At 35.0% G+C, this 144,179-nt stretch overlaps 1 protein-coding gene and 1 non-coding gene across 2 annotated transcripts; both read right to left on the minus strand.

Moving 5' to 3' along the window:
• Positions 1-42,307: 42,307 nt before the first annotated feature.
• Positions 42,308-101,300, minus strand: BCHE (butyrylcholinesterase). Its single transcript, XM_004774418.3, has 4 exons — positions 101,166-101,300; positions 93,228-94,752; positions 50,000-50,166; positions 42,308-43,236 (listed from the first exon to the last, which is right to left on the minus strand). Exons 1-4 carry the CDS (start codon positions 101,278-101,280, stop codon positions 43,112-43,114), a joined length of 1,932 nt encoding a protein of 643 aa, XP_004774475.1. The 5' UTR covers positions 101,281-101,300; the 3' UTR covers positions 42,308-43,111.
• A 10,694-nt stretch (positions 101,301-111,994) lies between these two features.
• LOC123394636 lies at positions 111,995-112,138 on the minus strand. The gene has a single exon (XR_006609389.1). It is a non-coding gene; the product is annotated as a small nucleolar RNA SNORA67 (small nucleolar RNA).
• Positions 112,139-144,179: the final 32,041 nt, after the last annotated feature.

Raw genomic sequence — 144,179 nt, forward strand, 5'->3', positions numbered from 1 at the left:
GGATGGGAGAGTGATATTGTAGACAGATAAAAAATGAATTATAAATTTATTAAATATTCTAATTGCAATTTCAATTAATTGATTACTATTTTGCTAAGGAAAATGCAGAATTTGGAATAAAATATTTATACATTTTATTGTCTTTCATAACGGAGTCATTTCAATTAAATAGATTAATTCAATCTTTAAAAACATTTTTTTAGAAAACTTAAATCTCCAAGCAAACTGGTCAAATAAATTCACTTGTTTTTTTCAAAGTACAACATATAAATCTACTATTTTCTAGATAATGTGATTTATATTTTGTTAAAGAAATACTTGCAAATTTCACAAAATATTATCTTGTAATATAAAATAACTAACATTCATCCAAATTTTCATCAGAAGAGAAGCATTAAATCTTATCATGGTTTATCCATAGAGTTGAGTATAGTAGAGTATTTGGAAAAAATGATGTATATGAATTGTAAAACAGGAAATTAAATAATCGAACATATAATATGATCCACTTTTATTTGGGGATCAAATAAATTAACATGACATGCGTTAAAAGATGAACAAACAAAAAAATCTGGTGCAATTGTTATCAAACTCTGTATCTTGTGGATGCAGTTTATTAACATAACCTATAATGTTTAAAGTTTATATGAAAAATATACATATTTTTATAATCAGAAAAATTAATCAAGCTATATTTGAATAGACAAATGCATAATTATCGGTTACTAATTAATTAATTAGCCTATTACTGCAAAACAAATTAACCCCAAATTTATCTCTCAGTTTTTATGGGTCAAGGATCTGGGAGCCGCTTAGCTGGTTGGTTTGGACTCAAGGTTGCTTGTGAAGTTACAAACTACACTGGGATTGCAGTCGCCTCTAAAGTTTTGATTTGGAGGAGATCTACTTTCGAGGTCGCTCATGATTGTTGACGAGCTTAATTTCACTAGCTGTTGGCCAAAGATTTTAGTTTCTTGCCTCATGGGCCTCTACACGCCTCTATATTGTATATGCATAATAGCAACTGACCTTTTCCAGAGCCCTCTAGAGAGAGGGCATACTAAAGTGGGAGCTGGAGACTTTTATAACTTAAACTTGGAAGTGACATACCATCATTTCTGCTGTATTCTGTTGGTAATAATGTGCTGTATTATATTCAATTATTGTAATGACTTATGGATTGTATTAAGGTAGACAGACAGGGAGGCGATACACAAGGGTATGAATAACAGGGGTCATGGGGTGCCATCGTAGAGACTTCCTATCCCCTCTTTGTCCGGTGTTCTTTATCTCCATAATACATAATACTCTCCATAATACTCAACTTTTTATAATCTGAATGTACATTGGTTTATTTGTACTGTGCCCTTTTACTAGAATATGGATGACATGACAGTAGGAGCTGTATCTTTTGTCTGTCACTAATGTTTACAATAATACCTTGCTCACAAGTGCTCAATAAACATGGTTTGAAGGATTGAATGAAGGAAGGATTAGTAAATCTATATAGAATGTTTTGTGGAGTTGGTTAGTAGCGTGAATTTTAAAATTTTTATTTAGTAGAGTTCATGTTTTCATCTTTTTATTTGATTACTTATTATTTTACTCAAAAGCACATATTTTAATAAGAGCTTATATTTAGCATAAGTCATCTCAGAAGATTTTGTCTGTTCTTTTGAGGGAATTGAAAAACAAAAGAGATTGGAAAAATCTATTCAATTCATGTTTACATATAGAAAAATAAGATAATGCATGTCATATTGGAACGATATCAATAGATTATATTGTTGATAAAAAGAATACACACACATACCCATCACTTCTTTATATAAAAATTTTTGGAAAAAACATTCGGTATACTTGCAGTTATAGTTCAAAAGTTGTTATTGACAGCACAGAATAAAACTGTCTTCATATTTATTGGACCATGCATTTTCAGCCAAAGAGCAATTATATTTCTTAATATCACTAAGCACATTATAATGCTGAAAAGAAATACTGGTGAAAATTGTAATTTAAATTACAGTGAAAAACTCTGAAAACTCAGCATTATTAAAAAACTGCTGAAAATACAAAATCTAAGTAGGTGACTAAACACCTGGCTTAAGGGAAGAATAGAATAATGGACTAAATAAAGAAGACATGAGTGCTAAGAATTTAATTCTTCAAAGAATAGACTCTGAAATTATTCCAAACATTTTTGGAGAAATAAATTGGTGTCTATTGGGAAGAATGTGTTGTATCCAGGTCTACTAAAGAGTAGATATGCTCCAGCTGGATAAACTGGCCTGGGTTTTTTCTATTTGGTCAGTGTCCATCCCTGCTGTACTGCTTCTAAAGCATTTTGAGTATTATATCTGATATTATCTACAGTTTATATTTATTTTGGGGGGTTGATTTGAGCATTTTTTGATTTACATATTTGATTGACTGATATATTTGAACTTTTTCTTGCATATTTTACCAGTCCTTTTAATTAAAGACTCAAGCAGTATCACTATTTCTTTTTTATTTTTTTAAAAGATGTTATTTATTTATTTGACACAGAGAGGGAGAGTACAAGCAGGGGGATGAGCAAAGAGAGAGGGAGAAGCAGGCTCCCTAGCGGGCAGGGAGCCAGACGTGGGACTTGATCCCAGGATCCTGGGATCGTGACCAGAGCCAAAGGCAGTCGCCCAACCAACTGAGCCACCCAGGGGCCCTCACTATTTCTTTTCTGAAAATTTTAATTAATTAAAAATTATACTGCTATGCTGAAAATAAATAAATTTAATTATAAAAAAAATTATATACATTGTAATCAAGGTTTCTTTACTTCTACCTATCTCACAACCTTATCAAGACCTGTCAAGAGTCAACTGCCACAAGATGCTTGCTAATTGCGGGAATAATTCAGCTTCTCAGTCCCACAATGCCTCATTCTGTTTTACTTCTATCTCCCATGTCTCTGGACAGTTTTATGATGACCTTCCTAACTACTGATCCTATATACCACCCACCAATGTGGGCATAAATGAAGGCTTAGCGTTTAGTCTTTCTTTTCTTCAAACTTTTGTTTTCCTTCAAATCTTTTCTTAGCATACAACTTTCACTCAAATGTTCATCATTCACTGAAATACCCAATTGCCTTTCCTTTATGTTTACTTCATTTTAACACTTTTATTTCTTGAAATATGACCCAATTCAGTAACTACAACAAAATAATGAATTATCCCTTCATATAGCAGCAGTCTTATGCTGGTCAGTGGGATACCCCAATGAACAGAATACAATATCTGAACTTTGGAGATCACAGAAACTTTGATAACAGAGGAGCAAAATAATGTATTGACTATTCAGAAGTTTAAGTACTATAAGTAATGCGAGAGAACAGAGAAGTTCTTAACTCTGTTTCATAATGTCAGAGACCCTCCTGGATGAAGTAATATGTAAATTAAATTTAAAATTGGAATAAGAAATTCCCAGATGGAAAAGGGAGTAGAATTAAGAAAAGCATATACCGTAGTGGCTTTATTAGCCAACCTTCATTTAACTAGCTGGATTAACTGTCTCTCTCTGAGCATCATGTCACAGCCCCGAGTGGTGGAGCCTGTCTGTGTCCTCTCCTCCCATCCGTTGGGTTGTTTGCTTACCACATGCTCCATTTATTCTTAAAATTGGTATGTCAGAGGGGCACCTGGGTGGCTCAGTGGGTTAAGCCGCTGCCTTCGGCTCAGGTCATGATCTCAGGGTCCTGGGATCGAGTCCCGCATTGGGCTCTCTGCTCATCAGGGAGCCTGCTTCCCTCTCTCTCACTCTCTGCCTGCCTCTCTGCCTACTTGTGATCTCTGTCAAATAAATAAATAAAATCTTTAAAAAATTTGGTATGTCAGATAATTTTTATTATAGTTGTATAATTAATGAAATATTACATACACAGATAAAGCAGAACAAAATGAAAGGCATTTATGTACAACCTTCTTTAAATATTTAGGAAAGGATGAAGGTGAGTCTCTGAATACATTGCTATCAATTTAGTATTGATGAAAAGTGGTAAAAGAGATGGTGAAAATTTAAAGTTCTGTCTCTACACAGAATCCATTTCCTCGTCTCTTCCAGCTTCCAGAGACCGCCCACATTTCTTGGTTTGTTTCCCCTTCAATCTTTAAAACCAGCAATGGCCATGGAGCCTCTCTCACAGTGCATTGGTCTCATTCAGCTTTCCCCATATATCCCTTTCATTGACTGTCAGTCTCTTGGCTTCCTCTTTCACTTATGATTTCCCTTGAAATTACATTGTGCCACCCAGATAATCCAGCATAATCTCTCCATCTCTTCACTTAAGCACATCCACAAGGCCCTTTTCACCACGTGAGGTAGCATATTCACAAGTGTCAGGGATTGGGATGTGAACTCCATTGTGAGATTACTCTTCTGTGTACCACGAGATATAATAAGCATTTGGTGCTGTGGGGTCTGTTGCAGCAGAACAGTGACCACTAATTCCATATTGACCATCATCAATTTCCACCCTAAATGGAATATAGTCTCAGATACCCTCCTTTAGGAGAAGGAAATAAAAAATGTGAAATATCTTCCTCTAGGAGAAGGAAGAAGAAAATGTGAAAAACAGCTATTTGATACACACAACAAATATGTTTCTTTTTCATGGTCTTAAAGTTCTATCAGTGTGTTCATGTGAATTATGGAAGTTTTAGAAAAAGTAGTCCAGGATCCATTCTTGAATCAGAGGCAAAAACTGCATTGAGTATTAAGAGAGGAATTGGAATTTGGTAAAGAATAGGAAATGAGGGCGCTTGGGTGGCTCAGTGGGTTAAAGCCTCTGCTTTCGGCTCAGGTCATGGTCTCAGGGTCCTGGGATCGAGCCCCGCATCGGGCTTTCTGCTCAGCAGGGAGCCTGCTTCCTCCTCTCTCTCTCTCTGCCTGCCTCTCTGCCTACTTGTGATCTGTCAAATAAATAAAATCTTTAAAAAAAAAGAATAGGAAATGAATGTATATTGGAAAAACAGCAAGTATAATGCAGAGATTCACATACATAAGGAACCTCTGCCAAAACAAAGGTAATGCATATTAGGAAGAGAAGAAATATAAAATTGAGAAAGTAGGCAGAATTCAAGTCATGAAAGAGGTTGTGTTGTATAGTGAGAAGTTTTACTTTGTCACATGAACCAAGTGAAAACTATTGGCACTTTAGAATGATTGCTCCAAATCCTATCTGAAGGAAAACTCTAAAATTTCAACTTGAATACTCGGGAATATTACAGGGTCAAGAAGCAGAATAGAGATGATTATATTGATACTTCAAACTTATTACTGCTAAATATTATATTTTCCTTCAAAAACATACACACACATATATATGATGATAACACCTTTCTATGTCTTCCTTTTAAAAACCTGTAAAACGTTTCCATTTCACTTTCGTCACCGTAATATTAATCCAGATTCTAAAGACCCAAATTATCTCTCTATTTAGATGCTTTCCACTAGAATTAATTCTGATAAAAACCAGGTTCTACTGCCTCCCTGCCCAAAAACATGATTAAATAATTACCTTATAATTTGAAAGTAATACTGAGGTCATAATTTTGAGGTCAAATATATTCATGGATACCCCCCTGTCCACCTTTTTATTTACTTACATGTTTGGATAAATCTTCAGTTTCAGAAGAAACAGACCCCTCCCAATAAACCAAATTCACTATATTCCTACTTTTATGACTTTCCTTATTGTCAAACTTTACTTCATGTATTAATTTATTCATCTAGTCAACAAAATAGCAGTATCTAATGGATAACACTTTACTCTTTGCTACAGACACTGATATATGATAAAACATAATACTATATGTATGATATAGTATCAATATACTATGATATACATAAAAACTTATGTATATCAAACTATATATATATATATATATATATATATATATATATTCCCTAGTGACAAGCTCCTCAGCAAAGGAGGTAGAGAGATACCTACATGTCTTTTAATCTCTTATTTTATATATATATATATATATATATATATATATATATATATATATTTCAAATGGTAAAGTGTAAGGCATATTAACTGTTAAATGAAAGTGACTTGTAGAGAGAAAGTATAAAAAAAAGCTTCAACCAAAGGAGCAAGTTACTGAGGTTATAATATACTGTAGATTCTGGAGGATAGATGAAGAAAGAAGAAATTAAATTTTGGATAGAATAAAGGACTTTTCTACCACAGATATCCATCAATCATTAATATGCAAATATTTATTAAGGATTTTCTATTCTCAAGGCTCAAATATATGACACTCTTTCTGTTCTTGTGGAAATTACAGCTCTTTATTAGATGAGGCAGATGTTAATAAAATCATAAACATGTAACATTGCAATTACAAAAGAGTAAGATCTATGAAGATAAAGCACACAGTACCATGAGAGGGTAAAGACCTATTATTGGAGACCAGAGAAGGATTCCCTGAAGAAATTAAACTGTGATATGAAGGAATAATAACAAATAAACACATAGAGGAGGGGAAAGTGCATCTCTGACAGAGAAAGAAACATGTAAAAGGCTCGGAGTGAAGGTTGAAGTTCCGTTAAGACCAGTATGATAGAACATAGAACTAAAAATAATATAACACTATGAGGGTTTATTCAATCTTTTTATTAAAAAATTGAAGCTTTTTGAGTAAGCATTTTAACTTGAATAGACTTGCTTTGTGAACCAATTGCCTTAGTAGAAATGGGCAAGAGTGGAGGCAGAGTGACAAGTTAATGGAATTGCATTGCAGTAACCCTGATAGGAGATGATAGTACCTTGTTTTGAGGAGGACAACGTGGAGATTAAGCAAAAAGGATGGGTTCTGGAGATCTGTAGGAGAGAAGATCACTGGAATTGCCAATTGATATAGAGAATGAGAGAAAGTCGAAGTATAAATAATGATTTCTAGTTTTCTGTCTTGAGAAAGTGAATATATGCTAATACTATTCTGAGTTGAGTACCACTAAAGAAAATCAGGTTTTCGGGGGAAGGATAAGGAGTTACTATTCATTTAAAGATGAAAATTGATTTCCTCTGAATTAAGAAGATTTTATGATTCCTGGGATGAGATGGTGGGAGTACTCAAGTCTGAGGCAACAGGAGATTCGTAGTGGCTTGGAATAGGGGATGTGAAGTGCCTATTTTTCCACTTCCAAATGGACTTTACACTAAAACATGGTGGAAAGATTTCACTCAAATGTGGATTTACGCAGCGATAAACATGGAGGCATAGAACTTTTTCTATCTTTTGGTTCAACAGTATGGATTTGGAAGTGTAAGCAGATTATGAATTGTTGAAACAGCTAAACAAATTTGGAAATTTTGGTCCAAATGTAAAATGCTAGATTTGAACTTCCACATTGCCATTAAGGTAATCTTTTTTTTTATAGTTTATTTTTATTATTATTTTTTTTTTATAATTTTTTATTTTTTATAAACATATATTTTTATCCCCAGGGGTACAGGTCTGTGAATCACCAGGTTTACACACTTCACAGCACTCACCAAAGCACATACCCTCCCCAATGTCCACAATCCTACCCCCTTCTCCCAAACCCCCTCCCCCCAGCAACCCTCAGTTTGTTTTGTGAGATTAAGAGTCACTTATGGTTTGTCTCCCTCCCAATCCCATCTTGTTTCATTTATTCTTCTCCTACCCACATAAGCCCCCATGTTGCATCACCACTTCCTCATATCAGGGAGATCATATGATAGTTGTCTTTCTCTGCTTGACTTATTTCGCTAAGCATGATACACTCTAGTTCCATCCACGTTGTTGCAAATGGCAAGATTTCATTTCTTTTGATGGCTGCATAGTATTCCATTGTGTATATATACCAGATCTTCTTGATCCATTCATCTGTTGAAGGACATCTAGGTTCTTTCCATAGTTTGGCTATTGTGGACATTGCTGCTATAAACATTCGGGTGCACGTGCCCCTTTGGATCACTACGTTTGTATCTTTAGGGTAAATACCCAATAGTGCAATTGCTGGGTCATAGGGCAGTTCTATTTTCAACATTTTGAGGAACCTCCATGCTGTTTTCCAGAGTGGCTGCACCAGCTTGCATTCCCACCAACAGTGTAGGAGGGTTCCCCTTTCTCTGCATCCTCGCCAGCATCTATCCAGATGGCCAACAGACACATGAAAAAGTGCTCCATATCACTCGGCATCAGGGAAATACAAATCAAAACCACAATGAGATATCACCTCACACCAGTCAGAATGGCCATTAAGGTAATCTTAAGGTTTGATTGTTGGCTGTAGATGGAAGTGACCTGTACCTATTTACTGATATTGTCTCTGTCTTTTTCCAGTTGTGCGACATTAGTTAAGTCACTTGAATCCTTGGCAATTGTATTTCCTATTGATCAGATGGGGTTAATAACAACAGCCCTTTCACAGGCTAGCTTGTGTTTTAAATTAATTAATAAGTAAAATGGTTAGCAAATATAAAAAATGTGGTGAATTCCCCACAGATGCTGTTTTTATTATTTATAATACATGGATCTCTTTTTTATCTCTGTATTTACTCTCTGATATATCTTGAATTCAGAAAACTATGATTCCTGGCACTTAGCAGAAGAAAATAATACAACCAATTTTAATACATATTTCTTTTGTAAATCTTTCTCTGAGGGATAAGAGAATAGTAATACTGTACTTGTCAACAAATTAGTAGCAGTTTCTCAGTTGGACTGGAATTCTAATGACTACAAATAACAAAATTATTGTTTACCTGTTAGAAGCACTTCTTTTGTATTTTTCCATATATATCCATTATGGTCTCATGACTGCTAGTTTCCTCTTATTATTTTAATTACAATTATTATTACAAATTTGTTGTCACTTGACATTTTCAGTATCAAAAATTTCTTTTAAAAGCAAGTCACAGACTGGAATTAAGTAGCCTCTCCTCACAGAAACATGATCTTCTTTAAATAAAAGAAATACCACAGCTGAACTATTTACGACTTCTAAATTACCTGCTTCATGTATACTTATATAATCATTATAAGATACTTGTAAGCTAGGCAGTAAGCTGAGGAAACCATGGCTGGAGACAAAAGGCATATATTTGGTATTCTGTGGCTACTAAGTCGTGGGCACAGCATTCAAATCCATGTGTCTCTCTGGTTTTACATATGATTTTATCGTTACTAGATTTGTCTTTATCTCAAGAAGAAATTGAGCTATCCGTAATGGAGGCTGGGAAAAATTTAAATAAGAGAAAATTTATTTCATTTTACAAATTATCTTCTAGTAGCATTCAGGTATCATCAAACGTTTTTTAGGAAAATAAAATGCTCTATGTTGGAAATACATGACATATACATCCATAGACTCCCTAATAAATGCAGCAGAAATTAGGGAAGTTGCAAATGATGTTTTTAGAAGTGAACTAGCGACAGATCAGATTCCTGAAGACTAGAAAGTGGCTGTCATAGCACACTTATCGGAAAGGCATTACGTGATGACAAGTACAGGAACAGAAAATTGGTTAGTTTAACATAAATTATAGGGGCACCCATGTCAGAAAACCAAGTACAGAGAATAAATGGTCACAAAGACATGCCCCACTCAAAATAAAAAGTAAAATTGCTTCTGTATTGCTTCAATAATTTATTTTGGTTATTCATTTTTAAACACAGCTTTCAGTCATGTTTGAGACAGACACTGACATTTATGTTTATACTAGTTTCCTACCTAAAACCATGCATTTGTTTCCAATTCATAAAATGTGGTAATGATATCAGTGTAATCTTAAAATTAATATATTAGAATGACTTTGTGCTTGTTCTTCTCATAAATATATTTGACCATCCACTTATCTAACAAGGAAATGCTAGAGGTATAAATTAATTATGGCTATCCATCCAACTATCCCAAACTCAATGGCTTAACATAAAAATTACTTATTCTCATGCCTTTGTGGATTCTCAGAGTTAGTAGATATAGATTATGCTTTGCTCTAAACTGTGGACCTGGTTAAGCTAAGCTCAACTGGGCCACAGGGTACCCAAGTATTGGTCAATATTATTCTGGGTGTCTGTAAGGATGTTTTCAGATAAGATTAATGTTTGAATTGACTGGGTAAAGTAGACAGTCTTCTCTAATATGAGTAGTTTTTATCCAATCAGCTGGAAGTCTGAACAAAAAGCTCTCTGTTAGGTCAAAAGAAACTCCTCTCCTTGACTACCTTGAGAATATACTTGGGGACTCTCTTCTCAAGAAAACACACATTTTCTTAATGTCTAAACTCGGAACTGGCTCTCTGCTACTTTCATCTGGATCCTATTAGCCAGGCTAATCACATGTCTAAGCTTGAAATCAGCAGGGGAGAAAAGGATACCATGTTCATTATGTGGTCATGGCAAGGTGCTAGCACACTTCTGCAAACTCTAAGCCAAGGGTGGCTGCTGGCCCAGTGAGACAGAAGAAATGACCTGAAGTTAGCAATCAAGACTTAGGTTTATTGGAAGAACTTCCATACAGTCAGTCCAGGAGCGGCAGACCAGACAAAGCATCTGCTGCTCTGGTCTATCTGCAGCAAACCTTTATAGTGTAGCATCTAGTCTAGTAACTCTCTGTCGCCTTTTCCCTCCTTGCACGACAGGTGTTCCAAGGAGATCAAGGCCTGCCATCTGGACATTATTCATTACAAAGGAGATGCTCTGGGTTGGCGACCCCCAAAGTCCCTGACCTTGAACACAGAACAACATGTTTCTCTATATATCCTGCTTGATGGAAATATAGAGGGAAGACAGGATCTGTATATTCTCAATATAGTGATTAACTAGGATGTTCAGGGTGTGTTTGCACAAACCAGCCATCCAGCACATCTTTTGTACAAGGGTGAAGATTGGGGGCCATTTATTCATTATACCTCAGTAGAGGTCATGTGAGGCTCCTCAGGAGCTTCGATTTAAGATCTTTTTGTTGGTTACTTTACTAATGAAGATAATAAAACTGATCACCTGTGGAGTACATTTTCTTTACATAAAATTTAAGGATCAGACATACAATTTAAGAAATTACACTGTAAATGTCATTTCTCTCCAGGATTAGAAGCCACTGTAGAAATTGCCCTGATAAAAACATAACTGTAAAATTAATAGATATTAGCTGCTTTTGAGGATTAGAATTACTTACATTTGGTTTTGGTTTTAGTAGACACGGTAATTAGACCTAGAAAATTAAATTTTGCACTGACTTTTACTCACTTCAAAACTTCAAAATGTTCCAATATGAAAGATAAAGATGAGAGAGAAAATGAGAGGGTGATTTTTTTTTGAAAACTATAGCTTATATTCTCAAAAGGAACATAAATATTGCATATGAAAACAAATATCATAATATTACAATAAATCACAATAAAAAAAGAACCTGTAGAGAATAAGAAAGAGATCTTAGGAGTTAAAGTATTATGGAGAAATATAAAATTCAAGGTAACATAGGGAAAATAATTTGAGCAAAGTTTCTGGAAAGTAGAGCAGTGACAAAAAAGAGATGTAAAGTAGAAAGTTAGAAAAATTAAAGCATTGACCCAGAATGTCCAATATCCAATTTACAGAAGGTAGGAACATAGAAAACAGAAAAGAAGTCATTGTTTAATGAATTATAAGACTATTGTCTTTCTTCTCTCCCAAATCCCCAGCCTAAAGAATGGGAATTTTATCAAACTTTTAAAATAGTAACGTCTGATGCTATTTAAAATGATTCACAATGTAGAAAATGAAAGAAATATATTTTGAATATATTTATTTAAAAAAACCCACATATGGGGCGCTTGGGTGGCTCAGTGGTTTAAAACCTCTGCCTTCAGCTCAGGTCATGATACCAGGGTCCTGGGATTGAGCCCCACATCTAGCTCTCCGCTCAGTGGGGACCCTGCTTTTCCCCCACCCGCCTGCTTCTCTGCCTGCTTGTCATCTCTGACAAATAAACAAATAAAATCTTAAAAAAAAAAAACACATATACCTAACCCTAACTGAAAAGAAAAACAAAAAAAGGAAACCATTGATTTACAATTGGCATAATTATTATGAACTAATTAGGCTGAATGTGTGGAAGAATAGAATGTTAAAAGGCTCCGAGGTGAACAGAAGAATGTACTATCGTGTACTTTAAATAAGAACAGTGTTCATGTAGCAAAGACAGTAAAGGTAGATAATCGATATGAAAGAAAAGTAAAAAGGAAAAGTACACAGAGGTTGGAAAAGGTCAAGTTGTCTGGGCTTATTGAGGAGGTAGTTGACATTAAGTACAGAAAGATGGCATTGGAGATTTTGAGCAACAGGAAGAAGTGGACAGCTGTGTCTAATTATGAAATATGTTTGATTATGATGATTTCCTCAATTTGCAATCTTAGAGAACACTTTTGGTGTCCAATCATGGGACACAGAGAAAACATGTACTTGCTCATGAATTTGATAATGAATCATGAGATTTGTGTTATATGTAGATCCAACAGGTGATGATCTAAGTTAGATAATGTACAGACAACTAGAAACTCCTTACCTAAAGTACATTACTTCATTTATTTATCAATATCTATAAGGTATGTAACAGGACACGCATTTAATGATTAGCTTCCTATTCCTCTGGTCCTCTATCCCAGTGTGGCTTAGCAGAGACAATACATTGTTCTCAACTTATACAAAAGAGCAAAAAGACTATTAAAAAAGCCTTTAGACTATTTTTTCATGGTCACTTTTTAAAGTAAGTTTTTCAAACCCTTCTTTTAAAGATCTGATCTTATTTTCCAGGCTTATCCTCTGCCCTTTTATCCCTTATACAACAAGGTCTCTACCTACTGAGATACTGGTTTTTCTTTTTTTTTTTTTTTAAGATTTTACTTATTTATTTGAGAGAGAAAGTGTGTGAGAGAGAATGAGCATGAGAAGTGGGAGAGTCAGAGGGAGAAGCAGACTCCCTGCCCAGAAGGGAGCCTTATATGGGACTCGATCTCGGGACTCCAGGATCTTGACCTGAGCTGAAGGCAGTTGCTTAACCAACCTAGTCACCCAGGTGTCCCCTGGTTTTTCTCTTTTACTAGAATTGCATGCCAATTATTCTTTATATACTGTTAATTGTCTGTAGTCAGAGGTGATAACATTTTTATCCTATGATTATTTTTGAAATGTATACCCAGCACATTTTTTGTCAGATACTATGCAATATACCAGGGACAAAAAGATATTAAAATATAGTTTTGTCTTGATTCTAGTAGTTCTGATCTATAGCACATGCTAAGTATACATTTCTTGACTGTCTGTTACTATGCACCAAATGAATAGTTTTTGAATGAATTTTAATTTGTTTGCTTTTTAATACTTAAAGTTTAATTTTAAGTAGATAAAAGTTTTTCCCAGACAAAAATTTATTAGATATCTTTCTTACCAAAAAATATCACTATCTATAATAATAGAATTTAGTGCCCATTACCTTCACCCCTAGTGTCATACTAACACTAAGTTACAGTACATGGCAAAAGAGACTTTGCAGATGTAATGAAGGTTACTAATCAGTTGACTTTAAGATAAAAAGATGGTCTTGGATTATCTAGGTAGGCACAGTACAATCACATGAGACCTTCAAAGCAGAAAAGGAAGTCAGAGGGATGCAGATAAAGGATAAATCAGGGAAATTTGAAGCATAGAAGGCTTCCATCTGCTGTTGCTGGCTTGAATATGGAGGGGACCATGTGGAAAGCATAAGGAAATGAAGTCTGCCAATAGTTAGTCATCTTGGAAAAGGACCCGAAGCCCTAGATTGAATTGCAGACCTGCTGACACTCTAATTTCAGCCTCGTGATATACTGAGCAGAGAACCCACCTATGCTATGCTTGACTTTTGGCCTACGAACACTGTCAAGTAACAAATGAATGTAGTCATAAGCCGCTATATTTCTAATTTGTTGTGCAGTGATAGAACTCTAACACAATGTTCATTACTATTGTGGTTTTAGTTACTAAAACTACACTTCAACGTTAAGAAATTTACCAACATAGAAAAATGATACATTTAATTAAATAAATTTAACTGTATGCTTAATTTAAAGAATTATAATAATGACACTGTATTTATGATTAGTGGAAACATAATATAATGGCGGTATGCAATTTGAATCAGTTTCTAAAGAGGTTTTGTGGTGCAATAGAGAAAGCATGGGAACAGCAACCAAAGCAGCTGACTTCAAGCCCAATGCTAGCCATGTGACAGCGAGCAAATCTGTTCTGTTGTTTCCTTTGCATGCTATGCTTCTCTTATTTCGAAGGGGTGTCATACTGGCTCTTATCTCCTCTCAAAGGGCTGTGGAATTCTAATGAGATAACAGGTATAAATGCACTTTATAAACTATAAAACATAATGTAAATGTGACACAATTATTATTAGATTGCTCCTAAATGAAATATTAATGTTTATATTTTCTCAGTTAATTCTGAATAGTTTCCATAATTCCACAGTAATTAGGTTTCATAAGTGATGTAGCTTCCTCAAAAAGGAAAATAATGGATTGATGGATGTGTAGGTGGTTAGGTAGTTAAAGAGCTATGTATTCAAATTTTTAAAAACATGGTTGTTCTAAGGAAGATTTAAAATGTATTTAGAAAATCCCTTTTTCCAAATAAATGTTTTTTGAGGGTTGATATCATTGCTCAACTCATTAAATACCACTGTGCAATTTATATACTTTTTAAAAGCAAAGTTGCTCGAGCAGCAAATTCAAAGTGACAAGACTCCTTATATCGTATATGTGGCATTATTAATTTTGCTGCATCTCCAGAAGATGCTAAAAATAGTATGTCATTAAATTATCGATGTACACAGAGTTCTCTAAGGTCTAGGTATTCACAAGTAAAAGATGAAGGTATTAAAAAGCTCATTAATATAGATAATAGTGTGAGCAAAACAGATACTGCCTTGGGCAGTACAATTATTGGTCAATAACTCCTTTATCTGTTGTCTGTTATCATCTCTTTATTTTTACTTCACTTCACTTCACTTCTTATCTTTGATCTGGTAATTCTTGTTTTACACCTTGGGCCCTCTTGTTATTTTCTGGCAAGCAAACTGACCTAGTAAAGAGTCAACATATCAATCTACAGATAAGAGTTTTTGCTAAATCTTTATTAATACTGAATATGGAAGGTTCAAGATGATTTGTTTTTTTCTTTTTCAGGGATTGTCAAGATCTGACTGTGATGTGCATTGGTATGCTTTTCTATATTCTGGTTGGACTTATTGAACTTTTATCTGTGGGTTCATAGTTTTCATCAAAGTAGGATATTCCTTGGCCATTATGCCTTCAAACATTTTTTCTTCCCCTTTCAAACCACATGCTCTTTGTGCTTCATTTTGTTACCATGTCTTCAAGCACACTGATCTATTCTTTTGCGGTATCTAACCTGCTGTTAATACCATCCACTCTATGGTTTGTTTGAAATATTGCTTTATACCTCTAAAAGTTCTGTGGTCTTAATTTTTTTTTTTACAAGTTTTTGTCCCATTGCTATTTTCTAATCCATTCTTTATTATATTTGTATTATTGTTTAGAGTCTTAGGTATTTGGGGCATATATATTGCAGCTATTTTAAGATACTGGTCTGGTAATTCCGTTATTTCTGTATCCCTTTCATTTGATTCATTTTTCTACTGCTAATAGATCATATTTTTGCATACCCAATAATTTTGTACTGGACCTGGACCCTATACCTTTTACGTTGTTGTGTGATACATTTTGTCTTATTTCACTCAAGAGGTTTGGACTTTCATGTGGCATACAGTTACTCATCGTCACTTTGATCCTTTGAGGGCAGCGATTATGCATGACGAGGGTGGGTTCAAAGAAGTAATCTACAGCTAATATAGCTCAACTTCTAAAGTGATACCCATATGTAAACTATTCCCAGGGCCCCATAAATTGACATGTATTTCTACTTCTGACATTGTTTTGAACTCAAGGATTTGTTTATATTGGTGTTACTCTGCCCTCACGGAATTTCACTCTTTTCACTCACAGATGGATAATAAGATAAATATTTCAGGAGGCCTCTCTGAGCTGTTGACTCCTCTACAGTATTCTTCCCAGCACAGTTGAGCCTTCTTCGCCTCCTTTAACTCTGACTTCTGGCTCTTCATCTTACTGAGTTTGCTTGGCTTTCTTTGGTTTCTCTTTCCCTGGATGACAGCCCGGAAACTGCTTTCAGAAAATAACCTCCTTTAATCATCATGTTGGTTTATTTGTTTCCTTTCTCTCAGGGATGACAGTCCTTTGTTGGCTGTTGTCTAATGTATGAAACCTGTTGTTGTTATATATATATGTATAGATATACCCAGGGTCATTCTCAAGGCAGTGCATTATTGGTAGAAGTGGAAATGTCCTTGAAGCTACAGGAAAAAAAAAAAATCCTATCTCTTTTCACTGAAAGTGTCCAGAAATAATGATATATCATAGACATAAGGATATCTGGTACCTAGGTCTTTATTTTAAAATACGATTAATCATCAAAATGAACCAGAATTTTGATTTTATTTTAAATATAGGACAAAGTGGGGCGCCTGGGTGGCTCAGTGGGTTAAGCCTCTGCCTTTGGCTCAGGTCATGGTCACAATGTCCTGGGATTGAGCCTGCTTTCCCCTCTTTCTCTGCCTGCCTCTCTGCCTTCTTGTGATCTCTCTTTCTCTGTCAAATGAATAAATACAATATTTTTTTTTAAAATATGGGACAAAGAAAGTAAAAGTATGACCCTGGAAATTCTTGTTACATGAGAAGTAACAAAATTGCTACAGAACTGGCAAAGGTATGTCAAATTTGTATAGAAGCCTCGACAGCTCATATGGACATTTGGTGAACACTTCAGGAGTTCTAATGAAGCACAGATGGGCCAATGTTTTAGGAGAAAGGGTCTTCCTAAAAATAAGAGCTAAGTTATAGGAATAATAGAATAAATACAGATACATCCCAACAAAAACCAAAATAATTCTTTCACAGTATAGATGATCCACCAACAATTTAACTGTCATGTAGAAAAATTGAACACTCTTAAGGAAGATAACAAAATCAAGATTCTCTACAACTTTTCATTTATAGTGTTTTATGTATAATTAAAACTTAATAGACATGTGAAGAAGCAGGAAAATGTGATCCATAATCAAAAGAAAAAACAAGTGAAGTAAAAGAATATTCAGATAGTGGATTTGCTGGATTTGGCAGACAAGGACTTCAAAATAACTATAGACATATGTCAAATAATTTACAGCAAATGATTAATAGAATGGTGAAGAGATAGGGGATTTCAGAGAAATCAGAAATCTCTTTAAAGCATACATAAAAGTTCAGAACCAGAAGGGTGTAACACTTTTAATAAAATTATTGGATGGGACTGATGGCAGATAGAGCACTGCAGAGAAAAGAATCATTATATGTGAAGACCAGCAAATAGAAACTAATCTGAAACATAAATTATCTAATATGAAACACAGACAGAAAAAAGGTTGAAAGAAATAAGCAGAGCCACAATGACCTATGGTATAATAACAGGCAGTCTAAAATATATACAATTGGTATCCTAGAAGGAGGAGGGAAAGTGGTGGTGGGGGTTAGTGCCGTCCACAAAAGACTGTTTAAAACATCAACTCACACAGCCAAGAAGAATGAAAACCCCAAGGTGGATAAATACAGTGAAAACCATCCCAGATCACAACATAGCCCAACTACTTAATCTAAGATATAAAGAAATATCTTAAAAGCAACCAGCTTAAAAAAAAAAAAAGAAAAAAGAAAAAGAAAAGAAAAGAGAGAGCAACATGTACAATGGAGACACAATGAACAGGACAATTAATTTATCAGCAGGAATAATGAAGGACGGAAGGCAATAAAATGACATATTGAAAGTGCTTTAAAAAAAACACACTTTTACCTAAAATTTTACAGATAAGGAAAGTATCCTTTAAAAAGGAAAGTAAAGTAAAGACATGTTCAGATGAACAAAACTCAAGAGAATAGTTTGCTAACTGAGCATCACTGTAACAACCACTGTGGGAAGTAAATCAGCCTGAGGAGGACTGAGTGGAAATAATTCTTGGATTATATGTAAAGAAGTATGATATTAATTCAAGGTGGATGAAATGTTAAGGAAGCAAATTGTACCCCTTAAAATAAGCACCATGAAACTAATTAAAAGAATTAATAATAAAATTCCATATAGGAGATAAAATGGAACACTAAAAACAGTGATTTTAAAGGATAGCAGCAGGGGGTTGGAAACTGGAGATTTGGGGGATCCCAGCTCAGTGCTTTGCTTTTTTAAGGTGAACTGGATTCTTCCAACCTCACAGCAGAAAATAGGTGAATAGGAAGAAATAGGTGGCTTTTTACAATAATTGAGGAAGAAGATGAAAATTGGAATGCTGGGCAGGTAGGACTTAGAAAAAGTGCAAGAGCAACTGTGAAATGATAGGGTTGAAGAATAGGATTATTACTTTTTTTTCATTTTCCAGAAAATGGCTTTGTAGCATATAAAGATAGAAACCTCTGTGTAAACAGAATATTCAAGATCAGCTACGTTAGGCAATCATGTCTTAGCTACATTGCAGAAATTGAACTTCCTAAGAGGGGGTACTTTCATTGCAATTCAGGACTTTTAAAAGCAATTCTAAATGGGATATTAAATGCAACTCTAAATGGGATGTCTCCTTTGGAGACACTAACCTGGGATGCCAAATTTCACTCAAAGGTCCTTTTTTGTATTAGACGTGGTTGAGCTTCCCAAAGGCATTATTCACCTCAGTTTCTCAGGGATCAGGTAAGAGCCTGGAAAATTAATAAGAAACTGAGCTACAATTTATTTCTCTGAAAAACTTTTAATAAAGGTGTCCACCCAGGCCCTCACCCAAACTTTGACTTAAGGGGATGGGAGCAACTGTCGCATGACCTTCCACATTTGGCAAGTTCTTTGTGAAACTGGAAGGAACCTCAAGGCCCTTATCCAGAAGATAGCTAACGAGAGCTTTTCCACTAAAAGCTTGATGGGTCACTTTTCAGGAGATGGAAATATTGGGACCCAGAAACCTTCCACAGATTGGTGCTGGGGCTGGTTCAGTCCACAGGCTGCCTCTCCTGGGGGTTCACCTACCTGAATCCCCAGTCCAGAGGAGCCCCATGTTCTGTATCCGGGACCTCCCATCCCTATCTAGGTGCTTTCATCACAGGTAAACCTGGTTCATTCCAAACCTTTAATCTGCTCAGGCTTCTCTTTCTCAGGATTATGTTGCAGGAAAGCAAGAAATGCTGGCTTGTGAAGTCTGCCCCCTCACACACTCCCATTTAATGTCCACAGGATGGCTATATCTCAGGGATTCCCAGGACATGGCATTTAGTGGTCCTTTTCCTTGACGAATTTTGCAAATGACACTGAGCTGAACTTTCAAAATGAAAAGTAACAAAGTGATTTCCTAAAAAATAAGAAGAAAATTAAAAGAAGTCTGTAGGAATAATGGGACAAAGAACACATGATGAAAAATAGAAGACAAATAGCCAGAAAACAAATATATCAATATTTATGTTAAATATATGTGGACCAAATGTTCCAATGAAGAGTCAGAGATTGTCAAACTAGACAAATAAGCAAGACTCATGTATATGCAGTTTCCAAGAAATTAATTTTAAACACAGGAAAATTGAAAGTAAACATAACAGAAAAGATATGCTATGTGAACACAGAACATAAAACAGCTGGTGTGACTATATTAATATCAGATAAAGGAGACTTATGGACATGGGGTATTATCAGGAATAAGAAATCTTCATAATGGTAAAAGGGTCAATTTAACAAGAGGATTTAAAATATTAAACTCGTATGTACCTGCTAACAGATCTCCACAAAATATGAGGTACTAACTGTCCGGACAAAAGGGAAAGCTAGAAAAATTCATCATTATTGTTTGACATGTTGCATGATCTTATTTACATACAGTTTGAGCACATGAAATACTAAACTAATCAGAGAAAACTATCAATAAAGTTTGCTTTTCGTGGGGGTTTGACTGTAAAGAGCAAGAGGCATTTTCTCAGGATGATAAAAATACTTATTTTCTTGATTGGGATGGTAGTTTTACAGAAGAACACAGTTGTTAAACTCCTCTAGCTATATGCTTAAATCTGTGTACTTTATTGTTTTTAAATTCTACCTCAACAAGACCTCAAAACAATGCCTGGTATTCTACCTAATGTCCTTTTGCCACTCACCAACATTTAATGTTGGATATTCTATATATTTATATGTATTATTTTCCCTATTAGAATTAGAGTCGTGCCTGAGTTATTTGTTGACTTTTGCAATTTTGCAATACTTTGCCCAATTTAGATAATGAGTCAGTATCGATAGAACAAATAAAAATGAACTATAGATATCAAATCCAACATTTTCCGTAGGATTAACTTGATTGTGTGTTGTCGAGAAGGGGCTGACAAAGAACTCCCCATAGGCTACATTTGGGTCACCACTTGTTTTGTATGGTCCACAAGCTGAGAATGGTATGTACATGGTAAATGATAGGGAAAACATAAAAAGAAGAAAATTTGTGTGATGAGCAAAAAATTACATAAAAATCAAACATTAGAAACCATAAAGTTTTATTATAACACAGCAAAGTAAAAGGATGAGAAAAGATACATCATGCATGGTAAAGCTGATAGGGTTTTCCTAGTATCTGAGAAAGTAGGCTTCACAGTGAGGGTTTTTGCCAGATATGAACAAGTAGAATTCAAAAAGGTAAAAACTAAAAGTATTGCAGGCACTGCTGAGCAAGAGCCGAAGAGTCTGGAGGACAGTGAGCCTGCAGACTCTCCATAGCAAAACCTGTTGTAGAGCAATTGCAATAACAAATATTTCTTAATCATGAGCCATGCAAATAATCAGCTGTTTCACAAGATACAAAGTAACAGATGGGGTCATGCAACAGATTTAGTAAGAGGAGTATAAATGATTATGTCGGATATAGGAGTAGATACAATTTGGAGGCTGTGAGATAAGGAGATAACTGGTTTCTGCCTACAGTTTCAGCAGCTTTGCAAAGACGAGATTTATAAATACTTTATAAATTAAAGAAATTAACTACAGCATCACTAAACTGAAAGTACCACCTACACCACTAGCACAGTTTTCTATTAATAGTGAGTGAAGCATTAGCTGCCAAGGCCTTGGAATAAATTATTATGGAATTAGACCTTGCAGAGATGAGTTATTGCCTCTCATATGCACATTACTTGTAGCAAGAAAATACCATATTTGGAGTCAACCTCTTGTAGAGTCCAAAAGCTACACAGAGTTACAATGACATAAGAGCTAAGACTTACAACCTTATTAATGTTTTATAGAATGAGGTGGAGAAGATAAAATGGATAATAATTTAAATGAAGATGAGATGGGGCTTCAAGACTTTTTGGTCCTTTTCTGGTCTCTCAGCTATTCTTTCTTTCTTTCTTTTTTCTTTCTTTCTTTCTTTCTTTCTTTCTTTCTTCTTAAATTAACATATAATGTATTATTTGCTTCAGGGCTGCAGGTCTGTGAATCATTAGTGTTACACAATTCAGAGCACTCACCATAGCATGTACCCTCCCCAAAGGCCATAACCCCACCACCCTATCCCTACCTCCCCACCCCTCAGTAACTCTCAGTTTGTTTTGTGAGATTAAAAGTCTCTTAGGGTTTGTCTTCCTCCATGGTCCCATCTTCTTTCATTATTTTCCTCCCAATCCCCCATGACTCCCCGCCCTGCCTCTCAAATTCCTCATAGCAGAGAGATCATATGATAATTGTCTTTCTCTGATTGACTTATTTCTGATTAGCACAATACCCTCTAGTTCCACCCATATCATTACAAATGGCAAGATTTCAGTTTTGGGATGGCTGTATAGTATTCTATTGTGTGTGTGTGTGTGTGTGTGTACCATATCGTCTTTATCCATTCATCTATGATGGGCATCTAGATTCTTTCCATGGTTTGGCTACTGTGGACATTGTTGCTATAAACATTTGGGTGCATGTGCCCCTTCAGATCAGTACATTTGTATCTTTAGGGCAAATACCCAGTAGTGTGATTTCAGCTATTTCTAAGTACAAGGAGGCATTCCTTGTTCTAAGAAAAACTAATTATTCTATGGCACTACTCATTAAGGAGAGAAAAAATTCAGTATTCATAACATGGAATATTACAGTTAGAAAATGCTGAGGCCCACGTTTAATTGTGGTACATCTCTGCAACATGGGTGAAAAGTTTCAGATCAGGATCATCAGCCTGTAATTAACATAATGATTATAACTCTTACTCCAAATAAAAAACCTGATGAGAATTGCTTATCAAAAAGGAGAATGTTTCAGTGGGATGGAATATCAGGGTAATTCACTGTTCATAAGGGCCTCATGTGGCCAAGCCTAATGAAAGAAACTGGAACCACCAAATGATCACTGTTAGGGCTCTCTCTCAGTTTTCATTTTGGGCTGTTTCCTTGTTCACTTGTGCTACTGATCAACCTTCTCTTGTAGCTGAAAATGGCTGCCATTAGCTCTTAAGTTTAGAATCTTCTTTTGAAGAGGGGTGCCATAATAGAGAGTAAATGTCTAATTTCTTGCTAAGGAACTTTTTGGCGCCGCTGGTGTTAGTAAGATACCACTCCTAGTCTGAGAACAGCAAGTCCTGTGGCCTTATGACTGCATTCAGAGAAAGTGGCCTTTGTCTAGTCTGACCAGTACTCACTAGTCAAACCAGAAAATATAGTAATAAGGCAGAAATAAACAATGTATCATTTGTCTAAAGAATGGTCTCACCCTTAAAACAAAGATGCTTTCCCTGCCCTGGTTAAGACTTTATAGAATTGTTGAGGAGAAAAATGAAATTATGTATGTTAGTAACATTTGCAATTTGGGAGCCATCAATCCTATGAGCTTCTTTACTATATTTAAAGAATTGCTTTCTTTGTGGCTCTTGTTGGAAACTAAGCTTCTACACACACTATAGAAGTTAAATGTGCTGGATTCTCATATCCCGAGTCTCCTTAACATCTCAGGCATGAACATGGGATCCACGTGAGCTACACAGGGGCATTCACCAGGGGCTGCATATGGTGTGATGTATGTATGGTTGCCATGAGGAGGATTTTGTGTTGGCCCATGGCAGAACACGGGCAGGGTTTGATGATCCTACTTGTTACTTTGACTCATGTTTCCTTTAGTTTCAAAGCCTGGCTCTTCCAGCCTGCTAGTACTTTTTTCTCTGCTCTTAATTGAAATATATAAAAGCAATAGATTTTCAATAAATTTCTTTTCTACTTAAACGCAAAAGATCTAGATCTACCTGAGTTGCTTTCTCTTGCTTGCAACTTACAACTCTCATCAATCGGGAAAGTACTCATAAAATACATCTCATTAATGCTGAATGTTTGATTTCCATGTTATTGAGAAAGTAGTTACAAGAAGATGAGCTTACCATGAGTCCATGTCCTTTTAAAATTGACATCTAGAAGTACTTTTCAGATTTCATTGAAAAGGCACTAAGGATTTATGCATTTAATCATAAATCAGTTTTACCTCAAAAACAACAAGAACAAAAAAGCACTAAAACCAAATACTGAACTCTAATTACTGATATACATGTTGAAGTTTTTGTAGGAATATACTGATTCCATAACTTTGAAATGCATCAAGAAATTAGATGAATCAACGGTCATGGGAGTGTGTATATGAATATGGATGAATAGATATGTGATAAAGCAAATATAGTCCAATGCTAATTTCAACACTGACATCATGTATATATATATGAATTTTTACCGTGAAATTCTTTCAACTTTTCTGTATTTTTAAAGTTTTCCTAATAAAATGTTTGAAAAAATAAATAGTGAATTGACACCTCATAATATAAAAAATTCATTCTTAGTTAATATTTCTATGCATTTGAGAATCTAGGAGAATCTCTATTCCTACTATTTCCATGATAGTATTTTACATTTCTTTAAACTCACTTACCTTTGAAGTTTCTAAGTTCAATGTTTAGCAGGCTTACTGTTTATAATGGGTCATCTTAATTATTCCTTTCAAGTTTTTTACCTCCACAATGAATAATTATGTGTTTGAGTAATACATATGAACAAAATCTGAAAACGTAAATTGTCTGTGTACATTCTTCTAGAATTTGCTTTAATAAATGCCCTTTAAAAAGTTGGAGACACTAAAGCAAATATATGGGAAGCATGTATTATCTTTGTCATTTAATAGATCTGGCCAGAAACCCAGCTTCTTAAAATCCAAATTTATCATTTCCCACCTGTACCTTATCATGACAAATATTTGTTCTTATCCTTCAGATTTCTCATTGACCTATTCCATGGGTATTTTATGTTCTATTGATTTTTTCAGCTAGTACAATATTGTACATGTATTTCATAATACAATATTATTGGATTGTACTATCTCAATAGCTTAGGGACTGAGAAGTTTATCAAGTACAGCCTAATAGGTACCACCGTGAATGCCACAAAAACAGCATAAAAGAAATAAAACCCATTTTAAGAAATATTAATAAACAGATCATTTTGTCAAATGCTCAGGATAGGTAACTTCTCTGAGCCTTACTTCTTGAACCCTAACAGCTGTAAAAGAAGTCATATAACATGCTTGCACACCTCATCTAGTACACGTCAGGAGCTCAGTAAGCGTAAGCAATCATTTCTATCAGTATATTACTTTTGATTTGTATACTGTCAGCATATTGATAAGAGTAAAATATACAAAATTCATTTATACTCAAAAGAAGTTTCAACATTTTCCCACAAATATTTTTCACATTATAGACATTTTTGTTATGCTATTTTCATGGATAATGCCATCCTATCATTAACTTAGACAAGTTCTGATACTGCAAAGTCTACCTTTTCTGAGTTTTGGTAAGTGAAATTTTTTTATTTAAGAATCTAAGATAATGAACCTCACCTGGTGTTTTATAGTCTTTGGTAAGACATCATTCTTTTACTGCTATTCTGGACTAGTGACTCTGGTATTCCATTTGTGTGTAATGAGTCATTACAGAGAGAAAAGACTTTGTTCCTAAAATTATGTAATTTTTTTTTTCCTTTTTGAATTAAGGGTCTTTCCCATTTGTCATGTAATAGCCATTACTAATCTGTTCAAATCATTTATAAAGTTCTCACTTTCCATCAGTGCTTGCTATATTTTTTCATTCACAAAGAACAAACGGTATATTAATTTTGCTGCCTTCCTTATCTAATGGAATTTCTCTTCCAACCCACCTTATGTGAGTCAACTGACATGTGGCAAGTACTAGTCTCACAGATGGACCAGTAATGACAATGACACAATTGCTGCATTTTGTAACACAGGTGCTTGGATTGGCTTTGCCTGCTGGCCAGCAATTCACAAATTTTTGGCAGACCCCCACAGTTGTAAAAAGCAGCAAAGAGAGAGCACATACTCATTCGGCTGGCTCTCATCCTTCTCTGCAGTGGGCCCTATAGTTGAGCCAGACTCACGGCTATCATTGCTTCTTCATCTCTGAATCACTGTCAGATTCTTAACCCCTCCCTGCAACTTGCAAAGAAACCATTTTGATTTAATTGCAAATGTACAAATTAAGTAGTGAAATAATGTTTTCCTTCAGGCAATCTTTGCTACCAAAAAAAAGTAGAAACTATGACCCTTGAAGACAGTATATTTTCTTCCCAATCCAAAATGAAACATTTTTATGACAAACTTAAAAAATACACTTAAAAACAGATTTTCTTTAATAAAAGCCATGTATTTGCTATTAATTTTCAAGTTTAACCTTTGAGTTTCCAATCATACCTTTGACCTTCAAACTTGAAGATGTATCTAGAGAGAGTGACTATTTATATGTTTGTGGGTGAGTATGAAAATAGTGTTCACTGTGAGCCATTTTTCAGCATGAGTGCATATGAAAATTTGTCTTTAGTGAGAATATATGCACTGGGCTGGTTTCCAGGAATCTTAATATGACTTGGAGATAGACTCACCCTTGAGGAACTCATGGTGGAGTTGATGAGAACATCAGTGTGACACCTTTCGCTAGAAAGTATGAATAAAGTGAAGTAATATTGCTGGGGGAGAGGCAGTTGGGCCTGAATGGGTCAAGGAAAGTAATAGAAAGAGACTGACGTACACTTAGGGCTTATAGGATATGCAGCACTTCCTTAGGAACGTTTTCAGATGTAGGTAGTTCGAACAAAGGGAAATGGAGGAGCAGATTTGTTTTGGAAAATGGATTTCGGGTATGTTGGAAATAACTAAAGATGTAGTTGGACAGAGAGTCTTAGATCAGGCATGATCTAGTGGTTTATCCTAAGGAGTATGGGGTTTACTTAAACACAGGCCATGCAAATTATAAGCATGTCCAGAATAGAACAGTTGAATTACACATTCTGTAATAAACTTGTTCCATTTCCTGAGCTGCCCCATCTCACTGCACCATGGTACATTGAGTGAATCTAGCCAAAATCTTAGTCATTCTGAAGTCTTTCTATTCCTTCACACCCTATGTATCAGAATATTAAAAAGTTTTGATTTCACTTTCAAAGCATATTCCATCTTCTTATCTGAACCTTCACCCTTATTTTTCACTTTTAAGCCACAGTCATTTCCTTTTGGGACTATTATAATAGCCTCCATATTGATTTTCCTGCTTCTGTATGCTCTACCTTTCCTGGAAATCTATTTGTCACACAACAGAATGATCTTTTAAAATCTGAATCAGATCATATCATTCTTCTTATTACTCCCCTAATAGCTCCCCATGATAGAATTTAAAATAAAATGCAAAGTCCTTGGGGTGCCTGGGTGGCTCAGTGGGTTAAAGCCTCTGCCTTCGGCTCAGGTCATGATCCCAGGGTCCTGGGATCCAGCCCCACATCAGGCTCTCTGCTCAGCAGGGAGCCTGCTTCCTCTTCTCTCTCTCTCTCTGCCTGCCTCTCTGCCTACTTGTGATTTTTGTCTGTCAAATAAATAAATAAAATCTTGAAAAAAAAATAAAAAAAAATAAAATAAAATAAGTTAAAAATCGAAAAAAAAAATAAAATGCAAAGTCCTAATGCTCTTAGGAAACCCTACATGGTTCAATTTGATCTCCTGTGACTCGTGCTCTCTTTTTAAAACTCACTCTCTTTTCATTAAACACAATAAGCTTATTTTTGCCTTGGGGTTTTAGCACTAGCCTAGAATGTTCTATCTCAGGTATCTCTCAGCTATTTTCATTTCAGATTTAGGTATCACTGATTCAGGAGACCATTTTGACCATGCAACCCAAGTCAACCTCCAGATGTTCCTTATTAGTGCTCTTCTATGTAAAACCTTCTGAGTGTTTGGAAATGAGAATAAAGAAACTGCAACAGGATGTAAAACAATGTACTTTTTTCTTTATCAAGAAAGTTGTGTAACAAAAAAATGTCAATTAGATTTTTTAGACTAATTCCACATTCACACATAAAAGTTACCCCTCCTTTATATTTTGTGTGTAAGAGTATTACTTGCTTTGGTTTAGCAAATACAGCCAGTATGGTAGAAATTCTAAGAAGAAGTAGTTTTATCTTGATCAGAAAACAGACCCCATGGGGGTATGCCTGGGTGGCTCAGGCCACCCAGGTTGGTTAAGGAATGGACACTTAATTTAATCGCAGGTCATGATTTCAGTGTTGTAAGATCAAATTCTGTGCTGGATGTGAAGCCTGCTTAAGATTCTCTACTTCTGCTCTCTCTCTTTCTTTAAAAAAAAAAAAAAAAAGGTGATGGGCTGAAAGAGAACCTCTCTGGGCATGTATTCTGACTTTTTCCCTTTGCTACCCTCTTATTTCTTATCAGCAGAAAACAGGAGGAAGGGAGTGCATATGCATAATGCGAGTATCAAAGAAGTTCTGTCTTATGATACCAAAATGTTGGTGCTACTTTTTCTTTTTCTTGTGAGAGAAACAGGAAACTGCATGGGGCTGACAGGTCTTCCCAACCATTTTTATCTATTCTAACAGCAGAGGATATAGATACATTCTGATATTGATTGAAGGAAACTGTAAGTGCCCATTTAAACATTGCATTATGGAAATTAAAAACTATAAATTGTATTTTTATTTAAGAAGTTTATTGGCTTTTTTTTTTTTTTTTCCTGTAAAAGAATCAATACCTTGGTTGAGATTCTAGTGTTCTGTGCCACAGATCATGCAAGAGTCATTCTGGCATGGAAATGTTAAAGGTAGTTGTTACTGAGTATTCGTAGATCTTGAGAAACTTTAGTAAATCTCTTGCCAAATGTGGATTTTTTTTTTAAGACCCTATTTATTTATTTAACAGAGAGAGACACAGCGAGAGAGGAAATACAAGCAGGGGTAGTAGGAGAGGGAGAAGCAGGCTTCCTGCCAAGCAGTGAGCCCAGTGTGGGCCTCAGTCCCAGGACCCTGGGATCATGACTTCAGCGGAAGGCAGACACTTAACAACTGAGCCACCCAGGTGCCTCCAAATGTAGAATTTTGAATAACACTACTTTCAAGGGTCCTCCAGGATTAGTCTGCAGCAAAACAATGCTCTAAGTAGTTGAAGGCATTAACAGATCGGATGGGATTATTTAATATCTTCTGTTATATTGCTGAACAATGCCTGCCAAAAGCAACAGTATGGGTATTTAATTGTGGTTGCATTTTCTTCCATGACAATAATTAAACGACAGGTTAGGCTATCTTTTTAAAAGTACATGTTATTATTTTCTTTGAGTAGATAATATATGCACATGCTGCAAGGTATAAAAGGCATTCAAAGATAGAACATACAAACTAATTCTCAGTCCCACATTTTTATCACAGCCAGCTAGTTCCTTCCTCAGAGGCATTAACTGTAACTTTGCCTAGATGTGTTTCCAGAGACAACCTAATGTACATACAGGCAGACATCCCATGCATATTGGCCTTGATTTCTTTCAATTAAAAAAATCTTGGAGGGGCACGGTGTGGCTCAGTCATTTGGGTGTTTGCCTTTGGTTTGGGTAGTGATTCAGGTATCCTGGGATTGAGCCCTGCTTTGGGCTCCCTTCTCAACGGGGAATCTGCTTCTCTTTCTCCCTCTGCCCCTCGCCCTACTTGTGCTCTCTCTCTCAAAAAAACAAATAAAATCCTAAAAAAAAAAAAATGGATATTTTTCCATATTCACAAATAAAAAGTTACACCTCTGAATGCTTCTTGGTATTCCACCACCTTATGGATAAACCAAATTAGCTTTGATACTTTCTTGTTATTGGGTATTTAATTTTTGTTCTTATCCACCTAATAAGAAATTTTTTTTTTAAGCCTTGTAGAATTCCTAGCATATGTGTACCATTCTTCTTCTTCTCCTGAGAAATACTGTCCTTTCTTAGTTTACACACAAAGGTTGTATTTAACAAACTACTTCTTGAATTACATTAATTTTCCTTTTTCTTCTACTTCAGCTCTCAAGCTTAGCAAGATGATTGTGTTAAATTTCCTTTATAATTTTTTCCTACCAACCTTTTTTTTTTAATAAAACTCTTATTTACTTTTATTTCACTTACTTTTCAATCCCATCATGTTTTCTTTGTGTCTCAGCTGGGATAATTCTTTTCTGTGTTGCTTCTAATATGGGCTTTATACCTGAGATTTTATTTTTTCCTCTTCTTTCCTGTGTTTTGCTAACTTATATGCTATCTTTCTCTATTATCTACACATCTGTCCTGGATTCTTGTATTGCTGCTTTGAACTATAGATCATGTCATTTTTTGATTCATTATTAAGATTTTTTTTAAATTTAACAGCAATATACTTGATCACAATTTTTATCTGCTCCATGAAATCGTTTTATTCCCTAGTGGGTTTTTGGTTTTTGTTGTTGTTGTTGTTTTTGTTCGCTTTCCCACTTTCTTCCCTCTTATTCTAACATTTTTCTGTAAATGCTGTGCTGATTTCTTCAGTGAGTTCAGTTCTGGGACCAACAATTTACAGAAATTTTATCTGAGGCAGGAGTTCTTCTTAGGACATTATATTAGAGCAACATTTCCTTAATCATTGAAATAAATTACTATATTCCAAATAAATTTTGATATTTAATGATGACATTTAAAATCTCTTGGCTTAATTGGCCTCCCATGTTCATCTTGGCTTTTATCAACAAATATTTTCATAAAATACTGAAAAGAAGCAGCATAGGATGAATTTAATATGTTTGGCCAACAAGAGTTGATTTATTCTAACTCTAGGTTAGTAGCACCAAACTTCTTGACTCTTAATTGAAAAAGACACCTCAATGAAAAATACTGGGGAGTCTTTAAATGCTACTGAACACATAAGCATATTATGTCTTGTATTCTGAGAGCTATGGAGCCTATCACAAAGAAATAAAATCATTAGTAGAGGTGCTACTCAAACTGAAAATTGCAGCGTTGTGATTCAGTAAAAATAATTTTATATTCTTATCTGATGGTGTTGATATTCATTTTTAATAGAACAATTAATAAATATTTTGATCACCAGCTGATCACTATGTGCACATTATTGAACTTTTCTCAAGCGAAATGTCTCCTTGAGATTGTGATGAAAGGTTTTGACACACTCATCTCCCTGTAGTTTTTGAGGATATATCTTTTCTCTTCTTTTTCCAGCATAGGGAATTCTGCACTGGTGTCACACAGAATTCCAACATAAACCATTACACTTTCAGGATTTTAAAAATCTTTACCACTCTAGGTCAGCACCATTTGGATTCTATCATTTAAACTAATCATGTTTCAAATACTGAAAACTGAACCAGGCAAAGAATTAACAGACCTCTGAAGGAAAATCTTGGCAGATCCCAAGCCATGGAAGGCTAAAATAATGCAAACAAAACAAACAAGTAAAATGAAAAATAAATTGGAATGGGAGATTACTAAAGCAATTTTCTGTCTATCACACCTATTTTGGAGAATAAACTCTCTGGAATCCAGATAAATATCTTTTTTGCAGTAGGGCTCTCCACTGGAATTTCTTGGGCCCTATCAGATGTCAGATTTCCATACTGGTAAGTTAAAGTTATCTTAAATATAATATGACTCTTCTTCCTTTGTCTGTGTCTGAAGGGTTAAACCAGGAATACCTATCTATTTCTGACAAACTTTATCTCAGCATTTATATCACATAATATTGTGTTGGCATAAACTTACGGAAAAATAATTCATCTAAAGATGTCTACATCTAAAAATAACCTGCTTTTGAAATCCTGTTAGTAAGGAAATCAATTTTAGAATATTTATGAATATAAAAAAATCTGTTTTTAAAAGACTAAAGGGATTTTTTTTGCATTTATTAAATTATAACAATAAATCATGAAAAAATAAAAACTATGTGGGATGCAAAACAAAAGTTATAAAATTTAATGAAAATAATGGTGGTAATAAAAATAATGGATTACCTACAGAACTTAAATCTGGGAGAAGGAACAAACACTGGATGAAAATGTCCTGAAATCAGAGTTTATTTCTGAGGAGAGGAATCAAGAAAAATGAACATGAGTCCACAGTGGGACAGATCAGATAATCAGATTCATGTATAACATACTATGGAGGAGAGGCCAGAGTGCACAGAGTACAACTCACAAGGACATGTATCGGATAAAGACAGATTTCAACTAGCAGATTGAAATGCCTTTGAAAACCTAGGGGAAATTACGTTAGATAAATAGTATTTAGATATACCGTGGTGAAATTTTATGTGTATGTATTTGTTTCCTATGGCTGCTGTAGCCTCTTAACACTGATCCGATGGTTTAAACAATGGAAATGTATTCTTTTGTAGTTCAAGAAATAGAAAATTTGAGATCAGTTTGACTGTGTTGAAACCAAGGTGACAGCAAGGCCACCTTCCTTCCATAAGCTCCAGTAAAGAACTCATTCTTTGTCTCTTCTAGCTTCTGGTGAGTCTTGGCATTTTTTGGTTTATGGCTAAATCACTCCAGTCTCTCTTCTCTGTGGCCACACTGCCTTCTCCTCTTTTTCTTTCTTTCTTTCTTTTCTTTTCTTTTTTTTTTTTTAAGATTTTATTTATTTATTAGAGGGAGAGAGAGAGCATGCAGAGAGAGCGTGAGAGGGAAAAGCAGACTCCCTACTGAGTAGAGAGCCTGAGATCATGACCTGAGCTGAAGGCAGAGGATTGACTGAACCACCCAGGTGCCCCCCTTCTCCTTCTTTGTGTCAACTTCCCTCTACCTCTTTCTTACAAGGATACATGTGATTGCATTTAGTGCCCTCCTGGATTGCCCATTCTCTCTCCCCCTCCAGATCTTCAACTTAATTATTTTTGCAAAATTCCTTCATGCAATATAAGGCAACATTTATAAATTCCAGGGGTTAGGAAGGGATGTATTTTGGGGGGATATTACTCAGCCTGTGATTTATATGTATGTATGCATGCATATATAAATCTTGCAAGCATCCAAGCACAAGATACAGATTACATGCATGGAAACAAAATTCTAATTGTCCTTAGAGTATTATTCTGTAAAGAATGCTATGGAGTTGAGAAAAAAAAATTTTTGAATAATCCTATTACAAATTCAACCAAATATTCATTTATTTGCAAAGGCAACCAAAAGATTTTCTCAGTTATAGAAAGTCTCAGTTTAGTTTTCTTGAAGAACATTTTTGTTGAATTACAGATGGATGGGAGATGACTCAAGGTTAGAAAGTTAAAAAGAGCGAAGTTTTTTATAAAAGTCTGGCAGTAAGCACTATAGCTCAACAGAGACATAAACATCAAATTATAGTCTCCATGCTGGAGTGCTGCTCGCTCGGGCTAGATTTACACTCCATCTCTGGGTAGCCTCCTTCAGCACTGTGACTTTGCATACCATCTGCATGGTGGAGACCACCTGATTTGTATTTTGAATCTAGGCACCTTCCCTCAAGTCTCCTCTCACTTAACAATGTTTTCTCTCTTTCTTAGATACCTGATAGGCAGCTGAAAGTTAACATACCCTGAACCAAACTCTTTTTTCTCTGTTTAGATCTGCTGAGCCTATAGCTTTCCTTGTCTCAGAATATGAAATCCATTTAACTATTTAGCCAGAAAATCTTGTATTTGTTGCTTATTCCTCCCTGTCTTCCGGCAAATCCTTTTGGCTATTGCCTAACACTCTAAGAACCATGGCACCTCTCATTCCTCTACAGTTTGGACCTAGCTGGAGCTGTTCTCCTCTCGTGCCTTGAGTAGATCAACAGTCCGGTCTGCACCCACTCTTGCCTTCTCATAGTCTAGCCTCCAAGGAACCAGAATGATCTTCTAAATGAAAATATGATCATGACTATGTTATGTATCTGCTCAGAGCTCTGCAATGGTTTCCAATCCGCCCCTCTCATTACCTGGCTTATCTCCTACCACCCTCTCATTTCCTCCAGCAGCTTAGGCTTCCTGGCTGCTGTCTCAACACAGAATTTAGGAGGAAGTACACCCAGAACCTTGTCATTATCCCCTCTGAATTGTTCTTCCCCCCATACTTGCGTGGCTGTGTGTCTCACCTCCTTCAGGGTTGCCTCACACATCCTCTGTTGTCCTGGCCCCACCATCAATTACTATTTCCTTACCCAGCTGTAATTTATTCCTGGTTCTGACATTATGCAGTTGCTATTTATTTATTGCTTCACCATGTATTTCACACCACTTAATGTGGGCTTCATGAAAGCATAGGGTTTTTCTGTTTTGATCATTGCTTTATCCCCCAGGCCTGAAAGTATATCTGACAGGTAATAATAATAGCTGTCAATAGTTTTGAATAAACACACTAAATGAATAAATAGTGAGTAAAAATGTATCCTGATATATCCTGAGGCAACTTTAAAAAATATGTGTGTCATGTAATCATATATATGTTTTTTATATATGTAATATATAAATATTCATGAATATGTGCATATGAAGTTATACCAGAAGAGAAAAAGATTATCTTTGGTCAGTATGATTATAGCTTTTCTTTTTTACTCTTTCATATGTTCTAAGATTTTTTTTCAATAACATATATTTTTAAAATTAGGACTTATACGATTAATATTTTTTTACAGATGAATAAGATAGAAAAAGAGAGGATAATTAATTGAGATATGGATATGCAATCATTAAACTGTTTTTAAGATGAAAATACCTGCCTTTTTATATGGCAAAGTCCTCCTCTGAAGCTACCTTTAAAATTTGTTCAGTAGGAGTACTTTAAAGGGGAAAATATCCCAAAACATTCCTCCATGGAATTTCCTTACTTGAATCCAAGCCAGACTCACTTAAATTGGCGATGATGATGGTAATACGTTGCATGAGGACATTAATATGTAATAATTAAAACTTTGTTCTTTCAAGAGATAGTGTAAAAGGGTTAAAAGATGATTAAAAGACATCAGAGAAAAAGAATATTTTTCAAGTAATGAAAAATGTATATAGAATAGTGGAATTTCATATAGCAGTACCAACCAATGATCAAGAAGCTTAAGTGTTCTGGAATTTGATGCATTCCTTGGTAGCCTTCAATCTACTCTAACATAAATAAATTTTTGTCTCTGCAACTGACTGCAATACCAGGTAAACACAGAGAAGACATGGTAGCCATTCTCTGCCTTTGAAAGCTCCAGAAATCTTGAAGAAGGAATGGTGTCCTATTTAAATTCTAACTTAATATTTTGCACATGACTTCAAAGGGACAACTCCAAGGGAGATTATTAAAATTTTATCTTTCATGGTTATGTGAAAATGTTAATTCACTTAACCAAAGAGAATATTATACACACATTTGGTTTAAAATTGAAATGCCACAGCAGATGTTAGCATTTGAGTTTTTCACTCACTTATTACCTTGCACAAAGATAGTAACTTCAAAATTAGCATATTACAATGTTGTAAAACAAAGATAACACATTTCAGCTAAAGAAAACCAAGGAAATATCTTTAAGAACAGTGGGAGAAGAAGACTCCTTTTGGACTAAAAATGTTGTTCTGTACCTGGGACTAAAGGCTTATTTCTGTTGATGGTGAAAAACAAAAGCTACATCAAATTTTGTTCCTCTCAAAACTCGTATCTTTCTAGCAACATTTAAAAAAAAAATAATATGAGATTACAATACAAAATTACATGTAGTACCTTTAAAGGAGTCCTTGCAAGGGAAGATTCCTGAAGTTTATGTTATATTAGCTTCATGATATGTCTTTCTCTATGAAAATGTTGTTTGTTATCTGTTCCTAAAAGCCTGAGTGTAATGGAAATTTGCATTACAGATGTGAATGTAATCCTTTATATCACAAGTGACTTCTAGACCACAGCACAAAGATCTTTAGTTATTCTTTTACTTTCATGAAGGAAAAAAAAAGAGGAAAGGAGAGAAGAAAAAAAAAAAGGAAAAGAAAGAAACCCTATATGCAAAATAGGAGAATCCATTTCTTCATGGCCATCCTAAGAGAAAAACAGTATGACCATGAAAACTTAAATTTGACATAAAAGGAAAGAAAAATAACAGAAAATTAAGAAATATGCCCCAAACTTGACATTAACACAGGAATGCAAATTATTATCTGTGTAAAGTCTAGAGGAGAAAATCACCGAAAAGTAGGTGTTCAACACCTCATGAAATCAAGTTATGCTACCCTCTTCATTAGGTTGTCAGGGGTATCAGTCTTTCTGAAGGATATCAGCTATAAGAAAATATTTGTGTTTTCCTGATGTGGTCATAAAAAATTGGTAGAAATGGGAGTGTGCCCTAGGCACTTAAAAAAAAAAAAGTATTGGATTTTGGTTTAGACTATTAAAGAAAAAAAAAAAGTACTGGACAATATATAGCAGGCAAGCAAGACCTTATTCAAGACTACTGCAGGGGCGCCTGGGTGGCTCAGAGGGTTAAGCCTCTGCCTTCGGCTCAGGTCATGATCGCAGGGTCCTGGGATCGAGTCCCACATCGGGCTCTCTGCTCGGCAGGGAGCCTGCTTCCTCCTCTCTCTCTCTCTGCCTGCCTCTCTGCCTGCTTGTGATCTCTGTCTGTCAAATAAATAAATAAAATCTTAAAAAAAAAAAAAAGACTACTGCAATAGTGGAGAAAGACTGAACTCTTGAAACAAAAGGAAAAGGATTGTTAAGTGCTGAGGTGAGCTGGCAGAAAAGTACAGGGGAACCTTTGTGGAGGGTGGACCCATGGAAGGCATTGAGCACACTGAATTATTCTTGAGTTTGCAATTGTTTTTATCTGTGGTTGGGGCATCTGTGTTTGGCACTTGGCTCTCACTGAAGTTGGAGAGACTGGGAAATGGAGGCACTATGTCTTCTACTGCTTAATTTTAAAGTACTAATTTCCCGGTCCTTCAAAAAGGCATTTCCTAAGAAGCAAAACTGGCAAGAGGCAGGGCAATTTGCATTATTTCAAAAGGGCAGAGGATGAATTTACAACTGCAAGATTTTTCATGTAAATGCTCTAAGAAATAGGAGGTCAGAGGCCTGCAGTCAGGAAGAAATCTGTCTAGAGTTTAGTCAAGGCGAGGGGAACATTAAGTACATCTTGCTCCAAACAGTGACTTTGAATTTATATTTCAAGTTAGATGAGATATAGGGGTCATATTCCTCTGGTCACCACTACCCACATTTGCTAAAATTAGGAGTGGTGATTTTAGATGGGGATGATATACCGATGATGATAGATAGATGATAGAGATCATTTTCTTGGCATATTTATTTTTAAGTATTTTAGAATGCTTAACATTATTAAATATATTTTCATAGTTTATTCTCCAGAGATATTGTTAATAAGTTTTTTTCTTCTTCTTCTTCTCCCTAACCCGTTAAAGGAAATCAAAACAATTAGAATGGGAGGTCTCACTTCAGAAAAACAAGGTAATACAGTAATTGCCTCCAGCAAAAAGCTTCTGCTGATTCTTCTGAGATGAAAAACAACTCTTAGTACTCACCTGCTTAGTTTAATAATCATTAAGTAATTAATCCTGACAACATTTCTTTATGAGTCTGGCAAGAACGAAAACTTACTTGCATTTTTGAGAGTTCAGAAGACCATCAAAACATTCTTACATGAAAAGTACACTAGAAAATGAAAATCAAAGTTTTGATTCCTTATCTTGAATCTAAATTACTGTCATTAGTTATTGTTAAATGAGCCAATTTGGGTTACCTCAGTGCAAACAATTATGTTCTATAATAACCATTATTATACACACCACCATAAAATATTATACGTATTGCATTTACTCATGTTATTTTTCAAACATAGCTCTCCCCACATTCTACATTTTTTTTGGTAAAAATGATGTCTGGTACAGAGGAAGAAATGCATCCCAAATGTTTTCCATAAATTCAGTAATCTCTGTTACAGTTCCTTGTTTAGAGAAAAACTATTCGTTTCTCAGATATCAGTAATAGGTACATTTCTTTGTCACATAAAATTGCAAGTTTTACAGTTATCGGTTTCTCAGTACTAAAAGAATATGAATATCTTCCCTGTTCTTTAGATTAACCATCTGGAATGGGCCATTGGTTCCTAGCTATTGCTGTATATTGCGACTGGTCAGGAATCATTACTAGGGACACCTGGCTGGTATAGTCCATCGGAAGTCCAACTCCTGGTTTTAGCTCAGATCTTGATCTCAGGGTCATGAGATTGAGCATCGCATGGGGCTCTATACTCCGCTCAGTCTGCTTGGGTTTCTCTCTCCCTCTCCTTCTTACCCTTGCCATGTGTGCTCTCTCTCCCTCTCTAAAATAAATGAGTAAATCTTGAAAGAAGGAAGGAAGGAAGGAAGGAAGGAAAGAGAGAGAGAAAGAGAGAGAGGGAAAGGGAACGAATCTGTGGGGGGAAAAAAAGAGAAAAGAAAAGAAAAAGAAATACTGGTGCCTAGCTCCCACCCTCATATTGTGATTTGATTGGTATTGGGTGGGACATGGATACCATGGATATTGGGATTTTTTTTTAATAACTTCTGAGGTGAATCTAATACGTAATGGAATTTAGGAATTATTGACCTAGGACCCATGATTTTTCTTTTTCTCTAGAGAAAGCATTGTCTTTAAATCTGTCAAGACAAACAGTGCTACCATAGAAAAATAAATCAGTGTATTTCAACCCAATAAAATCAGGATCACCTGAAAAACTAAAAAATATTGATGTCTAGACTCTACTCTCACATTCTAGTCCACCTGGTCTGGTGTGTGCAGGCCATAGTTATTGCCAGGGTTTCTAATGTGTAGCTGAGGATGAAGGTTGAAAATCACTGAATTAAGTACCCTATATATCAGTATAAACTTATTTAATAAATTCTATCTATCTGTCTATCTATCCATCTATCTATCTGCAATTTTTTTCCTCATGATCTCTTCTGCCTTAAAACTCTCAAGTACTCAGACAGATTATTTGGATAGAGTCAGTTCGAGGTGAAGGCTTTCTCCTTCTCCTGCTGCTCCTTCTCTCGTCATCCATTTTTCTTTTTTCATGCTTCCTCAGGTCTCCCTCGAGATTCTCACTTCCATTTTGCTCCTGTGTAATGGAACTTAACTGTGCTGTATCTTCTCATTTATTCACTCAGTCAACCAGCACCAGATAGAGTATGGCGGCATTGTGCATACAGTTCCTAGCTGGGAATCCACACACAGATGAATCTCATAATTATCAAGACATTGGCAGTTAATTGCCTTGGAAATTCAGATTTTTTTCACCTTTCAGGATAATCATAAAGGATGAAACTAAGCTATGAAAATGAGCTATGCCTAGAGAAAAAACAGACTTTTTGGAGAAATGAATGAATTTTGTGTTGTGTATGTATGGCTACCTATGTTATAATTCACCTCTAAATTCACTATGCCACTTCTTAATGACTTATTGTCTCATCAACTGGTAACGCTAATAGTGAGATTTTAGACCAATCATAAAACAGACGAGGTAAGCTGAACTCATGGAAGCTAGGGCCTGAGGAAGGAATTTGCATCTTTCTTTTCCTTTCTTTCTTTCTCACTCTCTTTCTTTCTTTCCCTCTCTCCTTCTTTCCTTCCATCCTCCCTTCCTTCCTCCCTTCCTTCCTTCACTTTCTTTTCAGAAAAATTGAAATTTTAGATGTTCTTCACATTTGGATATAGTATTAGACTTCTAGCTTGACTATATAAAGCTTTTAACTTTTCTGTCCCCTATAACCTGTAATGCCTTTTCTGCATTTAGACTGACTACATACCTCACTCAGTAGTTGGTCTATTATGTGTCTTTTCAATCAATTTATAAGTAGAACATTTTCTAGTTACGGCAGCTTTTGTCAATGACATGGCAAGGTGACTGTTGTTTTATCAAAATTGGGCTTAATACAATCTATATTATGTTATATGATTTAGTAATAGTTTAATAATTATATATTAATACCTAATAATCTATATTTATGAAATATAGATTATATTTCACTTCAGCGTCTCATGCATGATTAGATGACCATCATATGGCCATCATGTACTTTCCTTTTCTAATACTGATCTCCCATGACTTGCCATGAGTGGGGTTACACCCCAGTAAACCAGTTCTAAGTTGAAAATATTATAGGTCAAAAATGCATTTAATTAAAGCATTTAATTTACTGAACTTCATAGTCTAGCCTAGCCTATCTGAAATGTGCTCAGAACACTTACATTAGCTTACAGTTGGGTATAATTGTCGAACAGAAAGCCCACTTTATAATAAAGTATTGAATGTCTCATGTAATTTATTGAATACGGTACTGACAGTGAAAGAATGGCTGTAAGGGTACACAATAGCTGAAAATGGGTAGGTTGTTTATCTTCATGATTGCAGAGCAGATTGGGAGCTGTGGGTCACTGTCACTGTCCAACATCATGAGAGCATCATACCACATAGCACTAGCCTGGGAAAAGATCAAAATTTAAAACCTGAGGTATAGTTTCTACTAAATTCCTATTGCTTTCACACTATTGTGAAGTCCCAAAAAAATCCTAAATTGAACCATTGTAAGTCAGGGATTGTCTATACTCCAAGTCCCTGTTATTCCCCTGTCTGGGCCTATTTAATGAATTCTTCAATGTGAACATCTGCTGGACATGAATAGAGTAGTCCTGTATGTATAAGTGTATGTATTTATGCATGTACCTGAGTGTGTATATTTTCAAATCTGGTGTTTACTTTATTCTTCAATAATCTGAAGTTTCCACCAAGATTGAATTGATAAACCATACTGTGGGTTTACTCTGACATTAAGTACATTTAGTTAATATATATATATATAAATATATATATATATATATATTATTTTCCTTACCATCCTAATTTTAAAACGAACTCTTTGTAAAGAAAACACCTTTGTTGCCATCAGTAAGGTTACAGACAAAACAGGAAATTTTACTAGCTGTTGAGTTTGTCATCCTTCTTCAGCAATGTCAGAGAGGCTCCATTTATTTGAATATTCTGCTAAACATGACACAGCTGTAATTATGTTAAGATTCATCCATGAAATTTAAATTCTGATTGGCCAGAAATTACTTACCTTGCCTTCATGCTGATAATATTTAGCAGCTAATTTATTTGAAAAATAAAACAAGTTATAATGGTATTTTTTTTGGAGGTATGACTTGTTACCTTAATCCTTCTGCATAGTACATGGATACCAAACTGCAAAGGATAATCGATTTTCAATGAACCCCATAATGCAAAGTTTTATGGAGAGTGCCACAGTGAAAGAAATAATGCTTTCACTTAATAATTGATCAAGCTAAGTGTTGTGATACTGGTTGGACTAATTCTATTTGTTCTATTGCAACCTTAGACATAATTTTCCCTCATACTTTCAATAGATGTCCCTTAAATTTTTACCAGAATTAGGTGATGGCCTCCGTGGCTTTGTGTATGTATGCTAATATCTCCCTATACTCTGCTTTCTGGGAAGGGTTTTATGCCATTTTAGGTTTTAGTGCTTCTGTACTGCTAGTATCTCAGACAACCAAAAGTTCTTTCATCTATGAGCCTGCTGAAAGGCAAATCTCCAAGTGTTTCAAGATACTTATTTCCATCACTTTATGCACAGATTTTTCCCTTGGCTTGGGGTCTCTGAATTAAAATCCTGCGCTGAAACTGCCTTTTAAATGGAAATCATAGTAATAGAATCTGTATAGACTCTGTTATACAGTGTTTTCTTGAAAAGACTTAACCTATCTTCATGCAGTTGTGCTGGACACAGTGGATTCAAAATAATTTACTTACAGAACAAACGCAGAAGGGTTTATGTGCTGGCTGACAGTTCTCATTGCATTTGGATATAAGCTTCAGAGGACGTCAAGTGTTGTCACAGTAAAATTCAAGAACAAACCAACTGGTTGTCCAAGGTGGGAAAAAGTGATCCATGGGATCTTTTCCAAAGACTAAAACTTGTCATTTAAAGCAGGTTACAGGTGTTCTATAAACATAATTATGTTTTCTTAATTGTTGGTCTCATCAAATGTCTTTAAAGGGTCTTTAATGCTGTTGAAGAGGCATCATCCTGTTGTTTTATGTTTCAGAGGGTTCTACATCAAACAGAGGCTCAAATGATTCGGGAAAACATAATGGATCCTGGAAGAATGGCACTGAGACAAAGATGGTGGTATAGAATGGAATGTCTGCTCATTTGCCTATCATTTTTTTTTGTCTGTTTTTGTTTGTTCTTCCGTTCATCATAGGCTGAGGGAAGAACTCTAAACCAAAGATTTCCATTTACACAGCACTGAAGTGACTTGATTTGTATAATAAATTCTCTCTCTAATCAGCCAAAGCTGATAAAATGGCCTGAAACTTTGAGTGAGCACGACAGACCATCCTGGATCTAACTATGAACATCCTTATGACCAATGAACAATGGGACATGCTTTAACCAATGGTGTACAGACCTATATATTAAATACTTTGTCCTATCTTTAGTGCTGGATTTCAGTACTTAATTAACATAATCAACATTCACTGCCCTTTTCTGAAACTTAAAATCTCTGACTTCTTCCTGTTAATGAACTACCTGTTTAATTTATTCAATGGATATGTTTGATTGCCATGCCTATTAGTAAATACAGCTTTGTAATTTTTTTTAAATTATAAAAATAGTATCATTTGTCTGAAGAAAGTATAAAATTTCTTTCCTGGAATTAAATAATTTTTCTATTAAAATCCTAATATTTATTTGTCCAAGGCAAGAATTCCCCACCCCAGATCATATATGAGTTCTGACTTAGACTTCTGCTCATCTGCATGTTTTATTTTTCAGTTTCAGGAAGAATAATTTACAGATGTACACCTTTGGGAGAGACTTTGGGAGTGGGGAGGTGAGGGAGGGCCAGAGTTGAAAGAATGAAGAATAGAATAGAATTTGAGGACTCAGAGCATACATATTTTAAAGAATAAAAACAGAAATAATTATATTCATTTATGTTTCGTCTCTTGGGAACAACATTTTGTTTTAGTCATTAGGTGTTTCAAAGTGACCAAGTCTTTTACTTTAAGGTTCTCTCTTGCCTTCAAATAAAAAAAAAAAAAAGGGGGGAACCAATTATTTTCTATGCTTGTTTCAATATCCCATGTTGACATAAAGTTCATAAATTCTTAAGGGAAATAGTATTATAAATTAGTCTCCAATGTTTCAAGACGTAGCGCCTCTTAAAAAGATATCTTTTTATGAGTGGTAATGAAAATCCACAAAATACACAACTAAAAGTAGAATACAGGTATTTTCAAGGAAAAAAAAATCTATAAAGTTACTCAGGAAAGAGAGTTTGAAGCTGTAAATCATTTTAATATGCATATAATTAATTGTCAAACTTTATATTGTAAAATTTAATTAAACATGTTCTAGCCATTTGGGTTTTGAAATGCTAGGTACAATACTAAGTGGAAGATGAGAAGAATCGATATTATCCTTCTGGCATTTTTGTTTCAGTTATATAATAGCTTTCTTACTAGGTATGTAAGAGAGCTACTGATATTTTTACCTTGATCTACAGGAAAACGAACATTCTATAAAGGGTAAATCTATTAATTAGAGACCTGCACAGCTTTCTTTCTTGCTAGTATAATCGTTAAATTGATTTTTCCAGTCCATCATGTAATTGTTCCAGCGATAGAATCCTGCTCTCCATTCTCGTTCTGCTTCATCAATGTTTCCTGTAAAACATGGAATAAGTTGTATTAATCTAAATTTTAATCTGTTTACATTAATTGAAAATAATTTTGATTATAGATGCCATTTTCTCCAAGTACACTGCACAATAATTTTTAATATTTCATTATTTATTATCAGCTTCTTTCACTACCTAGAAAGCTTTAAATAAAATTTTACACATTATATGAAAATGCAAGTTATATGTATGTATAAATTGCATATAGCATAAAAATATGAAAATGAATTGATGTATCACATCTAATTACATTATATAACATATCTTTACTTTCATTTCTAAGAAGATATATAGATATTATTATCTTGAACTCCAGCACATAACAGAAATCTCATTAAATGCATCTCATTTACATATGTAATTATATAGCAGACTTATTTATGATGAAAATATTTATATATATTTATTAATGCCTAAGGGGTAACTCTGTAACTGACACTGCATGTAGATTTTACTCTCACTCTGTATCATATATTTTAATTCCAAACAATGCATAGTCATTAAAAGCAGTTTATGGAAGCTAGTACATGAAAGCAGTTTATTAATTGCTTTGCTAATTAGAAAGATGACTAAGACAATCTCTGCTTTCCAGTAGTTTGCAAAGTGTATGCATGTGTCAGAATAGGGGAGTGTTTATCCCAGAAATATGTGAAGCAGTTAACCAAAAATGGTCTGCGTACTAAATCTATTAGTATTTTACACATTTGTAGTTCTCTTACTTCTTAAACTTTTAGGATGCTGTGCTCTAGTCACTGAATTAAAAAACAAGATCTTATGGAATTTCAGCTATTCTGAAAATGAAGACTTGACAATTTTTAAATATATTCTTTACAGATAGGCATTTTTAAAATTAATTACAACTCTGTAAGATATTAATTTGGAGAAGACAGTTCATGTGATCTCACTACATTATACATGAAAATGTGTCTTTATTTATACTAGTAATGATGGAGCACATTAGTGATTTATTTTTATATATATGAAAATCAAAATATTTAAAACATTTATACAGCTATTAAAATGTCCTCTGTAATTTAGGATATATGTAAGTTTGAAGTGTTCATACTGCTTGGACTTTGGATAACTTTTGGGAATATATACAAAAATGTCCCATTTACAGAATGGCTTTTAGAAGATCAATGATTGTAATTATTTTGTAAATAATAGAGCTTTTCTAAAAAACATTAGATGTGGAAGACATTAAATATCACATCAAATGATCTACTCATTTAGTATTTTTATAATTAAATGCTTTTTTAAATGTTATGCCAAATAAGGCTCTAAAGTTCAGAAAGAACAAACTTTTGGTATAACAAATAAGTGATAATAATCTACCACTTACTCCATGAATTTTAATACTCAGAGTAAAGGTCTTAAATTCGATTTTCTTTTCTTGTGCATAGAATACCAAATTCATTGACTCATGTAAATGTAAATATATTTCCTTGTGTATCATAATCTAACACTATACAGTTTAATGAATTGAAATACTTTGTTTTTTAGTGTACAAATGCTTTGTAGACCTGAGTACTTTATTTAATAATAGTGAACATTGGTTGAGACAATAAAACATGAAGCATTTGATTATTTTCTAATACAATTCAGAACTGAATACACCACAGTGAAAAGATAATAAAAATTTTGAGTCCCATGACATAAATCAAAACCAAACTTAGGTTTTTTCCTTCCCCCTACTTCTCTTCTCCAAATTGGAACACTAAAGTGACTATAGATTTATTATCTGTGAGACGTACATCTATTTGTTTTGTAGTTAACAAGGTACTACACTGTGAAAGAAGGGACATTATATAGTCTATGGAGGCACATGGGTTAAATTCCAAACTGATCACTTACTATATTAGTGACGTAGAAAAAAATTCATAACTTTTGAAACTAGGTTTCCAATGGTAAATGAAGTAGGTGATCACTATTTTGCAGTGATACTATGAAGGATAAATTGGCTGGTATGTACATTATGAAATCGAGTTTATACACCTATTGGGAGCTCCACTAATGAATTTATTGCCCTCTTGCAAAAATTTATTCTTAACTTTGCTCCTTATTGAATCCATCTACAGCTAGATCAATACCAGTAGTTCATAAACATACTGACACAACTTTTTCAGGACTTTTGTGATCCTTGATTTGTCCATATTGTTGGCTTATTTGGAAACAAGAAAAAGTCAAGCTTTCTTCCCAACAGAAAGAATAATACTAATTAGGCTACTTTTTGTCTTGTCAATGAAAAAAAGAGTGAGAGCAGTATTTCACCAGAATAGAGTCTATGTAATCAAGTTTGAGACACAGAAAGAATACAGGAGAGGTGAGTCAACTCAAAATTATTCATGGAGGTAAAATTAGAAGAAAAAATTAATTGGATTTTGAATTGTGCTAATCATTATAATAAAAAATAATTCAAGTACTCTGAGATTTCACTTAAAATCTCTTTTGCTCCCATTACTTGCTTATTTCCCCATGTTACCCAATTAATAAAGTTACCGAGGAATACTAATTCTTGATGTTGCTGATCAGAAACGCATTAGTTGTCCTGTTATGATCCTGAGTGTGGGATGAGAGTGAACCATGACTGCTACTGCGGAATGAACTGCTCTAAACTCAGGCGAGGTTTGGTGAACACTTCGCATACAGGCATACCCATTCCATGGCACTTCACTGTATTGTGCTTTGCAAATACTGCATTTTTTTCAAAGATTTTATTTATTTACTTGACAGACAGAGATCACAAGCAGGCAGAGAGGCAGGCAGAGAGAGAGGAAGGGAAGTAGACTCCCCACTGAGCAGAAAGCCCGATGAGGAGTGGGGCTCGATTCCAGGACCCTGGGGTCATGACCTGAGCCGAAGGCAGAGGCTTAACCCACTGAGCCACCCAGGCATCCCAAATACTGCGTTTTTAATAAATTGAAAGTTGGTGGCCACCCTGCATCAAGTAGATCCTATTCACACAATTTTTTGACAGCGTTTGCTTACGTCATGTCTCTGTGTCACATTTTGGTAATTCTTGCAATATTTCAATCTTTTCATTGTTATCATATTTGAATTGCTGCAACCTCATAATAAAACTTTAAAGGATGAGGAGTTGCTTCCATTGGATGAACAAAGAAAGTGGTTTCTTGAGGTGGAATCTACTCCTTGTGAAGATGCTATGAAGACTGTTGATTTGACAACAGAGAATTTATAATATTATATAAATTCTGTTGATAACATGGCAGTGGGCTTTAAAAGGATTGACTGAAGAAGTTCTACTGTAGGTCAAATACTATGAAACAGTGAAACAGTATCACAGGCTACAGCAAAAATCATTCGTGAAAGGAAGGGTCACTCAATGTGCAAACTTCGTTATTGTCTTATTTGAAGAAATTGCCACAGCCACCTTAGCCTTCAGCAACCATTAGCCCTGATCAGTAGGAGCCATGAACATCCAGGCAAGACCCTCCACCAATAAAAATATTATGACTCAACGAAAGCTCAGATGATGGTTAGCATTTTAGCAATAAAATATCTTTAAATTAAGTGTGTTCCTTATTTTTTTTTTTTAGGCATAATACAGCTACATACATATTGAACTACAGCATCATGTAAATATATTTTTTTTTTTTTTTTTTTTTTTTTTTTTTTTTTTTAGTGAAACATAGTAAATAAACCTTTTGTATAGATTGGGCAAGTAAAAAATTTTTGACTCACTATGTTGCAATATTTGCTTTATTGTGGTGGTCTGTAACCAAGCTGCAATATCTTTGATGTATGCTTGTTTTTAAAATGAAACAAATGAAAAACCACTGGATCTAATATTTTTCTGTACTGGGAGGAGTTGGAGGTCAAAGTGGTTTTTTCCTTTAAGTTAATTTATTCTTTCACTTTTTGTGAGAAATACTGATATCTTATTGGTATTGAATGGGTCATTTCTCTATTTCTTTTTCAAACAATTGTGAAATATTGTGCAGTTACATTTTCTAGTGAAAATTTTGAATTTGATAACATTTAAAACAAATATTGCACATTTTATTTCTTGCCGGTGCACACCCTAATATCACAGGCATATGCTGAAGTATAGTCTGAACTTTAAGTGCTAGAATTCCTGTGTTTAAAGAAGTCTTAAGGATCATTTTATTTGAGAACATTTATTGCTTAAATGTAAACTACTTCTCAAGTGGTTCTTATAAATCTCATTGGGTTTCCATCTTGAGTGAGGTAAACATTCCCACCTTTAAGAAACCCAGTCAATAGTTTTCCTCTGAAATTTTCCTTTACACATAGAACTGCTTTTTAAAAAAATGTAACATTTCCATAGGAACTTCAGCAGAGATCATGTGAATAACCCCAATTCTCAAAATATTCAATACTGAAATGTGTGAGGTTTTACACCTTGAAATACACAGAATATGCTAAGAACACGTGTTCTTCTTTTTTTTTTTTAAGATTTTATTTATTTATTTGACAGAGAGAGATCACAAGTAGGCAGAGAGGCAGGCAGAGAGAGAGGAGGAAGCAGGCTCCCTGCTGAGCAGAGAGCCCAATGCGGGACTCGATCCCAGGACCCTGAGATCATGACCTGAGCTGAAGGCAGCAGCTTAACCCACTGAGCCACCCAGGCGCCCCAGAACATGTGTTCTTAATCTTTTTAATCACCCTACATTATTCATTTGTAAAATCTAAAAAAAAAAAAAAAAAAAAAAAAAAAAAAAACTTCAAACTCGTTCTGTTTATTTATTATTATTATTTTTTGTAATAAAGATTTTATTTATTTATTTGTGAGAGACAGAAAGAGAAAGACAGAGGCAGAGGGTGAGGCAGACTCCCCACTGAGCTGGGATCCTGATGCAGGACTTGATCCCAGGACCCTAGGGTCATGGTCTGAGCCTATGATAGGCACTTAAACCATCTGAGCCATTCAAGTGCCCAAACTGTTCTGTTTAAATGTAAAACATTTTTTTTTATTATTAATGAGGATGTGTTGATGTTACAACAATTTTATCATGCATTTACTGTACAGTTTTAAAATATATTTAATATAACCTTTTTGGGGTGAGTTATCTGAAAAAATGCTGAAGGCTAAAATTATGTTTTTAAGGTACTTTGGAACAATCCCAGAGCACAGTACTAATCCAGAGCAAGGCCTACTATTTCCATACAGCTCAGCATTGCTCAAAGTAGAAAGGAGTTCGGCACTGCCTAGAAGGAGTGGCAGCTAGCCAAAAACTTGGGAGCTTGTTTGTTCAACCCGCTTTATGGCGGCTGAGTATTTAGAGATAGGGATTTTGAAGTATATCTTCAAAAATTGCTGATACTTAAATTTTAATCTATCCGCTAATAAATTGCAACAGACCACAGCAGCTTGAACCAGAAAAAGTAGTTTGGCTTGTAATAAATTGGTCATTTAAAATCCTCCCCACCCCTTTTCATTGCCCCTCAGTTATGACCTTCTCATTTAAAAATATTTTAAGTAAAGATTAAAAACATGTATTCTGGGTTATGTTAAATGGTACCTCTTTTGGTCTCTTGGCAGATGAAGCAGGTTACCTCATTGTTATGCACACCCAGAGAACACAAGGACAGCACTGTAGCTTTGCCAAGGGATGCAGAAACCCATCTCTGGATATATATTATGTCACAGAACATTTGGTAATACACAGAGCACTGGTATATCAGAAACATCTCCCAAACAGATGGAGTACATAATTATAATTTTGGTGAGTAATGTCTGATAATTAAAAAGCATATTAAACAATCAAATACAGCTCTGAGATGCCCGTGTTTGCCTGAAACTAACCCCCAACCTCTCTAAACAGGAAACTACAGCATTTACTCTATTGTAATATCTAACATGGCCCCCAAATTACAGAGTATTATGATGAACAGAGTGGTAAAGTCTAAGGAAACCGGGCAGCAATATATCTGATGGCTGAAAGTCAATTACTTTTACTTGCAAAGTCAAGGCCTGAGGAGTCACATGGGTTAGAAACAGCTGGGCATTTTAAAACTGGCAAGTGAATGAGATATGTATGTCATTTTCCTCACAGTGGAGGTGATCACTCAAGCTGATCCTTCAAGTTAATTTAAATATTTTCTTACTAATGAATTTTGAAATAACACTATAATCGGAACCAATTTTCCTAGATTTCCTTATATAAGCTTACGGAATCCCTTCCTTAAGATTAGTTAACTAAATTAGTTTATTGTATTGTATAATATATGTGTGTATTCATGATAAATATCTCAAAGCTCAGAATATTTAGAAATATTTGGATTGTGTTTTTAAATATTTAAATTCTGGAGGTTTTTTTTTTCCCTCCCTTAGAAATCAAGAGTTCTATTTCTCAATAAATTTGTTTTTACCTCTCTTGGAGTATAAATTAAATTCATTCTATATTTTTAATTATATTTTTAATTCTATACATTGCTTACTTTTTGTTTATTTAATCATTTTTAATTAATTCATTCCACAAAGATGAGCTGAATAGAAAGTAGTGCCCTATTTTAGTTGCACTACTAGGTTTTATGTTCCTTTAGGGGAAAATCTCTACCTCAGTTTTCTTTATTTTACTACTAAAGTGCTGGTCCTATAGTAAGCCCTTAAAAATATCTAAACTTGCTAGAAGAAAGTTGTGAAAGAATCAAGTAGTTGTAAATTCACAGATTAACACCGTCACTGTGCCTTGGATACTCTACCTTTTCTCCCTTTTACATAATTAACAGCCAATTATTTGACGAAATACTAAAAAAACACACACCTGTCATTTCCAAGACTTTGGGAAAATATAGTGTCCAGAATCGGCATTGTTGAGCACGTAGTTTAGTGTATATCCTTGGTGACTCTATATTTAAGGTTAAATATTTCTGGTCAGTGTTTTTGAAGGCAGGCCATCTTGTGCTATTGTTCTGGGTTCCATCGGGATTTCTAAAAAATTAAAGAGAGATATTATAGTTCTACTGAAATCATTGTTAGAGAGAAAGAATATTGTTCTCAAAAACTAACAACAGCTTTAAAAAAGTCAGAAAGAAATGTGGATTTGTTTTGATGATGTAAAGTAAAAATGAACTGGGTAGAATGTTTTCAGCAACTTGAAGCACTAAATTACAAGTGTAAGACTTAAAATTTAAAAAGAATAACTTTTACATGCATTTCTGCTTAACAAACAGGGAGAAAAAAATATTTTCTATTTCAAGAATGCTAATGTTTTCTTCACACTTAAACATGCTTGAAGGGGCAGTGTTCCTTTTGTCTCCTTTTCTTCCTTTACCTCAGACCCTATCTTTTCTACTAATGTCTTGCTTCCATGTCATTCTATTTGCCCTTGTCATTACTGCCTGAGTTAGTGACTGATTACATGTCCTATTATGCAAGTAACTTCATTACTATAGGAAACTCCCTTCCATCTCACTTTTAAGTTGATCTTATATTCTTATAGATCTGCTCACTGATGAAAATGCTTCAATAATTCCCCAGTGGGTTCAGATAAACTTAACACACATGGTGCCATTCATATTTTCAAGCTTACTCTCAGATAGTCTTTGCGAGAGTCAACCAACAGGAATTAGGGACAGTTTCTTAAAAATTCCCTCCTCTCTTTCACTCCCTTGACTTTTTGCCCCAGCTATCAAGCTTGGGATTCCTTCATTTCCCAAGGGCATGGGCTAGGTCAATTCAGATTTTCTTTCTCATGTTCTCTTTTTGTGCCGATATTCCCCATATCTTTTATTGTGATTTTTACATCAAAAACACTTGATTCTATTTTTTTTTTAGAAATGTGTAGTTTGGGGTTTGTTTATAACTCTGTAACACTCAATAATATGGTGTTACCTAGGTCACACAAACACAAACTCAAAGAGTAAACATTTTGCAAGTGGCTCCAAGTAGTTAGTCATTGCCAATTCTACTGATTTACCTTTAATATATTTTTATGTTGTGATTATGAGCTAAACACTGCTCTAAGATCTAGAAATAGAAATAAACATGGGAAACATAGTTTTTCCCCTGAAAATTTACAAGGAAGAACGTTCATGAAATCAAAGAACCAATATATGGTAGCCTAAAGCAAACATAAACAAAGGGACACAAATTGTCAGAAGAGGGAATAATCACTAAATTTGAAAAGAAATTACCTGAAGGAAAGAGCTTTAAGCTGAAGTGAGGAGAGTAAATAAGGAACTGAACAAGAAAGAGACGTTGGGAAAGCTAGAGAAAGGGAAGAGAATTACATCGTTCCAATTAATGAGTGTTCATCTTAGGTCAAAAGACAATGAAAAAACAAGTTTTCTTCAAAGATAGGATAGAGGAGATCCTGTTAGAGTTACAGCTTTAGGATTTTAGTGTTATCACATTAAGATCTGACAGCCTAGGAAAATGATTTAGACTGTAACTGTAGGCTTTTAGTATACTTGAGAGATTTTTGACTAAATGGCTTATTTTGAACATGACATTTTAGAAATACTGACCTGAAGGTGTTCCAGAATAACCAAGAAACTTAAAAAAACTTAAAAACTACTTTTTTACTTCTATCATAAACAGAAGACTGAAGTGATAAGGATAAGTAATTCATTCCTCTCTCTCTTAGATTTATTCTACCTTAAGTAAAAACATGTAAGAAAAACTCCAGTTGAACTTTTCTAAAAGTTCAGCACACAAATTCCTTCTTTATTCAAATATCTTTGTAGATTGGTAACAGAAAGTTGGTAGTAGTGATAGCAGATATAAGATTTCTTTTGGCCACAAGTCTGTAAACCCAGTAGATTTGGAAGGAGAAATAGGCATTCATTGAGCACGGTTATCTAGAACAAATTTTGCCATCAAGAACTTGTATCATATAAGAACCACAAATTCATATTTCATCATAGAAGCACACATGAATTCAGGAGCTTTGGAGATAAACAGCTTCTTGATGGACTAGTTGATTTTATGTAGGAATTAGATGATTAAAAAAGAATTATTAATAACCATGTTATTCAAGCTAAACCAATATCATAAGAGGATTGAAACCTCCTGCTTTAGGGTATTATTTGAGAGAGGTCATAAAGAAAATTTCTCCAGATCACAGATGGTACTCTTGTCTAGGTGAATTATGTAGTCTTTTCCCTTTCCTTTAAAGCTTTAGAAACTAACAAGTACAGCTGCTGGAGGCTGGATATTAAACCAGGAGAACCAATGGTCTGATTCGGTACAGCAATTCTTATGTTCCTAAATTGCCCACTTTCCTTCTAATTCCACTCTAATTAACTTATGGCACCATTTTAACTGCTCATTCTTTCCTGGCTTCTGCAAATGGTGACTTGAACAAAGCTGACTCGTACTCGAGTTCAAGAGCAAACCACTACTGGCACTGCCCCTGTTCATTTGACAAACTTTGTTATATAAAGTATCTCATGACATTCCAAAATGCAATTCAGAGATAATAAAATTCCTTTGCGTATAGATGCAGATATCGTTTTCAAAAAGTGATTGAAATAGCTATTAAAGTGATGGAACATTTTACTGTAATTTGAAGAAATCTTCAAAGACTTTAAAACTTAACAAGAGATATAATTCTCTTTCTATCTGTATCAATTAAAGACTGTGAAATACAACACATTTTCCAGATACACAATTCTGAAACACTATATAATTTTAATCTCAAAATTATAAGGTATATTTAAACATCTTGGCTCTGTTATTTATCAAAAGTATTTCCTGTTCTTGTCACAAAATAAAGAGTTTGAAGTGGTAATACCTAAAATTTTCCATGAAATAGAAAAATGTCTGCTCTATATTTACTATGAAATTTTTGTTCTACTTTGTGGTATACAAAAGTGGTCTAAAGATCATCCATTATACTTTTTCTCTTATGTAAGTTTGAAAAGTTTTGTTAGCTTATTTAACCAAAAGACAGAATATTTTCCTAACATCTCTATTTCAGGAAATTACCTGCTTGAAATTGATATTTGAGCTTAGATTTGATATCTTATTTTATGAACAGATTAATAAAAAAGACATTAATTGACTCAGGATGCCTTTTATGAAGTAGTATATTCAGCTCCATGCATCAAGTATTCTTGGGATTATAAACCCCAGGATTCCCATCAATCCTAACATAGGAATAAGATTTTTTTTGTTAGGAATTCAGAGACACTGATATCTAAGAAGGTATATAATGATTATATTTCAGTGTACTTTACAATCTAATAAAATAAAGCCATAATTTGTAGTTGTAAATTGAAAAGCCAGATAAATATTCTACCATCCTGAGAGGGCTAAGGGAATACAGATTATATTGGATAATTTCTTAAATATACAAATATTCATATATTCCTATTCTATGTCAGGTCACACTTAAATAAAATTATATTTTAATTTAAGGAGTAGAGGGGCTGTAAGGGAATCTGAATTTGTCAAAACAAAATTCGTCTATTCATTCAACAAATATTGAGTGCATACTATGTCAGGCTTATTTAAGTCACAGAAAACCAACGAAGATAAAAATAGGAATTCTTGCCTGTTGCAGTTTTCTTTCTTTGAAGAAGATAGATTATAAATAAGACAAATAAGGAAAATATATAATATGTTAGTAAGAGTTGCTAGAGATGGGACAGTGGTTAAGGAGTGTGTAATCATGAATTTCATTGGCCTTTGCCCATAAATCTTCGGAATTTTGCACTGTACCTAATTGTTTATGCTAACAAGATGACTCATGGTGGGCACCTGGTGGCTTTGACTAAAGGTATGATTCAGGGTGAGCCTGTTCACACTGATAATCTCAGGGAAGGAACGGCCATACCAGAAAGACCAGCCATGCGATTAGAAGGGTGGGACTTTGAGTCAGGTGATATCAACGTGGCCTCCTGAAGCGGGGGAGGCTGAAGATTGAGTTCAATAACAATGGCTAATAAATTAATTGATTATGCCTATGTAATAACACTAAAATAACACTCTGGACCTCAAGCTCAGGTGAGCTTCCCTAGGCTAGCAATACTCCATGTACACATTGCCACAATTAATGCCCTGAAGGTAACGCATCTCTGAGGTTACAGAAGCTTTACCTTTGGAATACTGTGAGTACCAGATCTTGTTTAAGTATCTCTTCTTTGGATGGGTTCTTTTTTTCTCTTTTTTCTTTTTTAAGATTTTATTTATTAATTTTTGTGAGAGGGACTGAGAGAAAGAGAGAGAGAGAGTACAAGTATGGAGAGGGCATTAGGGAGAAGCTGTTTCCCTGATGAGGAAGGAGCCTGATGTGGGACTCAATCCCAGAACCCTGGGATCACAACTTGAGCGAAAGGCAGATGTTTAACCAACTGAGCCACCCAGGTGCCTAGACCGGTTCTCTTTTTTCTTTTTAAATTTTATTTTTTCGGTGTTCCAAGATTCATTGTTTATGCACCTAACTGGGTGCTTCCTCGTTAATACGCACCACCAGGCTCACCCAACCCCCACTCCCTCCCCTCCAAAATCCTCAGTTTGTTTCTCAGAGTCCACAGTCTCTCATGGTTATAAAATATCCTTTCATTATACCAGAATTCCAGTTGTATTTATAGAACCCTCCTGAGTTCTGTGAATCATTCTAGGGCATGATTAAATCTGAGAAAGTCCTTAGAGATCTCCAATTTATAGCCAGCTAGTCTGAAGTGAGGTGGCCCTGGTAACCTTGAATCTGAAACTGGTATCAGAAATCTTGAGCCAACATCAGGGCACCTGGGTGGCTCAGTCAGTTTAGCATCCAACTCTTGGTTTTGGCTCAGGTTATGATCTCAGGGTTCTGAGATCAAGCTCCACATTGGGCTCTACACTTAGTGTGGAGTCTGCTTGTCTCTCTTCCTCTGCTCCTCCTCCTGCTCTCTCTCTTTCCCACTTTCTCATGAATAAATAAAATCTTAAAAAAAAAAAAAAAAAAACAGGAATCTTGAGCCAACTTTGAAGTCTGAAAGCCTGAGCGCTTAACCTTGATTTTGGTTACCTCTGGGTAGGGAAACTCTGCAATATTTGAATGGAAAAAACAAACAAACAAACAAACAAAAAACTTTTAAGTGGAGACTTGAAAAAGGAGAGTAATGAGCTAAACAGTGTTTTGGAGGAAGAGCATTTCAACAGAAGGAATAGACAGCAAAGTCTACAAGACAGAAGTGCATCTGGAGTTTTCCATGAAAAGTGAGTGAAAGAGTGTGGCTAAAGTGGAGCTAGTCAGGAAGGGGATAGTCTCAGGCAAGGTTGGAGCAGTGAGAGATGCCACATTATTTAGTGACCTGTAGGTCACTGTATGATTTTTATGTCTACTCTCAGTAAGAGAAGAAATAATTGGAGGGTTTGCACAAAGAAAGGATAAGATCTCACTTAATATTTTTCAAAAGATCATCTGGCTGGATGATAGTCTACAGATACTATGGGAATAATTTAAGTGAGAGATGATGGTTGTTTCAACCAGGGAGGTAGTGGTAGAAATTGAAAGAAATGGTCAAATCTTGAATGTATTTTGAAGGTAGGCAGTGCCCTAGCAATTATCCAATGGAGTAGAAATAGAGAGAAGGCAAGGATGACACTAAGGATTCTGGCCTGAGAAATTGGAAGGATGAATGGAGTTGCCATTACTGAGATAGAAACTGCTGCAAGAGCATGTTTGAAGCAAAATATGTAGAATTCAGTTCTTCACATATGAAATTTGAGATCCAAATACAGATTGGAAGTAGACAGTTGGAATTTAGTAGTTAACCATTATTTTCTTGAGGGAATCTCTGCCTTCCAAATGGATTCATAAGCTTTCTAATGCAATATTCCACAGGAATACCAAAATTGTGACTCAATTTCCACATTTCAATACAGAAATGATATTTAAAAATACACACATTGCAATAAATTAATTCATAGGATACACAGCACCTGTACCTTCCCAGATTGTAGCTCTTTGTTCGATGCTTATTCTACGATCTTTTCAGACAGGTCTGCCTTGATGACTCCATTAAAATAGCCAGTCTTGATTTCCTTGTATTTATATATTTTTTTAAGTTTTCATTTAAATTCCAATTAGTTAATATTAATTTCAAGAATACAATATAGTGATTCAAAACTTGCATTCATCATCTGGTGCTCATCCTAGCAAGTGTACTCCTTAATCCCCATCATCTATTTTACTCATCCCCCCCATCCATCTTACCTCTCTCTGGTAGCCAGCAGTTTGTTCTCTAGAGTTAAGAGTCTATTTCTTGGTTTGCCACCCTCTCTCTCTCTTTTCCCCTCTTTGTTTATAAGTTTGTTTCTTAAATCCCACATATGAATGAAATCATGTGGTATTTGCCTTGCTCTGTCTGACTTATTTTACTTAGCATAATAATTTCTAGCTCCATCCATGTTGCTGTCAATGGTGAGATTTAATTATTTTTTATGCCTGAGTAATATTAAAAATTGACTTTAACCATAAATTTTTCTCTTTCCTCATTATTGAAGGCTATGACTTGAAAGATTACGTGCTCCCCAATAAGGTGATGGTATTAGGAGTCGGAAACTTTGGGAGACACTTCAGCCATAAGGGCAGGCCATCATGAATGAGATTGGTGCCTTTATCAAAGAGGCTTTAAAGGGAACCTTTGTCCCATCTAGCATGTGAAGACACAGTGAGAAGGAGCTATCAATTAGGAAGAGGGTCCTCACCAGAAGCTGATCATGCTATAGTTCACAGAATTGTGAGCAATGAATTTCTGTTGTTTATAAAGTACCACATCTGTAGTATTTTTTTATAGCAGCCAGAACAAACTAAGAGAAAGCATAAGCTCCATGCAAACCATCATCTGGTAGCTTTGTTTACAACCTGAAATTGTGCCCGACTTATAGTATTTAGGCAAGAAATAGGAGTAGAAAAATTAAAAAAAAACATTACAAATGATAGTTCAAGTTATCTAATTTTCCTTTAACTATAGTAAATATTCACATTTAAAAACTACCACCGCATGGAGAATTATATTTCAAAGATGACCTTTTCTCCAATTTTGGTAAAATTAGTATTTGGAGCCAAATAAAATGAAATTCTTCTTCAAATAAATTTTTAATAAATCTGTAAGAGACTGTGGGATAGTTTTAACCTGTACCTTACATGTAAATTATTTTTTACCATAATAGTTTAGCATTTAAATAAAATAATAGAAAAGACAGCATAAGCTTATGCTTAGAAGACTGACATTTAAAAAGGGAGATGTGCAGATCTACTATTCTTAGAAGAAAATTAGTAACCAATTGAGCAAAATTGAGCAAAAAATAAAATAAAAAGGAGATACTTATTTAGTATCATGATTAGTAGGAATAACAGCAGTGAAAATTTCACAAGTTGCTTCTATTATTTTGACATATTTATATAAAGAAGAGACAAAGCAGTTTTCAAATAGTAAACAAATTTTCTCTATATTTAAAGATGATGATGAACATGAATTCATAATAGAATCTGTCTCAGAAAAATATGAAGACACTGGTAAAGTAGTGATGCTAGTAAATAGCAAAGAATAAATAAAATACTGTTTCTCTGAAGATCATGGTCGCTGCTTCATTTCGTATACAGGAAACTACTTAGGATAAACATAGACTTCAAATACATTTTGAAGTAGTTTTGGATTCCCTCTAGAGGAATTTTCTGTGACTAATATATTTATAAATTTGACTAAGTACCATCACTGGTTTCATTTAATCAAGTGCGTAAAATCTGTTCAATCTTTAAAACCTACCCAAAGATAACTTTCTTAAATTAAATTAATTAATTGTACATTTATTCTTAATTATATGACCAATGAAATGGCCACTGAATTCTATTCAAGCAACTTAGTTATTAATTCATGAATGCATTCCTAATAATACAATCATACTGGCTCTATTTTAACCTATAAGACTATATCTTAGGTTGATTGATTGGTTTTATAAAATGGGAAGAAATCAGAGAGGGAGACAAACCATGAAAGACTCTGGATTCCGGGAAACAAACTAAAGGTTCCGGGGCGGGGGGTGGGAGGGAGGGAGGTAACTGGGTGATGGGTATTATGGAGGGCACATGTTGTGGTGAGCACTGGGTGTTTTATGCAACTAATGAATTGTTGAACAATACATCAAAAACTAATGATGTACAATATGCTGGTTAACTGAATATAAAAAAAATAAACAAAAGGAAAATATCTATAGTAAAATGCCATAAATACTACAGTAGAAAACAAAACTTATACTGAAGTTTATGGATTCCTAGAAACTTCTAAGATGAATCTTTAAAGACAAATGGAATCATTTAAATAATTTTCCTTTGCAGATATATACATATACATATACACACACAATCATGCTTATTTCTGTGTATCTGAATCCCAACATATGTGTGTGTGTGTGTGTGTGTGTGTATTCTGCAACTTGAATATTAGGGGTACCAAAACAATTGAACAAATATCACTCACATACAAATTAATTTATATCATCCTATTGAAACTCACTATACAAGTGCCAAATTGTATATGTGATAACTATATTTTGAGCTTTAGAGCAAATCACATTTTACTCACTTTTGCATATTCAGCATCTATCATAAGCCTGCACAGAAAGTATATGCTCAATAAATGCTTGCTAAAACAACTAAATGAACAGCCTTCAGAATTTTGGAAACACTTTGGATTAATTCAGTATCAGTTATAGAATACTAATTTTCACAGTGTTAGAAGAGAGGAATTAACTTTATTCTTCTGTGTTAAGATGACAAAAAGGTCTTATAAATAATACTCTTCTCAGATTGAAAACTTGAAAACTTATTGATTCTTCAAGTGCCTAATGTAATAATACATTTGATGTCAAAGTCCTACATCAGCTGAGGGGGAGTTACAATATGCATGAGTTTCTCCTAAGCCTTGTTCACAGACTGAAATTCAACTCTTTCCCAAGGGCCATTTAGCCCCTCATCTGGCCTCACTGTAGTTTTTTAGAAAGGTGTTTATGATTGTATTGTTTTCCCTCTGTAGACAATAAGAGCAAAAATATTAGTTACTAAAACAATATGCAGCGTATAATAATGTAGTTGTGCATAGAGAGTTTTTTAAAGAGGATTATTTGCAATTTAAATTATATTTAATGCAAATATCTAAATCTGGTTCACTTTTGTTATTTGCTTCCTTCCATCTCCTGACATTTCTATTGTAAACCATTGAGATGAGAGAAGTAATTATTGAAGAACAATTCCCTAGATTCATTGCTTTGTTAAGTTTCTTCCTTACTTCAACAGGTTTGTTTTTCTAGGCAGGAATCTGGGTACCCAGAGGGGTACTGTATTAGTACACCACAGAAGTTGTTAGTAATTCAGAAATGTTCTAACAATGACTTCTTGCATCTCAATCTGTTGTGTGGGTAGAGTCCATGGTCAAGTTGGTTATCAATTTTTTATTATTTCATGATTCCTAAGTAGTGGATTGGGATATATTCTCAACCTCACAGAGAAATAAGAATTCAGAACTTTATGAGAGAAAGAGAGACCAGAAGAAAGGGAAGAGACAGGAAGGGAAGGGAAGAAAAGAGAAGAATCTTAAAGGAAATATGTAAACTGTAGGATCCTGCTACCCAATCTACTCAAAAGGCAAAAACATATCAATGTGCTCAACCTCCAATGGAAGAAGAAAGGGATAAAGATTTATTTTCACTCAGCATTAATAAAAAGGAACAGATTATATTTCGGTTAAATAAATACCATTAGGGAAATGAGGTATGCTTAGTTGCAGGTCATTTTCTAACTTTGAGAATAATTAGCAACTGTTGTAACTGAAGGTATGCAGAAGATGGGCTGAGCTTTCAGCACTGGCAATAAGCAAAGACCAGTTATGACCTAATATAGCTAGATATGTGCTATGAAAGTGGATGCCCAGCCAGTAGGAAAGAAACATCCAGTCTAAAGCATGATCCTAAAAAGTCAAGCTGCTGAATATTGCATGTAAAGGGAGACTTCTTCAGTGCTCCCTGGTATCAGGGACCTTGTCTAAACTTTTTTTTTTTTTTTTTTTTAATAGCCCCTAACTAAGAACCTGGCACTGGTTATCAGTGCTGTTGAAATCAATCATATTTAAGAAAAAAGAGTAGGAGTACATAAAAAATGCTTCAAACATGTCTCAAACTCAAACATCTTTTTCCTTTTAATCCAAAATCTTCCACATTTTCACCTTTGCTGAAGTATAGTATTCTTTTCCTAAATTTATAAGTAGGAAGAAGATGCCCACTTTCAAACACATCTTCTGTTTTGTAAGAACTTTTACATTTCAATTAGTATTTCAAAGTGGCTATTAGACTTAACCCACTCTCTTAAATACTTCACCAAAATAGTTGGCTAGAGTCATGAATTGGTTCCCAATGCCCAATTGCCATTTATTGGGTTGCACTGCTCATCTTCAGTTTTCATCAGCTGAAAGGGTAAAAGGTTGCTAAACAGAAGATCTCTAAGATCTTCACTATCCGGTCAAAGTATGGTGTGATGGATGAACAAAGATTTCATGGGCTGGAAGGTTATTCTTTCTTCCGTCCTCTGCATCGTTTGGACAGAAGGAATTGCTTAATTACCTGGAGAGTTAAAGAGGAATACCAGGCAATGTTTAGCTTCCTCCAGCTCTCCAGCTGGAGGAACTGGGCTGAATCTTAGACTGAATTGTTTGTTTACTTAGCATTTTTTAAAGTTTTTATTTAAATTCCAGTTCATTAGGGTACAGGTAATATTCATTTCAGATGTACAATACGGTGATTCAACACTTGCCTACATTACCTGATGCTCATTTCAGCAAGTGTCCTCCTTAATCTGCATGATCTGTTTACCCATCCCGCAGCCCACTTCCCCTCTAATAGCCATCAGTTTATTCTCTATGATTAGGAGTTTGTTTCTTGGTTTACCTCCCTCCCTCTCTCTCTTTTTCCCCTTTGTTTCTTAAATTCCATATATGAGTGAAATCATATGTTATTTGTCTTTCTCAGTCTGCCTTATTCCTTAGCATAATAATTTCTAGCTTCACTCATGTTGTTGCAAATGACAAGAGATCATTATTTCCTTGTGGCTGAGTAATATTCCATTATGTATACACTGCCTCTTCTTTATTGATTCATTGGTCGGTGGACATTTGGGCCCTTTCCATAATTTGGCTGTTGTTGATCATGCTGCTATAAACATCAGGGAACACGTGCCCCTTTGAATCACTGTTTTTATAACCTTTGGGTAAATAGTGGAATTGCTGGGTCATAGGGTAGTTCTCTTTAATTTTTTGAGGAACCTCTATACTGTTTTGTCGAGTAGCTGCACCAGTTTGCATTCCCACCAACAGCGTATGATGGTTCCCTTTTCTCCGCATCCTCACCAACACCTGTTGTTTAGTGCGTTGTTGGTTTTAGCTATTCCGACAGGAGTGAGGTGATATCTCATGGTAGTTTTGATTTGTATTTCCCTGATAATCAGTGATATTGAATATCTTTTCACGTGTCTGTTAGCCATCTGTTCATGTCTTCTGCCCATTTTTATTATTCATGTTTGGGTATTGAGTTTTGTAAGTTCCTTGCATATTTTGGATAGTAACCCTTTATCAGATACGTCATTTGCAAATATCTTCTCCCATTCCGTACATTGCCTTTTAGTTTTGTTGATTGTTTCCTCCACTGTGCAGAAGTTTAGAGAGAAGAAGAAATGTTTTCTTCCTCCCTTCCTCCCCCTTTCCTTCTTTTCATTCTTCTTTTCTCTTTTATTAGCTTGGCAAGTGCACCCAGATATCTTGCCTAATTTCCAGGTGTCAAAATGCACTATATTTGTAACTATTTTTGTTTTCTAGTGACACTAGGGCAACCACTATCATTTGGATAACTCACATGATTTCCCAGAGAGGCTATAGTCCAAGGGTCTGTAGAAAGTTCAAAGGCACTTTCCCATAATGGCACTTATTTTAATAAAGGGTGGACTTAATTATGGATAGAAAATAATCTCAAATTTGAAGCAAATTGGCTTCTCTTTTGAGTGTTCCAAGTTCTACCAGTTTGCTCTTCTTTGTGTTGGTTTGCTCTAGTCTCTGCCATAAAGTTAATGACAGCAATCCCACAGTTTCAGGAATAAGCCTAGGAAATGCCAAGAAAAAGTCCTGAAAACTTTGTTTTGTAGTAGCATATATAAGTCTTAAAATAGCTTAATTTTAAGGGAACACTTAAACATTAGAAGGGACTTGGGAAATCAAATGCTCTAAGAAAATTATACAAAATCATAATTATTGCAATTTTTTTTCCTTAATGGGTAGTTTGAGCATATCAAATAGTTCTTCTTGAATTCAGTTATTTTCTTTATATCACTATTCACTGGAGGTCCCTATATTTGAGTAATCACCTCCATTAGAGTGAAAAGCTCTATGAGCCTAATAAAGTCAGTGCTCAGTAAAGTTACTCGGTAAAGATTTTACTTACCAGAACCTGCTTAAGTAAGTAAACCATTACATTGATTGTATTGGAATTTAGTGTAATTTTTGTACAGATGTATAAATATAATTTTTTGATGTGCAAAGAAAGAAATTAGTTAATATGATGAATACATTGCAAAATAAAATTTAAAATTATCTATATATGTGATTTTAGTTACATATTTATGGAGCATTGTTTCTAGGGAAAATTAAAAGAAACAAATGTGCTACATTAAGGTACATAGACAGCAATTAATATTATTTTTGGAGAAAACTGTCAGTACAACAAATAATTTAACTGTGTTTTATTGCAATATGCATATATACAGAGCTTCAAATGATGCTTATTGAATTTTCCAAAGTAAGCACCTAAGCATATTGAATTTCTAATCTTTAAAATTGTTATGTAAATAAAATAATCTTATTTCATTTTAATGAAAGGTGAAAACCTTTGATCTAAATGATAGTAAGTCTATCATATATAACTGATAACTTATCAGAGATAACAGTAAATACCTGTTTGCCACCTACTATATAAATTATGATGTTATTTTTTAATAGTTTTCTATTAACTATTTGACCAATAATTAGTAAATTCAAAATTATGCTACCCATTTTTTGCCATTATTTAAAACTTTCATGATGCCTCATTCAACCTTCAACTATTTCTCATTAACGTATTATATTTTATTATTTATTACTGTAGAGTTGGACAGTTGGAGTGTTATAATCAATGATTCTCTATTTTTAAATTAACTGTTTTGGGGGTATTTTTTCTAACTTTTGTATTGCTTAAATAATTTTTTAATTTTTTACTCAAAGATAAATAATGTTAAAGGTTTCTTGAAATACTGTTGTCTAATCTCCTATGCAGTGTTTCATTTTCTCTAAAATGAATAGAGCACTTTTTATAATGGGATGTGCCTCACATTCTGGAGAAGGTCATTTTAACCCCTGACAACTCTATTGCTACTAACTCTTCTTGATAGAATAGACCTGTATTTAGCCTCTACTAGAATTCCAGGCACTAAGGTTGTTTTTTATTCATTCTCAAAAAGAAATATATTTTTTTTCTTATTTTAATACTAAGTTAAAAATAGTCTCTGAATGAATTTTACCCAAAGGTTCTCTGCTTTGTGCCCACATAGAATATATCTAAACTCTCTTTTATGACACATTTTTGTTTTACTTGAAGCCACATACACTGACCCCCTCAACGAACCCTTTTTTATATATCCTCCAGACTAAACGTAACCTCTTCACTTGTGAGACAATAAGGTTATTCTTAATTGTAGATGTATCACATGATAGTGTTTTACTGAATTTTTTAAATCCACAATAAAATATCAACCTCATTTTATTTTCAAGAAGCTGATTATTATTTATTTTGAATTTGTTTGCCAGTTTTTGCCAGGAACTCCTTTCTGAATAGTGGATATAGCATTGAGTAGGACTGAGAAGGTCTGTGATCACAAAGATCAGTGAATAGGACTGAGAAGTTCTGTGATCACAGAGATTCATTTTAATCTGTGGAGATAGACAATACATAAACAAAGTAATATATATTAAAAATTCAGATAGTAATATTGTCTTTGAAGAAAGACAAGGAATGCAACCAAACATCTTTGAAAAAAACATGTACTAATTTAGAAGTGGCTATTTATTGAGTCATAGAAAAGAGTTTGAGGTGAGCTGAAGGATATTGAAAGCAAACCTTACTTTATGTACTGCTTCTTAGCTATAGTTTCCTGGTTTTTCCTTACGAAAGGAAATGTGAGAAGGATGAACAGAGTGGACTGTGCCGTTCTCATAGATGCTAAATACAGCTCAGGCAATTCCTTCCAGACTTTTCCTTAGTGATGATGATGAATGTAATTTCTGAACGACTTGCAAATTGCTGCCAAGTCAGTCACAGGATTTTACTTCTTATATTCAAAGCAGATGTACCATAATAAAAGTTAAAAAGATAATTATTTTCTACTGGCTAGTATGATTTAATAACTTGTGAATATAAAGGAAGTGTTCCTTGGACACTTTTTCATGAATTTTATGCAAAAATATTTGAGGTAATGCTGAAGAATTAAAAATATTTTCTCTATTAAATTGTATGCTGTTTCTTTGCTAAGAGCTACAGAAATAATTATCTTGCTATAATCAAATCTATTTTTAACATTTTATGTCCATATGTAAATATGAAATAAATATGTTGTGAAATTTACAAAATTAATAAATATACATTTGAAATTAGAAATCCTAAAATGTCCTTAATCTGAGAGGTGGGATAAAAGTTTATTTTCTACATAGTAGTAGCTATATAAGGAAAGCTATATATTTCTATAGTAGCTATATAAGGAAGATAAGGAGTATCCCTGCCAACAGTACATTTATCTCACAGTTTAAAGTTTTCTAAACTGCTATTTCAGGTATCATAATTTAGAAACAATTTTGGTATCAAGAAATGAGGCAGAAAAAGTGTTTATGAAAAATGTTATTGACTATGTGACCTTGGGCAATTTGCCTAAACTCTCCAATCATCAATTTATTTGTAAAATAAGGCTATTAATGCATTTTATATAGATTAGTTGTAAAGAATGCATGAAATATCTATGCAGAATGCTTAGAGTCATAGCAGGGTCTTGATAAAATATTTAATAAATTCAAGGGTGATGATGAAGTGGATACAAATAATAACAGTGAAGATAACAGCACTGTTCTACAACACCAAAACCATTTTGCCTGCTTCTTTTAGGCTTTCCACAGTAGAATACCTATGACTGTATGACTCACTGAACAGGGTTTTCCAATAAAGATGTGAGGTAGGTTTATTAGGGAAATAGAGACCCAGAGGAATGAATCACTGTGGAAACTATATGGTAAACATGAACTTCAGCATCAACTGCATCTTCTTCTAATGGCCATGTTCATGTTCTTTCTGATTCATTATAGTTAGCTGGAAGTTCAACAACAAAACAAGGTTATTTTTTGTTGGAGGGGAGTGAAAAACAAAGAAATCCATAGTTCAGTGTATGTTTAGATTTTCAACTTTTAATGTGATTTATTTTTAATATTTTTAAAATTAAAAAGTAATGAAAATGAAATAGTGTTTCATCTTTCAAATATATGTGTAATTAAAAAAATCTTCATCCCAACTTTTTATTAAAAAACACATTCCTTCAGATGTGCATTTACCAGTAATTTAATCTTATTTGCACATTGATGAGAATGTTATCCATGACAGCACTTTTTAAAAAAAGATTTATTTATTTATTTGAGAGAGAGACAGTGAGAACAAGCTTGGAGGTGGTGAGCGAAATGGACAAAGACTCTCCAGCAGACTCTACTAAGCATGGAGCCTGGCATGGGCTCAGTCTCAGGACCCTGAGATCATGACCTCACCCCAAATCAGGAGTTGGATGCTAATTGACTGAGCCAGCTAGGCACCCCCCATGACATTGTTTTTAATTTAAATACATATTTTTTTGCTATCTATCTTTTGTTACTATCATCATTTTCTATTATATTAACCTGCATTTTGTCTGTGTAACTTGAAAAAAATATTTTAGGTGTGTTTGTTTCCTATGCTATAAAGCAGTGATTCTTAATGGGAAGAGAAATAAGAGAGGAGAAAACGGTAGTGATAAGGAGACACATCTATTTAGGGGTTGTTCAGATTTATTTGCAGAGCTTTATAAAATTGCACATGCTCACTTAGAGATTTTGATCAAAGTGTATGTCCTCTTCCCTATCTTTACAGTCACAGTCATTGTGATCCAATATTCCAGAGGCCAGTAAGACCTGGTTATTCAATTGTTTGTAATAAATTAAAAATCAAACTGCTATTTGGTTCTGGGCTTGCAAGGGATAACTTTGACTCAAATTTTCTTTCTGCATCTATCCACTCCCTTGACAAACATATCCATTCTCAGTTTTAACTATGCTGGTACATGATGAACTCACAAGTCTCCACATTCTTTCATCCATAACACCTTGCTGGGCTCTAGCCTGGAAATCCCTGCCACTGCATATACACCTACATTTATCATTCTGCTTTTCTTTCAGCATTATGAAACCTCACTACATTTAACCTCCCCAATGACACCCTCTGTGTTCTCAGATTCAGTTAATGTCCCCAACGTGCACCTATTATCACATAACACCCTGAGGGGCCACAAAATGTATGGTTTGAAATCTCAAACTTCAAAACCAGAGTCTACTTCTAAAAATGGCTTGAATTTGCATGATGTTATTCAACTTCTCAGAGCCTGTTTATCCATACATTTTTAATAAGTGATCTCAAGAGGACCACAAGGTTGGCTGGAGCATACTAAGCAGAAAGAGAATCTTAATAGAGACGGCCATAGAACATGTCGCATACGCCCTTTTAGATAATGATAAGAAATTTAGATTTTATTCTAGATAAAAGAAGAAATCACTAGAGAGCTATTATCTAGGCAGTGATGAGATCCGGTTAACATTTTGAAAAGATAACTGCAACTATAAAGAAGGAGAATAAACTATAAAGAGACAACGAAGGAATCAGAGAGACTGGCTATTGTAGTAAACCAGAATAGGTACGTCGGTGGTACAGGACAGGCTTGTATCTGAAACAATGAGACCTAAATTATATTATATTATATATATATATATATATATAATATATTAAATTATCTATCTATCTATATATTTAACATATATATTAAATTATCTATTTTGAAGATTGAACCGATAGAATTCACTGATGTAGAATGAAGAAAGTAAAAAATTAAAGATAGGAAAGATTGACGTTTTTGAACAACTTATACATGTCAGAGACATTTATAGACCTGCAAATGGAATTAATAAACATATATATAGTGTTTAAAATCTTCAAAATAGAAGAGCTTACTTAGGGGAGGGTATAGTAAAGGAAAAGGGAAGAGATCTGGAGAGCTTTAGTGCTAGCAAAGTTGAAAAGAATCCATTGAATTACTTCTTTACTTATTGAACAATTGCTCATTGACTATGGCATCTATTATGTGCCCAACAATGTTACAGGTACTGGATATACAGTTCTGAACAAAATAACAAAACCTCTATTTTTCTGGATCTTATATATTGGTGGGAGATCGAGATGATGTATAAAATCAATCTGCTAGATAATACACATAAAAAGGACAAAAGTATAGAGAAGGAAAACATTAAATGCATAGCAAATTGAGACCATGTTAAGACAATCAGAAAAGGCCCCCATAACTTTTGTACAACCTAAGAAAATGAAGGACATATTTGTGCAAATATCTGGAGAAGGAGGCAAAAAGAGATCAGTGGGGAAGAACTCTGTGGATGGTCAGAGGATAAATGTATCGAAGGAGACCCATCCATTCAGGAAACAGCAAGGAGACAGCAAGGTGTGGAATGGAGAGCGTGCTGAGAGGAGATGAAGGTAGAGTGAACGTAAGAAAACAAACACCAGGCAGAAAGTTAGAGGGAAAAATACATGTGAGAGATGATGGTGGTCTGAGCCAAAGGCATAGCAGTGAAACAGTCAAGAGTCCTAAACTCCTTCCATTTATTTGTTCTATGCTGTAGTACAGACATTACATTCTTCAACTAAGCAGTTGAAGTTGCAGTTGAAGTTCCCTCTCCCTGAAATGGACATATTCTTACCTAGCTAAAACAGCACTGCCATACTTAATAAATTTCACAGTAATTTCTTAGTATCACTGAATGCTCAGGCTCTATTTATGACTATTTTAGATTTAAAGATATGCAATGAGCATTAATCACTGTAAGCAACATATACTCTTCAAGGAAAGTCTGGAGTGGTTATATTCCTAAAGGTCAAGTTGACAGAATTTACCAACAAACAGGATGCAGGGAAGGATAAAAAGGGAGACAGCAACATTGATCCTGATAGTTGGGACTTAGGCAAAGGAAAGAATGGAGTTGTTCTTAACTGAGATGAGAAAGCCTGTGAGGAGAATATTACAAGAAAATTATGGCTATTTAGTTTATGATTTTACTAAATACCCAAACAGATACAGATATAAGGTCCAGAGGTTCAAGGGAGAGGTCTGGGCTGCAGATACAACTTTGGAAGAAGTCATTGGTATATTGGTGGTAGTTAAAGTGATGAAATTGGATAGGATCACCTATGGGATGAAAATATACAGAAAAGAGAACACATCCAAAGACTAAGTTTGGGAATGCTACAACATGCATTGGTGAGAGAAGAAACAATAAAGGGGGTGAAAGTAGGTTTGGAAAGGTTAGACAAAACCTGGCCTTGGCTGGGTTCATAGAACCCAACTAGAGAAGATACTTCCAGAAGTTGAGAATGTAGGAAGGTCAAACAATAGTGACAGGTTAAGCAAGAAGATTGAGAAATGATTATATAATTTGCTTACTATTATGAGACCATCAATTTGAGGTGACTGGGGTAATGGGATAATGAAATTTATAATGAGAGAAGAAAAGTAGGCAACTGGTAGAGAAAACTCATTTAGAAAGTTTTGTTGTCAAAGAGAATAGGAAAATGAGAAAGTAGCTATTGAACAATGTGAAGTCTTTATTTTTTTTAAGATGAGAGATATATATTAATAAAATAATGGGAATGATATATAGAGAAATAAATGATGAAAGAGAGAAGGACAATAATCTTAAAAGCTAGTTCTTGCATTGTCATGAGTGGATGGGCTCTATAGAATCCCACTCACAGTAGGGATGGGAGACAGAATGTTAACTACAGAAGGAGGAAGGTAAGGTACAGAGGCATGAATTCTGATAGGTTGATCGATTTGGTGAGCTGACCAAGTCTGTGTGTGTGTGTGTGTGTGTGTGTGTGTGTGTGTGTGTGGAAAATGCAAGTTTATAACTAAAATTATGATGGGAAGCAGAATTTTTAAACTTTGAAGAGTGAGAAAATATAAATATTCTCTAGAAAAGCTGAAAAAATAAATTGGCTAGTGACATTTAATACCAGGCAATATTAAAAATCTTGAGTTTAAATTCCTGAATCTATTAGCAATGTGTGTGTGTGTGTGTGTGTTGACATTAAACTGTTTAGTTGCAATTGTATATTTATACATAAATAATACTGTGATTCCTGCAGGTGAGAAATATTGAGAAGACTCTAAGCATTGGATGGATTATTGTTATGAATGCTGAAATATTTGAAGATGGTTATGTGATTTATGGTAGAGAGAGGACAAGTGTGCTAGATGCTGGAAATCTCTAGTGAATGAGTAGGATTCACTAGGATTTAAACAGATAATACAGCAAAAATGGGGAGTGGGTAGCAGAGTCTGACAGTGTTTCACAGAATTCACAGAATTCAGAGTTGAATTATTCTCAGGGAAGTGGGAGGAATGATGCTTTGGAAATGGTGATGAACACTCAGGTAGATATTTCTACAACACTGTGGTACATAAATACTGGAATAAAGACAGAAATCACCTGAATGGACTGAAGGTAAAATGGAAACTTCAGGATCAGTTCGATATCAGTTAATACCAAAGAATGAAGGAAATGTTTAAAAACTGAAACTGCAATGAATTTTGTTGCCAGACTGGGAATCCCGGAAGGGCAGTAGGAGGGCTTTGGAAGCTTAGAAGAAGTAGAAATTTGATTAGCTCATATTTCAGTATAGCTTCTTAAAGACACACAAATACATTTCCAAAGAGATTTTAAACACAAGATTATTTCATAATGGTATAAGATGTTTTATTACATATTTTGAATAATCAACTTAATGGTTGCACATATATATACACATATATATATATATATATATATATATATATATATATGGGCAGAAGAAGAGACACTTATCTCTTCATGTGATTCTGGAAAATCTAAGATACAGCACAGATTAATGACACCAATGACCTAGATCATTAAATATAAAGGTCATTTCTTTGGTGCTTATTTTGCTAATTTTTTACCTTTCTTTTTAAAAAAATTTACTTCCACTGCCTTTAGAAGCACCACAAATTTCTTATTTTTCTCTTTTTCCTTCTAATTTTCTAGCCACTCCTTCCTACTTTAGGTTCCTTTTCCTTTTCATCCTTCCTAACATCGGTTATTGTTAAGCATTATAGGCCTGTTAGATTCTCATTGTACATAAAATATCTCAGTAATCACACCCAATTTCGTTAATTAAATTACCATTTATAACCAAGTACCTACCAACTTATTCCATTGGGTGTTTCATAGGCACTAACCCAATGTATGAAGGACTGAAAACAATTTAACCCTGTTATCCCCATGTACCTAACTCAGGAAGCGACCCTGGCTAGTCAAGTCAAAAAACTGGGTAACATTCACTGATTTCCCCTTCTTCTATAATGTCCTTTATATGTATCTAAGACTTATATCCACTGAACCTCTCAAATCCAGCATCTGGCTGATCTTTTCATTCTCAAAAGAACCCTTCTATTCTAGGCTTATTATTACTGCCCTGAACAATTAAAACCGATCTCCAAATCATATTCCCCGTCACCTTTCTTGCTCACCTCTAGGCTATCCTTTTCCCTGTAGACAGGATGATCTTACTAAAACGCTAGTTTAATAGTATTCTACCCAAACTTAAACAAAGAAGCAACAAAACGAAATGTTTTCACATGGCACCCTTCTGATATAATCCCAAACTAGTAGGATTGACACAATAATGAACTGGTTTCTGCATGTCTCTCCAGAACCATGTCTTCCCATACCTGCTTGCCTTCTTTGTTTTCTCTTGTCCTTTCTATCACCTTTGGGTCTTTGCAAATACTATTTCATCTTCCCAAAGGACTAACTATTTCCTTGAGAAAGGTTTCCATAATACTCTAGGACTCACTCGAGGTTCTTCTAGTTGTATTTCACAGAGGTCTATTTTTCATTCATGGTGTAGTCTTTTTCACTGTGCATGGTAAATTGCTATTTGTTGCTCTCTTTCAGCAATAAGTGGTACCTCCTGGATGGTAGGACTGCATTTTTTTTCTACCATGTATTTCTACTGATTCCACTGCATTTAGCATGGTGCCTGGCTTATAATTAGTGCTCAACAGTTTTTTTTTTCAATGAATAAAATTATAAAATATTATAGAGATGTGGGGCAAATGCTAATATAAAATATTTGATTTTTTAAAAAATATTTTATATTTATTTATTTATTTGTCAGAGAGAGCGAGAGAAGGCACAAGCAGGCAAAGTGACAGGCAGAGGGAGAAGCAGACTCCCTACTGAGCAAGGAGCCGGATGCAGTTACACTCAATATAAGTTAAGGGTAATATTTTTCTGTTCAAGTTGTGATTTTCTAGCAGCTGATTCCAATTCACAGAGCCAAAGTTTACGGAAGTTTTCCATACTATCCCTCCTGAGAAGACTATGCCCCCACTCAAAAATCTTAATATATGTAGTGCAGATTCCTGGTACTTACACTTCCTTCATTTGTGTGCTAATGTTGTATCTTGAAGGATTCCCCCATACTTTATATAACTTTCTCACTTTATAACATTTGTTTCCATTTTCTCCTTGGGTGTGTTATTTTGTCGGCAAATTTTCTGTCTCCAGGCTAGGCTGTGCAAGTGGGACAAATACCACTAGCCACTGGGAGTAGAGGTGCATGGTGCTATCAGTTCTGCCTGGGTGGCCATTCAAAGAAACAAGTTCCTTTACTTGAAATTAACAGGAGGTTGTTAGGTATTGGGTTTCTTTAACAGTATTTGAAGTGAGCTGTTATTCTTTTTATCTCTTTTAAAAAGTTTTATTCTTTAGTATACCATTAAAAGAACTGGTGTGGAGCTCTTATCTCAAAGGACAGACTGTGGCAAGATCAGAAGATAAAAGTAAGGGGAAACTTTCGGAAGAATAGAAACATCTGACTCAGGGTTAATGCATTAAAACATGCAATGAGTGAGTACCCCCTTTTTTTTTTTGAAAAACATAACATTTTACTTAAGAGTCGTAGGCTAAATTGACATTTTTTTCATAGGATGATAAAATAAAGCTACACAACTGATAACTAAAATAGATACCATAAATCATTATTTTAAAAAACCAATTTTTTTGTTTTTGCAGCAATGTTAAATGTTAATTAATAGAATATAGCAACTCAGGAAGTAGGAAATGAAACAATCTTGCTCAAAAGTGGAAGATCCAAACTGCAAATAATCTAAAGTTGAGAAATTTAGATCTCCATTTAATATGCAGCTACAAGCCCCACAGAAAAGGTGAAATGAGAAATGACTCTTCATATGCAAGTGAAGGTCTAACTCTTTTAATTAAATTTTTATCTGATACCGAAGGACAACAATCTGAAGCAAAAGTGAAGACATATCTACCTATATATTCATGAACAGATGCCCCACCTTGTGCAAACATACCTAACAGAGTGTAAGCGTGTGGGGTCAGAGAGCAAAATGGAGTCTCTCCTGGTAGGCAGGAGGCTGTGTCAAGCAATGACACAAGCAGTTAAAGGTACAGCAGTTAAAAGATATCACCAGGACCAACATTAGCTGATTCCCCAAAACTGATGAGGAACAGAACCAGAGGAGGTCTGCAAGGGCCCACGATTGATTAAATCCCTTTAAAAAAGGGAGGATTTTGGCAACAAACTGTCTGACTCTTCAGATCTACCTCCCTATGTCTGACCACTTAAAAAAGGCAAATCCCACAAAAGGCTCTGCCTCATTGATCCCTGAACAGAGCTGTGGTCCTTCACCGCTTGAGCAAGAAGTAGGCGGTGCCCAGAGCTGACTCTGACATAGACCGATTTCTTATCTCAACTGCATGCCCACAGACTGACTTAGTTTTCCATTCGATCAGTTCCTGCACCTTTCTGTTACCTTGCTGGTTGTGTGATTTGTCTTGCGTCATGCTCTGTGCGCTGTGTGAAAAGCCAAGTTTTATCACATGGTGAAATGTCGTGGAATTTGCAACCCTGAACCTGCCTTATAATTGTGATTAACATGGCTTTCTGATTGAACAAAGCTGGCACCCCAACACTGATGAGGAGCAGAACCAGAGGAGGTCTGCAGGGGCCCAAGATGGATTAAATTCCTTTAAAAATGAGAGGAAAGACACAACTTGTGTGTGAACCTTAGCGTGCTCGTGATACGAGGCTATCCAAGAATGTGGCATAAGTGAAAAAATAATAAAATAATTTAACTGACATGAGAGAAGTCTTTGCATAAACAGACAGTGGTAATGTTTTAGGAATAACTGAATTCTCTGCACCTACCAAAAACAAAACAAAAACCCTCAACTAGCTAAAGAAATTAATTTGATTTGCTCTTCAAAAATTCCCTTTTTGGGTTTCTGTTTTAAGCATTAAGATTTTAATTTGTAAATTTGAAATAAAGACAATTGAATCTGATAAATTGGACATTATTTCCTCAGCAAGATGGGAGGGTACATGGATGGCCACTGTTTTACCTTACTTTTCCTTTTTTTTTTCTTTTTTTTTTTTAAGATTTTATATATTTATGCATTTAAAGATTTTATTCATTTATTTGACAGAGATCACAAGTAGGCAGAGAGGCAGGAAGAGAGAGAGAGAGAGGGAAACAGGCTCCCCGCCAAGCAGAGAGCCTGATGAGGGACCTGATCCCAGGACCCCGAGACCACGACCCGAGCCGGAGGCAGTGGCCCAACCCACTGAGCCACCCAGGTGCCCCTAAAGATTTTATTTATTTATTTGTGAGAGAGTGAGAATGAGCAAGCGAGAATGAGCAAACACACAGAGGGAGAGGGAGAAAGAAGCCTGCTGAGTAGAGCCTGACTTGGGTCTTGATCCCAAGACCTAAAAGGCAGATACTTAACTGACTGAGCCACCCAGGTGCACTTGTTTTACCTTCCTAGTGCATGGAGTTCCCGTTTCAGCCTGGAAGTATGAGTAAGTACTGACCAAAATGGGGATTAGAAAATAATAGTTAACATAGTAAAATCTATAATGACAAGACACTTAAGTGATCTAGTGGAAAGAAATGGGCTTTGGTATCAGAATATCTTCTGTAAGTTTCTCATTTCAAATCATGTCCAGCCATTTGACTTTGCCCAACTTAACTCACCCTACCTCTTCATTTAATTAGCAGAGATAATAACATCTTAGCAAATTTGTTATAGAAAGTAAATGTGTTAATATGTGAAAGCACTGTCAGGAGCTAGAAACCTGATAAAATTTCCTCTTTTCATTTATTTCCTTTCTTCTCCTTCTCATTCATTCTCTATTGATGTTTTTTAATGTAGATTGTTCAAGAGTTCAGAGTATTTTCAGGTTGCCTCCTGAAGTCTATGGGAATACTAACTTTCAAGAACAGATAAGTGACCATCTCGATTTATCACGACCAAACAGAAATTTATATAAATAAATAATTTTGGTCTTTATGCATTTTTACACTTTGGTAACACATCTGAAAGATACAATTTTAGAATAGTTAAACAGTTTGAGAAGAAAAAAAATACTATTATATCTTCATCCAAAGATTTCTTAGATATGGATCCGTAAGTAGATAAAATTTGGATCTCATAAGTCCTTTACTTTTTTGTTGTTCTATTACAAATCTTAAAATACAAACATATTTATCACCATGTATATTTTATGTTTAAGTTTTAGTTATTAATTTGCTCTTGTTGACATGATAATCTAGTTATACTTATTTCATATGCTAGATATAGGAAAACCATAAAACTACTATAGTTCCAAATAAACAGCATGTTCAAATTTTAAACTGTGTTTGGATAGGCATTTCTAATTTTGTGGATTATAATATCTTTATTTCCTTATAATTTATTCTTTGCATTATGTTCATAACTCAATTTTACATAAGTTTTACATTTTACATTTATTTTTTACATTTTAAATTTATTATTTGTTTACTAATTATTTGCACTGTCTTTAATGTGGTATCTTCCCATGATGAAAGATGTTTAACTGATATTTCATGAAAAGAAGCATAGTACTGTGAATAGGCATGCTCTCTAATAGTGTGAGATGGTATGTCTTCTTTTTTTTTTTTTAAAGATTTTATTTATTTATTTGACAGACAGAGATCACAAGTAGGTGGAGAGGTAGGCAGAAAGAGAGAGGGGGGAAACAGGCTCCCTGCTGAGCAGAGAGCCCAATGCGGGGCTCAATCCCACAACCCTGGGGTCATGACCTGAGTCGAAGGCAGAGGCTTAACCCACTGAGCCACCCAGGTGCCCCTGATGGTATGTCTTCTTAAACAAGGATGTGTACTCTAGTCATGAACAGACTATGCTACAAAGCATTGAACATTGGCATTAGTTCCTCCAGATTTTGTTTAACCCCCCTTTCTCTGTTATCTATCATTTCAAGTTATTGAACATGTACATTATGAAGATGCCCTTCATAATGTCATGAGATTGTCACAATTCTCTAATTGCTAGAAAATCTTTACTTTTATGTTCAGCTTCAGTGAGGGTCCTCTGCATATATTTTTGTAAGCGTTTTGGTTCAAAATTTTTAGTTTTAATCAGGACAAAAAATGATAGAAAGAGAAGCTACTGTGAATTAAACAATACAAACTGAAAAATTATGATCAATCAGTGCTCTATAGCATGTTGATAAATAAGAGAAAGATACTTTGTAGGTAGACTCTTTGATGTTGAAATAATTTTTATATTCTTTTATATATTGAATTATCAAATATTTGTGTTGATCGTTTTACTACAATCATCTTTTATCTCTTCTGGTTTTCTTCCTTATTAAGTAAATAATTTTCAGTTCCTGATCACTAAAGATCAAAGATCAATTTTGATTTTTCCATCTTATTTTCCATTTGTAGATATCTGATTATATCAAGAATAGGTTCACAATAAGAGAATTTAAATATGTATACCAATATTTGGTAAAGTCAACACTGCTTTACAGTGTTCATTTTTGTCATTTGACAATAAATATACATTTGTAAGTTTTAAGCTAATTTTCTGTAAATGTCTTAACATAAGGAAGGCCAATTGTAAAGATGATGTTCAATTTAATGTTTAAAAGTAATAATTTTTCTCACTGTTACATTATTTATTCATTATATATAAATGATGTCTATTGTACTAAGAGTAGAAATAGTAGAAAAGAAGCATAATTCAATAGAGAAGGTATAAAACAATCAACGTGGCTCCATGTAATAATTTCAGTAGAGATCAAAAAGCCAATCTTAATTTACCCAAAGTCTATTATAAGCCTAAGTAATAGAATATCTGAACCCAAATTTGATGGAGATGATAAAATTAGGACTTGTACTTCATTGAATTTTAATCATTTTTAAAAGTGTTAGGTTTCTTTGACTTCTATAATGTTTACTTTGTAATAAAACCCTTTATATAATTACAAGGTCTGAATAATTTATTTCTGATAACTCAAATTTATAAGTAAGCAGAGCATTGTAAATTGTTATTTTTAGTAACAAATAATTTGAAAATGAAATCTGAGATTGCCAAATCCAGTGTTATAAATAGAATAGAATGTTAGAAAATCCTGCAAATAATGTTTTTTTTGGTTTGTTTGTTTGTTTATATTATTTCCCCCTCATTCTTTATTTCAGGTTTCATTAATATGATTCAAAGTCTTCAAAAAAAAGTTTTCATAAATAAAATGAATTATTTTATGAAACATTCATTTCCCAGAGGCTATCTTTTCTTAGGTGAAAAAGGAGAGTAAAAGATTAAAAAATAAACAATAAAACAAACTCAAGTTGAATATTCAGAGCTTTGGAGATTTTGACTGAGGGAAAAGAAAACCTTATTTCTGTTGTAATGTTAATATTTTGATCAACCTTTGCTCTTTTGATGTTACTGTTTGCTCACCTCAGCTCAGGACACTTAAATCCTAAACTTGCAAACTGAGCCCTGTCAAGCCCTAGAGCTAATCTTGAGGAATGCAGCCAGGACTTAAGAAATGGAAGGTGTTCCTTCAGAGCCCCATTCTCCAGGCCCTGCTGGCCTGATACAATTGTGAGGGCCAGTTCTCACTACAATGTTCTGTATTTCCTTCTGTTTTTCCTCTGACTTAATATGTCTTTACGGAACCTTTCTCAGCTTTTGCCAAATCCTGCTCGAACTCAGAACACTCTGTAGGCCCTCTGACTTGCAGTTCGAGTCGCCAGATTTAGCAAGAACCAAACAGACAACAACAACAAACAGAACTACCAGTTAAATATGAATTTGTTGCTTAGCTCAACAACACGTAATTTAATTCTTTTAATATGTTTGTATTATGCACAGTATGCCCTGTGCAAATTTATGGAGGATACCTAACACTAAGAAAAATCATTTGTTGTTTAGCTGAAATTCACATTTAACTAGGTATCTTGTACTTTATCTGGCAGTGCTACCTGTAGTATGTGTCTGGAAATATGTCAGCTACTTTGCATAAAGTTTTTTTGAATTTACATGCTAACCCAGAAGATAGGTATTAGCACCCCCATATTAAAGATGAGGAAACTAAGGACAAAAAGGATTCGATTATTTGCTCTTTCCCTTTCCCAATGGCACACACAAATCCTAATAGAGAGGGGGCGAAGTATAGGGAAGAGAGAAGTATCTGTGTTCTCCTATCAGACCACAGGATTCAAACTGGGGATCTTGGGTTTTCATTAATATCTGTAGGAATCGGGGGCAGCTTGAGCTCTGTAAGCTTCAGTGCCCTATCACCCCATCTGTTGATGACCACCATACTTCCTTAGAGAGTTGCGTAATGGAAGTGAAGTCCTAAGCAGACCACCAGCACATGTTAACAGGTAATGTATTTTCATTGATGCTATTAATACAAACAATAGTCTAGGCTTAAAATTGTTAATCCAAAGGCTTCTCAGTACTTTCTTAAGCAGATTCTGACCACACAGTAAGGCCAAATTACTATTACTTATAGGTCCCTTGCAAAGAGTGTTGCTTGAGGCCTCAGTTATTTTAATTATAACCACATTCATCTTATGTTAACAAATTAATTTTCCTGACAAGCATTGCACAATATTTCCTTGAGTGTGAAAGGATACCTAGAAGGCATTCCACAGCATGTTATTTGATCTCAGGGTTAATATTGCGTTATCATTGTCACTAGCTGAATAGGAAAAGGATGGGACTTCAAGTTGGGAAGAAATAGGGACCCCATCTAGGCTCTGAGATTATTTCAGGGGTACAGACACTGAGACAGAACAAAAATAAAGACAAGAAAGCAAAACCAGATGCCCTGTCTCAACTGCAAGGGTTCAAATATTTTTCTAATAATTACATTGTAACTACAGAAAATAGAAAACAACCACAAAAAAAAATGACCAGGCCTTGAAGAAGTTAACTATAAAGATTAACCAGACCTAGCAAAACCTACCTATAGATCATAGATGTCACAGAAAACAGAAAGACTCTCACACAATGATAAGCATCATGTCTAGTTCCAGATCCCTGACCCATCGGTAAGTTCCTGGTAAAATTCTAACAAAAGTTCAGAGATAAAAAGCTTAGGTGGCACCCCGGTCAACCCCTCTCACTCCTGAGAATATTTCCTTTATCCTTGCTTAATAAAACTCTTTGCTTTGCTCACTCTCCTTTGTCCTTGAGATTCACGCTTGGACTCTGTGAGAAAAGTACCTTGCTTCCCTGCTTCATAGTATCAGAGGTTACGGTCCCCCTAGTTGCTTGTCTTGCTGTTCCTGTGACCTCTCAGACTGTTGCAAAGTTGCTTGCTTTCTGCCTCAGCTCTCAAAAAACTACTGCTTCTGATTTGTTTCCCATTTTAAAAAACAAACGAATAATTCTTTTAGAATTTGGGGCACATTACAAAGCCAAAAGATTCCAAATGATGAAATACCACCTTCTCAGTGGAATAAATATCAAAGAAATATCTCAGGATAGCTTTTTTTTTTTTGATGTTCCGATTATTTCGGTGGTGGTTTTGTTTATTTTCCCTTTGATTCCCTATTCTTGATTCCATTAATTTGTGCTCTGCAACATCCAAGTTACCAGCAGCTTGACTTCTAACTAGGTAGTGTGCATTATATGGAGATGCATTGTTTTCTAAAACAGAAAATAAGTAAATAAGTACAATTAAGTAGATGGTTATGATGCTGATACAAAACCAAAATAGTCACATTAATCACTCACTGTATTAGTCCCATCAGCACATAGACATGTCGCAATATCTCCCATCAAAAAAGCAAAACAAGGGTGTCTGTGTGGCTCAGTCAGTTAAGCATCTGCCCTTGGCTCAGGACATGATCCCAAGGGCCTGGGATCGAGCCCCACATTGGGCTCTCTGCTCCTGGGGGAACCTGCTTCTCTCTCTCCCTCCACTGCTCCCCCTGCTTGTCCATGCACACTTTCTCTCTCTCTCTCTCTGTCAAATAAACAAACAAACAAACAAATAAATAAAATCTTAAGGTGGGAGGGGCAAGAACAACTGTGAAAAAATTGGCATCACTAGAGCCACTGAGCAACCACTGCAGACAAACTGCCTTATGTGCCTTTGTTTGCTCTGGGCCAAACCTTTGTACTTGCTAAAAAAGCAAGTGCTTTAAGCAATTGTTTTAGAAATCGGTGGGAAAACAGACATCCTGGTCATAAGACTGAGACTTGTGGACTTTCTGAAGATAAAATCTGCAGTCCACTCATGTATAACCTGGAGTAATCTGCGACTTAACACCTGCAGAAGCAGTACTAACAACCACAGAAAAACTTTGTCTTTCCTTCAATTGATGGAATTACCCCCTTTTCTTTCCTCACAAAACTGCCCTGTTTTCACCTGCAAGTGAAACACTATTTGGGTCTCTCCCTGATTCTGTGGGTTCTGTGCTCCCCGAATTGCAATTCTTTGATCCCAAATAAACACTCATTTCCCTCTCATCCTGGCTCTTAATTTTAAGTTGACACAATCAAAAAGGCTCCTGCCCTCTTTTCTCTGCCTCCCAGATTTGATCTCCCGACTTGACTTCAGGGTAAGCCTCTTCGAAAACTTGATTCAAACTGAAATTCCTTGTTCCTCTTCTCCTTTTCTCTTTGGAATCTCCATTAAAGTTTTAGTTCCCAACCCCTCCATCAAAAATCCTATGCCTTTGCCGCCCAAAATCTCCACATTTCCAAACCCAAAGACCTTTGTGTACAGTTTCATGTAGTTTTCATTATATCTATTCATTATATTTAATACTTTCATTACCCCTTCCTTGATACGTTTTGAAATGAAATTACCCCATCCTTGAAAGGTTTTCTTCATTTGCTCTTGGGGAGATAACTTGTTCTCCTAGTTGCCTTTCTAACTCATTGATTACTCATTCTCTCTGCTGGTTGCTCTTTTTCCTCCTGACCTCTAGGCTTGGAGTGCACAGGCATCTGCTCCGTCCACAACCTCTATCAATCTCGTGGCTTTAAATACCATCCTCATGCCCTTAGATACCAAATTTATATCTCTAACCGCAACCTTTCCCCTGAGTTCTAGACAACAGTGTCAGAATTGTTATTTTATTACTCCAAGTATCTATAAAATAGACATCTTAAACCTACAACGTTTGAAATAGCACTTTGGGTTACAAAATCCCAACCATCTCCTCCCACAGGCATCCCTATCTCAGAAAATGGCGCTTCTTGTGGCTTAGACTAAAAATTTTGGGACATCTTTGCCATCACTTACTCTTTCACATCCCACACCCAGTCTGTTAGTAAATCCTACGAGATCTTTCTTCAAAGTACAGGTATGTCTTGTTTTATGGTGCTTCTCTTTGTTGCCCTTTACAAATACTGCATTTTTTACAATTGAAGGTTTGCAGCAACCCTGCCTCCAGCGAGGATATTTGCATATTTTTTTTCCAGTAGCATTTACTCATTCTATGTCTTTGTGTCACATTTTGGTAATTCTCACTACATGGCAATTTTTTTTCATTATTTTTATTATATTTGTTATGGCTATCCATGGTCAGTGACCTTTGATGTTACTATTGTAACTGTTTTTGGTCACTACAAAGATTGTCCATTTAAGACAGAGAACTTAATCAACAGATGTATGTATTCTGTCTACCAAACATTGCTTACCCTCTCTTCAGGCCTGTATATTATATGACCCAACCATACAAAAAGTTTTAACTTGTGATTAACAAGTACTCTATAAAAAATGTAGATTTTCATATCAAGGACTTTTACAAAATGTCTGATTTTCATACCTCCAGAAACATTATGAAACCAGTACAAGCATGATTGGAATTGTGGCTTTTAAACAAGCAAGGAATTCTAACACTTGTAATGCCATTGGGTTATTTTGTTGGTTTGTGATGGTTTACCAGATAAAATATATTTTGGTAGCTAATATTTTAACTCTAGTCATAAAAACAAATATTATTTTGGTAGCAATCCTTAGAGACTGATACACCAAAAATAATGTAATTTGTATAAGATAAAGACTCAATTGTTTTTATATAACAAAGGTCTGTAGACAAGTTAATACAGGCATTTCATTTACAATAAATCTACAGATTATCATACCAGGTTAATAGTATCTATCATGCTAATAGGAAGGAGTCTAGGTAAAATATTAACATATAAATAAAAATCAGGTGTAGTTATGCTTTTTAGCACTAGGATCTTGAGTGTTATTGATTAGGAGGAAAACTGAAGCAAGAATAATTTCTTAGAACTCATAAATCTGACCAAACACATTTTAGTTATATCTAATTATGAAACAGTCAGAGAAATCGTATTTTATACAGTAAAATATTTAAATTCACATTTTGGCTACTGCATTTTGTTACTTAGTGAAATATGACGTATTACTTCATACCTTACAGGTCTTCTGAAGTATTGCATTTATATGTCACTGAAATAATGACTTCGATTTTTAAAATAATAATTCATTAATTCTACTGTCAGACTGAACTTTAGATTTACAAGTGCACTGAATGCTATATTTTTTCCCAAATACAGAAAACATTTCGAAAACCATATAGAACAAATCACATTGTTATTTCCAAGTAAATAACTCCTGTCAATGTGATTTTTCATGTTTTAATGAGCCCCCTTATATTATAAAAACATTAGTTCTCCCCTACTTCACTGTGATAAAGTATTTCAAAACATTTAGTCAAATGTATTTTAGTTTTATAGCTATCTTCATAGATGCAACCCTTGGCAGGGATCTGGTATTTTCTTCTCAGATGACTGTCACTGATGGTAAAATATTGCAGCCCTCTAAAACGGTTTTGCAAGTGATCCTATGTACACATTAAACTGTCCCATAATGTAATTCCTCCTTTTCAAATAAGTTACACTAATGCATGTATATATATTTTTTTAAAAAATTTATTTATTTATTTATTTGACAGAGAGAAACACAGCAAGAGAAGGAACACAAGCAGGGGGAGTGGGAGAGGGAAAAGCAGGCTTCTTGCCTAGCAGAGAGCCTGATGTGGGGCTTGATCCCAGGACCCTGGGATCATGACCTGAGCAAAAGGCATAGGCTTATCGACTGAGTCACCCAGGCACCCTGCATGCATTTTTTTAACCTACAAAAAATCTGTTAAACTTAAGGTACTTTACACTGCAGCTACTATTCATTTTTTATTCCTTACAGAGTAATTTCACATCTAATTCCTCAGGAGGGGGGCAGAATTTGAAGTGATAGAACACTGATGCTGTCATGATAGCAATAAAATAAATCCAAGGGGATTGGAACTCTGACCCTTTTGCAAAGTCATCAAAATATTTCAGTTAGGTTAATTATGATAATGTACCACAAATAATTATAGAATCAGAGGGTAAGGATTTTTTTTCTTCACTCTGGAAACCACATGAACTATTATCTGTCAGAAAATCTAATTATAAGCCTGATAATAATTGCACTAGATGGCCAGATGACAGCCTTTCACAAACTTAAACTTGTCTCTACATCTCATGATGTCTAATTTTAGTCTGTTCTCTGCCCTTACCCTTGTAACATTAACCAGGCAGGTATTAGCATGCTAACATGTTAAAATTATTAGTTTGCAACCAAATGCATTTCCTAAGACTGTTTAATGACTGCTTTCAATAAATCATGGTGAAGGCAGCCTGGTGAATGGATAATACAAGGAAATGAAAGTTAATAGTCTAGAGTCATAGTTAATCTTTGTTCTGTCACCTATTAGCTCCAATTCACTTTTCTTCTATGGACCACACACTTCTCATCTGAAATGTTAGATAATGTCATCATTCTGGCATTTTTTCATTCTAATAATAGAACCCATACACTTCATACCTTGCCAGTGTAATGATATCATTCACGTTAACACAATCTTTACCTGCTATCCTTTTGCTATATTTAAGGCAACTCTTATTGAGAAATGTGTTGTAATGAAGTCCCAGAATATTTATTTTGTTAAGTTAAAACATACAACAAAAATAATTTCAAGTATAATTTGAAAATTAATTTCTTGGTGAAGAGATTTGTGCAAACTTTACATAATGAATAGGGACACATACTAATTCCTACAGAAATTTAGAATGAAAAAGCACTAGTTTTCTATTTACACTTTCTTTGACTTTCCTTAGTTTTTCTATTATCTTTTGAAAATATAAAATGATTGCAGGAGGGGGTAAAATAAGAACACATAAAGAAAATACACTCACTTAAAAAATAAGTGAAGTTGGGGTGCCTGGGTGGCTCTTTGGGTTAAAGCCTCTGTCTTCAGCTTGGGTTATGATCTCAGGATCCTGGAATCGAGTCCCGCATCAGGCTCTCTGCTCAGTGGGGAGCCTGCTTCCTCCTCTCTCTCTGCTTGCTTCTCTGCCTACTTGTGATCTCTGTCTGCCAAATAAATAAATAAAATATTAAAATAAATAAATAAGTGGGGTTGAAATAATTGTCCTTTCAATCACCTTATTTTGTGTGTCATATATAAGTAAACGAGATAGAATCACACCTATTAAACACTAATATTATTAAATCTACTTTGTATTATAAATATTACAAAATACATTATTATTGCATGTCTTCCTACTAGTATAGTGAAGTTACAACAATGTCTTTGAAGCACCCAATCCTTAATGCATGTGTGTATATGAAGATATATATATCCCAAATATTTTAAATTGGAAACAAAGTTTACTGCATTAGAAGTCTGACAAATCTCTAAATTATAATCATTATAATTACAATTTAGTATATTAAAGCATGCCTATTTTTAAATTGTCTCAATTATTTAAAAAAAAATGTCGTGCACTAAGAAATTATGGCTTAGCATTTATTTTAATCACACCTACTTTCCAGTACAAAAATCAGGAACTGTTCTTATTGTTTTTAATGGATCAGCGAATCATGGGACTGAAAGTTTAGTCGTATATTTTTGTTTCCTTTTATTAAATTGTTCCATCTGTGATAAGGTTTTTTCCAGTCTAAAGGAATAAATTGGAAATAAATAAAATACATAAGAGTAGCAGCAGATACGCTATAATCAAGTTACAAATACTTTGTTAAGGAATTTTTTTGGTGTCATGATATCAAAATAAGACAAAAGTATGCCATAACATTTATGTCTGGCAAAAAAAAAAAAAAAATATGTCAGGAAACATTATCCACTTCAGAGAGATTCTGAATAAAGGGATTATCACCAAAAAGACAGAAACCAGTTAGCTGCTTCAACTTTTAGTTTATCTTTATTTGTTTGAAAACTTCATTAATTAATTCCCGTGGAGCTGGGAAGTAAACAATTGTACATTTGGGGGGAGAAGGCAAATTCGATCTTAGATAAGAATAGATTGAAGTAGTTTGTGCCTGGTAGGGGGAAAATATATTTGTTTGTTTGTTTGTTGTTGTTGTTGTTGTTGTTTAATTGTAAGGGCGAATGCAATTTTCTGTAAATGATAAGGTAACATTTACATATGTCAGTAATGGAGGTCTATTTATATCCCCATTTTATAGATAAGGAAAAATAGTAGGGAGTTTGAAGTAAGTTGCCTAAGGTGATATAAACATAAGATCTGTAGAAAGATGAACACTGGATACATAACGGCTGTCACATACAATTGGGATGACTGTGTAACTTAGCGGTGAATGGCTCCCCTTGAAGTTGTACACTGGAGAAGCTCTGAATAGAGCACCTGGAGAGGATACAGTAAACAAAAGATTATCTGACACAGTGGGAAGCAACAGGAGGGGTCCTGGAATAATGATCCTCCACTATCTTACATTATGCTACTAATTATATTTGGCTATTTTACTTTCTTTAGCTGCTCTGGTCTCTCTGATAAATCAAGTTTGATTTCACCAATTTCCTGTATAATTGGGATAGTGCTGAATGGATGTTATTAAGTTCTGCTTAATTTAATTTCTTGCCCATCAGGTTATTGCTTAGGGGCGCCTGGGTGGCTCAGTCGGTTAAACATCTTCATCTGCCTTGGCTCAGGTTGTGATCCCGGGGTCCTGGGATCTAGCCCCACATCAGGCTCTCTGCTGAGCAGAGAGTCGGCTTCTCCCTCTCCCTCTGACCTTCCTTCCCCCTTGTTAGTTTTCTTTCTCTTTCTCTCAAAAATAAAGTTATTGCTTGGATGAATGATTGATGGATATATATGTGAATTGATATTTCAACATATAATAGTATAGAGTATTGGGTATAATGCACAATGGACCTGTGTATTATTTGGGTAAGGTTTTAAATTCATTTTCAAAGATGGGATTGAGGGAAAAGTAGGAGCAACCAAAGTACATATAGGTAGTAATTACAATTAGCAAAGGTTTACATGATATTGTGGCTTCTGTTTTGTAAGGAATTTAAAGCACTACAATAGAGATACCATATCTGAATACACTTTAGTGCTATCACAGAATAATGTTTTCTCATTTTTGCCAAGAAGTCAAACTAAAAAGACTTTTATTGTCTTGAAAATTGATAAGATATTCTAAAGTAACTGCAAAAAAAAGAGTTTCATGTAACCAATGAGAAATACAAAGGTTAAGGTTCCTTTAAAATACAAATGGGGGAAGTTTGGACTTCTGTGTTTATCCACGATGGAGTGATCTAAACTAGCTTAACCTTCTCACCATAAACAATTATAATACTGGACAAAAACAAAAACAAAAACAGGGCAGTGAGTTTGAGGAACCAGATAACTGGCAGCGCAAGTCTGTGTTCTTTGAATGCAGGGAACTCCAATGTAACCCTGTGCTTACTGCAGTTACTTACATGAGAATTTCTTGTCCAAGATGCAGCATGCGTGAGACGAAACAGTTGAGTAGCTTCACTGAGGTCAAGGGACAGAAATAAGAGTTCCTGGATACAGAATCTGCAATCTGTGGAGGCCGACTCCAAGAAGGAAGGAGTGAGGCTAAAATTCTCTGCAGGGATTTCCTGCAGATTTTTGGCTGAGGCCTGGGCTGATTATGTACAGGGTGAGAGTCTAAGAGGCAGAAGAGAGAGAAGCAGCAGCGGGGCTGAGAGCAGAAGAGAGAGGGGAAAAGTTGGAGAGTGAATAGCTATCGAAATGTTGTCAACACTTCATGTACATCACATTAGTACCTCTTTAATACTTAGCTGGAGGCAAAGTAAACCTTACAAGTAAGGAGTACAGGGAGACCTAGTCTACCCCATCCTAACAGATCCTGAAACCAAGTACCTCTAACACCCTAAGTAAAGACAGACTTTTAAGCCTGACTTTTGAATTTAATTCCTACCAAGTTGGAGGATCTATAAAATATCTTGGACCTCCCCTGGATCCACTCCAACATAATATAAAACCATGCCTATTACACATTTGAAACAAACTTCAGTGTATACACAACTTTTAATCGAATCACCTGGTAAAAAAGGAAAACATTCTTCAGTGCAAGCATACTTCTTCTGAGAGGGATAAAATAATATAGTTTTTGCTGCATATAATCCATGAAGTCCACTATAAAGTTGAAAATTATTAAGCATGCAAAGAAAGAGAAAAATAGAAACTGAACCCATGAACCAGATATTGGCTGAGCAAACAAAACCTTAAAACTGTTTTAAATAAGTTCAAGAACTTAAAAAACAATATATTTTTAAATAGGAGACAGGGAGGGACTCTTCTCAAAGAAATGAAATTGTTTTTTAAAAAGGAAATTTTTACCTGAAAACTAAAACAAAATAAAAAACTCATGGGATGGGTTCAGCTACAAACTGGAGAAGGTTGAAATGGTCAGTGAGCTTGTGGAGAAATCAATAAAAAATACTTAATTTGAATAACAGAAGCAAAACTGAAGAAAAGGGAATAGAAATTTAGTGACCTGTGAAATATTAAACTACCTAGTACATGTATAGTTGGAGTCTTAAAGGAGATGAGAATGAGAAGGAGGCAGAAAGAATATTTGATGAAATGCTGACACAAAATACTACAAATGTGGTATTAAAATCAACAAGAAGAGTCTTGGTGAACTCCAGACACCCCGCCCCTAAAAAAGGTTATACTGGGAAACATCATGGACGAACTATTGACAATCCAAGATAAAGACAAAATTTTAAAATCAACCCAGAGGGGGCGCCTGAGTGGCTCAGTGGGTTAAAGCCTCTGCCTTTGCCTCAGGTCATGATCTCAGGGTCCTGGGATTGAGTCCCACCTGGGGCTCTCTGCTCAGCATGGAGTTTGCTTCCTCCTCCCTCTCTCTGCCTGCCTCTCTGCCTACTTGTGAGCTCTGTCAAATAAATAAATAAAATCTTTAAAAAAAATGTTTTAAAAAAAAAAAAAATCGATCCAGAGGCATGGGAAAAAAAAAAAAATTGCATAGAGGGGGAAAATCATATGAATAAAATCTCACTTCACTTCAACACTAAAGATACAAGAAGATAATGGAAAAGAAAAAAAATCAGCCAATACCCTATATTCTTTTTTTTTTTTCTTAAAGATTTTATTTATTTATTTGACAGACAGAGATCACAAGTAGGCAGAGAGGCCAGCAGAGAGATAGGAGGAAGCAGGCTAAAATCAGCTCAATACTCTATATTCTTTTTTTTTTTTTCTTAAAGATTTTATTTATTTATTTGACAGACAGAGATCACAAGTAGGCAGAGAGGCAGGCAGAGAGATAGGAGGAAGCAGGCTCCCTGCTGAGCAGAGTCTGATGTGGGAATCGATCCCAGGACTCTGAGATCAGGGCCTGAGCCAAGGCAGAGGCTTTAACCCACTGAGCCACCCAGGCATCCCAGTACTCTATATTCTTAAAAAATATCCTTCAGTGGAGGTAAAATAAAGGCATTTTCAGATAAAAGAAAGCTAATGAATTTGTAGCTAGTCAACCTACACAATGAAAAATCCTTAAGAATGTTCCTCAGCGTGAAGGGAATGATACCAGATGAAAACTAGAATCCACAGGTAAGAATAAAGAACATTAGAAATGGCAATTCTGTGGGTAAATATGAAAGACTATTTTTCCTTTTCTTTTATAAATTTGCCTAAATATAACTGGTGGTTTGAAGCAAATAATGTTTTAAGAGAGATTTTATATTATGCATTGCCTAAACATAACAGCAAGGTGAGGAACACTGAGAATACATGAAATAATGTTAGTTTCTGACGTTTGTGAAGTAGTTAGGGTGATGTAGAAATGGGAAATGTGAATTGTGAAGAAAGTGGGAAATGTCAGTTACAAAATGCAGAATGTTTCAGTTTAACGCAAGTTGACTTTCACAAATTAAAGAAATAATTGCTAGCCCTAAAGCAAGCATGAGAAAAAATATTAAAGGCAAATTAAGATGTCTATATAAAAATCAAATGGAATAAAAAAGACTTTCAATTAATGCAAAAAAAAAAAAAGCTGCAAAGGAACAACAGGAAGAATGAACTTAAGAAAAGGAAGATGATATACTTAAAACCATATTGATAAACACATTAAATGTCAAATGAGTTAATCATACTACCTCAACTTAAGGAAGATTTCTTTAGAAACACAAGTGGGATAAAAAGATAGAACAAAATGTGAAACACAAGTATAGAAAAATTGACATATTTATCTTGATATTAGACAAAGCCAACTTTGGGATGAAAAGAAACACTTTGTGATGACAGAATGATCAATTAATCAGGACTACGTAATCCTAAATATGCACAGAAATTAATAACATAGATTTAAAATAACATAGATTTAAAATAACATATTTAATAACATAGATTTAAAATACTAATAACATTTAATTTAAAATTAATAACATAGATTTAAAATAGCAGAGCTAAATGGGGAAATGAGTAACACCACAATGACAGCTGAAGATGTGAATACCTCTTCGTATTTGAAACAAATAGGCAAAAATATTAGGGAGAATATAAGAAGACCTGAGCAACTGTGAACTAACTGATTTACAGAACACACCATACCAAGTAATGGAAGAGCACATAAACTAATCACCCATCCAGATTGTAAGGGTCATAAAGCATTTTTTTTTAAATATATTTCAAAGGGGAAGATCTTACAGAGTATTGTCTATTATTAGAATGGAATTAACCTAGAAATCAATAACAAAATATCTAGAAATTATCCAAATACTTGGGAGTTAAATAACAAGTCTACTAAATGACCCATTGGCAAAATAAAAAAATCACCAAAATTATTTTGAATTTAATTTTTTTTAAGGTAGGCTCCAGGCCGACCCAGCATGGAGCCCAACAAGGGACTTGAATTAATGACCCTGAGGTCAAGACCTGAGCTAAGACCAAGAGTCAGACACTCAACCAGCTGAGCCACCTGGGCACCCCTTATTTTGAATTTGATTATATCAAAAATATAATTTATACTAGACATTATTTAAGAAGGAGAATTTGTTAAAGCACTTAATGAACCATGAACTTGAAAACTCGTTTTTCTGAATAATTATTACTGCTCCTAGTTCTACTTTTTTACTTTCTTCATGTGTTATTTTTGGGATATGAAGAAATAGGAATGGGCAGTTTCTCCATCTTGGGATAACTAACATTTGCAATGAATAGTTCTTTGTTGTAAAGGCTATTCTGTGCTTTGCAGGAAGTGTAGCAACATGCTTGGGCTCCTTAGTAGCAACTCCCCTTCCCAGATATGGCACTCAAACACAGATCTAGACATTACTGAATGTTTCTAGAAGTGGGAAGGTGAGGAGGTGTCAGGAGATTAATCTCCCTGCATTGAAAACCACAGAACTAGAACTTTTGTGGTCACTTTTGTAGTCAGATAAATGGGGATGGATTTACAAACTGTACATTTACCAACTTTTTTTCTATTGGAGTTTTCTTAACCATTCTAAGTTTCTATATTTATTCCTAGGTATACTTTAAAGGAAGATAATGTATACCAGGTGATTAACATTGTGTTTGCCAATAAGTGAACCCTCAACACATACGAAGTATTATTATTTCTGTTTCACTGTGCAAATATGGACTGTAAAGAAACTCCTCAATGAAAATGACATTTTGTGATAGCCAAACTACTTCAAAAAGTTTACTTTAATCTTTATGATTTATAATCTCATTGAATGAATTTATCATTATAACTAAAATGTGTAAACCTTCACATACTCCCATGATATTATGCTAATCATGGAAGTAGATTAGAATTCAACAATCTATTCCATTGAGCATCGGAGATTCTCTCTTTGAACTGTTGCTGTGTGTCAAGATATTCATGACATCTGATTCTCAGTATTCTCCATTGTGACATAAGAAAGTGTAAATTCCTTGATGATTTCAACATGCAAAATAAAGTTCTTTAAAAATTACAGGCATCAATAATTTTAAGAAAAATATCTCCTTAAATACTTTCTAGAATTGTAAGAAAGAATTTAAAACATAATAAAATGATTTAATATGGATATAGTCTTTAGGGCGAGAACAGAATGAGACAGAAATAACTCTAATGCTTCTCTAGAAATGATGATCCCTCTTCAGCAGAAAATGACGTGGAGAAGTCATAAGATATTGCACAACTACAATTAATAGCCCACGTGTCTTAAACATATGTATGTTTTTTACTCATTCTAGCCTTAACCTGTTTTTGTTCAATGGTTTGACAACCAAATATTTGATAAATATGTCACATACCCACCCAGTACCTTAATGAGTTTCCAGTAAAATCAGTTTCTCTTTTCAGAAGCTAGTTCAGCCTAGTTTGGGAAGCTCAGCATACAATGAAAAAGCTCACCAAGACAAGTTATGGTCAGTAACTTCTGTTGAGAGTGAAAAAGAGGTCTGAAGCAATTGCAACTCTAAGAATTAAAGATACACTAGGTGAAACTTCTGGGTGCTCAGGACCTTAAAAAAAGAGTAGGACTCATGTTATTAAAAAGGAGAGGGGTAGCTGTTCTAAACAGGGTGCAGAACAAGAACAAGACTAGAAGATATATTAAGCTTGAAATCTTTGGCATTCATGAGATAACTGGCCCACCAAGAAACCAGGTATTGTTGGAGATTATGGGTTCCAGTAAGATTATAGATGTCTTTTAATGACAGAATGAAGAATTTTTGCTTTAGACACAATGGATAGCATTAGAAATTTTTGAGAAGAATTATACCATATAAGAACTTTGTAGAAGATATATTTAGTGACATGAAATAATGAATTTCAGATGGAGGTTGGAAGAGAAAACTAGAACGCAATAGCATCACTATCAACATTCTCCCCAATTATAAAAGATAATATGACAGATTGGATTAATGCATCTATTAATTTGTGAGTTTCTGCAAGTACTCACAGTATTTTAAAAATAGATGCTCAAATTTCTATTTCTTTGGTTTTTCTCTTTGATACGAATTATCCCAATGTATAAAATTCTTTTGGGGGTTACAAAAAAACCCTTATTTTCTATGCACATCCATTTGTATATTTAAGAGACACAAATAAGAAAATATATTTGAACAGATTATTTTTTTCTGACTCTTGGGGACATAATATCAGAATATTTATAACATATAAGGAAAAAATATGTTCTTCTATCATGTTTCTCACTAGCTAATGTCAGCTATATGATTGCTCAAGCCAAAAGCAGTTTAGCTAAACCTGAAGACCCTTGTAGCTGCTCCTGTCCAACACAGGTCACCTGAAAGCTCTGAATAAACCTATTAGGGAAAAAATTGATAAAATGCCAAATTCTGCGTTTGTATTTGAAGTAATCTGAGGGCCAACCCCAACACTGTTTTGCCCTTTGATTTTCCTGAATGGCAATGTGTTTTTCCACCTAGCAATTACCACTACCTTTGCTTATGAGTATGAGGAGAAGATACATTCCTACACTTCCCTAAACCTTGAAACACTATAGACTTTGAGGTTAAAAAGTATGGTCACTATAACTTTAGCTTTCAAAGTTAACATCTATTTGCATATAAACTTTGGCTAATATTACTACAGTCCTTTGCAGTATTTTAGAAATGAAATCAGAAAATATTTTTTATAAAAGTTCTTCGTGATTTCTTTTAACCATCCTGATGTAAGAAATTGAAATTCATTATATAATATAATAATATTATTAATATTATTTAATAGAATAAAATTATAAAAGTATATTATAAAAACCAAAATTATAAAAATTATAAAAACCAAAAGTAGTTTATGGTCCAAAAAGAGTAAATAATTAAAACATTTATGTGCCTTTAATGACACCTATACCAGACAACAAGCAAAGCTAAGCAAAAACCAAATAAAATCAAACAAGAACAATCACAAAAATCAGCACTTACCCATATTTTGCAAAATTTGCCCAGTGTTTCATTATGGATCTACTTAAAATTTCCTCAGCTTTTGTGTAATTAGCTCTTCTTTCCAGTGGTAAACCAAAGACAAATTCAATTTCGTAACCATGCATCACTCCCATCCATTCTGGCCAAGGAAGTTGGGAGGATCGGTGTTCAAAATAGTAGAAAAAGGCATTATTTCCCAATTCTGATAACTTTTTGGTGAACTCCAAGGCAGGGCATATGATATTATAATCCCCAAGAACATCATCCAATGCGTCACGGTATTTTTCAGCTCTCTGATCATCTAACAAGTCCACATAATAAAAAAGGATTGATTCCCTTCCAAATTCACTCACTCCTGGAAAATACATCTTTAAACCTTCTTGAAAGTCTTTTCTAGTTATGATACTGTTGTTATCTTTGCTGAAACCTGGAGCACCATATACTAAAAAAGCTGTCCCTTCATTTTTATTAACACCCACCAAGATCTGTGCTTTTTTGAACTGTCCAAGTTGGAGTAGTGTATCTGGCATGTCAGTGAGAAAATCACCATCCACAATTGGACCAAAGTTTACAGACAAAAGTGGATCAGAGGGGACAACCAAGACTTCATTCAGTAGAACTTCCTGGGGATCTTTGTTTCTAAGGCATTTGATTATCTCTGTCTCATTTTCTTTAGAGCAACCAATATATTTTGCTAACGTCAACGTTCTGTTCCTGGCTTCATCAGGAGACATCACTGCCCAAGGGGCATTAGAGGATCCACTTTGCAGAATGGCTCTGGTAAACAATGGCTGACTTCTAGGAGAAAGTAAATGAAGGCTAACTGAACCTGCTCCTGCACTTTCTCCAAAGAGAGTTACACTTTTAGGATTTCCACCAAAGGCTGCTATATTTTTTTGGACCCACTGAAGTGCCAACTGTTGATCAAACAAGCCCATGTTCCCTGGTACCTCGGGATTTCCTGGCAAAGCTAAGAATCCTAGGGCACCCACCCTATAGTTCATTGAAACTACAATAACTCTTTCAACCCAAGCTAGAAATTTGCCATCATAAACAGGCAAAGATGATGTTCCGGTTTGAAAACCACCACCATAGATCCAGATCATTACAGTCGTATTTTTCGGTTTAGGTGTTGGAACCCACACATTCAGATATAAACAGTCTTCACTGAGATCCGTGTTTGGGTTCCACATCTCTGATCCAGGGAAACCTGGGAAACTCTGATCAGTGTTCTGATAGCAAGAATTTGCATACTTTGTGGCATTCCAAGTATCGGACCACTTGGTCAAGAACTGTGGCTTTTTGAATCGAAGTCTACCAAGAGGTGGCTGTGCATAGGGAATTCCAAGAAAGGCTGTTACCGTGCCACCTAACACCGGCAAGTTGATCCCTCTGACTTTTCCATTCTTGGTGGTAATTATGATGTCTTCTTCTGTGTGTGACTTCCCAATAAGCACCCAGAACAGAAGAAACCGCAAGAGAAATCGGATGCTTATGATTGTACGCTTGCTCTGCATTTTGATTTCTGAAAGAGAGGTAATTAGAAAGTTTTAAAAGCTTCATGCATCAAGTATTATATTTTATTTATGATAATTAACTGAAATACAGTAGTTCTTATTAATCCTGCCAATTATGAAAACTAATAAATCTGCTACTACTATAAAGATTTTGTTAAACAAACACACACACACACACACACACACACACACATAGAAAATGCTTGGGGATATTTCAGTTTTCAATTTAGAACAGGAATAAGTGGAATGGAAATTACAAATTATTTCACTTTGGGAAGATTCATTATCAAGTTTCTGTAAGGAAGATTTAGTATTTTAAGGAGGAAATTTGTCCCGGGTATATATACTTTTTTAATCATACACAGACCCACCAAAAGTGGCATTAAGTGGTAGTCAACTCATGAAGATATCATTTCTACTTCAGTTAGAGGAGAAAATATAAGCTCATGTGTTCTCTGAAATATGTACAGTTCTATTCATGGTCAGCTGACTCTTGACAGACTGTGAAGTAGATTGAGAACCTTTAAAGGTCCTTAGACTTCTGTTAGTAGCATTTTCTTTTTCCATAGTCCCTCCTGTGGTTCTTTTTGCCTCCTGGTTTCTTCCTCTACACAATCCAGAAGAGAATTTGGACAATCTATTAATTGAATATTAAGTAACAAAAATACAACTGTTGTCATCGATTTTAAAAATTGTGAATAGTAACAAATCTGCTGCCACTGTAAAGAACTATGGGAAAAACTGGGAGAGAGAACTGTGGATATATACCAGACAATTTCCCTGAAAGTGAGTAATGAAGAAAGCCTTCTCTAGCTGAACTACAATGTTAATGGGAGAACCAGCAGCTGATAATACAATGTTTGAGCAGATACTTCAAAAGAATTTTACATGCAGGGATTACTCAATGCACATCTGTTATTTGTTAATTGATCAAATTATATGCAACTGGTGAGGTTACATGTGTTAACATGGTCAGATTACTTGCATTTTTATAGTGGACAAAATAAGTGAGATTAAGAGGACTAATGCTGAGGAATTACTGGAAAGAGAAGAAGAAGAAAAAGGAATCTTTGAGCCTTACGAAATCAAAACCATTTGACATTTTATTAAATAATATTTATTGATGACATGAAAAGATTGCTTATGGAAATCAAAATTTTGTTAAAAATTCATAATGTGGAGCTTGGTTCCACCCTCTGTGCATTTAACCTCTAGGCTACTCCAGCTCTCCCAAGATGTCCATCAACAGATGAATGGATCAAGAAGATGTGGTATATATACACAATGGAATACTATGCAGCCATCAAAAGAAATGAAATCTTGCCATTTGCGACAACATGGATGGAACTAGAGCGTATCATGCTTAGCGAAATAAGTCAAACGGAGAAAGACAACTATCATATGATCTCCCTGATATGAGGAAGTGGTGATGCAACATGGGGGCTTAAGTGGGTAGAAGAAGAATCAATGAAACAAGATGGGATTGGGAGGGAGACAAACCATAAGTGTCTCTTAATCTCACAAAACAAACTGAGGGTTGCTGGGGGGAGGGAGGTTGGGAGAAGGGGGTGGGATTATGGAACTGGGGAGGGTATGTGCTTTGGTGAGTGCAAAAGTGTGTGAAGTGTGTAAACCTGGTGATTCACAGACCTGTACCCCTGGGGATAAAAATATATGTTTATAAAAAATAAAAAAATTAAAAAAAAATTCATAATGTGGAGCACCTGGGTGGCTCAGTGAGTTGGTTTCAGCTCAGGTCATGATCTCATGGGTCATGAGATCTAGCTGCATAGGGCTCTAAGCTCAGTAGGGAGTCTGCTTCTCTCCCTCCCCCTTCTTCTACTCCTGCCCCCCACTCGTGCTCTGCATGCTCTCTCTTCCTCAAATAAATAAATCTATCTTTAAAAAAATTCATATTGCACACCAGAATTTCTTTAAAATTAATAAAACCTAAAAATCAGATTATGAAACTTTACATGACAAAGAGGAACACAAAAATGAAATGCCCATATCATTTAAAAGAAATAACATCTTTGTATAACTGAAAGAAAACCTGATTAAAACAGTCAAATACAAATACTGATTTTCATGCACACAATAATAACAAAGGTCCATAAATGTACAAAATTTTTTTCTGTATTATTTTTTGATACTGTAATTTTAAATACAGTCTATGTGTCTAAGGTGCCTAAGAAGCTAGTGCTGTGAGCATTGAGAATTTGTATTAGTGTTTTTTGTTTTTTTTTTAATTTAGATTGTCTCAGAAGGTAGAGAGAATAAAGTATTATTCTGAAAACACTTTCAGGGTTAGGATTCTCACATTTTAAATCAACCTCATTCACCGCTGCTAATAGTACAGTTATTGATCAACAAGTATTTTTTGAGTCCCCCCAAAAGATCTGGATAACCTGATCAGTTGTACAGTATTTTGTTTAGTGTATTTATGGGTATTTCTATATCTACATATCTATATATATATACATCTAATTCTATCAATGTCCATATATGTATTTATATGTGTGTGTGTATACACACATATATATGTCTATATATAATAAGTATAAAAATAATAAGATTTTAATAAATAAAATCATGACATTATTTTATGTTATCAGTTTTGATACAATTGAATCTGTGTTAAGACTATTAAATATATTATTGAGCTATATAATATTTTAATACTATTCTATACTATCATGTTATTTATGATTTCTATACTATTATGATATGATACAATATAATATTTATAATATAATATTTATTATATTATTCTGATTATGATATAATATAATCATATCATATCATAATTCCATGATAATATAACAATAATGTAAAAGTTCTTATAGACTTAACACTTATTAATGAAATTTTGTATTTCTGACAATTTAGGAGTTTTAGAGGCATAGCTATCATAGTCTTATTTTTTTTTCCTTCTGATAATTTCCAAGCCCTTTCAAATAGATGGAGGTGACATTTGGAGAACAAAGTGCTACAATGGATTTTTTTTTGTTTCTTTTTAAAAACCTGCTTTGGAAAGAAAATAGGAATTAAAACACAAAGCGGGTTTTTTCTAAGCTGCATTTCAACAGATTAATTGCAGCATCTCTGGTTGTATTCATTTCTCCCTGTGGCCCAATTCAAGCAATGTTCTTCTGAATCTAAAGTAAAGATCATCTGTTTTTGTGTGTGTGTATTTGGGGTTTTATATAAATATCATTTTACCTTTATAAAACAAACACCTATGTTAATAACTTCTGGTCTCTGTTAATTTTCAAATGTTTGTTGCACGGTTTAATAATTTTATTGCACAGCAAGTATAATACTACCAAAACATTTTGGTTTTGTATGTATTTAATAAATGTAACAATTTTCCTTGAATATTTTAAAACATATCTACTATAAGACCTAAAAGTCTATAATCTCATTCATATGTCGCCTAGCTTGATTTTCTTGTATGTTTTTATTTATATTTGTGCTGAATAGATGATGTTGTATAGTATGATTAATGTGAATAATAATCTTGCTTTCTCAGCTACGATCTATGAGTCCTCACCTCACAAATAATGTAATTAATAACATTTAAAGAGTATCATGGTAATCATATATTCACTGAAAGAATGGTATTATAATTCCAGCTCACCATCATGTTACCTAGTGGAGCATTAATACACCATACTATAAAGTCTAGACTTTAATATGAAAGTATGTATATGCTCACATACACATTATTAGTGTAGGGTAATATTTTTATAGTTAGCTGTAGTACTGATTGAAATAAGCATTATGTTGTTCTTTTCATAATCTGGTATTCTCTATTCTAACAGGTTGCTCTGTATTTTTTGTATATGTTACCACAGTATTAAATAATCAAAAGATGAATCACTAAGAAAATGTGATTAGTCTATATATCTAAATCTTTACTAATAATTAAAACATTAAATAAAACTTCTTTTTTTTCAATAAATTTTGGTGCAAGTTGGTTGATGTCACATTTGATAAACAATTTAAACTCTGAGAATACATAATACATGATAAAGAATGGGAAAATTTTCATACAAACTATCACCGAGTATCTGAAATAGATCACTTAACTTACGCTACAGTTTCTGAAAGAAAGGCAAAGAGTCTTTGTTTGGAAATGCAAGAGAAAGTGAATGATGAGCATGGGAAGAAGGAAATACCTGAAAGATAATGAAGAGTATAGTATTCCAAAGTTATCAAGTGGTCTGGGATATCAAAATCTCCTGGTGATTTTTGGGAAATATTTCAAACTTTTAACAATATAGCATTGAAAATAAAAAAGGCAAAAAATTACTTTTTTCATTGTTGATTTAATTTTGAAAGTAGTATCAATTTTAAGAAATATATGTTGTGCCGTAAGACATGGCTATAATGAAATGATTGGAAGAAAGAGCTATTTAACTTGCCATATATTTGCCATGGTTGATTATCAGCCACATTTTCAAAACGACTGGCCACCCAAGGACTTCTTAAAAATGGTAACAATTTTCTCTGAGTGTAATTTTCCTGTTTTTTAAAAAAGTTATAATATGTATTTCTATATAAAAACAAACCTTCATAAAATAGTGGGACAAAAGCCATCTAGATAATGTGATCTAGAATAAGCGCCTCTGAAATGTATTTGGTCAAATTAAACAATTAAGCCTTTATACCAAACCTAAAAAGCTTGTTTTTTTGAAGGCTATCTGAAGTGGGGAATTAAGGAAGTCTGTTTATAAATAGACTATACCACAGGGATCCCTCAGATACCCACTAGTCACTAAAAGAACGCATACAGAGAGAAGACACTATATTAGGTATGAGAAACCTAAGATCCCTATCTGTCCTTAATCAGGAAGAACATTCACAAACTTTTCATTAGGCAAATAATTCAAATGTTTAATATTAGAGAGATATCTTGGATCTTCTTTGAAAGTTGAATCTGGTGTTAGGTTGACATCTATTCAATTATAATTCTCTAACATCCTTCAGTTTTTATAAGAATAAGCAGATTTTTGTCATACAGCATTAATATGAATACAACATAAAATTTAAATATGTTATTAATAATTGTTGTCAAAAAATGACTCAAAGTAGAAACTAAATTGATAAGCAAGATGTGACTTGTAAAGATATTATTAACTCATATTTTAAAAACTGGCATAGATGTGGAATAGATCTCAAATATTTTCTTACAGTTAAAGAGGCAGGACATTAAAAGTAAACAACAATAAAACAACAACAAATCAGGAAAACAAAACAACTTAACAAATCCAATGAGCAATTTTATTTGTCATTCAAAGGTGACGTTATTTCAAATTCACAGAGAAGTCTAAAGATTTTCATTTAAAGTATAAAGCAACTCTTTAAAAACACACGCTCATCCTTAAACACGTAACTATTTACATAAATGAAATATCATACTTATCATAAGTATGAGATAGTTTAGATTATGCAAGCCATTATACAGACTAGTAACTCCTAGTTGAGTCTATTATTATGTAATATGTTCATAAAAATTTGGAAGATCTACTTTTGAAATAAAAAATAAATTATAAATAGAAATCATAAACAATGAAATAATTCTGCATTTCAGTTTACTTTTAATCATTCATGCATTTTATACTCAATGTTTAATTCTCTGATTAAACAAGAACTGATACCATCAAAGTAAAGGTAGATTTACAAGACTAAAAAATCTGTATTTGCTCATTGTTTCTATAATAGTAGAAATAATAGCAAATTTGCAAAATTTTGCTACAATTTAAATGCACTAATAAAAAAAAAAGGACAATTAGAACCAAGGGGGTAAAGTTTGTAAATCAAGTTAGGAAACATAATTTTCCTTTAGATAAAAAAAAAAAAAAAAACTTTGACTTTATTCTTTGCCAGTTGATAGTTTCAGATGACAAAATGTTGATTAAGAAAAGTACCCTGTCAAACCAGACAATAAGAGAACTATTCATTTCATTTCACTTAAAAAACAAAAAACAAACAAAGAAAAAAGAAAATAAACTAAGACTAGTCAAAGACCACTTTTGTTACTCTTTTCAGAAGAGAAAGAGATTCACTGAATCGTGCATTTAAGGGTAAAATACAGCATAAAAATGTTTTCCCTTAGGGAGCAAACTAGGAACATATACCACAGTGATTCCACAAGTGCTACAGTCCTTTACACAGTTGAATAAATTAATTATTTCCTCAGCAGTTAAAATGGGCTCAGTTTGCGTTCCCTGAATAATAGGCAGATCTTATGCATGTGTCTGCTTGCTTGCTTCATCTGTCCCATTTGCAATAACGGTTTTCCACAGAGCACCAAAGGGGCACAGCAAACAAGTGAAGGGATAACAATCCTCCTTACAGAATGAGCTTCACAGTAAGTTGCATCTCTACAGGAACATGTAAATTCAGAGCAGCTTACCTGACTCACTGCAACAAAGATGATAAAGTTTGCAAGGAGTGGAAATCATGTAATACTTCAGGGAAAAGCAGTATGCAGCTGCTGCTCCAGCCTGTAAATTGGACTGCACTGACATTACAATCAACTGTTACTGACAAAGCTCGCGAGAGTTGGCAGCAGCAACTTGATCTAGAGGCAGCCAATCTTTACTTTCTGACATCTGTTCAGAGGCTAATGGTATGAATGCAATAGTGATTCATTTACAAAAGTATTACCAGATTCACGCTTTACGATTGCAGCCGTTCATTTCAGAGTGAAGAAAAAAAAAACGATACAGAAGCTTCTTTAACAGAAGCTGAAACTGAACAGAGAATGCATGTGTTTTCCTTTTTAAATGCCACCAGAACTTTTAAGGTCTTTCCCCTTTTTTATAGAATATACATTTGCGGGGGGGTGGTGGTGGTGTTCATTTTAAGATTTAAAGACGTACACATGGTTCTAAAGAAATTTAGTACTGAAATTCTTTGTACCTTCAACCTGTGCCTTTCATGTAGTTATAAAGGAGTGCAAAAGAGAAAACTGGAAACAAAATAATTACTCTGTAAATAAAGCTATGCAAATCAAAGGTTAGTTACATTAATTGAATGAATGTCTCTGTTATGTATATCCTTCCAAGCCCTGTATCCCAATACTTATTTAAGTTCTATAAATCTCAGCATTTGTAATTTTCTGTCAGGGGTCCTGCAGGTGGTCAAATGTGATGAGAAGCCACAATTTTCTGGTCAATAAAAAAAAAAAAAAAATACAATGAACAATTTTCAAACTCTTAAAAAGATACATCTGTCAGCAGGAAGAATATGAATTCTCAGGGATGTAGTTTTAAATTTCAGGCTTACCTTCCTTGAAATATATATTTGGGAAAATGAAAAACTTTTAATGCTTGATTTCTCAACACAGTTACATTCTTTATCTCTTGCAAATGATAGCTTTCACTTTTAAATCTCTCACTTTTTGGCTCACTATGGACTAATTAGTAGGCATGTAATTGTAGGTAAACCTGTTTTTGTTTTTAATACTGTGCTAAAATTTCAAACATGCAAGTGTAAGAACTGTCATTTGTTATTGATATTATCTTGTGCCAATCATTATCGTTGACAGTTACATAAATTATTTTACTTTATTCCAATAATATATGTTAAATATCATTAACTGTGTTTTTTAGATGAAGGAGCTAAGGCTTATAAAGATAAGATACTTGTTGTATATTTCACCACTAGTAGTTGTTGGAATGAAAATTTTAATTTAAAATCTGTCTGATGTCATTTCATTTCAATTGCTTACAAGTTAATAGCCACTTTGGTCTTAAAAAATATCTTTTCTGCAAAAATTACTACTCAGGAGGTATTTATGAGATTAAAAAACCTCCCGATCACAATGATTTGTAAGGCCTTTAGAATATAGTTCATATAGACAACCTAGTCACATGAAAGTTATAAAATATATGGTTTACCTAAAGAAGGAAGGGCTTTTTAAAAGGTGTATAGTGACAATTAAGCAATGCTTTATAAATTGATGGGATTTCTGTTTAAAATGTAGTCATTCTGGCCTACAGCCATTACCACCTGAACACACCCGATCTCGTCTAAAATGTAGTCATTCTGGGGCACCTGGATGGAGCAATTGGTTAAGCATCTGACTTGGTTTTCAGCTCAGGTCTTGGTCTCAGGGTCATGAGATGGAACCCCACCTGGGGATCCACACTCATTGGTATGGAGTCTGCTTGAGATTCTCTCTCCCTCTGTCTCTGCCCCTCCTGCTTGTGCTCTCTCTCTCTCTAAAATAAGCAAATCTTAAAAAAAAAAAAAAAAAGGTGAAAGAGAGTTAATTGGTTTAGTAAGTGTGATTTTGTATGCAATTGTCAAAATTCTCTCCAACACAGCTCTGCTGCACTGTTTTCGGTGCTGGAGTGGCTTATTCTCACATCTGACAGTTGTCAAGGGATGTTTTTGGTTGTGAATTTCGGCAGAACATTTTTCCATTTTCCTCATATCGACTCCCCGTGTAAAATATATCACGTATATACACATATTTCCTTTTCATCATTAAATAGAAAGCTAAGCAATAAAATAATCTGTTATAAGCATATTTTTTTAAGTTTTTATTTATTTGACAGAGAAGGAGGGAGAGAGAGAGACACTACACGCATGAGCAGGGGAAGAGGGAGAGGGCAGGCTCTCCGCTGAGCAAGGAGCCCAATGTCCGACTTGATTCCAGGACCCTACCCTGGGATCAGGACCTGAGCCAAAGGAAGCCACTTAACCGACTGAGCCACCCAGGAGTCCCAGCAGATTTTTATTTTTAACACATGTTTGAATTGGCCAACTAGCAATATCAACTGACTACAAAAACTGGCTATTTTTCCTCAACTCAGCATTTTTGCTTCAGTGGGCCACCTTTACCTACAACTGCCCCTTTAGTTTGTTTTCTCAGATTTCTCAACTATGCCACATTACCTGATGCATTATTTCATTGCATTTTTTTCCTCCTGTTTTATTTGAGGGTCTCTTTCTTTGTGGCTCAACATACAACAGCTGTTTTACTTCTGTGACATCACCTTTTTTTTTTTTGTATACATATATCCAGCGGATCATGTGGGTCGAATTCCGTGAGAGTCTTGTTTCAGGGTTAGGGAAGTGTTATTCTGCTACATGACACCGTGGATGATGAAGATCATGTTGCTGTCAGGTATGCCTCGAAAGTGACATTGCTAAAATACCATAAGACTCTTGACAAGCATTAACATTGCTCAGATTTTGCAAGCATATATGCTGAAGCTCTGGAAAGACAGCCATTATGGTCTTGACTCTGCTCATTTGCAGTTAGCCTATGAGGCTGGCTTTTTGCTTCTAAGCTTTTATTGTAACTTAGTTACTATGGGCTGTTTCTTTCTAGATAGCAGCACTCAAGGAGATTTGAAAGAGTGGGAAATACTAATCCCATATTATACATTAGTCTTCCTTAGGCATATATTGATGTCATAAGATACCTTAATCTTTTATTAATCCTCTGTATGTTGTTGTCATTTTTTTTGACAAGAATAATACCTTCTCTAAAGAAAATATGGATTATAAAAAGTATATTTCTACATTTTACGTATCACAGAGATGAAAAAGATCATTTGCTGTATTTCATTCTAGCCTTCTAAAAAGGTATGCATATAATTATAGAGTTATATATAGCAATAGTCAAATAGGTATCATAAATTTGTTTCCTGCTTTTTATTTTATTTCATCATATTAATTTTTATTAAGTACTTTGAAGACTGAGTGATGTATTATAGTTAGCATACCATAATTTATTGTACCATTTATTATTTTAATGATAATAGTTTTAAATAAAAACTGTAATTTGCAAACACTGTGCTAAGCAACTTAAATATATTAACTCATTTAAAGCTCAAAACATTTTTTTTAAAGAATTTTATTTATTTATTTGACAGAGAGAGATCACAAGTAGCCAGAGAGGCAGGCAGAGAGAGAGAGAGGAGGAAGCAGACTCCCTGCTGAGCAGAGAGCCCAATGTGGGGCTTGAACCCAGGACCTTGAGATCATGACCTGAGCCGAAGGCAGAGGCTTAACCCACTGAGCCACCCAGGCACCTTTTAAATAAGTATAATTATTATCCTTATCTTACAGTGGAAGAAACTTAGCCACAGAGGGTTTCATACAGGTAATAAAAGTATTTTCTAATATATTTTTTTGTAAACACTATTACAATTGACATTTTTGTGCATGTATACTGAGGAATAACTTTTGCTTATTTTCTTAATTTATTTTCCTAGATGTGGAATAACTGAATATGACTCATACAAAGTAGCTGTTTTTGTTTGTTTTGTTTGTTTTTTGTTTTTGTTTTTCTTTTTTTGTTGTTGTTTTTCTTTTTTCTTTTTTTTTTTTTCCCCAATCTTCTGAGATTCTCCATGGACTGTTTCCAACAGTTTGGGCAAAAAGGGGACCTCTGAATCAGAATAAATCTGAGAAAGTCTCTGGAACTAAGAGACTATATATTCATACCTGGATATGATGGGTGTTTAAATGTGGATTTCTGGACAGATTTTAGAAGTAGGCTTAGCACTGCAAACAATAAAATTATTTAAGAGTTGGTGGCAACCAATGGGGTATGTGGGTGGCTCAGTAATTAAGCGTCTGCCTTCAGCTCAGGTCATGATCCCATGGTCCTGGGATGGAGTCCCACATCTGGCTCCCTGCTTGGCAAGAACCCTGCTTCTCCCTCTCCCATTACCCTCCCCCCTCCACTTGTGTTTCCACTCTTGCTGTCTCTCTCTCTGTGTCAAATAAATAAATAAATCTTAAAAAAAAAAAAAAAAGAGTTGATGGCAACTCATATGAAAGTGCCCACAGGTGATTAGAGATGCAACAAAGGTCTTTGGGAGTTAAGGAAGACTGAAAGATGGGGAGTCTGAAGTAGCCCTGTGCTATTTAAGGGACATACAGGGATTTTGCGTAAAAGAGTTCTGGAGAGAGGTTTATATGCAACCAAGAGTCTGATTAGGATCTTGAACCCTAGACTCGAAGAAGATAATTAAAATCAAGAAAAATTCATGGCTTCTAAGGTTATGTGGTACCAAGCTGATTTTTATGGAAGTTGCAAGGCAGGAGAATCAAAATAAGGAAATACACTTCGAAGTTAAATCACACAGTGCTTGAGCAAGGAAAGAAAAACTCATTGTTTTAAGCACGAAGAAAGAGAGAAAAGGAACAGCAACCTTCTTTGTTTAGAATCTGATTTATTGAAGTGGCTTAAATTTACTCTTGCCCAACATTTGATTAATCCTAGAGTTCTACTTTCAGAAAAACTGTACAATAACATGCCACAGAATCGACCAAGGGCTCTTTAAACATCCTGATTCCTAAAAAGAATCATGCTGGACTTTGGCTTTAGTAGATCTTCGATGGGATCTTCTAAACTAGCCTCTTACAAACCATAAGAGATGCTGAACTCTAGGACACAAACCGAGGGTTGCTGGAGGGGAGATGGTTGGGATGCGGTGGGTAACTGGGTGATGGGCAGGCATTAAGGAATGGACTCGATGTGATGAACACTGGGTGTTGTATGCAACTGATGAATCACTAAATTCTACTTCTGAAACTAATAATACAGTATATGTTAACTACATTGAATTTAAATAAAGAATTTTAAAAAATAATTAAATAAACTAGCTTCCTATATAGGGCTGATTGAGCAAGTTCACAGATCCCACTCCAGGAGGCAGAGTCTCAGGCTTGGGCTCCTCAAGAAATTGTTACCCCCCTATCATATGTATCCTTATCTTTTCCCTCCTAGCCACTTATGTGCCATTACCTTTAAATTTAAGCTAATTTGGAAACAATGTTAAATATAGTGTTTTGTAGTAGGCTTTCATATAACTGATGCTATCAAATATTTCTCTTCAACTTAATTTCATTGCCTGTATTTTAATCGTTTCTAAGGTTGTACTATTATTTTATTAATTCATTTTTGTTGTAAAAGTGGATTGCTTTAAATTTATCAGGGGAATAGTAATATAAAAGTGAACATAACAATTGTAAATATTTTTATACATTTATTATTCATGGGATAATTACTTAAATCAGAATTGTTCAAAAGTAATGTGCACTTTATGACTAAGTTTGTATGACCAGCTACCTCCACAAAATATTATCAATTTATATTTCCACTGCAATTTAAGAACATGTTCCTTTTCTAATGCTCAGAAGAAAATTGATTATTATTTTCCCATTTCACATGATAAATAATATTGGTATGTTTAATTCAGTTGCTTACTGATATGATTGACTATGTATTTTCTTTTCTTAAATATTTATTTATTTTAGATTGAGAGAGAGAGATTGGGGAGAGTGGTAGAGGGAGAGGGAGACAGAACTTTGAGCCAAGTTCCTGCTGAGTATGGAGCCTGACACAGGGCTCAGTCCGACTCTGAGATCGTGACCTGAGCTGAAATCAAGAGTTGGATGCTCAACTGACTGAGCCACTCAGGTGCCACACAACTATGTATTGTCATGTGTTTATTAGTTTTCTGAAATGTAATTTTTACTTAGATATAATTTCAAATATGTGGAAAAGTTTCAAAACTGTGTAAAGAACTCTGAGACCTTTACCCAGATTCCCATGTTACTATTTTAACCCATTTTCAAGATCATTCTCTTTCTTCATATGTATGTATAGAATAATATATGTATATAGACACATATGTGTCTATAATTTTTTTCTGAATTATTTCAGTGTTATTTGCAGTCTTCATAATCCTTTATTCCCAAATAATCCTCTAAGATCTATGGAAATCTACCTGCCTCTGGCAGTAGATGTAAGTGAGTCCGATCAGCAGTCTGACAAATAGAACACCAACTAAATAACTCTGCTATTGAGGGACAATTTTAACTTTAAAAAGGGCCACCAGTAAATGGAGAATGAGTAATATGCTAGAAACAAAAAATTTGACAAAACCTGATGAACATACTGAGTCAGACAAAAATTTACAATTGATGTCAAAATCATCAGATGTATGACTGATGAAGAACTGGGGATATTTGATATTCCTAAGAACCCACACAGAATACATTCAGAAAATTCATAACTTAAGCAGGGGAGTCAAATTTAGCCTCATGGATGGTGGGATCAGTCGAATACTGAGCATAGCACAATACTTAGTCTACCTAAAAAATTTTAAGTTGCGTGTTTTATCATCAAGCTTTAAAATATGATTTAATATGAAACAAAGAAAATAAATTAAAAAATAAAATACATCACAATAAAGTAACCAGCAACTCCCAAAAGTGGGTCGCTTGGGCCTGGCCATTTCTTTTTCTTTTTTCTTTCTTTTCTTTAAATTTAATTTTTTTTTTTTCAGTGTTCCAACACTCATTGTTAATGGACCACACCCAGTGCTCCATGTAAGGCCTGGTCATTTCAACAAAACTGAAGAAAGATTCAGTTACGAAGACTGGGTAGTATGTAAGGGATGTAATCAGATGCAGTGCATGGTGAAGACTAGCAATGGGTTCTTGAATATTAGAAAGGATATTTTGGGGGTCAGTTTTGAAAATCTGAATAATTATTGGTGTTACATTAGATGAGCATAATCGTGGTAAAAATTCTTGATTAAAAGAAGTGGGTCACAGAACACTATGAAAATATGATGCCACAGTGGTTTGTGCACATAACACACACACACAAAGATTCTAAAGGATAAACATTAAGATATTAACAGTGGTTGTTGTTGTACAGTGAGTATATATAATACTTACTTCTAAATGTTTGCTGCTCTCTGTTTTCTAGTTTTCTGTAATGCAAAACTATTGCTCCTATAATCCTATAATTATTATTTATATATGACTAGACTGAAAGTCAAATCTAAATAACAGTTAAAAAATTCCACCTTGGGACACCTGGGTGGCTCTGTCGGTTAAGCCATTGCAGCTCAGGTCATGATCCCAGGTCATGCAGCTCAGGTCATGATCCCAGGGTCCTGGGATTGAGTCCTGCATCAAGCTCCTTGTTCAGCAGGGAGCCTGCTTCTCTCTCTGCCTCTACCTGCCACTCTGCCTGCTTGTGCTCTCTCTCTCTCTCTGATGAATAAATAAATAAAATCTTTAAAAAAAAAATTCCACCCTGAACTTTTCTAATGATTTAGCTTGTGTTAACGGGTTCAGAGAATTGGAAAGAGGAAAAACTACCCATTTGATAATATTAAAATATACAAACTTCATGGCAAAATAAGTTAAAGACAACAAAAAGAAAAAAAAAGAAGAAGAAGAAGTTGCAGTTTGAAGAAGCGGACCTAGTAGATTTTAGGATGGGTAAGGTAAAAGAACTAACAGGAGCGGGGTGGTTTGGGGAGCCATCTTAAAGAGTACACATGTTGTGGAGTTGTGTGTCTAAGAAAGCCTTTTGGAATGGATGATGTTTGCAGTGAGGTATAAATCTCTCCTGAGAATCCTTGAGTTTTTTAGTACAGACTAATATGGTTTTTCAATGATTCTGTAACAAATGTGTGTGTGAGTGTTGTTACGCAATGATTCTGGAGCAAACGTGTACATGAGTGTGCGTGCGTGCGTGTGTGTGTGTGTGTATAAGTAGTAGAGAAACACTGGCCGCACAATATGCAGAGTGAGGCCTGAGATGCAAAAGACAGAGATTTATGGTCTATACAATAAAACAGTTATGTTACTATATTTCTGAGGTGGGAAATTGTAACCTTTTGCTTTCTTCATTTCCATAATTTGAAAATGTTCCCAATTTGCATGTAACATGTTTAAATCAAAAATAAGCTTCATAGAAAATAATTGTGATCATTATAAGAGCATATTTTGGAATCATTCAGTGACTTCTGAGACAAGAGTTAAAAAAGAGCTACTGCTAACACCTTCCCTGGCAGAATCTTGCCTTCATTCCCAGGATCATCCCTCCTCAGCTCTCCCTTATCCCCAAACTTAGAAGTCTATTGTGTCTTCTTTTCTTTCCCTTCATCCTCTTTGCAGTATTTCCAGATACTTCTGTCTACTTTTTAGAAACAAAAACAAAACCTTATTTTTATCACCTCAGGATGACTTTTCAAATACCAGCACTTAAATCTAATTTTTGGAGAGAGTAGGGAGAAAGAGAGGCAAAAGCCACAATGTAGATGACTGAGATTCACGTTTGTTGTGCAACCGGAGTACGAATGGGATGCCAAGATAGCCTGACATTTAGCAAAGTGCCGGATCGCTGGGACATTATTGCAGTTACTAAATATAATCAGACAAATAATAATTAATCTTACCATGTCCTAGTGCCATCTGGATCTTAATATTGTTTTCCAGTCTGTTCGTATCTGGTGATCACATTCACAGAATAATTTGACCATATAAAGAAAACTTATTCAGAGTATATTCTTAAATATTGAGAAGCTTATTTTGGCCATGAAAGACTTAAAATAATTTGCTGCTTCCAAGCAATGGTTCTACCTTTGATTTCTTCCCTAAACCCATCAGGTGGCACTTTAGTTCTCTGTGCAATCATTTCTCTGATGTCAAATGTCTGGTTTTGTTTAAATAATCAACATGACATAAAACATAAATTAGTACTGCTAATCCCAATAAACATAAAATGAAAGGCAACCTCTTTCTAGCCTTACAAAGTATTCTGCCATACATAGATTAGAGATACCTAACTTATTTTTATTCAGTAATTATTAAACTCAAGGATGTAAAAGTTTATGTAAATCTGTATCACCAGGCATAGAAAAGGCTCAAAGAGCCCTCAGTGGAGACTATGTGCTTCTGTTTTATCTATTTTGTTCGATTTTGGGGAAAATCGATTTTGGGGAGAGCATGTAATAAATTATCATATTGATACATAGCTATATTTTATAGTTTATAAATGTACATAACCAGAAAATATTTTAATTTTTATTGCTAATCATACTGTTCCCCAAAGCACAATAAAATTGTATTGCCAATAATGATTAGAGCCACTCTTCACACTTGGTCTTACAAAAGTAAGAAATGCCCTGCTTCTATTATAATAACTGTCAGTGAAGGATTTCCAGAAGTAGCAATGTCCACATACAGGAGCAAACGCAACCACAATTAAGGGTAGTTACCACGATCTTGAGGAGGGGTGGCCATATCGCAAGAATATATTACTTTTGGAACAAGGATGTGAAAATTGAAGGATGGGTACTTAGTCTCTTCCTCTTTCTCTTCCTCTTCCCTTTGATATCACTCAAATAAACAGTCATTTTGAAGTGAATGTAGTAGCCATTGATTACTTCAGTTAAAACATCTGAGCAGGCCAGCGTAAGTGGTTAGAGAAAAAAAAGAGAGGGCATGCTTTTAGAGTAAATACCTTACCATGCTTTTCTTCCTTTCTTTCTTCCTTCCTTCCTTCCTTCCTTCCTTCCTTCCTTCCTTTCTTTCTTTCTTTCTTTCTCTCTTTCTTTCTTTCTTTCTCTTTCTTTCTGTTGTTATTTGTTTATTTGTTTGTTTGTTTGTTTTGGCAGTTTGCAAGTCATTTCTTTCAGAATTTTGTGTTTTGTCTCCTGAATCAATAAATGCTATACAAAACAATGTAAAAATGGCTACCATTTTCCCTCCCCTGACCCCCCCACCTGGGGATAATCCCCTGGGCCATTTAACTCAGGGATTCTCCAGATTTGGTCCAGCAAATGAGGTTGAGTGACACTATGGCCCCTTGAATCCTCAGAAGTGTTCATCTGGGGTGGGGGAGAGCTTCAGGAATTCGGAGGTTGACTGAGTTATGAAGATGGATTAACGGTTTTGGGAGAAGAGAAAGTGCCTGGAACAAGAGAATGCTCCAAAGAAAAGGGGGTCTAAAGTGTTCAAGGTTCCTTCTTTTGTCTCAAAAATGACATTTATTCAAAGAAAAAAAAAATGACAAGATGTCCACCCCTTGGCTCCCTTTCCTCCCCACTCCTGCTCCTCTTCAGCCTCCCAGACTGAAACCTGGGTGGGAGTAGGTAGCAGAACATCTCCTCAGATGAAGTCAGTGACACTGAAGGACAGCTCCTCAGTGGAGGTGTTGTAGAAGATCTCAATGTCTTGAAGAGTATTCTTGTCTTCCTCTGTCACCATGTTACTAGCCACACACTTATGGCCAAATCGTCCACCATGGCCCATTCTGTGGATATGGTTTTCCCTGTTGGTTGGAAGGTCATATTTGATGACGAAAGAAACCTGTTGCTCATCAGTGCCTCCGGCCTAGGTCGGGGGAGAGGACACGTCAGCATGAGAGCAAGGAAGGGACACAATCAAGCCAGAATGTACTGGAGTGAGTGTAGGCAGCCAAAGGAAAGCAAAGGAAACAAACATGCCCTCCCCCCAGCAACCTCAGGCATGCCTGATTTTCTTCCAAATTGCTACTTTCCTGAACTGAGGGGCTTGATCAGACCACCTGGAGAGGGAATCAGCTTGGATTTACATAGTTTCTTAAGTTAATCTTCTTGTGGCACCATCTTGTATTTGAGTTAATAAAATGGACATAATTTTATCTTTGTATTCTGAGCACCTTGCAAATTCCTTGGCATACAGTAAATAGTGTATAAAATGTTGGTAGTTGTTTGAATGTACAAATGAATGTATAAAACATATACAACAATCTACTCAAAACTGTTTAAATGTACAGTGTGCCTATTTCTCTAAGAGTTTCATTGTTAGAAAGAGAAACTACATATTTTTTTTTAATAACAAATGTTTCCTAGCACGGAGGATACCTTTAAAGCCTCCAACTGTTCCTCGTTATCTACTACAGGAATTTGTCAGTATCTTTCCTGAGGTGTTTTATGAACACCTTCTATTCCAGCTGGATACACTCAATGCAGCAATTTATTTAAAGGTCAGTTGGGTGTCTTTTGTCTAAGGAATGCAATAGGAGATTTGGATGATCAAATTCAACACATTCAGGAACTAGTCAGGTATATTCCTGAGGTGGTAGGAATGCCGATTATGGTATTATGAAACGTAATTGCAAAGAGAAACTTCGTGGAATGTATAGGTACAATGTAATTATCACTGAAATCCACACCTTACTATTATTGCTTTGTGGAAGATTTGTGTAAAATTTCACCACCCCGAATTTAACAACAGCTGATTATTTATGATGTTCTGAAAACAAGCCATTAGTAGTATTTTGAAAACATTTTGATAAGAACTGACGTTTTTACTTGAATGTTACAATATTTAATGGAACCCCATTTCCACGAATTGCAGACTTGTATTACATTACAGAAGTGTCTGGTACACTTCTGGTATATGACTGTTTTCCCTGCATGCTGCCTTTTACTTTCAGATGTTTAAAAAAAATAATATAGGCCCCTACTGATAGATAAAAACGAGTCAAAGAGAAATATTAAACATAACTAAGTGGTAAGAACTTAGAATTAAGTAATAAGAACTTAGAACTAAGTAATAAGAACTTAAGAGTTTTCAGTACCATCATTTTATGTAGTGATCTAGATGTTAATAAGTTTTAAATATTCAGTCCCAAGTAAAGAACAATATCCTTTCTTAGAGATCACTCTATATACAAAGCAAGATCTTCAAAATCTCATTGGAATGATTACTTTTCATCATATTTTCTACAATGCATTGCCAAGTCATTTCTTCACTTGGTAGGATAAGCCTGGCATACCAAGGATTTATTGACTGCATAGTCTGGACAGTGACATTGTGATGAAAACAAACCTGCTTCTTGCCACTCACACTTCACCTTACAGTGTTGCAGCTGTACTTAGCAACAAAATGCCAGATGGCACGAAGACATCAATTGATTAGTACTCAAGAGCAATGTCACCTACCAGAACGGACTACAGACAAATCAACAAAGACAATGCTATGTTTGCAGGCCTGAATGGAGAAGCCCTTTAAGTAGATTTATGGCTACATTTTTTCAATGTGTGGTGTCTGGAAATTTTTGTTTGTAGGCTAAGGCTACAATCTAAATTATATAACCATGCATGTTTTCCTGGAACTTTTTTTTTTTTTTTTTTTAGTGCTTAATCCTTGTCTACACATTTAGAAGAATAATATAACCTAGTAAAGTTCATTGTCACGACTACAAGTCCCAAATTAGTCAAAGTCTTCTTCAAAGGCATTCTTAGTCACCTTTTTGTGATAATCAGTTAACAATGTAAACTGAGAAGAGATAATAGAAGTATTGCCTGAAAAATTCTGGAGTTCACAAGCTTTTCAGCATGAGTTATCTATCCGCAAAGATTGTCTTTTATAAGTAAGCCTTATTTTTATGGAGGCATTTATTATCATATTTGGCATCATTTTATAAAACATATCTTGAATTGTTTCTACTCAAACTTTGGCTATTAGCTATATCTGATGGCCTTAGAATGGGTGCCAATATTTGAAAAACACATGTCAGTTTTCTCACCTTAGCTTTAATAAAAAAAAAAAAAAAAACATATTGACCTTTCAAAAAATATATTCCTGGGAAACTTCTTGATTATTGCAGCTTCTTAAACTTATTTTAAGAGATATTAGTATGATAGTGAAAATTCTACTACAATAAATACAATTAATTGCTGTTTTTTTTAAATGCATGGATTGCCTGTAACTTTGTTTCTTTGTTTGTTTTTAAGATAAAGAGTGTGCATTTACTTAAGTGCAAATATAATACCATTTTGGACTTAGAATTGATCTATTTATCTGAGATGTTACCAAAATGCCTCACTTGTAGCCAGAGAAAGATTTACTTGGAAGATCTAAGAAGATTATTGGGAAAAAGCCATGAATCCTGACTCTTTCTGTGTTTTAACTCTGAAGATAAGATTTTGTTATCTGTAACTGAACTCTGCTCTCTTAGACATATATTCCTGCTGATGGTATTGACAGAGGAGTGGCCCTTACATTGGCTTTTTAAGTATAATTTGATCTCTTTTGGTTTAAAAGAAGTTGCTTTTCTTTAAATACTCCGTCCATAAGTAGTTTAAGCATACTGTCAGGGCTATTTCCCCCTTCAAAAGGTCTCTTCAGACCCTGACTTTCTGTTTTCACACCTTAGTTCAAAGCGAAGCTTTCTATTCTCCACGGAAAGCATTGTCTATACATACCTCCTTGCCTAACCTGGCCCTGACAGTCACTCTTGAACTGATGGCTGCTCAGGTCCACCTGGTTTAGCCTGGTTTTTGGCCATCAGGCTGATGATACTCACTGACGATGACTGCTCAGCTCTCCACAGCTTCCCATCTCAAAGTTTTGAATGCTGGTCCTCCCTATTCCGACTTTGGGCACCTTGCTGGTCAGGAGTTCTCAGAGAGTAACTCATGAGAGTAACTAAAGAGTTCTATAGCTCTTGCCTGCTTCAAGAAAGCTCCGAGTTGGATCCCTGTGGCACCATCTCCAGCTTTCCTTCTGCCTATGAATTGTGGAGCTGCTGCTTTTATTTTTCTGTGGCTAAAATGTGCCCCAGGTTCCAGGTCTTCGCTTTCAGCTTGCTCTGTCTTATCTTGTGTCAATTTTATCTTTTCCTCACCCCCCTCCTCCAAGTGGGGACTTTGGTCCCTTATCCGAAACCTACTCAATATCTTGGCAAGCCTTCTCTTCTATATACTTGTATTCCTGTTACTGTTACACACATTTATTTTTCTTTCTGATTCACAGTAAAGCTGTCCTGGTATCATTTATATACTATGTTCTCTCTACACTTTGGTTTTGGCAAAAAACTATGCTCAGACCTCTAAATTTTATATTGATATTTGGAAAGGAGGTCTTAAAATGTAGACAAAAATTAACACCAAAGTCGATTATCTTCTGGTAGATTAAAAAAATCTAATTTGAAACTCAAAATTAACCAATAAATACTTTATTTGGGCTGAATTTAAATTTCCTCTGATACAATGTATAATCAGTGGATATGGAAGATTATTTGGAATAGAATTCTATTGCTTTTTCTGCAAAAATATTACCTCAATTGCATCCTATCCCTGTAAAACACTATTTCCTTGAAAAAGACACTTAATCTTATGCCATTTTGTATTAGAAGTTGAAAGCTAAGTATTGCTCAACTTGATTTTTCTATCACTTGCCATTTCTCCATCTGAACACTAGAGGACATTAGTCTTACCCTAGAACAGTGATTTTCAGTGATTTTCAATTTGCATCAGAATCACCTGCAGGGCTTGGTGAAGAAAATTCCTGGGACCTAGTCTCAAAAGTTTCTGATTCAGTAGGTCTGCAGTGGGCCCAAGAATATTCATTTCCTTCACATGTAGCCATGCCAGCAGCATAGGGAAATCTTTCCTTAAGCAGTTATGCATCATTTTACTGCATCTGATTCAAGAGGAATGCAGGTGTCCTCACATCCTAAATAATGACAAAACTCTTCTCTGACTTCCCAAGACATCTCGAGAGTGACTTAGTGTCCACCTTACCACAGCACATTTTCATTTTGGCCTCGTTATAGAGGCAAATCTTTTCCTACAAAATCCAACTTCTTTGGTCCAGAGAATAAATTTTCTGTAGACCAAACACCTAGGGATTGAGCTGGGAAAATTTGTATTCTGTAACTGAAAAGAGGTACTGTATTTTGAAAGTTCAGATTCCAAGAATAACGTTTAAAGGTTGTTTTCTATGTCCTCCCTTTTCCTTCCCCCCCCTTTTTTTCTTTTTAAGATTTTCTTTATTTATTTGACAGAGAAAGAGAGAGAGAGAGAAGACAAGGGAGGGGAGTAGCAGACAGAGGGAGAGAGAAGAGGATTCTAGCTGAGTGGGGAGCCCACACAGGGCTTGATCCCAGGGCCCTGGGAGAATCAGATGCTTAATCAGTTGACCCACTCAGTCTCCCCTTCTCCTTTCCCTTCCCTTCCCTTCCCTTCCTTCCCCTCCCCTTCCCTCCTCTCCCCTTCTCTCCCCTCTCCTACCCTCCCTTCCTTTCTCCTCACATCCCTTTCCTTTCTTTTCCCTTTTTTCCCTTTGTCATTTCTTCCTCTGCTTCCCCACCCCACAGCCCGATTCTTCCTTAGCATGATATCTTATTTCCCCTCAAGAGTCACAACCTTGGGTTCAAATGACTAGGTTTCTATCCCCCCCCCCCCAGGAACTAGTAATGCCTCTGTAGTGCCAGTATAAATCCCCGTAAGTAACAGGTCTGAATGTTTTCATCTCTATGGTCCAGTAGTAGCTAAGGTCTTTTCCTTTATATCATTCTAATTTCATAAACCCACTAGTGTTATTCAAAAGGCTTTCAAGAAGTCTGGAAGTAAATATTGAAACATGGTGTTGGTCGGTTGGACGGAGCTCTGAAAAATAGCGCAGCATAAGTGAGAATCACTTCCCTGAGATGATTCATGAGCAACCTGTGGGAAGCTGATGAGAAGTAGAACCTACATGACTCTTCAGTCCAGCATACATGAAGCATGTGCTCGAGTGGGAAATGATACGCTTCAAGCATTGGTGTGAATCCCATGTAGTTCTATCATGGTGGTGTGACCAATGCTGGCCAGGCTTCGGATGCTATATTTGCTTCTCCGTACATGGCCTCCATTAAGTCTCATTTTATAACAGTGTCACCTAAACCCCATTCTGTGCCAGGTAAGTTACATCTTCCTGGGGCCAACTCATGTATCTTCTTCTCTTGGCTCTTCAATTCTTGTTGTGACAGCAGTTATATTCTGCGACGTTAAGGGCCTTCACTTTTGCTTCTCAAGAATATTCTATTCTCTTAACAAAGGCCAGCCTTTATAAATCAAAAGCTTTGACTTTAAAATGAACTCTCAAAAGCCTACAATGGGAGGATATTTCTCTTCTATTCCTGCCATAATAAAGCTTCTTAAGGCAGTGTGCATAGCTCAGGTATGGTCTGGACCTTCTGTAACTAAGGCAACATGACCTTAGGTGTAGGAAGCAGTAACTTTGATTCATTGCTATAATTCAAGATAAGGAATAGCTAAGGCATAAAAATTAACATAAATGCAAAGAGCAGTAGTCAGAAAATAATCCTTCAAAACAGATATGTGCTGCAATTTCACAAGAGGATACCTCTTAGTTGTAAGAACATGATAATCCAGGACACAGTTTCCTTCTGTGTAGATATAGGATCCTATCAATCATTCTAGGCCCAGTGCTTAGCACAGTGATTTTAATATTACAAATTTCAATTTTTAAAAAATTGAATAAATTAATGGAAGAGGTAGATATATATATACTAGGGCATCCTGGGCTCTCTAATTTTTTACATTTGTGCAAAATGACAATAATCTCGGTATTGGGGATTCATTTATGGTAGAGTTTCTAAAAGTTTTGGGATTTTAGATTCTTCTATATATCTAAAAATAATTGAAGAGATCAAGTAGCTTTTTATGTCAGTTATATCTATTAATATTTACAGCATTAGAACTTAGAATAGAGAAATGTTTAAAATATATATTATTCAAAATAGTAATAAACCCATTGCATATTCTTTGAATACATTTTTTTATTTTTTTAAAGATTTATTTATTTACTTGATAGAGATCACAAGTAGGCAGAGAGGGAGGCAGAGAGAGAGAAGAGGAAGCAGGCTCCCTGCCAAGCAGAGAGCCTGATGTGGGGCTCGATCCCAGGACCAAGCCAAAGGCTGAGGCTTTAACCCACTGAGCCACCCAGGTGCCCCTTGAATATATTTTTTTTTAAAGATTTTATTTATTTATTTGTCAGAGAGAGAGCGAGCGAGAGCGAGCACAGGCAGACAGAGTGGAAGGCAGAGTCAGAGGGAGAAGCAGGCTCCCTGCAGAGCAAGGAGCCCGATGTGGGACTCGATCCCAGGATGCCGGGATCATGACCTGAGCCGAAGGCAGCTGCTTAACCAACTGAGCCACCCAGGCGTCCCCCCCTTGAATACATTTTTTAAACAAAATAACTCTACCTTGTAGATTGCAAAACAATTTGGTCAGAAGAGTAGTAATAACTTTCTTAAAAAATCTTTCTAATGTCTGTTTTAATAGAAGACGGTAGGATTCTCACATCTGCTTCCACATTCAACCTGTTAGGACATCACATGCTATGTAGCTCTGGAAAACTCCACTGTACGTTCATGAGACAAAGAGTGTGAAAAAGGCAAATGAAGTCTCAGTGTTATGAAAATAGTTCAGTATTATGGAATACCTGAAAAACTCTCCCAGAAACCTGGGGATCCCCAGACCATATTTTGAAAATGTTGACCAGGTTATTATTTGATAGCTTTCTTGTTCCATTGTAACCCCTAAACACAATACCTTGACAAAAGAAAAATAAGTGAAAGTAATGAGTGAAAGAGAGGAAAATGTAGAAAAATACAATAAACTCAAGGAATTAAAAAGTAGCTCCTACATTTTTCTATTGACTCAGTAAAAGATGATTATAGTCTTCTTATTTGGAAAATGACAATTTATCATCTACATAAAAGAGATCAAAATATTGTGGAATTTGTAAGTTCCAATTTAAAACTGATTATAGCCATTTGTCTCAAGGAAAGTCCCTGATAAGATTTAAATATTTTTTTTAAAAGGACGTAGATGCTTTTGTACATCAATCAAATTTGTACATTGTTCAAGCAACTCTCAAGTGTACCTAGTTTAAAATTGTCATGAATTCAGTCTAGAAATATACAACTGAAAGGCAGGTGGTACCTAATTTAGCTTGTGATTCATCACCATTGATTTCCATACGTAAAACTCAATAATGACTCCCAATGTGATAAATATGTGAACATATGAGGATTTCTCATGTATAATTTAGAAATATCACATTGAAAATGAAGTTAAGATAATTAGTAATATTTGTTCATGTTCCTTGTGGTTCCATATCTGCTCTACTGAATTTTTAGAAAGCGTTTTGTATGTACATGTGGTATGTATACGAGAGACACACACAGAAAGAAAGGTACCGAGACAGTAAATATAAGTAAATTAGGGCCTAGAATATGCTAGGATCCATGTGTTTTTCTTGGTGTATAAATCAGAGGATGTCAGAATTTGTGTTTGGAGTTGAGACTCAGGTACTAGAATATTAGAGACTTAAATATTTCAGTAGTAAAGGGCCAAGAAATAGATTGTTATGATCCGTGTTTCTACCAGTTATTTGTATTCATATTATGTCAAGTGATTTATTTGCCTTCCTTAGGAATCATCACTCAACCTTCCAAGTCACTAGTTCCCTATTAATATCATCTTAAAGTCCTTTACAACTCAAGTTGAGTGCCTCTGTGCCTTTGGAATACAAGATTTTTTCCAGAGTGGTCCAGTTAAGCTGCTATTCTGTGACCTGTATTTCAAGGAGAATTAACATAGAATCATAATTCATATATCTTCATGTCAATGTTTTATTCTTCACTCAAAACAATATTTTCGCCCTATAACAAATTGAAGTTTTTCTCATCACAGCCTGGAGAGCACTATAGTTTAAAATTAAAACCATGTCAAGATCTGGAAAGCTAACTTTGCAAACGCCTTTAAACCGGAGTATTTTCAACTCTTTTTATTAGAATGGATAAATTCGAAATTGATCTTTGTTATCAAAAATTTCTGCTGGAAATGTTGTGCCTGAAAGGTTGGGAGCACTAAACATATTTACTTTCTAGGGAGCACAGTATCCTTAAAGCAAAGCAGCATCACTAAACGTTACTAAAAGAAACCTCACCATATAAATGTCTTTCACAACAGAAGGCTCTGTCATTTTCTGAATGTGCAAGTGGTATGTGATCATGAACATCTCATTAAAAGCATCTGTGCTAAGTTTCCAGATTCATGCCATGATTTCTACATATTGGATAATTTATCATAGTGCCATCTGCTTAAAAAACATAGTTGCCAACATGGATGGATTATCAAGAAAATAAATTATTTTGTGTCTTTATGTAAATGCTCTTGATAATATATGCATGTGAAGTGTGTATAGATCATTAGCTTTTAAAGGCCAAATAACATTGCAAAGATGGAATAACCATTAAAGATAAACATAATTTCAATCAAAGCAATAACTCTTAACTAAAATGATAACCAAGTGTTATTTGTTATGGTCAGTTCATGAAAAAAAAAAACAGTATAAAAAGTTTAAAAAATTGGTAATATTTTGGGAAAAATTTCTGTGTATCTAGAAGTTGTTTCTCTCTCTTGCCATTTGTACTGGTAATATTCGGGCAAAACTTATTTCCTTAGAAACAGGGTATACACACATGATTATTTAATTTGTATGTAATTATAACTTTTACTCCTAAGCACACTGTGAAAATAGAATGTGGCTCATCTGAGATTTCATTTCTCACAATTCTTTGAGACTATGACCTTAAACTGTAGGTCATAGGAAGTCTGGCCATAAGAAATTTTGAAGTCACGTAGACTGTTTTTTTATTTTATGGATGGGGAATTTATTATTCAGAGTGATTAAGTATTCATTATGACAGAGACAGTTGTATTAGTCTGGGTTTTCCAGAGAAACAGAAACACAGAGAAAATTTATATTAAGATTTTAAGAAATTGGCTCACATAGTTGTAAAGGTGCAAATCTAAAACCTCCAGGGTAGGCCAGCATGTTGGAGATAGGGCAGAACTGCAACCTGAATCCCAAGTCAATGCACTGACAGAATTTCTTCTTGCTTAGGAATGCTCAGTCTTTGTTCCTTTAAGTCCTTCAACTGGCTGGATGTGGCTCACCCATATTATAGTCTGCTGTACTCAAAATTTAATTATTTAAATGTAATCTATTCAAAAATAGTCCTTTACAAAATCTTCAGAATAATGTTTGACCAAATATCTAGGCATCATCACCGAACCAACTTGACACATAAAAATTGAAGTTTTATGGTTAATGTATACACTAATGTGTTAATGTGTACATTAACCATGACATTAATGTACATGTTCCACCTTTCATACTTTATTAATAATGATTGGAGAACTCTTTGGGTTTTTATATATTTTCTTCCACAAGTATTTGTTACACAATATCCTCCCTTTAAGGAGCTCAGTATGAAATTGCCATTACAAAGTATATTTTTGAAAAATGTCTTAAGTACATGACTTCTCCATTAACTGGACTAAGATGCCTTCTTAAGTTAAATAACCAGTTTTAGGGTGTTATTTAAGTACTAAATAACAATTTTGTCTAGAAGTTTTTACACTGCTTATAAAATCTGTATGTGATCTTTTCTCTAGATCTATTGTGAAGGGAAAGAGACATTAGTTTGTTAGAGTAAGAATAATAGTAAAACATTTGCACCATAATTCAAAAATGTTAAGAGGAACCTTCTCAAATAGACTAGGTGACAACATATTTTAATTAAAGGTACATTTCAGCCCTTAATAGACATTCTTTTATATTTCTGTGTCTATTTCTGGCATTCTTTCTCTGTTTTTCAACTGGGGACTATCCTTCAAACCAAAATTTAACCATTTCCTGCTCTTCTTTTCTGTTGGTTCCCTTTCTCTATGTTCCCAGGTTGCAATCATTTACTAGTTTAAGCAGATCATTATTTCCTCAACAAATTTATTTTTTAAAGATCCTATTTATTTATTTGACAGAGAGAGAGAGAGGGGGGCTGAGACCACGCAGGGGGAATGGCAGACCAGAAGGAGAAGCAGTCTCCCCGGTTAGTAGGAAGCCAGATAAGGGACTTGATTCCAGGACCCTGAGATCATGACCTGAGGCAAGGCAGACACTTAAATGACTGAGCCACCCAGGCGTCCCTCCTCAACAGATATTTTAACAAACTTAGGTCTCTACGAAAAGTATTTATATTGTCAAAGTACTAAGTAAAAAAATGTATGGAACTATGAAAGGCAACTTTTCAATCATTTAGGACTGGCCTTGGGGAATTTATTAACTTAAATAGATAGAATTCAACTTCCTAATGAGAGTAAGTGTAGATTTCACTGTGACAGCTATATTTGTTAATGTCTCTTCCTTCTTTATTAAAAAAGTAATGTTTATCCAATGTTATGTTTTAAAACACAATATCAAAGTATCCTTCAAATATCTCTCAGAATACTTTAGCATGTGGTGTTTGATTACAACAATTGTATTAAGAGCTGAATGAAATATATCTGGGATATATAATGTCTACTATTCTAGGTATAAAATACTTGATGCAAAGTATTGTGTCTCATTCACCTTTTTCTAAGTGACACCTGTCATCTACTATAATTGACAGTACTGAACAATTGTTATTTTAAAAACACTAAATAAAACAGATATACTATATGACTGCTATTAAGAAGACTGGATTTTGAATTTCTACCAAGGCTAACCATAATAGAATTACAAATTTATTTTTCTATATCCTCAGTGCTTCTTTTTTTTTTTTTAAGATTTTATTTATTTATTTGACAGACAGGGATCACAAGTAGGCAGAGACACAGGCAGAGAGGAGGAAGCAGGCCCCCCGCTGAGCAGAGAGCCCGATGTGGGGCTTGAACCCAGGACCCTGAGATCATGACCCAAGCCGAAGGCAGAGGATTAACCCACTGAGCCACCCAGGCGCCACTCCTCAGTGCTTCTTAAACTCTCATTTTGCCACTAACAAATATTTATATGTCACCAAATTTAGGGGCCCCATGCTATCTTTGTTTCTTCCCTTTAAAAGAATTCTGATTTAAATATCACTCATTAGCAAGTGTTTAATAATATAAGTGTATTCATCACCAAAGATTTTTAAAGACTGTATCTAACATAGAAATAACAACTCAAGCAACACAAAGTAAATTTGTATAAATTGTGAAGGCTATATTTGATATGTAGGTACCTCTTATTTTGAAAATTGTGACAATAGAGTATTAATACCTTATATGTGGTCAGAATTGCATATTGCAGTAAACATATTCACTTATGCTCTCAAATGTCATCCCCCTCCAAAAATCTGTGAGACATTTACGGCTCTTAGTGTTAACTGTATAACGAAAATCTAATTGCCAAAGTTTTCAAGAAGGATTACCAAAGTCGTATCTTCTAGTTTAGGAATGAGCAGCTGTCCGATCCTAGTATGGCAAAATGTGGCTGGGAAAGTAGGGAAAATGACTTACTTTGGTAAAAACCACAGAGGACTGTTGACATGACTACATCCTTAAGTGTTTTACTATGGGCAAACGACCAGGGTTTGAAAATTCAGTGTATTCAGTATTGCTATGTAGCAGATTACCACAAACATAGAGGCTTAGAATAAAACAAATTTCTCATCTTAAAATTTCTGTGGGTCAGGAGTCTGGGTCCAGCTTAGCTAACTTATTTGCTTAAAAGTTATAAACTATTTGCTTATAATGGTATAATAACTAAATATCACGGTCTCACAAGGCAGCAGTGAAGGTCAGCTGGAGACACACTCTTATCTGGAGGCTTGACTGGGGAAGAATCTGTTTTCAAACACACTTAGGTTTTTGGCTAAATGTTGGAGGTCGTCCTGCTAGAGGCTTTTGTAGTTCCTAGAGGTTGCCACAATGCCTAGTCATGCTGACTTTTCCAACATGCTGTTTAACTATCTCAAGCCAACAAGGATAGTCTAGAGCAAGTGTCCTCACAAGATGGAGTTTTATTTAATGTAACATAACCATAGGAGTGACATCCATCATCTATCTTTGCCAGCTTCTATTGTTTAGAAGCAAGTCACTGGTCCTATGCACACTCAGAAGGAGAGTTTTCTGCAAAAGCATGGGCAACAGTTGGCTGGGATCATAGAGGAGTGAGGGACCTCAGAGGATGTCAGCTGGATTCAGTTGTGGTAGGTTTTATCAGTCCCAGATGAAAACAGCTGAAGTAAAACCTTCTCTCAAGTCTCATACCACTAGCAAATGATGACGCTAAGACTTAAAAATAAATCTTTCTTATTCCCGGAATGAAAACCTTAGTATGGTGGAAAGTTTATATCTGGCTCTTTTTCTTGGCTCTGGGACTTCTATTCCACATTTCATCGTCATAAGCCAGTTTCGCCCTGGCTTCAACCCCACCCCAGTTTCATCCTTGGCCTCCACTCAGTATTCACTGCACCTTGCTGGTGGGTGATGTGTTTCAGATGCCTGCATTCCACACCTGCTTCTGAGATTTAACATACAGAGAGGCAAGCCATGGGAAATAGGCCCTTAGGATACTGTCTGGGAAGAGAGGCCCCAAGACAAGCAGAAAATAAAATAACTCAATAGAGAGCAGAGGAAAATTGAAGAACAGAAAAAATATGATTAAAATGAAAAAAAGCACCTCCTCCTTATGTTCTGCATGTTATATCTGGGATTTTTAAAATTGCAGACATGGCTATAAGTACAAAATTGTAGGTGGCAAATGAGTACCCTGAGGGCTGCATATTTTAAAAATGTAAAAATGAAACAGGCTGCTCTTTATTTCTCCCCCTTTGTGCACAAGAAGAGGTGACCCTGGATGTGATGTAAGGATCCGGATGAAGAGCAAGAAGTCCGACTAACGTCCAAACCAGCCGTTGACATGAAGGGGCAAGAAGGTGAGGTACAGGCCTGAAGTAATGGGAAGCCTTATCACGCAGGATCCTGTAGGCTGTGTCTGGGTTTTTACCTCAAGGGAAATGAGAAGCCATTGGAAGATTTCGACAAGCCGCAAGAAGCCTAGAGGCTTCGTCAGCCCTGTTGTACCTACAAGCAGGCTTCCCTGTCCTCCTGCATCGCAGATACCCATATCCACTCCTTTCTAACTCCAAGTAATAATAATCCTATCAGATATACAGAAGTCTTCTGACCTTGTCTTTCCCCAGCAGCAGATAGTCATGTGTGTCCTTGAAAATGGTTTGGAAAATAATATACGGGGATTGACAAAGACCTTTTTAACCAAACATTATTGGATGAATTGCTTTATAATTTCATTAATTTTTCATGTTGGTATTTGGCATTATAGTAACATTTTAAAAGTCTAAATCTGCAAAGAACACTTCTGATGGATTTGCACATCACCAAAATCTAATATAGAGATCTGTGTTGCATAAGGTCTAAGACTGAAGCCAGCGATGCCTACAGTTCATATCCTGTTTCACATGTTTCCTGCTTATGTATTTTATCTCCTGAAACTGGGAAGGACCCTCTTCTGCACTCCTGATTTCAATGTTTCCCGAACATTTATTTCTTCTTCTTCTGCCACTTACTTTTACTCACACACATAGAGACAATTGTCTGGTTTCTGGGTAAAAGGTAGGATTATGAAGATGTGGGGATTATGAAGTTTGGCCTCTCTATTAAAAGATAGGGGCACTGAGAATTTTATCTCCTCTGCCATCTCCATTTCAAACCAGTGTAAGACAGACAGACAGACAACCTAATCAGGGTGTTTGCTCTACAGACTTTACCCTTTCCCAGCCTGAACTGAGGTCGGTCCTTTTGACTCTCATTTAAACTGTATACACCAAGGTAGCCTTGAAAAGCTAATATTTTTTTTTTTTTGGTCTTTTTCTCAGTGTTAGGAATGTTGGAGGTGGTTAGGGGTGTTTATTAGGTCTCTTCAAACCCCAGATACTCTTTACAGATTAAAATCTGACATTGGTCTCAAGATATAAAATATTTGGAACCAGGATAACTAAAAGAGGATATCCTTGAGAAGCCATGATTTTCCACGTTTGCAGCTATGCACTGCAATTTTCCTTGTAAATCTCATTTTGCAACAGTAAAATGCTGCTAATAGGTGAGAATATTGCCACAGAGTTTAGGCTTCAATTGTTCATCTCTTTTGATTGAGCTAGAAGAAGTAGGCATAAAATTTATGTCACACATTAAAAATGAGCAGTGTAAAACTCTATCTTAAAATGCAAACAGAAGACATGAACTCTCTTTTTAACCGATGAAAATTTATATATGGGGAATACATGCAAAGATCCTACTTGTGTAGTTTAGTGAATTTTTACCATTGCACAAACCCATAAAGCCAGCACCTCAAATGAGATACATAACATTTCCATTACTTCAGGAACTTTGAGGTAACTTTTACACTATACAATTTTTTTTACATTATCTTTTTTTTTTTTAAGGGGGATAAGATATACACAAAAATGGGAAGAGCTTATTTAGAAAATACGAGACTATTCAGGGTTAAGTGCAGTTCAAAAAACATTCCTCCTCACAAATCACATGGGGGGACACTATATGTCCTACCTCTGCCTGTAGAATGTCACTTATGAGACTGTGTTGTGCAAATGGATGCTTTAAATGGAAAAAAAATGGGTGAAAAATGTAGAACATTTATTGAAATAATAAGCCCCCAAAACAATATGGCACTTACTTCGGTATTTCTAAAGTGGTATCTCTTGTTGAAACATTACTCTTGGACACAAATTAACTGTCTGTTGTTCTGAAGGCACAAGTTTTCCTGTGGGATCTTTAGCCTTGTTGGTAGACCAAACTGCAAGATAGCTAAGTGACAGAGTGTTTCTCCATCTTACCAGCTGTGTGTGGCACAACAAGTGAGTACAGAGCTATCTGTGTGGGTGGTTCCTCCCTGTAGAACTTCTATTACTCTTGGGATATTTCTCCCCTTTCCCTGCTTTACTGAGAAATAATTGCCATTAAGATTGTATAAGTAAGAGGTATACAAGGTGATGATTTGATACCAGTATATATTGTAAAATGTTTACCACAGAATTAGTTAAGACATTCCTATCATCTCACATAACTACCATTTGTGAGTGTATGTGTGTATATGTGTATGGTCAGGACATTTAAGATGTATTCTCTTAGCGACTTTCATGTATATGATGTAGTATTGTTAACTACAACCAGCATACTATATTTGAGATCCCTAGAACTTACTCATCTTATAACTGGAAGTTTGTACCCTCTCCTCATTTTCATAACCTCCAGTCTCTGGCAACCATTCTATTTTCTGTTTCTGTGAGTTTGTCTTTTTAGATTCCACATATAAATAATATTATACAGTATTTGACTTTCTCTGTCTGAGTTATTTCACTCAGCATAATATGTGTTTTCATCAAAAGGAAGGAAATATAAATTCACTCTTGAAGATTAACAAATTACTCTTTCTAGACATTTCAGCTGAATTTTTCCAGCTAGACATATTTTGATATTTTTTGCTCCCTAAAATGGCTTAGCAAGCTGCAATGTTTACAAAAATGCAAATTGCTTTCATAAAATAGCTCTAAAGATTTTATATGTTAAGAAAATGATCAACCAAGAAACAAAACAAAACTCAACTAAAACAAAATTTAAATGAAAAATTACTATCAAAAGAAATAGTAAGCAATAAGGGAAGCTGCTTCTAAGTATCTTTAATATAAAGTGCTATTCTATGCCTGTTAGGTGATGATGATGATGATGACAATCGCAGAACTTAGTGGCTCCTCCCCAGTGCCAGACTCTGAGCTAAATGTTTTGGATGAATCACCTCATTGCATCCTCACCTAGAAATAGGCACCATTCTTATTACTGGTTTGTGGTTAAACAAACTGAGACTTAGCTGTATTAAATTAAGTAATGCCCTGAGGTGGCTTAACTGAAAAATGGCAGATCCAGTAATCAGAACTAAACAAGTTCCAAAGACCTTGAACTCAACTCTCATAACAATGTTTCTCCAGATATAAGCCATGAACCATTTGCATCAGTGTTAATGAAAAATGCAAGGTCTTCGACCTCACACAAACTCTTTTATGTATATGTTCAAAGCGAATAATTGAAATTGGCCAAGTTCACAGTAATTCTTGAAACATAATTTCTGTGTATATGCCTTCATAGTAGCCAACATATCTGCAAAGACAAAGAATGAATAATAAGAACCATTTTATCTATTACATCAGTTTTTGGAATGGGATAGAAATAATCTGTGTCTACTTTCATTATCTATGAAAATTGCCTAAACATGATGGCATTAGGAGATGTAACTTGTTTTTACTAAATATGGAATTCTTCTTAATGTATTATAATCCAAGGGTTCTCAAATATTTGCCTGACCTTCCACACACCTAAGTAATAAAATGTGCTGTTAGCAAGAGTGGCTGACTTAAGCAGGGAGATGAAATAGCGTGTCTATAAAAAAAAGAACACTGTTGGTGGGGGGCCTAGTTAATTAAAATGATCTCCCTAGATCACTCTGATACAACCCCTAGTTTAGCTGAGATTCCTTAATGTCATTTTTGTCAACCACTACTATTGCTCATTTCAATAATGTGCTCTTTTGAATCTTCGTTAAAAAAATGATGGAATGATTCACAGACCTATACCCCTGGGGACAAAAATATATGTTTATAAAAAATAAAAAATTAAAAAAAATGATGGAATGTATGACTGGCAATATTAATAAAAGTATTTATTTGTAAATCAAAAGTCATATATGTTATAACTGAACCATGAGATATTCAGAAATGAGCCAAGAAGAGAGTCATTTTATCTTCTTTCATTAAGGGAGGATCAAAACTTCTTTGCTATTCAGTGACGGGGAAAGTGTATTGTTTCAACACAAACTTATAGTTAATAAATTTTACTGTGTGAATTAAAATATTTACACAAAAGAGACTTATCAAATATTGCCCATGCTGATGTAGCATATTCTATTTGATATGAACATATAATTTACAGAAAAGTTCAATTATTCCATAAATCATATTGCACTCCATCACTACAAGTTCTAAATATTTTCATGTTGAAAAATTAAACCAGTTCTGGTTTGGTCTGACAGATATTGTCAAATCACATTGTCAGATATTTGAGTTATTTATTCTGAATAAAACCATAATGCCAAATGTTGCTACAAAGTATAGAGGAAAGTGTCATATCCATTAAGTCAGTAATGATCCATATGTTAAAGAGCTGTAATTGTCAAGACTGAATCATTACTTACAAACTTGAGTTTTATATGTTCATGAATATATCAGTGACATTAATTCTTCACCTCCTTTTGGATCTATAGAGAAGAGCGATATAAAAGAAAAAAATACTACTAGCTTTTTGTCACCAAATTTCAAGCATTTTTTGGAATTGAGAAAAAAACCCTTATTACAAATGGATGTCCCTTATACATGTCTCTGTAATCATAGTTCTGCATTTCCACAGAGGTATAGGTTTTATCACAAGAGAGTGTTGGAAATCATCATTTTCTTTATATCTTTTTCACAGAGCATTATCTCTTGAAATCTTGTCTGTATCGCAGCTGGCTGTGAGCATCTTTTATCAGCCTTACTGAACTATAAGCTCTTTGAAGGTAGAGTCATAGTGTTATCTTTGTTTCCACGTTTGTTGCATAGAGACTTGGCAATGGTAGATTCTGAGTAAAAAATGTGCTTTTCTGTATTTGTTCTTCACAGGAATGACCTGAGCAGAGAGGTTATGAAAACAAGTATTCCATTTCTGTGCGGTAAACCATGGGAGAGCCAGGACCTGTGGTTTCTACAAGCCGTTATCACAGAATGTGTCTATTTATAGTTGTCCTAAACACTCGTCTCAACAACACAAACACTTAGAAAAAATTTTCTCATGTGGATATGACTGCATTAAGGTTTTTCACGTTTTTCTCTCTGATACATTGTGAGAATTACTTAATAACTTCTTCCCCACCTGCTCAATGCCTGGCACAGAAGGGAGAAGAAAATGTAAGCCTGTTCCCTGCAGCTCTCACAGAACTTCCTGAGTGTCTCAGAACTGTAGCAATCAGAATTCAGCCTTAGGTTACCCAGTGAGGAGCACTGCAGTGGAGGGTGGGGTGAGAGAGAGGTAGAGTCTAGACTGGTCATCTGAGACGCATCATCTGAGTGCCCCTGTTACAGCAGTGCTTAGATACTGCTGAAACATAGTACGTTGTTTCAAAATATGTTTCCAGCAGAAGACTGTGGGTCATGCATTCACTGTGAAGTCAGCTCTCTTCTTCTTCAACATTTCAAACAGAGTCTGAATGGGTTTTTATTTTTATGAAGGATCTTACAGTAGAGATTTTATGACGGAGCATTAGGGTTGATGTTCTAGGTTTTGCGGCATGGGAAGGGAGAAGAAGCTGAAGTGGTAAATCTTCCAGTGTCTCACCTGACCATGTTTCTATGTGTCTGGAACATGTTGCTGAACCAAAGTCAGAAGATCTGAGCAGGATTCATATCTCTAAACTGAGGTCAGAGACAAAGGTTATGGAAGTACAAAGATGGATTCAGTAAAATCCTAAGTTAAAAACTTGTTCTCAAATAGAATTAATTTATCTCTATTACTGCACTTGTCAAACCCAAATTATACTAACATTTTATATATTAGTGATCTCAAATTATATTTCCATTCTATGGAAATAATGGATAACACATAAATAATATCTTCCCATATTCATTGAAAATTGTGAATCAAAGTATACATTATATTTCTGTTAGCATTAATATGTTGACTATTAAACCCCAACACCTAGACCTTTCAGCAAAATAAAATTTCCTTTCTTTTACTAAAAGAGAGCTGTGAAGGAAAATATAATAAAACAAACTGATTTTTAATTCCAAACTATAGATTCTTTTTGCATTTAGCTAATCTACTTAACAATACAGTGTGATCTTAAATAGCCGTCCAAGAATGTGAACCTAAGAGCCGTATATAATATGTTACAAATAAATTTTATTAACTTTTATCTGCAGAGATGGGAATGGGGTTTGATATAATTGAACCAATGTGTTCAGTGAGTGTTGGGACAATAAAGAAGGAGTCTGTCTTAACATACGATGTTTCTAGTAGAAAAAAAGAACAGGAATTATTTTCTTTCATTAAGAGAAAATGAAGTGAAATGATAGTAGGGGACTTTAACACTCCCCTCACTGAAATGGACAGGTCATCCAAGCAAAAGATCAGCAAGGAAATAAAGGCCTTAAATGACACACTGGACCTGATGGACATCACAGATATATTCAGAATATTTCATCCCAAAGCAACAGAATACACATTCTTCTCTAGTGCACATGGAACATTCTCCAGAATAGATCACATCCTCGGTCCTAAATCAGGACTCAACCGGTATCAAAAGATTGGGATCATTCCCTGCATATTTTCAGACCACAATGCTCTAAAGCTAGAACTCAACCACAAAAGGAAGTTTGGAAAGAACCCAAATACATGGAGACTAAACAGTATCCTTCTAAAGAATGAATGGGTCAACCGGGAAATTAAAGAAGAATTGAAAAAAATCATGGAAACAAATGATAATGAAAATACAACGGTTCAAAATCTGTGGGACACAACGAAGGCAGTCCTGAGAGGAAAATATATAGCGGTACAAGCCTTTCTCAAGAAACAAGAAAGGTCTCAGGTACACAATCTAACCCTACACCTAAAGGAGCTGGAGAAAGAACAAGAAAGAAACCCTAAGCCCAGCAGGAGAAGAGAAATCATAAAGATCAGAGCAGAAATCAATGAAATAGAAACCAAAAAAACAATAGAACAAATCAACGAAACTAGGAGCTGGTTCTTTGAAAGAATTAATAAAATTGATAAACCCCTGGCCCGACTTATCAAAAAGAAAAGAGAAAGGACCCAAATAAATAAAATCATGAAAATGAAAGAGGAGAGATCACAACTAACACCAAAGAAATACAAACTATTATAAGAACATACTATGAGCAACTCTATGGCAATAAATTTGACAATCTGGAAGAAATGGATGCATTCCTAGAAACATATAAACTACCACAACTGAACCAGGAAGAAATAGAAAGCCTGAACAGACCCATAACCAGTAAGGAGATTGAAACAGTCATTAAAAATCTCCAAACAAACAAAAGCCCAGGGCCAGACGGCTTCCCGGGGGAATTCTACCAAACATTTAAAGAAGAACTAATTCCTATTCTCCTGAAACTGTTCCAAAAAATAGAAATGGAAGGAAAACTTCCAAACTCATTTTATGAGGCCAGCATCACCTTGATCCCAAAACCAGACAAGGATCCCACCAAAAAAGAGAGCTATAGACCGATATCCTTGATGAACACAGATGCGAAAATACTCAACAAAATACTAGCCAATAGGATTCAACAGTACATTAAAAAGATTATTCACCACGACCAAGTGGGATTTATTCCAGGGCTGCAAGGTTGGTTCAACATCCGCAAATCAGTCAATGTGATACAACACATCAATAAAAGAAAGAACAAGAACCATATGATACTCTCAATAGATGCTGAAAAAGCATTTGACAAAGTACAACATCCCTTCCTGATCAAAACTCTTCAAAGTGTAGGGATAGAGGGCACATACCTCAATATCATCAAAGCCATCTATGAAAAACCCACCGCAAATATCATTCTCAATGGAGAAAAACTGAAAGCTTTTCCGCTAAGGTCAGGAACACGGCAGGGATGTCCATTATCACCACTGCTATTCAACATCGTACTAGAGGTCCTAGCCTCAGCAATCAGACAACAAAAGGAAATTAAAGGCATCCAAATCGGCAAAGAAGAAGTCAAATTATCACTCTTCGCAGATGATATGATACTATATGTGGAAAACCCAAAAGACTCCACTCCAAAACTGCTAGAACTTATACAGGAATTCAGTAAAGTGTCAGGATATAAAATCAATGCACAGAAATCAGTTGCATTTCTCTACACCAACAGCAAGACAGAAGAAAGAGATATTAAGGAGTCAATCCCATTTACAATTGCATCCAAAACCATAAGATACCTAGGAATAAACCTAACCAAAGAGGCACAGAATCTATACTCAGAAAACTATAAAGTACTCATGAAAGAAATTGAGGAAGACACAAAGAAATGGAAAAATGTTCCATGCTCCTGGATTGGAAGAATAAATATTGTGAAAATGTCTATGCTACCTAAAGCAATCTACACATTTAATGCAATTCCTATCAAAGTACCATCCATCTTTTTCAAAGAAATGGAACAAATAATTCTAAAATTTATATGGAACCAGAAAAGACCTCGAATAGCCAAAGGGATATTGAAAAAGAAAGCCAACGTTGGTGGCATCACAATTCCGGACTTCAAGCTCTATTACAAAGCTGTCATCATCAAGACAGCATGGTACTGGCACAAAAACAGACACATAGATCAATGGAACAGAATAGAGAGCCCAGAAATAGACCCTCAAATCTATGGTCAACTAATCTTCGACAAAGCAGGAAAGAATGTCCAATGGAAAAAAGACAGCCTTTTCAATAAATGGTGCTGGGAAAATTGGACAGCCACATGCAGAAAAATGAAATTGGACCATTTCCTTACACCACACACAAAAATAGACTCAAAATGGATGAAGGACCTCAATGTACGAAAGGAATCCATCAAAATCCTTGAGGAGAACACAGGGAGCAACCTCTTCGACCTCTGCCGCAGCAACATCTTCCTAGGAACAACGCAAAAGGCAAGGGAAGCAAGGGAAAAAATGAACTACTGGGATTTCATCAAGATCAAAAGCTTTTGCACAGCAAAGGAAACAGTTAACAAAGTCAAAAGACAACTGACAGAATGGGAGAAGATATTTGCAAACGACATATCAGATAAAGGACTAGTGTCCAGAATCTATAAAGAACTTAGCAAACTCAACACCCAAAGAACAAATAATCCAATCAAGAAATGGGCAGAAGACATGAACAGACATTTCTGCAAAGAAGACATCCAGATGGCCAACAGACACATGAAAAAGTGCTCCATATCACTCGGCATCAGGGAAATACAAATCAAAACCACAATGAGATATCACCTCACACCAGTCAGAATGGCTAAAATCAACAAGTCAGGAAATGACAGATGCTGGCGAGGATGCGGAGAAAGGGGAACCCTCCTCCACTGTTGGTGGGAATGCAAGCTGGTGCAGCCACTCTGGAAAACAGCATGGAGGTTCCTCAAAATGTTGAAAATAGAACTGCCCTATGACCCAGCAATTGCACTATTGGGTATTTACCCTAAAGATACAAATGTAGTGATCCAAAGGGACACATGCACCCGAATGTTTATAGCAGCAATGTCCACAATAGCCAAACTATGGAAAGAACCTAGATGTCCATCAACAGATGAATGGATCAAGAAGATGTGGTATATATACACAATGGAATACTATGCAGCCATCAAAAGAAATGAAATCTTGCCATTTGCAACAACATGGATGGAACTAGAGCGTATCATGCTTAGCGAAATAAGTCAAGCAGAGAAAGACAACTATCATATGATCTCCCTGATATGAGGAAGTGGTGATGCAACATGGAGGCTTAAGTGGGTAGAAGAAGAATAAATGAAACAAGATGGGATTGGGAGGGAGACAAACCATAAGTGACTCTTAATCTCACAAAACAAACTGAGGGTTGCTGGGGGGAGGGGGTTTGGGAGAAGGGGGTGGGATTATGGACATTGGGGAGGGTATGTGCTTTGGTGAGTGCTGTGAAGTGTGTAAACCTGGTGATTCACAGACCTGTACCCCTGGGGATAAAAATATATGTTTATAAAAAAAAAAAAAAAAAAAAAAAAAAAAGAGAAAATGAAGTGAGATAATTTTCTAGTACTGGTCCTTAAGCAGGAGCTCACCTCATTTGTACCAGTAATTTTTCTGTATTAGTTATCACATATATTCACCCTGAATAGAGGAAAAGATGAACATACTATGGAAACTTGAAATAAAATTATCAGTGCTAAAAAAGTTTTCCATATACCTTAATTATAATTCCTCCTTTCTGCTCCCATGTCCTATTTAATTTATTCAGCACTTTATTCTTTTTTATTCAACACTTTAATACTTTTTGTTTTTTATTGAAATAAATCATCTTAATATTAGTATCTAAATATAATAATTGATATAGTTTTAAAAGTCAGACTAAGAATCTATCTTATCTTCCCTTATCTTTCCTTCATAACCTATTTTGGGCTCACAAAAGACCTTATAATTATTAACAGTAATTCAGTGATTTCCCAATAGTTGGCTAGTATAGGAAGAAGTGCAGGAGGTAGAGAAAATAATGCTCTCGTGCATTGAATATTGTCATTATCTGAAATGATCCTCAATTTTCAAAGAATTAAGAATTAAATAGTTACTAATAAAAAGAAATTGAATGTAATCTTCTCCTTATTCAGAGGCAGAACCTGAGAATCAACTAAATAGAACTTCCTGATTCTGTTAATCTTGCATTAATCAGCAAGATTGCCTTAGAGAGAAATTACTATGACTCTAGTGGTGAGTCAGACAATTTTACCAATAAAGATTCAGTCGCTCTTTGAACTTTTAAAGTATTTGCATTGTGGATGTACTTATGCATTCCAGTGTTTCACCAATATATACCCAGTTTGCTAGAGTGAAGAAAATGTATTCAAGCTTTTAGTCACATCAAAAAAGGGAGATTTAAAATTTAGGTGATAGAATTAACTAATAACTGGCATGGGCATTTCACTAAATCTAAATTATGAAAAAAAAATTATCTCCTTGGTGTGCCTGGTTCGCTCAGTGGGTTAAAGCCTCTGCCTTCACAGGTGATGATCCCAGAGTTCTGGAATCAAGCCCCGCATTGGGCTCTCTGCTCATTGGGGAGCCCGCTTCCCTTCGTCTCTCTCTGCCTGCCTCTCTGCCTATTTGTGGTCTCTCTCTCTGTCAAAAAATAAATAAATTCTTTTAAAAAATTATCTCCTGTAGTGAAATGATAGACTATAAATATACTAAATCAAAGCAGAGTTCTGTTGAGTCATCTTAAAAAGGATGGTGGCACTATGGTATGGCTGACCAGATTAAATTTTAATAAAGAATCTTTAATAGAGAATGAAGTGGAAGGTGGTTACTGAAGGAAAAACAAGATAACATCAAAACTGAATTAATTAATTAATACACATACTCTATGGTCAAAGGGTTGTGCTAAATTTTAAGAATAGAGAAGTAAATCCTATCCTCATGGTCATAAAATTGAATGAATACACCAAAATCAAATAAATAAACATATCATAAACAAATGTGTTTATAAAATAATCACATACTTATAATACATGTATATAATATATATTTGCATATTCAAATACTTTCCCATATGTATGTATGTACATATGTCTATATATACAGGGCTATCTTGGGGATATTGCAGTTCAGTTCCAGACCACTGTTATAAAGCAAATATTGTAATAAAATGAATCCAATGAAATTTTCTGGCTTCCCAATGCATATAAAAGTGATGTTTACAGTATACTGTAGCCCGCTAATGGTGCAATAACATGATGCTAAAAGAACAATGTACATATCTTAATTTAAAAACATTTTATTGCTTAAAAATATTAGCTATCCTCTGAATTTTTAGTGAGTTGAGTCATAATCTTTTTGCTGATAGAGGATCTTGCCTTGATGCTGATGGCTACTGGCTGACCAGGTGGTTACTAAAGGCTGGGGTGGCTGTGAGAATTTCTTAAAATAACAATAAAGTTTGCCACATCCCTTAACTCTTCCTTTCATGAATGATCTTTCTGTAGCACGGAAAGCTATTTGATAGCATTTTACCCACAGTAGAACTGCTTGCTTTCAAAACTGGAGTCAATCCTGTCAAGCCCTGTCCTTGCTCCAGCAACTAAATTTATTTAATATTCTTAATAGTTATCATTTTCACAATTTTCATAGCATCTTTATCAACACTAAATCCATCTCAGAAAACCACATTCTATATTCATTCATAAGAAGTAACTTTTCATCCATTAAAATTTTTCATGCGATTGTGGTATTCAGTCACATCTTCAGGCATCACTTCTAATTCTAGCTCTCTTGCTATCATCACCAGAACTACAGTCACTTCCTCCAATGAAGTCTTGAACCCCTCAGGTTTCCCATGAAGGTTGGAATCAACTTCTCTCAAACTCTTGTTCATGTTGATGTTTTGACGTCTTCTCATGAACCATGAATGTTCTCAATCATATCTAGAATGGCAAGTACTTTCTAGAAGGTTTGTAATTGACTTTGTACAGATTATCAGATTCCATCAGAGGAATTTTTATCTATGGTAGGGCTATGGCTGCCATAGTCCTACAAAATGTATTTTTTAAAATATTTTATTTATATTATTTGAGAGAGAGAGAGAATGAGAGAGAGAGAGAGAGCATGAGAGGAGAAAGGTCAGCAGGAGAAGCAGACTCCCTGTCAAACAGGGAGCCTGATGTGGGACTTGACCCCAGGACCCCAGGATCATTCCTTGGTCCACAGGATATTGTGTTAGCAGGTGTGAAAACTACATTAATCTTATTATACATCTCCAACAGAGCTCTTGGGAGACCAGGTCCATTGTCAACAAGCAGTCATATTTTGAAAGAAATCTTTATTTTGAACAGTAGTTTTTCCATTTCTAAAGCACAGGCAGAGTAGATTAGCATAATTCTTAAGGACCATAGGATTTTCAAAATGGTCAGTGATATTAGCTTCAACTTATAACCAACTCCACTAGCTTCTAATAAGAGGGTCAGTCTGTCCTTTGAAGCCCTGAAGTCAGGCATTGACTTCCTAGATGAAAGTCCTAGATGGCATTGTCTTCCAATATAAGGCTGTTTGGTCTACACTGAAAATCTGTGGTTTAGTATAGCCACTCTCATTAATCATCTGATCTTCTTGATAAGTTGTTACAGCTTCTACATCAACACCCGGGGGGCTTCACTTTGAATTCTTTTGATATGGAGATGACTTCTTTCCTTCTACCTCATCAGCCAGCCTCTGCCAGTTTCCACCTTCTCTTCTGCAGCTTCCTCACCTGCTTCAGCCTTCACAGGTTGAAAAAAGTTAAGGCCTTGCTCTGGGTCAGTCTTTGGCTTAAGGGAATGTCCTGGCTGGTTGGATCCTCTACCAGACCGCTCAGACTTTCTCCATCCTAGCAATAAGCTGTTTCACTTTCTTATCATTTGTATGTTCACTGGAATAACATTTAATTTCCTTTAAGAACTTTTCCTTTGCACTCACAGCTTGACTAACTGCTTGGTGCAAGGTCCTAGCTTTCAGCCTATTTCAGCTTTCAACATGATTTCTTCGCTAAGCTTAGCCATTCCTAGCTTTTGGTTTAAAGTGGGAGACACTGAGACCCTTTTATTTGAATACTTAGTGGCCATTGTAGGGTTCTTAATTGCCCTAATTTCACTCATGCTATGTGTCAGGGAATAGGGAGGTTTGAGCAGAGGGAGAGAGATAGGGAAATAGAACACAAACAACATCCCTTGATTAAGTTCGCTGTCTTATATCAGCCTGTTTTGTGGAGCCCCTAAGCAATTCCAATAGTAACCTCTAAGATCACTGATGACAGATCTCCACAACAAATATAATAATAAGAAGAAATTTTGATATATTGTGAGAACTACCAAAATGGGACATAGAGACATGAAGTGGACAAATTCTTTCAGAAAAATGGTGCTAAATGCAGGGTTGCCACAAACCTTCACACTGTAAAAAACACAGTATCTGTGAAGTTCAATATAGCAAAACACAATGAAGTGTTGTATGCCTGTACTATAAGGTAAAGTAGTCAAGTTAACAGATAACGGAATGTTCTACTTTAGATCGGGCGGTCAGGGAACATAGCTCTTGGGAGTTAATATTCATGTTAACACCTGAGGGGCATGCAAAAACTAGCTAAAGGAAAAGGGGGAGTGCTTCAGGCAAAGGAACAGCAGGTTCAAAAGCCTCAAAGTGAGATAGAGATTTATCTGTTGGATAAAAGGAAAGCAGGTCAGTGTGACTGGAACCTAACAAGGGAGCAACCACTGAAAGATAATTTTGTGCTTTTTGTGAAAGCAATTTTATCCTTACAATTATTTGGGAGCACAAATAGTGTTGGCTCTTTTTTCACATTCCATATAAGCTACAAGTAATTCTTGGTAGGAGACGCCTCTAAATATTTCCCATTTCTGCCTGCCTTTACCCCACATGTTCCAGCTCTCATTATCTTTCATGTGGATTCTTGCAAGAGCTTCTCAGTTATCCCCTCATTTCACACTTGTTCTGCTTCCATCTATTTTCAATGCGGCAGCCATTTCTCTGACTGTATCTCTACCTCTGCTGTCCCTTGTCTTTGCTCTCACAGCTAGCTCCAGTCACGCTGAAAAGCCATAAATGTACACAAAGTTTTCCCAGCTTTAGTTTCTCAGGTCTCTTTTAATGAAATTACTTCAAGTTTTTGTCAACATACATGTAAATGTTTACTATCATGGTTCCTAAGTTCTAATTAAATATTAGCAGCTATAAACATTATTATTGCTGACTGAAAATTGGCTAGTCAAGAGAAACAAAGCATGCCATTCACAAAGACTTACTTTTCTTGTTCTATTTCCAGTAGTTGCCATAAGTTAACACAATACCCTTTAAATTTCAACAGCGCATTTTCTTTTGTAAGGCACCTAGTCCAAGAAGTTATTACTTTTGTATTAATTTTTGTAGTAAATCTGGAATGAGTAGACAAACAATACTTGTTTTAAAAAGTTTTTTTTTAAATTTTTTTTTGTTTGTTTGTTTATTTGAGGCAGGGTAAGCACAGAGAGACAGTGACAGGGAGAAGCTGACTCCTCACTGAGTAGAGAGCCCAGTGTAGGGCTAGATTCCAGGACCCTGAGATCATGACCTGAGCCAAAGGCAGACGCTTAACTAACTGAGCCACCCAGGCACCTCAAGCAATACTTTCTTTCTTTTTTTTTTTTTTATTTAATTGAAATATAGCTGAGACACAATGTCTCATTAGTTTCCGGTATACAACACTGTGATTCAGTAACTCCAAAGGTTATTTTATTCTATGCTGACCACAAGTGTGGCTACCATCTGTCACCAAACACCATTCCAATACCATTTACTATATTCTCCAGGCTCTACCTTTTACCCCATGACTTATTCATTCCATAACTGGAAGTTTACTCCTCTTCTCCCCGTTCATCCATCTCCTCAGCCCCTACCCTCTGGTAACCATCAGGTAGATGAATATCACTGAGACTCACTTTTGAGATGTTAGTGATTGAAAAGTTACAAAAATAACATCCCTTAAGGAGAGCTTCACGGTAACTCATGGGCACACGGACTTCACATGGTGTGTGGCTCCTGTATATTATAGAATGAGTGAAAATAACATGAGTTAACCTCCACAAACACTGAAGCTGAAGGGTGTAATCAAGAGGATATTGTAACAAATGTATGGTCTTCCTGTATTACTCATTTGCAGTTTTTCACTTTCTATTTCTCAGCCTTGCGTCAAGTATGTGAAAGGAAGTAAAAAGGGGACTTGAAGAAAACAGCTAACTCCAGAGTGACTCTCCATACGTTATTTTCAGACTAGTTGTTACTCTTTAGGTTTTTTTAATAGTATTTTTATTTTTACTACTAAAGAATGGATAGAAGATACATCATGATAAGGACCAATCATGCTTAAAAAAAATAATGCTCTGTGTGCAGTAGTGAGAAGGCTATCGATTTCATTCTCTGCAGTACCTACTACTTACTTGAAAGAAGCATTATGGGGCTTTATTGCCCCATCTGGTTCATTTTAAAGCTGGAGAACTATTTCCAGCCTCTACGCATTTAAAAAAATGGGGCATCTTATATGCTCTATATTCTAATTAATCAATTATTTATGAAATGATAGCACAAAGGGAAATATGCATAACAAGGTTCTTAAACCCCTTTCAGGAAAAATTTCCTGCCAACAAAGAATTTAACTGTGTGCATAATATTATGAAATATGCTTTTCTGTACTGGTATTTGAGCTCTACAAGAGGAAGGGTACATTCCTGATAAATAATAATAGAAACACATTATCATTTAAAACTCTTCATAATAAGAAATTCTTAATGGGTGCTTCATGTGAATTCATGCTCCTGTTCTGGCAAAAAAATGTAATTTGTTAGACAAAATCTAAGCTTCATTATATATGAATGTAAAATATGTCTATTGTAAAGCAGGTTATGTCTCTCCAATGTGTTTCACAAAATTTACCACGGCAAAAATACAATTCTTAGTTTATCCTAGAGTCTGTTTCTCCTTTTTAAATAAGACATATTTAAGCATTAAATTAAACTAGCTATTTTCACTTATCAGGAAACTATGATCATTTATTTTCTAGTGACATGGAAGGCAACATAGAGTGGGACCTTATAGAACACAAGTAGAATATAAAAATATAGAGCAAAAATAATCAATGGCCATATTATATCATCATGTTACATGACTTTCTATGAATTACACATATTGTCACTAATTTAAAAGAAATATGACCATCAAACAATGTGTAATTAGGGATAGATTTCTTGTATACTATAGGAAAATGCATACAATTTATATCTTCTAATAACATAAATAATTTTAGGTTAAATTCCTTTTAAAATTTTTTTAAAATATTTTATTTATTTGAAAGAGAAAGAAAGAGAGCATGAGTGGGGGTGGGGAACAGAGGGAGAGGGAGAAGCAGGCTCCTAGTTGAGCAGGGAGCCTGACACAGGGCTTGATCCCAGGACCCCAAAATCATGATCTGAGCTGAAGGCAGATGCTTAACTGACTGAGCCACCCAAGCTCCCTTTAAGTTAAAATTTTTAATGAAGCACTAACTGATTAGATATTTTAGCTGGGAAGTCAATGAGAATATACATATCTGTTCAATTTGAAGCATTATAAATAAACCATAGAATCTGTTTTCATTTACATACACATTTAAATGCATATTTCAATGAATTACCTATAAACATGTATATATTTAACATGTACATACATGCATGTGTTTATTATATATGTTTTATATATATTTGAAAAATGGTGACAAATTATTCAAGAATGAAGTTTGTGATACTTATCACCTACATTATGCTGAAGAAAAAGCAGAATTGGCAGAAATGAATTTTGTCATTTTCTCACTCATTAGTGGGATTAACAGCAATACTTTCAATCTTACTTGATTGACAAAATAATTAAAACCTCGGTATCTGGGCCCCAAGCTATATTGTAGTGAGTTGAATACAGTCAAATGTCTGGTCCTAGACATCAAAGCTCTGGTAACCAGGTTCTAGAAACAAAGCATAAATGTACATAGAGTGAACTGAAAGTCACATACATGCCAGCCAAGCCAGTAACTGTTGACCAGCCATGACTCAAAAAGAGACTTGCTATGAAAGCAGAATTCAAATAGAAGCTCCAAGTGCAATCTGGGCCACTGCTATCCTCTTCTTCCATATAGACCTGGAGATGTGGAGACGAGGACAGGCTTGGAGAAGCAGAACTGAAAGATAAACAGAAATGCCAGGAGATACACATGTAGGTCAAAAGCACAAGGAGGTGAGGCAAGTGATTTGTAAACAGCAGATAAGATCAAGCAAAAGCCATGAAGTGCAGTATAGGTTTGCAGACTAAAAGGTGAAGAGTTAATAGTAGCTCCAGGAAGGGCATAAGCTGAGACAAAAAGAACTGACTCAATTTTAATGATAAAGCATAACACTTTCCCACTATTGTGGAGAGGCTTGAAATACATTCAGGAATCCTTGAGACAGTTTAAGTTCAAGCTGCGGGGGCCTGGTCATGTTCCTGGATCCCAAGGCATGAGCTGAAGTTGGGTGGCTGACATACCTGTTCTTTTTATTCCATGTGCGTCTTTATAGTGATTGTGGTTACCTGAGGTATTATTTTCCTATTGCTATTGCAACAAATTACCACAAATAGAGCAACTTAAAACAATACAAATTTATGTCTTATAATCTAGAGGACAAAAGTCCTAAGTGGATCTTGCTGTTTGAAAATCCAGGTGTGAAGGGCACCTGGGTGGCTTAGTTAGTTGGTTGTCTGCCTTTGAGTTGGACCATGCCAGGGTCCTGGGATCAAACCCCAAGTTGGGCTCCCTGCTTTGCAGGAAGCCTGCCTCTGCCTTTCCCACTCCCTCTGCTTGTGTTCCCTCTCTTGCTGGGTCTCTCTCTGTCAAATAAATAAATAAATAAATCTTAAAAAAAAAAAAAAGAAAGAAAGAAAGAAAGAAAGAAAAAAGAAAACCCAGATTAGAAAAGCAGCATTCCTTCAGAAAGAAACACTCTAGGGGAGTCTACATTCCCTTGCCTTTTCTAGCTTCTTGTCTTTTCATCTCTTTCTTCTTTCTCTTCTTTTTTTTTAATTGAAGGATAAGTGACAAATAACATCCTCTTAGTTTTAGATGTGCATTGCAGTGTTTTAATATTTTTACATATTACAAGATGATCCCTATGATGTCTAGTTATCATCTAGCCCTTTACAAAGTTATTACAATATTATTATCTATATTTCCTATGCTGTACATTACATCCCCATGACTTATTTATTCTATAATTGAAAATTTGACCTCTTCATACACTTCCCCTATTTTGCCTGCCCCCTAGCCTCTCCTTCCTCTAGTCACCAACAGTTTCCCATACTTATGAGTCTGTCTCTGTTTTGTTTTGTTTGTTCGTTTGTTCTGTTTCTTTAGATTCCACATATAAATGAAATCAAACAGTATTTGTATTTCTTTGTAAGCCTTAGAGTAACACTTTCTGGATCCATCCATACTTTCACAAAAAGCAAGATTTCATTCCTTTTTATGGTTAAATGATGTTCCAGTACATGTGTGTGTGTATGTATCTATACATACACACACATAAAATGATGACCAACCATGTGAAATAGAT

The sequence above is a fragment of the Mustela putorius genome, unplaced genomic scaffold (assembly GCF_011764305.1).
Source record: "Mustela putorius furo isolate JIRA1106 unplaced genomic scaffold, ASM1176430v1.1 tig00003834_pilon_pilon_pilon, whole genome shotgun sequence".
NCBI lineage: Eukaryota > Metazoa > Chordata > Mammalia > Carnivora > Mustelidae > Mustela > Mustela putorius.

What these genes read in the sequence shown, in the direction of transcription:
- BCHE (XM_004774418.3), bottom strand. Translation starts at nt 101,280, where the DNA reads ATGTCAGTGCAGTCCAATTTACAGGCTGGAGCAGCAGCTGCATACTGC. An exon ending in TCTTTGTTGCAGTGAGTCAG is followed by an intron (nt 94,753 to 101,165) that starts GTAAGCTGCTCT and finishes CCTCTCTTTCAG; the next exon opens with AAATCAAAATGCAGAGCAAG. An exon ending in CAAAGTCTTGGAAATGACAG is followed by an intron (nt 43,237 to 49,999) that starts GTGTGTGTTTTT and finishes CATGTTTTACAG; the next exon opens with GAAACATTGATGAAGCAGAA.